The sequence below is a fragment of the Nannobrachium achirus genome (genome assembly GCF_963921795.1).
Source record: "Nannobrachium achirus genome assembly, chromosome: 15".
NCBI lineage: Eukaryota > Metazoa > Chordata > Actinopteri > Myctophiformes > Myctophidae > Nannobrachium > Nannobrachium achirus.
The window spans coordinates 25602251-25746429 of record NC_137822.1 but is presented as its reverse complement, the minus strand read 5'-3'; the positions used below and the strand labels follow the sequence as shown (position 1 = coordinate 25746429).

General features: G+C 42.5%; 6 protein-coding genes across 6 annotated transcripts in view; 4 read left to right on the top strand and 2 right to left on the bottom strand.

Moving 5' to 3' along the window:
- Window positions 1-18763, bottom strand: part of LOC308299728 (transmembrane protein 132C) — a gene marked incomplete at both ends in the record, with an annotated part of 240674 nt that extends 221911 nt beyond the window's left edge. Inside the window, one exon of the mRNA XM_080743518.1 lies at window positions 18622-18763. Coding sequence (XP_080599644.1) covers window positions 18622-18763 — 142 coding nt within the window. The remainder of the gene's footprint in view (window positions 1-18621) is intronic.
- Window positions 18764-36674: 17911 nt separating this feature from the next.
- On the top strand, window positions 36675-43245 carry LOC308299017 (ubiquitin-conjugating enzyme E2 G1-like). The gene is made up of 5 exons (XM_080742738.1): window positions 36675-36907; window positions 37617-37719; window positions 38536-38633; window positions 39811-39989; window positions 40384-43245. The coding sequence occupies exons 1-5, from the start codon at window positions 36865-36867 to the stop codon at window positions 40468-40470; spliced, it is 510 nt and encodes a 169-aa protein (XP_080598864.1). The 5' UTR covers window positions 36675-36864; the 3' UTR covers window positions 40471-43245.
- A 1626-nt stretch (window positions 43246-44871) lies between these two features.
- On the bottom strand, window positions 44872-50172 carry arpc3 (actin related protein 2/3 complex, subunit 3). Its single transcript, XM_080743076.1, has 7 exons — window positions 50086-50172; window positions 49665-49764; window positions 49179-49255; window positions 48623-48691; window positions 47875-48001; window positions 46422-46516; window positions 44872-45618 (listed from the first exon to the last, which is right to left on the bottom strand). The coding sequence occupies exons 1-7, from the start codon at window positions 50089-50091 to the stop codon at window positions 45556-45558; spliced, it is 537 nt and encodes a 178-aa protein (XP_080599202.1). The 5' UTR covers window positions 50092-50172; the 3' UTR covers window positions 44872-45555.
- Window positions 50173-50614: 442 nt separating this feature from the next.
- Window positions 50615-63541, top strand: noc4l (nucleolar complex associated 4 homolog; the record flags this gene model as incomplete). The annotated part of the gene is made up of 15 exons (XM_080743134.1): window positions 50615-50767; window positions 50884-51004; window positions 52193-52299; window positions 53103-53210; window positions 53403-53552; window positions 54136-54238; window positions 54439-54473; window positions 54565-54615; window positions 54852-54963; window positions 55520-55580; window positions 56582-56692; window positions 57673-57836; window positions 58775-58857; window positions 62705-62818; window positions 62972-63541. The coding sequence occupies 15 exons, from the start codon at window positions 50615-50617 to the stop codon at window positions 63095-63097; spliced, it is 1599 nt and encodes a 532-aa protein (XP_080599260.1). The 3' UTR covers window positions 63098-63541.
- Window positions 63542-81757: 18216 nt separating this feature from the next.
- atp2a2b (ATPase sarcoplasmic/endoplasmic reticulum Ca2+ transporting 2b) lies at window positions 81758-119650 on the top strand. The gene is made up of 23 exons (XM_080742417.1): window positions 81758-82361; window positions 84265-84282; window positions 84626-84708; window positions 85210-85314; window positions 85784-85922; window positions 88663-88743; window positions 94878-94963; window positions 95565-95720; window positions 95821-95962; window positions 96424-96590; window positions 102105-102193; window positions 104641-104743; window positions 105276-105407; window positions 106408-106527; window positions 107658-107876; window positions 108767-108890; window positions 109038-109249; window positions 111085-111305; window positions 112721-112923; window positions 115128-115213; window positions 115675-115808; window positions 118013-118130; window positions 118534-119650. Exons 1-23 carry the CDS (start codon window positions 82244-82246, stop codon window positions 118807-118809), a joined length of 3132 nt encoding a protein of 1043 aa, XP_080598543.1. The 5' UTR covers window positions 81758-82243; the 3' UTR covers window positions 118810-119650.
- A 5980-nt stretch (window positions 119651-125630) lies between these two features.
- The window catches only part of bcr (BCR activator of RhoGEF and GTPase), a gene marked incomplete at both ends in the record, with an annotated part of 136197 nt that continues 117648 nt past the window's right edge, over window positions 125631-144179 (top strand). Inside the window, one exon of the mRNA XM_080742999.1 lies at window positions 125631-127245. Coding sequence (XP_080599125.1) covers window positions 125631-127245 — 1615 coding nt within the window. The remainder of the gene's footprint in view (window positions 127246-144179) is intronic.

The following is a 144179-nucleotide window of genomic DNA, read 5'->3' as shown; positions in this document are numbered from 1 at the left end:
TTTTTAAAGTAAAAAAAATGTTAAAAACAGTTCTACATGGCGGCAGAACCGTTTAGGCTTAATATAATAGGGTTTATGTAAAGTATGATGTCTCAATCTTACCTTGGGAGAAAGTTCTTTCACAGTCACTCAAATCTTTCCTACACAAGCTAGACTGCTCCCGAGTCCCGTTTAACGGGGGCCCCCTCACCGCAGGGCCCCCCCTTTCCGGGAGGGGGGGACAACAGCAACCCTTTGCCCCCCCCCCCCCCCCCCTGTCTAATGGATCCAATGTAGTTATTATTTGTCATTGGTTAAATATGAAAAAAAGAAAAAAGAAAACATACATGAATACTCTACACCAGGGGTCTTCAACAGGGTCTCCGGGACCCCTAGGGGGCCTCAGAGTTACTACAGGGGGGCCGCCAAATCTTTGTGTGATAGAATCATGGTTTTTACATTATCCACTTGAACCCTAGTATCCCCATTCTGAGTGGAACATTAGCCAAAAATAGCAGATCTTCAAGCTTACAACGCCTCGCAGCGCGAGGTGTTGTAGATTGGCTTGTAGATCAGCTATTTCTGGCAAAGAGGTTTGTAGAGGGAGAAGAAGAGCAGACTAAGAATTTGACTGTTCAAGTGGTTAAATGTCTGAAAATACACATTACTCCAACATGATGACATGCTGTCAAACAGGTCTAAGCCGTCTGAGAAATCCATGAACATTTTTAATCTGCAACACAATTTTATACAATAGTGGGGGACCCTGCTTCATCTCTCTCTCAGCTAAGGGGCCCTTGGCCTGAAAATGTTGAAGACCCCTGCTCTACACACAATTATTAATCAAGTTTCAGTCACATAGCGACCATCATCATGATCCAGTGAAGGTCCCTATAGGTGACCAAAACGTTGATTAATAAAGCATAGAAAAGTGTGTGTGGGAATAGGATTTAGTATTCATTTAGTATTTAGTATTCACAAGGGGATTTACTCACAGCACCAAAACATTTTTGAGAGTGTGCGCATGTTGATCTCTACTTAAATATTTCTAATAACCACAGACAGGCGTAAGCCACTTTCAACCCGGCATCCCCATTTTGGGCATAACATTTGAGCATAACATTTTCAATTGAAAAAGAAGAAGGACGTGCACATCCACACCACTAAATCGTTCAGGTACTGCAAACAGTACGAAAGAAACAAAAACAATATGCTTGCACACTGTTGTGCTCCATTTTAGAAACATATTTATTGCATCTACTAAATGCTGTGACATTTTCAAACCCACAGACAGACTTAAACACTTTCAACCTGGCATCCCTATTCTTGGTATATCCTTATAGGTAGACTTTTTCAAAAATAGTGAAAATGTATTCTTTGTCCCCGTCAATTTTGCAGGACAGGGACATGATGGGGTATTAAACATGGATTGGAGATACATGGTTTCTGTCCAACAGTGATGATGCATTAGCATTCTTGGCACATCAGAAACACATGGACGATGTCTCTCAACTAAGCGGAGGGGACAGCTACCTGGCATGTTTTTTAATAAGCTGACAATATTGTTCCTTCAAGAGGCAGTGCTTGTTCTTTTTTTAATTATGAATAACTACTTTGACAGAAATTCATTTCACTTTGCCTTGATATGTAATCATCACCGAGTAATGGGTAGCCTAATGAACAAAAGGGGTTACTGTACATTCGCAATATGTCCGCCTTAAAGCTATACTGTGTAAGTTGCTCAACTAGTGGTCAGTAGCGGTATTGCTTTTTTCGGCCGTTTTTCGGCCGGAGTCGTCGCGGACCACCGCCGCGGACCACCGGAGCGGCGCCGCAAACCACCGCGACCGATAGTAATCCGTGGAGGGGTAGAACGCATGGTAGAACGTAATTTTCTGGCCAGGATTTGTGGATTAAGAGGTTAAAATCCTTCACCATGGTAAACACTGTAGCCAAGCGGAGGCGCTTCCTGGAGACCAGAGCAGATAAGCTGTGATTGGCCGGTAGTGTACCATGTGTGCATGATCGGCGATGTGATTGGGCAACGTATACACAACGTATACAGATGATGCAGATTACGTCATTTTGGCGCGAAATCCCGCCCCTGTCACTGCTAAGAAGAAAACATATAAAGAGAAGGCTTCAGAAGCTGAAAATAACGGAGTGGGTGTTCTAAAACTTTAGCGATTTAACAGTTAGGACAATTTTAAGATTTGTTTTATAAAAAAAGTTACATGGTACAACTTTAATGTTCATTATTATCCTCATAATATGGCTAAAAATCGATTCATAATTTGAGTTAGAGTTAGAATTAGTTGGAACTGTTTGGATATCAACATAAACTCTATAGCCTTCTTAAGATTATAGTTATAATTTAGTCAAAGCTGGACTGACCAGAGCTGTATATTTTCATGTTTTAATACAGCTACTTTATGATTACTGTATTAAGCAAGCTTATTATGGCCACACAAAGCAGCTTGCTGTATGTGAAAACTCAATACAAATTTGATTAAAAAGAAAGCTTATTATCTTAAACGGTTACACTTTCATTGCAACATCAAAAGAAAAGTGCGCTCCTCAGAGCGCAGGTCTCTGCCAGGCCGGGTTGCCTATCTGGGGCCCACAAATTGTGGAAGACAGCCAATCAGAATGGAATTTGAAAAGTGATACATCTTGATCAGAGATAACTTCAGAGACAACGTGAATAGATTTGTGTTGAGTTTTGGCCAAGACTTGTAGTAACCGTAAAAAAGTGTTTTGAAAAGCGAAATGGTGGAAGATCTAGTCTGGTACAAATGGCAAAAACAGTGTATCCAGTGTCCGGCCTGGTGGGGATAACAAAGGCACAGTAGTGGTTTGCTATCAAGAAATAACAGTCTTCAGAATTCCATGGGTCATGTATAGTTAATCGGTATAAACTGGGACTTTTGGTGAAGTGAGCGAAGGCTACCAGTTCTCTTCTCCAAGGCATCCATGGCAATTAGTATGTGTTCAGTTGACCACTGGTACCTGACATACTACCTTAGTATCTCTGCACCTCTGCACCACCAAATAACAGCTACCCACACAGCAACCCCTTGTCCTCAGCCTTGAATAAGTGGGATAGACAGCAACAGATTGCATTGCAGCCCCAGTGCTCACTAAATGGCCTCCTTGAACCACATTGAGAGCAACAGTAACACTGATAGAATGTGCCTGTTACCTCCAATGCAATTGCTTGAATTTGCACAAATGAATTCAATTATTTTTTCAATTACTTCTCAGTTTCAGTAGTTTACTGTCAATATTCCAGGATGACCTCCCACTTGGGTAATGACGCCCCCTGGCGATCATTCAGAGAAACTACTTCAGCTCCCGTACTAACGTAGGTAGGAAGGGCCTGTCACTCAAACCGGAGTGACCCGCCTCCAGGCTATATAAGCCCCCGGAGGCGGAAGTAACATCCTCTTTTCACTCTCTGCGATATCACATTCAGATAAGTTGAAACTCAGCCTTTGTATTATTATTCTTCGCGCATTAGCCTAAAGCGGTGGCATTGGAGTCGCCCACCGGCGAGTGTTGAATTAACCCGTACTTAAGAATACTTATTCTTGTTCCGTCCTAAATCGACGGTTATTTCCTTTTATAACAAAGGATTATTATTGCTTGTTCAGGCCTCCGCCGAAGCAAGCGTGGCATAGCATTAGCCGTTAGCTTGTTAGCTCGTCTGCTATTTGTTAACGTTAGCTACACTGCTTACCGCTTGTTCAGGCCCTGCCCGAATCAAGCGTGGCCTAGCCTTAGCCGTTAGCTTGTTAGCTCGTCTGCTTCTGGTTAACTCTATCTACAGTGCTTCGCCATGGATCCTCTGGCCTTCCTGCCGAGGCAATGTCCAGGCTGTCCAGGACTCATCGACGGACAGGATCTTCACCCTCTCTGTGTCGGCTGCATGGGCGTTGCACACGCCTTCTCTGCACTGAGTCCTCAGGGGAGAGCAGGACCTTTCTGTGACTACTGCGTGGCCTACGACCACGATGTACTGATACACCGGTTCTACCTAGCCAGGGCAGGCCTCGGGGCCTGCGCTCCACCAGGTGGGTCCACTGCTCTCAACCCCACAGCCCAGTCTTTCCTTCCCCAGGCGGCCCGCACCGTTGGTCAAGGTGCGGCGCTGCCTTCTGGAGATCCGCTTGGCAAACAGCGCGCCATTCCAAGTCAAGATGGCGCCGTGCTACATGAGACACCGCCTGCCGCGCAACCGACCGCAGCTAGCTCCACTGTCACTGGAGCTGGCGGGTCTGGTGAAGTCGCCGCTAAGAAGGCGACCAAGAAGGCTAACATCCCTCCGGTAGCCTTTTCCCCTTCGGGCGCGGTGCCCAAAAAGAAACGCTCGGATGTGACCGTCGGGGACGTTCCCCTCGACGTGAGCATCACCAAAACAGTCCAGACTTTCAGGCGAGAGTCGGACCTGAGCTCCTGTCAGAGCGAGGGTTCTGGTTCTGAATACTCTGGATACACGGCCGAGGAGGAGGAGGACTCCGTCGAGGACGAGGGTTCTCGACTCACGGTCACTGTGAAAGGTAATGCCCCTGCGGCTCCAGCACGTCAACTGGACGCCGCAGGGAGCTCCCAGGCCTCCTCAGGCACCACTGCCCCTCCACCCGCCAGTCAAGCGAGTGAAGCGGGAGCAGAGGACGTCGATTCTGCAGCAGAAATGCTGGATCATCTCACAGTCTACATGAGAGCTCTGGCCAGAGTTGGAGAGGAGTTGCCACCTCCTCTCCCCTCTGAAGAGGCCGAGGATGATGACGAAATGCCCGGGCAGGAGCCTTCGGTTCCCGCCCCGTATGTCCTCTCCAGGCTGCCGCTGGTGAAAGGTTTCACCAAGGCCCTCCATTCCTCATGGAAGACACATAAAGACCCCAGGAAGCTGCCTTTTTCTGTGTTGGATTTGGTGGGCGGTGCGGAGGCAGGCATGTCCACCTGCCCTAACCTGGACCACCTGTTGGCACAATCTTTTCTGAGTTCCGTCAGACCCCAGTACAAAGATGTAGGCACGGCTAAAAACGGGCCGTTTGTTGGCCCCGTCGGCACCAACCCGCCGGGGTTCACTGTCCTGGAGGACAAGCTGCAGTCGGACAGGGCTCGTAACGCCTACCGGTCCGCTGCTCTGGCCGCTAAGGACCTGAATCTGATCCAGCTCTTGCTCGCTTCCACCAAGGACCTGGTCAAAGGTCTGCCCACGGGGGAGCACACAGCTGAACTGAACACTCTATTTGACATCATGCTGAAGGTCAATTGGCATGCGGTTAAGTGGATGGGCAGGTCCATGGACTACAACCTCCAGTCTGAGAGAGCCCGCTGGCTCGACTATGTCGACCTCGAGCCTAAGAGGGACGTGGGCGAGAAGCCTCTAGGTCCTCGCGGGGAGATGTACAAGTCTCTCATAAACATGGAGAACAGTCCCACCACCCTCATGGGTGGGGGCTTGGAGCTGCTGCAGGGTAGAGTTACCTTCTTCAAGGCGGCTAAGGACATCGTCGAGTCCACCACAGTGCCACAGGATGAACCGCAGCAAGCTAGGAGGGCGTCCCGCTCCTCCCGCGCCAAGGAAAGGGGCCGCTCTGCTTCTTTTAAGAAGCACTCGTCTTCCTCCAGGGGAGCCTCTGCAGCCAGGGCGCCTGACAGGCCCCGCAGCAAGGCGGTGGTTCCCGAGCGCGCTCAGCCGCGCCGCCCGTCCAAGGATGGCAGGCAGCAGTCTTCATACCGCGGTGGCCGCGGTAGGGGACAGCGCAAATGACACTCTGAAGAGGGGGATTGTGCTGGGGCGGGGGTCCGAGGTGTCTCTCGGTCCCCCTCCCCCCAAACGAGGGCGTTTTTCGGTACCCCGTGTCGGGGAAATGAAAATGTTGATTTTGATGCCTCCTGTGTCGACAATAAACATGTTGAAAGAGCAAAGTCTGTCTCTGTCCAACTCTCTCGCACTAGCACAGACGACCCCATCGTGCATGCCTCCTGTAGTAATGATGAAGTCCTGTCAGGACTCGATAATCAATCACAGGTTTTATCAGAAACCAGTAATGTTAATGTCAAACAATTATGTGGTTCCTCAAGCGCGCGAGTGGGATATCCCTCGCGGCGACAATATGAATCCTTTATGCATGCCTCCTGTAAGAATGATGGAGTCCCGTCAGGACTCTTTAATCAGTCAGAGGTTTTATCAGCAACCAGTAATGTTAACGTCAAACAATTATATGGTTCCTCATGCGCGCGAGTGGATTTTCCCTCGCGTGAGCGATGCTATGAATTTAACCTTGAGTCAGAAATTCTGTCGGCCTACTATGAGCCCGGGTCAAGGGACAAGCATAAAGGCCTTAGAGCAGGTATTAAACGTAAAAGTTCCTCTCCTGTCAGGGGAGAATGCTTTAGTTGTGGGCGAGTCTGTTTATCAGTCGAATCGCTTTGCTCTTCCTGTCGCTCTATCGAGCGAAAACCGAACGCTTCCGGTTTCACCGGATACGGATTCGCTAGCTCCCCGCTTCCGGTCCGGCCGCAAAAGAGCTCCGCTAGTCAAGCGGTACAATCAGAAGGTGTTCCCACCTTGCGGCCTATTGAACCCCTGCGCTCCGCATCCGGGTGTTCCGGATACGGATACGCAGGTTCCCCACTTCCGGTCCCGCCGCAAAATAGCTCCGCTAGTCAAGCGGTACAACCAGAAGGTGTTTCCGCCATGCGGCCTATTGAACCCTTGCGCTCCGCATCCGGTCGTTCCGGATACGGATACGCAGGTTCCCCACTTCCGGTCCGGCCGCCAAAAAGCTCCGCCGTCACGGAAGCACAGTGGTGGGGTTTCTCTCGCTCAAAACACGCTAGCACGCTGTGCGCGCCAGTGGAAGTTATGCACCCCGAGCCATTGGGTATTTCGAACGATAACCAGGGGTTACAGGTTACAGTTCGCAGATATACCCCCGCTTTCGAGCAGGGTTATTCATACCAGAGCACGTGGTTTAAAAGCAAGTCTTTTGAGAGAAGAGATCAGCTCATTGCTAAGCAAGGGTGCTATAGTGGAGCTGGACAGGACCCAATCCCGCATGGGATTTTGGAGCCGTTATTTCCTGGTGCCCAAAAAGGGGGGGGGGCTACGTCCCATCCTGGACCTAAAGGCACTAAACGTGTACCTGAAGAAATACGTTTTCAGGATGCTAACAGTACCCACCATGTTACGGTCGGTCAGGCAAGGGGATTTCCACTGTTCAGTGGATCTGAAGGATGCTTATCAGCACGTCCAGATTTATCCCCCACACAGGAAATTCCTTCGGTTCGCCTTCGAGGGTCGCCTGTACGAGTATACAGTACTCCCTTTCGGTCTGTCACTGAGCCCGAGGGTTTTCGTGAAAGTGACCGAAGCAGCCATCGCCCCGCTGAGACAGCAGGGCGTCAGGTTGGCGACGTACATCGACGATTGGATGATTTCAGCGAGCTCCGCCCACGAAGTGGCGCGTCACACACAAGTGGTTTTGGCTCACCTGAAGGCCTTAGGTTTCATAGTCAACCACGGCAAGAGCATGCTGACTCCAGCAAGTCGTCTTACATTCATTGGGGTCCTTCTGGACTCATCCGACATGTCGGCCCGTCTCTCAGAGGAGAGGGTGGACAGGTTTCGGGAATGTCTCGACTCCTTTCAAGTGGGCCAGGAGGTCACTTACAGGAGTTGCATGGTACTGACGGGAATGATGGCTTCCGCAGTACATCTGTTGCGTTTGGGCAGGTTTCATATGAGACCTTTTCAAAGATGGATGTTATCCCTCGGGATCCCGCCCTCCTTGAAGTACAAGAAGGTTACGGTTTCCCCTTCCTGCGCGATCGCCCTGTCTCCGTGGCTGGTGGAGGGGTTCCTCACCAGCGGAGTCTCGATTGGCGAGGTGGTTTCCCGCAAGTCGATCACGACAGACGCCAGTCTCAGTGGATGGGGAGCCACTTTCGAGGGGCGCACAGCGCAGGGGCTTTGGCCTCTGGAGATGAGGGGTCGTCACATCAACTATTTGGAGTTGATGGCTATACTCCTGGCGCTCAAGCATTTCGAGCCTTGGATTTTGCATTGTCACGTCCTGGTCAGGACAGACAATACGACGGCCATGTTTTATGTCAACAAACAGGGGGGCCTGTCGTCGTTGCCACTGGACCGTCTGGCTCGAGAATTGACGGTTTGGTGCTTGTCGCGCCTCAAGTCGATCAGGGCCTTACACGTCCCAGGTCTCCTCAACAGCGGAGCAGATCTCCTGTCCAGGGGAGGTCCTCGCTACGAGGATTGGTCTCTCCACCCCAGGGTGGCGAGCCAGATTTTTCGCAAGTTCGGTCAGCCAGTGGCGGACCTGTTTGCGTCAGCGGAGAATACGAAGTGTCCGTTGTTCTTCGCGGTGAAGGGCAGTCCTCCCTTGGGGTTGGACGCCTTAGCGCACACGTGGCCGAGAGGTCTACTGTACGCGTTTCCCCCCTTCGACTTAATCCGACCCACTCTGGAGAGAGTCAGGAGGTTCGGTCTGGAGATGCTCCTGGTGGCTCCCTACAAGGGCACGTGGAGATCGGCGATCGCCCCTCTCCTTTGCGAACCGGGTTGGCAGCTGCCTCAGTGCAGGGACCTGTTGAGTCAGGCCAGGGGGGAGATCTTCCACCAAGACCTGCAGGTCCTAGACCTGTGGGTTTGGCACGTGAAAGGTTAAACCTGCTGGCAGCCGGTTTTTTCTTCTGAAGTGGTTGCTACCATTCAGAGTGCTAAGGCGCCCTCTACGAGGGCGTCTTATGATGGAAGGTGGAATGCCTTTGAGGACTGGTGTGAGTCGCGTGTTCCACCTGTGGTGGCTCATGTGGCGTCAGCCCAGGAAATTCTGGAATTTATGCAGAACCGCTTGAGAAGTGGTCTAGCATTTTCTACCCTTAGGGGGTATTTGGCGGCTATTAATGCCTGTCACCTGGGGGTGGCGGGCAAGGCACCTTCTAAAGTCCCGGAGGTCATCAAGTTCATGCAAGGAGTTGAACGTTTGAGGCCGGTGACTAGGTCTTTGTTCCCAGTTTGGGATCTGCAGGTGGTTCTAGGGGGCCTATGTCGGGCTCCCTTTGAGCCGCTTGTAGGGATGCCTTTGAAACTTTTGAGTTTCAAGACGGCTCTTTTGCTGGCTTTGGCCACGGCTAAAAGAGTTGGTGACCTGCAAGCTCTCTCGGTGTCTGCGGAGTGCATGCAGTTTATGAACAATGATCTCAAGGTGTTGCTCAAGCCTCATCTTAAGTTTGTTCCTAAGAACATGGTGGTTCCTAAGGAGCCTGTTGTTCTTCTGGCTTTTCATCCTCCTCCGTTTGTCTCGGTGGAGGATGAACGGCTGAATTGCCTTTGTCCTGTCAGGGCATTGAAGGCCTACTGTGACAGGACTGCTGGTTCCAGAGCTTCTTCTCAGCTCTTTGTAGAAATGGGCAATGTTCTTGTCAGAAAGCCGGTGTCTAGACCCACTCTTTCGAGGTGGATTGTGGATGCTATTAGGCTGGCTTACTCTAGTGCGGGTGTGGAAGTGCCGGCGGCACTTAAAGCCCATAGCACTAGGGGTGTGGCTACTTCGTGGGCACTGGCAAAGGGAGTCTCCGTTCAGGAGATTTGTGTTTCGGCGAATTGGTCTTCGCCTTCTACCTTTGCAGCCTACTATCACCTGGATATCGAATCCTCTTCGTTAGCGCATTCGGTTCTGGGTGCAGTTGCCTCCTCTACGTCATAGAGGAGTCGGATCTTCCCCTCCCACAGGTGGGCATGTAGCCACCTGGGGTACTTTGGGGGGACCCTGTGTTTTCCTTATATAGTGTGTCTTACTTATAAGGCGGACTTGTCCTTTTCATTTAGTTGAATGAGGCGGACTTCGGTCTGTCAGGGTCTCTCTTTATTTTCTCATGCCTTCACACCCAGGTCCGGTGGGCCTGGGACCTTCTGGGTGATGGGTCACGCCCGTTTGGGCTGTGCTCACCCGTATGAGGGGTGTGTGGGGGTATGAGAGTAGGTTGTGGCTTAGAGGGGAGTTTAAGAATCCCAAGTGGGAGGTCATCCTGGAATATTGACAGTAAACGGTAGGTTCCGTACGGAACCATTGTTTACTTAGATATGGAAGGATGACCTCCCACGTAATGCCCCTCTGTTTCACTGAATGTGGCAGAGAGTGGTATTAAGAGGATGTTACTTCCGCCTCCGGGGGCTTATATAGCCTGGAGGCGGGTCACTCCGGTTTGAGTGACAGGCCCTTCCTACCTACGTTAGTACGGGAGCTGAAGTAGTTTCTCTGAATGATCGCCAGGGGGCGTCATTACCCAAGTGGGAGGTCATCCTTCCATATCTAAGTAAACAATGGTTCCGTACGGAACCTACCGTTCTTTTGGTAAAAGCACTGGTTAGAAGGACTAGGTTTTTGATTAGAATCTCTACCAAGCTCTGAACTCTAACCAGCTCAGTGACTTTGTGGTGTCTGCCCAGCAGATTGGAAGGTCGTCAGGTCGGGGTTCAATTCAGTTCTACCAAAGACTATGAAATGGGACCCATCAGTGCCTCGCTGCTTGGCACTCATTATCAATGGTTGGATTGGGGGTACAGTAAGTCCCTGTGACATACTAGCATCATCCAGCGGATGTATTATGGCTGGGGGATGTACTTCTACTTCATGCCACAGAAACAGGATAGGCTCTATGTCCAGGATAGGGTCTCCATGTGGCCCTATGGGAAAAGTGTATTACTTACTACTACTACTACTAGCATGCAGATACGGCAATCGAGTATAATGTTTTTTTTTTTTTTCTCTCCTTTTTTTCATAGAGAAAGATTTGTCTTCTTTTGTAGTATGCTGCCTGGGTTAGTCACACCAACATTGCAATTTGTTAAATGATTGCTATGTCGATTTAGAGGCAAGTCTATTGTAAACTGCCTACAGTCCACAGTCGTTACAATTGGCTTTTTGTTTTTACAGCTTGGCAACAAGCTGTCAGTAAACAGACTCAACTAGCCGTCACTTTCTCCCTTTCCTTTTAGTTGACCTTCATCCATCCATCCATCTTCAACCGCTTATCCGGAATCGGGTCGTGGGGGTAAGAGTTCCAACTGAGACTTCCAGATTTCCTTATCCCGAGCAACTTCCTCCACTCCCTCAGGGAGTATACCGAGGCGTTCCCAAGCCAGTTTGGCGATATAATCCTTCCATCTGGTCTTTGGTTTTCCACGGGGTCTCCTCCCAGTGGGACGTGCATCGAGGACCTTCCTAGGAGGGCGCTCGGGGGGCATCCGTACTAGATGTCCGAACCACCTAAGCTGACTCCTTTCCAAGTGTAGGAGCAGCGGTTCTCTCTCGGGTGACTGAACTTCTCACCCTATCTATCTCTAAGGGAGATACCAGCTACCCGTCTGAGGAAACCCATTTCGTCCGCTTGCACCCGCGACCTTACTGTATACTTTCGGTCATGACCCACACTTCATGACCATAGGTGAAAGTAGGAACGAAGATTGCTCGGTAGACAGAGAGCTTTGCCTTCCGGCTCAACTCTTTTTTCTTCTTCACCACAGTGCGAATTAGCGACTGCAAAACCGCTCCTGCTGCTCCGATTCTCCGGCTGATCTCCTTCTCCGTCTTCCCCTTTCTCTCATTCATGAACCAGACCCCGAGATACTTAACTCCTTCACCTGGAGTAAAGCCTCATTCCCCACTTGGACTGCACAATCCATCGGTTTCCTGCTGAGAACCATGGCCTCAGATTTAGAGATGCTAATCCTCATTCCGGCTGCCGCACATTCTACTGCGAACCTATCCAGTGAGAGCTGAAGGTCTCGGACCGATGGCGCCATTAGGACCACATCATCCGCAAAAAGCAATGAAGATATTTCTAGCACTTAAAGGACAACTTTATTTTTTTTACAACAAGGGTTCATATTTTATATTGTAAGAATATAAAAGATGAGTGTTAAAATTATTTCATTTACTTCTTTCTATTGTTTTAGAGATTCTTATTTCAGTGTTTGGGGGCATGCGTACAAGGGCCCATGGAAATCTCGAAAGTGTTGTCATAAATATCGTAGTGTTTTGACAATTAGTTGGGGGCCCCCCTTCACGGGTCTAAAACAGCCGGATGGATCTTTGAACGGTGGAGGTACACGTCGCCACCACAGGATGACCTGTCAGTGTTTACCCAGCAGGCCTTGGGTGTGTCAGAGTGACATATGAAGGCGCTTAACCCCTGTTAGCTCTGGAAGGGAGGGGTGTGAGGCCAGGGTAGCCAAGGGGTGTCGAAATGCAGGCCCAGCATGTTTGTAATGAGGAGAGGAGGACGGGACGCACTGCAGCAGTGCATAAAGGGGGAAAAAAAGGAAAGGAGCTCTATCGCACATTAAGTCCCGAATGTTTTACAGGGGGTAATAAAGATCCTAGCTGGCTAATCACATTCACTAGGCACCCACTATCCTTCAAGCACTTACCATCGAGGACTAGCAAGGAGCTTTTTATTTTAAACAATAGCAAAACCCCTTTTTTTGTGGTGGGGTTGGGGGGCACAGAGGGAATAGAATTAGGTTTATTGGTGTGTTATTGCAGCATTATCTAAATGTGTGTTTTTCATCTCTTTTAACTCTAAATAAGCTTGGGAACAAGTCTGCTTGATCCGTGGAAGATTAGAACTGTAAAATGTGTGCTTTTAATCATTTTGAAAGCTTACTTTGTGATGATCCTACAGTCTACAGAAGCAAAGATGCTGTTGAATAGCTAGCAAGAAGTAAGAAGATGTGTTTTGATTGAAATTGTCAAGATAAGCGAGGAAAACATGAGAAGTATTTTGCACAATTTGTGTGATTTGATTGATCAAAGTTGGGTTGTGCCATATGATTGGCATTGAGAAAGGACTATAGCATGGTTAGTTAAATTATTGATTTGCCTGCTATAGACGGCCCACACTACAGGACTTTGACAAATGTAATTCGTGATGTGATGCTGCATCTGTGCAGGCTAGCAGCTGTCAAAAGCAGGTAACTTATTGTCTGGCTCTGTGTCAGGGATGCCACATAAGACAATGCATGAATGAGTCCAATATATAAAGTGTGATGTCTCAAGCACATGAAACACGTCTCATCAGGAGAGGCTCCAATAGGTAGACATGTGTCTGTGTGCATGCGTGCGTGCGTGTGTGTGTGCGTGCGTGCGTGCGTGCGTGCGTGCATCAGAAACAGGTGTGCGGTGAAAGAGAAAAAGAGGAGCGCATCTCATGGCCAGTGGAAATAGTATTGAATGTAATTTTTGTAATTTGAACTAACTTGATCCTCACTTCGTAAAACTTTGTAAAAGGCATTGAGCTCTATAATCCGCAAAGCACTGAGCACAGGGATATGAAACCCATTTGACTATCGTGAGTCGTTCACAAAAACCTCATTGACATATGACTGCACTTTTGAGGCCTAATTAAATTCATAACACTAGTTATTTCTGAATAACCAAATCAAGAATAAATTGTGTTTTACCCAAATGAATGAAAACTGTATAAACTAAATAACATGACGTTTTCTTTTTGAAGAAAATAAAAGTAATCAGAAATGTTCAAGAAAAGAAAAAGAAGAAAAAAATGGAAAGTCATCTCCTTTCCAATTGATCATTCCAATCTCTGTCCAATCGATGGATATAAACCCTCATAATTCCCCAAAGTGCCTTACGGACGTCACCACACATACCGGTACATCTGTCTCTATCTCACTCTCTCCCTGTGTCTTCCATGCACGCACACGCACACGCACACGCACACGCACACGCACACACACACACACACACACACACACACACACACACACACACACACACACACACACACACCTACACATACACATTCAGTTCTGACGGAATCCATGGCTTAGCCGGACTGGAGCCACCAAATCCATCATCTCTCTCCGGCCCGGACACTGCGGCTGTCTGATCAATGATAGCACTAATAATAACCGCCACACTGTCACCTCCGTCTTGTCATCCCAACTGGCACAGCCAGGGGCAGCTATAGCTCTCTCCAGATTGTCTACTCCGATTAGAACTCCATTAGAGAAACTATTTACACACCGTTCCCTCCCTCTGGCTTTGTTTGCCCATCAAAAGACCAGTGGAGGCCCAGAGGGCATTATGACCTTTCACAAAGTGAGGAATAGCTGTTTTACATATGACATAGGCATCAAATAAAACTGTAACTCAAGATTCGAGATTTAGCTTGTTACATCTCATATAAAGGTACATGAGAGTAGGAATTAGTGGTTGTGACATTTCATCAACATGACAATAAAACATTTCACATGTTGTATTGCACAGTCCATCATTCAGGCTCATCACTCATCACTATACACTATCGGTTTTGTAAAGTATATAGCCTTACAGTTGATATCATGCACAAGAGATGGTGACTCAATACACGCTACTTTTATATTTGCTGGGTTTTTTGTAAATCATGCCACATTAACCAACCATGCAGATGAAACTGTGATGTTTATACCGGCTGCTAACTGATGCTATTTTATACATGCTGTTCTTTTCTTTCCTTCTTTGAAAAGATCACCAGAACTCATTTGGTGCTTTTAGGATCTCTTATTTATTACATAGCAGCAGCAGATCACTCACGGACGTTTCGGGCCAACGGCCTTCCTCAGCGCAAATGATTCACGCCGAGGAAGAGCCTGAGTGATCTGTTGCTGTAGCTACAGTACATAATAAATAACAGGAGATCCTGAAAGGGCCGAGTGAGTGCTGGTGATCGTTTCAATCAGGGGCGTCACAAGGGGTAGGAAAGTGGGACTGAGTTACTGGGGCCCAAGGTGGAGGGGAACCTAATAACTTTATCCATTGAAAAATAGCAGATATACAAGCTCACAGCGCGGCACCGAGTGCCGCGCTGCGAGCTTGTAGATCTGCTATTTTTGAAAAGTTGTGAAAATGCGTGAAAATCTTTGGATATATGTATTTTTTCAGCGAACATTTCTAACTAAAATTTTGCTTCTGGGGGTCCCTGGAACTAAATATTTTGAGATCGGGGTCTGTGGCCAAATACATATCATCTTGGGGGTCCTTGACATAGGTTTCTTGCACACATTTTCACGATTTTTCAAAAATAGCAGATATGCAAGCTCGCAGCGCGGCACTCGGTGCCGCGCTGTGAGCTTGTATAATCTGCTATTTTTCAATAGTTAACATTCATGGGGGGCCCGCAGTGAATCCTTGTACCCAGGGCCCAGAATTTGGTGTGACGCCCCTGGTTTCAATGATACTGTTTCTGCCACAACCGTGCACCGATACACGTGGCCTGTGAACTATTCAACAGACAAGTGCTCACCTTTCTCTTTTTCATCTTTTCTTTTCTTTAACCACTTCACTTTAACTGTAAGTTGCGGTACGCAGTATGTCTAGAGTCCTGGCATCAACATGGATCTGTCCCATTTAGCGCCACCATCAGGCCGATTTTTTCAAACACATTTTTGGACACTGCTCCTACAGATTTTGCCCTAAAATCATGCAAAGCGGTGTATACATGTGACCTGACGGTCGCTTTAATAGCTCCCGATTAGGGACTCTTACTGCTATTTCTTTGATTGATTTGACTTTATTGAACTTTGTATTTTGACTGTGCTTTTATCCTACTTGTTCTGTGCTCTTCCTTTCAAAATGTTCTCTTTCCCTATTCTAACTCGCCCTGTAACTGTGAAAAATAATTTCACTTTTAAACCTGTAATCATGTAATGTGACAATTATGTTTATTATAATTCTGAAACAATCAAGTAACAATAGTAATAATAGTAATTAAAAATAACGGTATAATTAGCCTTATAATAGGCCTAATTATAAATGTAGTCGCGTGTGTGTGTGTGTGTGTGTGTGTGTGTGTGTGTGTGTGTGTGTGTGTGTGTGTGTGTGTGTGTGTGTGTGTGTGTGTGTGAGTGTGTGTGTGGATTTTCTTTTGTGGGTTTGAGCGAATGTCTGTGCATGTGCGCATGCCACTTGAGGGTAATTATACAATACAACAAAAACAAAGCATTTAAAAATGTGTTTGTTTATTTAGATCCCCATTAGCTATTGTACTGTAACAGTAGCTCTGCCAACATTGACTATTGTTCATAATCCTGGTTGCCTGGTGTACGGAACCAGCTGTCCTGGGCTTTGAGGCTGCGGTACCGCTTGCCAGACAGTATAGCAAGCTGAATCAATCATGGTTGGGGTGGTAATTCAGGCTTTTGCAAATCCCGCCCCATTCTGCCCTGTTACTATGGTGGGACATTAACCCTGGGCAGATTGTTTTTATAGTGGCAGTGAATGGGATTTTTTTTTTTCATAGCCTCATTATTGCAATTTAAAGTACCAAAGGAAAAACATCTAGGTGATATTAATAAAAAGGGAAGAAAAAGGTACAGTAGTTACATTGCAAAACAGGGGGTTTCCCCAAAAATATATGTTTTAATTTGTTTAATCCCAGTGGGACAGAATCACTATTGCAGATTCTTTTATAGTGGAAGTGGATGGGATTTTTTTTTTTTCATAGCCTCATTACAGCTATATAAAGTACCAAAAAAAACACATCTACGTGATATTAATAAAAAGGGAAGAAAAAGGTACAGTAATTACATAGCAAAACAGTAATTTCCCCCCGAAAATATATGTTTTAATTAGTTTAATCCTCTGGATCAGAGAGAGAATAGAAATAGAAAAAGAAAGCGCATTGCATCTTGGGTAGGAAGAGGAGAACTATAATCTGTTCTCCTCACATAATAGGCTGGCTTTTCGTAATTCTGCCCATTTAAAATATATGTACCCAATCGTAACTCTTAGTTACATTGATAAGGTCCATGTGAACTAGTTTGTTGAAGCTTATTCATTATATTGAGCGAAATCGCGGCCGTAAATCGCGGCCGTACCAGACGCATGCGCGCAGTGCGGACTGTTCTTGAAAGCCTGAAGCAACATTCTCCACTGCACAAACTCCACCCCCGATAGCAAAAAGTGAATGGTTTTTTCTGGTTGGCCAGTCAGGGAGTCTCAGTAACCAATCAGAAGGCTGACAAACGGTGAATTCACCCTTTGTTAGCCTCCTGGTTGGTCCCTAACTGACCAACCAGCAGGCTCTATCTGCCTTGTCCCGCCCTGGTTCCGCCTTTTTTGCCAGACCCATGAAATGGGTAGGCCTACATAAGCAAATGTCTGTCCGGGTTTTCTATATAAAGGGTATATATGATGATGACATGATGATGACATGCCTACAAAAGGCATGATGTCATAAATGATGATGACAGACAGGGGGTCTGGCACAACCAGGTTGACCTGGTCTAGTTTATGTTGAATTAGCTAAAACATAATTTTTGGAGAAATAAAAACATTCAAAAACATGCTGATTCACTATGCTGCCACTGAGCAGCTCCAATTGACTGAAACAAAGTTTGAAATTAGAATTGAGCACACAGAATAAGAATATGAAGCAACTGAATTAACATGGAAGTGGATGGAATGTCCCACTGAATGTCCCACCAAGACACAGCAACCAATGGGTGTGGAGAGGGGCAGGACAATGGCCGGGACTTGACAAAGGGTGGCACCCACATGGGGCCTGCCCATTGGTCTGACAGCCCTTTATTCTGAAACCTCGATAGTCCAAAAAACATTAGGTTAGGGTCAGGGTTTGTAATAATGCGTGCCATAATACCATGGCACCTGCTCACACGATTGGTGTTTATCCTGAAGAATGGAGGGAGGGATGATCACATCCTCTGATGCTCTGTGTCTGTACGCTCTGCAACACTTTACCCAGTCAGATTCAAATTCAATTCTTTATTGGAATGAGAAAACATATGTTTACATCGCCAAAGCAAGAGTCAAAATACACATATATACTACATTTGGAGGGGGTTGTGTAAACAAAGCTATGGTATAAATCTTTTGGAACAAATAGCAGAATTATTTTTTTCTCAATACGATTTAAATAGTATTAAAAAAGCTTCAGATTTAAAATGTGTTTAAAGGTAGCAGCTCTGTTTATACTGTATGTGCAGTAGGTCTAGATGTCAATCAATGATTTGTAGTCCTTAGGGTGGTTGTATTCCAGTCTCTAGCCTTCTTTTATTGCAACAGTTCACACATCTTGCTGCTGTGTTCGCACATTGTTGTATTTATACCAAGTAGGTATATGGGAGTGTTTTGTCATGGGTCATGTTTTCAAACTCACTTTGGGTGCAGTGTGTAATCTGTAATCTGTAAATCAGTGATGCACCTAATCAGGATGCTCTCAGTGGTGCCTCTGTAGTATACTAATAGGATAGGATTTGGGGCTTTTTTCCCACGGCCAGTGTGCATATCCCAGGAGAGGTCCTCAGTGATGGGAACGAAGAGGAACTTGAAGGTGCTAACTCACTCCAAAGCAAACCCATTGATGTAGAGGGATCCAGCCTCCCTCATATCTTCCAGTAGTCTACAATCAGCCCTCTGGTATTGTCAACATTGAGGGAGAGGCTGTTATCCTGGCACCACTGTGTCAGGTTGTTGACCTCTCTCCTGTAGTTCCTTCTGTCGTTAGTTATCGGCCTATCTTGTCATGTTGTCAGTGAGCTTTATCACGAAGTTGGAGCTGTGCGTAGCCACACAGTCCTGTGTGTACAGGGATTGGGATAGAAGGGTGGGTTCAGGACATAGCCCTGGGGCCTCCTGTGTTGAGGGGCAGAGGTGTTGGTGCCCATCATCCCTGTTGTCAGGACGTCCAGGATCCAGGTGCAAAAGCTGGGGTTGATTCCTACGTCCATGAGCTCTGGCGGGGACTATATGGTGTTCTCATATCTGTATTCTCAGACGTGTTGTACGGTAGCTATGGCATCATCCATGGATCTGTTGTGCCGTTAAGCAAATTGCTGAGTGTCCAGGGTGGCTGGCAACATGCAAAAATATTTGCTCATTAAGATTTGCTCACTATGGGAGTGAGGGCAACAGGACGCCAGAGCATGTGTGTTACCTTGCTTTTTTCAGCACCAGAACAATGGTGGATTACTTGAAGCAGGTGAGGCCTCACTTGAGGGAGAGACCAGACCCATGTTCGTGTCAGTGGTGACGGTGGGCTTCCTTCAGGAAGTCGTGGTTAATGACCTCAAAATGATCATAAAAACTATTCAGCTCATCTAGGAAGGCAGCAATGTTCACGGCGCAGCTGGGACTTCCTTTGAAGCCTGATATGGTGTGTGATCCATGTTCCCGACGACATGAGTCATTTCCACTCAGCTGTGTCTCAACTTTCTTGCTATTCTCCCACTGGGCTGCTTTTATCACTCTATGAGATCATAACTCAGATTAGTTCTCATCACTAATCATGGTATAAAGAGTCATATTTGAGTCTCAGAAACTTTAAAACTCAGGGCTTAAACTGTATGAAATTGGATAACATTTTTCATTCTGCAGGGATTTTGTTGCTATTGCACGCCTCTGCCACACCACCCACCATTATGCCCCCTTCCTCCCCCCCCCCCCAACTTAAAGGTTAGATTGGGAGAAGGCCACTCCTCTTGTGTTCACTCCATTATAAGTATGTAATGCCACACTTGGCAAGAGTGGGCACCAGTTATACATTTTGCTCAGTTCAACTATATCTTCGTTTCCTTGGGGGGGGGGGGGGGGGAGTTAGGACTTTGAAAGCTTAGGTTGGACAGCCCTTAAAGCATGCCTCCATGCCACGATGACAGGCAGAGATCCCGTAAATCACGGCCCCAGTATTCTAGCCCATTACAACACTCACTTAAACCAATCATTAGAGAAAGAAGAACTACTGCCTCGTCTATTCCTGCCCTGCTCTCCTATTACCACTTCCCTATCAATCACTCCATTCTCTAAGGAGAGAGAACAGAACAGAATAGAACAGAACTGAACAGAAGTCTTATTTTGCCGTAAAACAACAGAGTGAGACTCTCCCAGCTTGTTATCCCCATGAGTAAGTGAGAAGGGAGTCATTCTGAATGCACTGTGTCACTTTAAAGTAAAGCCATATGTAACATGTTATTATGTGTCAGTGTCTCATTGTAGTATTATACAACTAGCAACACTGCGTCATTCCCTTACAAGGCAAATAATACTAATAATACTAACTAGTAAGACGCCTCAGGGCGACAAGTGAGATCGCGCCATTTCTTGGCCGTCTGGCCAATGATCTATATCGGAACAGTTACCCATATATATAGACCCCTGATACCCATATATGGAGATCCATGTACTGTATATATGGAGATATGCTGTGAGCCACAAACATGCTTACTCAGATATTCGTTGTGTGAAAATCCAATGATGTCTATCACATCTGACATCATACATACAATCCGTTTATGCCCATATATGGAGATCCCTGTCTGAACAGCCACACAGATATGGGCTGTCTTCCTCCATATATGGGCATTCCCATATGAAGTCCTGTTAGATATGGGCTTAATATTGATGACATCAGAGATCTCCATGTATGGGCATAAAAGAGATTCTGTTGAGTGGTTCCCATGACATCACAACATACAATCCCTTTTATGCCCATACATGGAGATCCCTGTCTGAACCAGCCACACATATGGGCAGTCTTCCTCCATATATGGGCATTCCCATATGAAGTCCTGCTAGATATGGGCTTAATATTGATGACATCAGGGATCTCCTTATGGGCTTAAAAGGGATTATGTTAGAGTGGTTCCCCTGACACCTGTGATGTCACAATGATGTGTCAGGGGAACCACATTATAGACAGACAGACAGACCGACAGACAGAGATACGGTCAAGCTGTGACCGTTCACATACTAATCTGCGACCTACTGTCGCAATAATAATAATAATACCGTAATGATAATAATACTGTAATACTACTACTAATAATAATAATATAGTCATCCAGTCAGGGAGTACTTGGGGCAGAAAATGACTCTATTACACACAATAGAAAGAAAGGGTAAAGAAGTAAATACAAACTATCTATTATGATAATGTCACGCCCCCTCTCTCAAAATTCCCACAAGGCAGTTAAAGTGTTTCCAATTTTCAATGCCACTCTGCCCTTACAGGTGCAGGAAATTACTAGAGTGAATCGCGTTTCTGGCAGTCCATTATCGGACCAGCTTCTCTCCAGGTAATTTCACTGGCAAGCGAGTAATCCCGATAGACAGAATGGAAAAGAAAAATGTCATATTTCCTCCTCCACTCTTTAATTCATGAGGCCTCCTCTGTTATCAGACCACTGGAGTCTTGACCTGTTTTACTTTCTGGAAGCAAGTATTGTGTGCGTGGGTGTTCTTCCCTCCAAAGATTTCCTTTTCCCCTTCCTTGGCTGTGTGCAGGCCAAGGTTCCCCTGCTTTCCCCAGGGGACTGATAACACCTCACATATACAGAGTCAAGGGGATGGGATAAGGCTTACAGAATTCAGAATAGGTTTTCGTAAAATTTGATTAGCATTTTACTATACCTCACTTTCCTTCCCGGTACCAAGGGCAAGCCAAGGCCTTAAACAGAATACTTATTTCACCAGGGTGGCATCAAATAGTATTTCCAAATAATCATATAGTTTGTTTTAATTTGCAAATCTCTTTGAGTTTGCCACAGTGAACCATACAAGGAGTTTCATAATACTATGTATGGTACCCTCTGCTACAACGTCTAGTATTCAAAGCAGTCCAGTGGCACAAAGCAGGTGTCTTTACTTTACCTCTCTCTCTGTTAATGAATCTGCATATAAAGACAATATCACTATCTCTGATTGAGTATGAACAAAATCACATTGGGTTAATTGCACTGTGATTGAATCTAATCAAATAAAAACAGAGCACTTAAAACATAATTAAAAAGGGGATCGGATTGCAGATGGGCTTTTAGTTAAACCCATAACTCACGGAATTGATCAGTGAGGATGCACAAAAGAGCAAGCTGCCAAGGAAGGGAGCCAATGAATGATAGATCATAGGTCAGAGGGATCATCCTGTATCGCTGTCATATGCACTTCCGTGATCAAAACGTGTCAACTGGAAACTTTTTATGCCTTTTGACCTATGGGCAAATTGATCGTGATGCCAACTGGAATCAGTCCAGGTACAGGCCATCATCTCATCATTCCCTATGTTTGTTTGTTTTTGGTCCCGTTCTAATAACATTTTCTATCCTCCATATTACTTTCACATATAGACAGTCCAGAATATGCCATATCTTATGGGTAGTACATATATATTGACATACGTTAAGTTGCTTGTGTAGATTATGGCAAAGGAAAAGCATTATCTGACTACAATTGTCATCAGTCACAGCTGAGGATGGAACAATGTTTAAAACCGGGGAGGAACAGTGGACAACACAGAATCCATTTGTCTTGTCCTTTATTACAGTAGTTCTCCATTTGCATTGATTGGCTGAGAAAATGAATGTGGGCAGTGAGAGAAAAGAACAGTAGAGAGGACAGGGAATGGTAGAGAGAGACAGAGAGAGGGAGAGAGAAATGGAGGAGAAACATAGTAGACAGGCACTGACAGAGGAGAGAATGAGAGGAAGGTGAGTATGAGTAAGAGTTACAAAGTGACCAAGAGACAATCAAGCACATGTGCAACAACATAATGGTTGAGGCTATAAGCAATGGTTTGGCCTACCTCCAACTGGTCCTGGTCACATGGAGGTCAAGGGGGCCACATCCATCAGCATAGGAATGCTAGATAGGCTCTTAAAAGGCCTTCTTCTGTTCCTGCCCCCCTCTCGGCCACTATAGAGTGATGACGGCCTTGTCTCAGATAAAGGCCGATCCATTGGCCTGATTTGTGGTCAGCGGGGCAATTTCAATACCAGTCTTTGGCCTGATAGATGAGGCCCCGCTTTGATAAAGGGCCAATTTGCCAAGGGTCCAACAGGGATGGAACTGCATTGGTCGCCTTTATTCTTTCCTGTTTTGTCTTCGTCTTCTTCAATCCACAGTAAAGCAAGCTGGAGAGATAAAAGAGACATGTAATGCAAAATCAGATGTGAAAGAAGGTTTAGATTGCAATAATGTCACTAGTTATCTGTGCTAATTGTCTGACCCTGTCACTCACCATCCTCAGAAATCTTGTTTCTTAAGCCGTCTGGCTTCATCATAAGCAAGCCAATGCAAATAATTACACTTTTTTTCTAGTGTGTTTGTGTTAGGACTGGATGGTGTGGTGTCATAATACACACAGTCGTTTCAGTACCTCAATTGATGGAAACAAATCAACTGCAGTATGAGACTTGAGTCACAACAACTAAAGCTGCATTCACGCCCCTGTAGTCTAGAACTCTCATGGCAAAAATATCAGATTTAAATGATGGCACAATTTCACTTCCTACATGGCTCGATAGACTTTTAATTATAATTATTATCCCTGTTTTGACATGGATAATAATTATCCGAAAAGGTTGCCCACCCCTGAGGTATAGCAGGATACAGTCAGATATAGGCTACTGTGTGTATAATGGACATACCACTAACACCATACTCATGTCTGACATTCAGTTTACAGACAGTGTGGCAGATATCTTTTATTGCCTACTGTATGCCTACTGTATGTCAAGTCAATTATCACAAATATAGGGTTACTCAACAATGTGTGGCTATTCATGTGTGCATTTGTATTGATGTGTGTGTGTGTGTGTGTGTGTGTGTGTGTGTGTGTGTGTGTGTGTGTGTGTGTGTGTGTGTGTGTGTGTGTGTGTGTGTGTGTGTGTGTGCGTGCGTGCGTGCGTGCGTGCGTGCATGCGTGTGTGGGATCTGGATGTCTGATGTCTTTTTATGTCCACTGAGCACACCATCTGTGACTAATTGGGGCAAGACATTTAACCACTGTCTGGTCATGCACGACAGGCAACTCTGCATGCTAAAATATCTTTGTGTATATTTCTTGGGCCTCTGTGTGTGCCATTAATTAAGAGGCATAGTGTATGTGATAATTCCAAATAAAGTACAATGTGTGAACCAGTCAAATAATCTGAGATCTTGGCTACTGACTAGTTCAGACAAAAGTTTCATAACACATTATGAATTATTAATTCCAGGAATCTATGTAGGCCTACTGTATGTTTATCTGTATGTCTGTCCTGATACCGTTCATCCAATCATCTTCACCCTTGGTGGGTGTGCTGTTGAGGACCCAAAGGTGTGCAGTGTCGAGTGTCACAGTTGATTGGATTGATTGAAGATTGATTGAAGACTTTATTAGAGGTTTGCATAGGAAAAGGTAGAGTTTCATGAGAGAACAGTTAACTGACTGTACAAGGTCAACTAACAGGACATCCTAGCAAGCTTTTTAGCTTATTCACACAGGAAACCTTTATGTATCTCATATAACATTGAATGGCAGACGGATATAACACTGTACTATGCAGAGGATAACACCAATTGCAAAATAAAAAATAAAAACAACAATAATAATCATTCTTTCTGAAAAATATTTGGGGATTTACTTCCATGGTCTACTGGCAGCATGCACAAGAAACTTGCCGCTGATCCAGATTAGCCACGCACGCACGCGCACACACACACTCACACACACACCCTCGTCTAGACAGCTCACATGCTAGGAGCCATGGCATAATAACAAGCCCACAAAGGATCAGTCAAGTAGGGATGAAGATCATAGTGTAAGCAGTTACTTCAGCTGAGAGTTTATGTGCTGCATGAAAAGGTATAGAACAAAGCCAGGCTTCCAAACACAAAGCAACCTGGTGGAGAGAGGAGAGAGACCAGAGGGGAGGGAGGCATAGATATTTAAAGCCTGTACACAACACACCGGGCCCAGGTGTGCCCCGTAGAGCTCAACAGTGAGGTGTCAGAAGTAAAAATCCCATTCATTTCCTGCAAGAGGGTTTTATTATCCGCTGCAAGGTTGCAACAATCCAAGGTAGGCTTAGCACAAGCTATATAGTAGGGCATTAACGAAAAGATCGACAAGAAAATAGCAGATCTACTTGCTCACAACGCCTCGCGTTGCTAGGCTATTTTCAAAATTTCTACCTCTATATATTTGACAATTTGGCCAATGTTTAATTTGTTATTTTAGAGGTATTAAAAAGTCCTTAAATTGGCACTTTAGAAATCCGAAGATACTATACACTTAAACTTTATGTTGGTTTGTTTACAGTTGAGTGAGAAAACAATGTTGCACATTAAGTTAATCATCTGGGGACCCCCCAAAATAATTGGGGGATCGTGTGTGATGTGATGACGTCATCAAGCGATAAAGTCGACTTCAACTCAACTTTTTACTGAGTTGAGTCGACTTGCCAAAATCACAAGTCGTTAATGCCCTACTATATAGGTGGTTGTAAAATGATGCTATATGCTCATGTAGAAGCCAGTAAGAAAATGATGTATCGTTTACGACATAATACTACACTACCACAATCCTAAAGTGTAGCAGGGACACCAATGATTGGAGGAGCATGTGTTACCATGTACCGGTAAATGTTATCGCTCCTGCTGTCGCGCGTATTTCTGCTACCGCAGATCCCATTGCCTGGAGTCTGGAGACACAATAGTCAATAGTACATCATGGTCGAAAATCACTACACGTCAACTCAGATATTTTACAACACTACTAACATTAAAAACAATGTAATAATGACAATCGTTGTAGTTCAACCACATTCTTCATCCGCTGACTCTGACGCCTCCTAGGAATCTACTGTACTGGCCCAACAACATCTCCAATGCCAACGTGTGCGACCTCACTAGACAAGAGACAATAGAAACATAAATCAGGAGGAAGAAATGGAACTGCTTCAAAGACATAATAACATGGAACCCGCAAGGCAGGAAGAGAGGAAGGCCTAGAGCATCCTGGAGAAGAACCACAGAGCAGGAGATGAAGGCGCGAGGGCTGTCATGGCAACAACTGGAGCGGAGGGCACAAGACTGAAGGGGATGGAGGAGTTTCATCAATGGCCTACAGTATGTTCCTCAGTGAATTTAAAGGCAGACGGAAGAAGAAGTAATAATTGTTTGAAGTTTACAAGAAGCAAGCCAAACTAAACTACCGTTTGGTAGGAATCAATGGAGAGGTAGGCAATGCACAATGGTTTATAGGAGAGTAGTTACTTCACCCTTACAATATGGTGCATTCGGGTTTTCCAATTCTTTTTAGACCCAAATCAATAGGCTGGTTGGCGTGATTCCAGGCTTAGTCCATGGAGTAAATGAAAGGGGAATTCACAGCGCCAAGGCCATCCTAAAAGTGCTCATTGTGAAGCTCTGTTGACGATCCTCCATTCCTCCCAGCCAGGGACGTGCTGGGCCCCTGATTCAGCCTGGGAAAAAGAGTTGCAGAGGCCCTCATTGCGCGCTATGGAGAGAGATCTCTCTCTATAGCGCTGCTGCTACTCAAAGATTTGCCATTTCAGATCATGACAAGTGACAAGCCAGTGGGCCAATTACATGAGTTATATTTTGTCGTTGTCGGGTGGAAACCTTGTACGTCCAAAACCGTTTGTTTTGTATTTATCATTTTAAAAATGATTTAAACTAGTGAAAACAGCCGATGTACAAGCACACAACGCCTCGCGGCAGGGCTTTGCTTTGCGAAAAGAAATCTACAAATTTGAAACTTGGAGATACAAGGTTTCTGCCCGACAGTGACGATTTACTTTGTTGGCTGCCCAGCCCCCAAAATGGAACGAAGGCCGTCATTTTATTTGAATTCTTTTCCTAATGGCCGGCCTGGACCGGCCGGGAATGAACCGGCCGTTCGGGAGTTGTCCCGCTTTTCCCATTGGCCAGCACGTCCCTGCTCCCAGCTCCTCTCTGCCAACCATTCCCAGGTCCGACCTGCCACTCCTGCAACAGAGAGAGACAGCAATGAGCAAAGCAAGCATTGAGGGGGAGGGTTCCAGTCAGCGCTGGAAAGGTCAGGTTCATACCCACACAGAGCATGGTGAAAAAGCAGAGTCAGCTCCCAGTGGTGGAATCCTTAAACTCCTTCACAAGCACTTAAAATTCTAAATTGCTTCTTCATGAAGCAAATTAGAAATATGTCCATTATGTTACTAATTTCATACTGTCCATGTGATATGGGGAATTGTAAGCTACTGTCTGTGGTCAACATAAAAGATATAAGAATTATATTTCAGTACAATTAATTACAATATCAGAATTTGTTAGAGGCATATGCCTATTATAGTCCATGGGCCTTATGAGATGTCGGTAAATATCGGAAAGGTGGCAAAAGGTTATCATGCATTTTTGAAAAGCTCTATATCTGTAGATAATATTTTGGTATGATAACCCTTTCTGAGACACAGCCGCTATGGTTTGTGTCCCATTAACTTTACATAAAAAAATGCAAAAAAATTATCTGCTTTAAGTAACATATGAGGGGTCAAACTGTTTTGCATAAAAAACATTCCTTGGGCTAAAACGGCCCCCACAAAAGTGATGAAAAGTGATGACTCATCTCTTTTCATCACTAAACCATAGTCTTGTGGGCAGTTTTTTAGCCCAAGGAATGTTTTTTGTGCAAAACAGATGCTTGCAATGGATTTAGAATCATGAAAAACCCATAGTTTGACCCCTCATATGCTACTTAAAGCAGATTAATTCTTTGCTTTTTTCTCCTGTAATGTAAAGTTAATGGGACACCAACTCTAGCAGCTGATAACACCAATTTAGCTGTGTTTAGGGTTATCATACCAACATATAATCTACAGATATAGAGCTTTTCAAAAATGCACGATAACCTTTGCCACCTTTCCGATACCGACATCTCGTAGTCGTATGGCCCATGGACTATTATGAGAATATCGGCCAGAGATACAAGCCTAGTTAATTGATCAATTGATCAGTGTTTAGGAGTGGAGTTGTGGTGTTGGATGATTTGAGAAAATATACATTAATCTATCAATATAAAATAACTAGTATAATATAATGTTGAAAGGCATTCGATAAATAATTTATATAATGACCATGAACACGATTAGCCTAATTTGTCAACCATCTAGTCCAGGGGTCTTCAACGTTTTCAGGCCAAGGACCTTAGTTAGTTGAGAGAGAGATGAAGCAGGGACCCCCACAACTTTTTCATGATTCCATATAGTTCCATCGTTTGACAGCACAATCATCAGTGTATTTTGGATTCATGTCAAATTGTGTTTTCAGATATTTAACCACTTGAACCGTCAAAACGTAATAAACTTGACCTTTTACTCTGTACTTAACTTGCTTTTTTCCCCCTCTGCACCAAACCTCTTCGCTGAAAATAGCTGATTTACAAGCTCACAACGCCCTCGCAGCGCGAGGCGTTGTGAGCTTGTAGATCTGCTATTTTTGGCTACAGTTCTCAGAATATGGACACTAGGGTTCAAGTTGTTAAAAAGGATTGGAAGATTTGGAGGACCCCCTGTAGTAACTCTTTGAGGACCCCCTAGGGTTCCCGGACCCCCTGTTGAAGACCTCTGATCTAGTCACATCACATTGCACAGTATAAACCAGGCTTTAGTCTTTTTAACCCTAACCCAGGTTTAAGGATAAACCTACTAGGCCTACATAAGCCGCTCTGTATGCCTATCGCATTTTGAGTTTCCATTCTATGATTCAAAATATTTAGGGGCATCAAGAAGTTCAGGCGTACTTTATGTAATCCACGTAGTGTGCAAGCCACATAGTTTGCAAACATTTATGTGTTTGTGTGTTTGTTTGTTTGTTTGTTTGTTTGTTTGTTTGTTTGTGTGTGCGTGCATGCATGAGTGCGTGCGTGCGTTTGTTAGTGCATTTGTTTGTTGCAAAAACTGGGATCTTGGCTTCTTCAGGGAGTCTCCACTCTTTCATATACCATTATTAATTAAATTATTTATAGTGACCAAATAGCAACAGTATATTCAGTATTTTAAGGTCCATAATGCTTAGTAGTGACTTGTTTATGAGAGAGGCAAAAATAATAATCACCCTGTGATTGTACCTGCTGAGTAGCACAGTGATAAAAAATCACACCCGTGTGAACTGAGCGGTGGTCGTGGGGGGGGGGGTGCCTGTGGGGGGGGGAGGGAGGGGTGCCTGTGGGGGGGGGGAGGGAGGGGTGCCTGTGTGTGTGGGGGGGGGGGGTGGTGTGGGGGTGTGTGGGGGGGGGGGAGGGGTGCCTGTGGGGGGGGGGGGGGTGCCTGTGTGTGTGGGGTGGGGGTGTGTGTGTGTGTGTGTGTGTGTATTGCAGTTGATGCTCAGGGCAGGCTAGACTCAACAGCACCTCTCTGGTCACCCAGGGTACTGAGGCTACATACACCAGAGGCTACAGACAGACAGACAGACAGACAGACACACAGACACGGATACACACACGGCCACGCTATGGAGACGGTGTGACCACCGCTCAAAAAGACCATTTGAGTTTGTTTCGTTGTCTTACCCCAAATAAATTATTTGCTTATTCTCATCACTCTATCATTGTATACAATGGCCTAAGGACAGAGACAGGGAGATATGGATGGATAGACAGGGAAATGATAAGTCATTTACATACATATTACACTGCAGAATCCCATTCCTGACTTGATCTCTGTACATTGACTTAATCAGCTTTGTCATGGTAGATAACTATATTTTACCCCAATTTGGTTAAAAAAAATATCTTGGTTTTACGGACATTAAATTGTCTTATTTAAAGGAGACCACACAAGCACCATTATCTTTTCTTTTTTCTTTCTGAAACCCAATTTATACATTGTCATATGATGGTGCTCCTAAAATAAAGAATTCAACACTGTTATACACAAAGTATAAATTAGGCTTTAATGATATCTTTAAATGACCCCTTATTTAGCACAAGCCAGTTGACTTTTAATCCTATGGTATATTTCCTTTCCATAGCTTGTAGAGGACTATAATATCATACTGTATAGTAATTGTTTATCATACTTCCCATTAATAAGTCCACTGTTTTGGAGGGACAACTAGCCCAACTTGAGTCCTAAAACAAGGGATAACAACAGGGTTATAAATAATAAGACCATTCATTCATGTCATGAAGCAGGATAACTAAAGTAACTATACATTTTATGTATTAATGTTGATGTATTACCATGTGCTGTCCTTGCTTATTGTAAATCGTTCTGGATTAAGAGCGTCTGCTAAATACCGAAATTGTAATTGTAAAGTAAACTGCTGCATGGAAGTTCAAGGAAATTTTTGCCAAAACCTGTCAAGAAGAATCTTTTGGCCATATTGACAACCAGCCTTTTTAGTACTGTGATGCAACATACTGTACTGTACCATGATTTAAACTTAACTTATGCTGTAATTTCTTATTTGTCCTTGATGCCCGTTCCTTATTTAATGTAATTAGGAGTCTGATTAATTTGTATGCCAGATTGATAAATACAGTCAGTAACTTTGAACTGTGTCACCTTGCTTGTTAGGTTAACCACATTAACTATGGCGTCAGAAATAGCAGAAAAATAACAGATCTACAAGCTCAAAATGTGACGTGATGTGATGCGTTGTGAGCATGTAGATCAATTCAGCTATTATCACTATTTGTCATTATGATGAAGTATAGGGCTTAAGTGGTTAAGAGCCCAACTACTCACATAGAATGCAACTGTGCAGCATGAAATGGAAAACACAAACGTGATTAAGTGTCATGTTAAAATGTCTTGGAAAGAATACTTTGATATATTTGACTGTGACATCATTGTATGTTTAACATCAACGTTTATCACGTTCATCATATATGTCTGGAAAATCACACAATTGCCTACAAATGTGACATTATTGTCGTACAGTAGCCTAGTATACAACTATGACATCATGTTAATTTTATGATATTGGACACAAGGGCGGGGTCTCATTGAAATAAAGTGATTAAATTAGAATTATTAATCAGCCATTTATTAATCATTTTTGACTTGCCTGTTAATTTCTTGGTGGAACGTACAGGAGACTCCAAGGGTATTTGTGAGGGAGTGCATTTAAATCAAAACACAATGTAATCAGCCATGTAGGCTCTTGAGCTCTGCCAAGAAGATTTAATACTATTATTAAAAGCAGAAAAACAACTCCTACATACCATATGATACCAAGTGATAAACAATAAACAAACAATATATTTTTGCAGAACCATGCATACTCTATTAATAGCCTAACATTTCAGTTAGATTTGATTATCTGAATATTCATTGTATTAACTGAATAGTTTAATTCATGGTTTTAAACCTGGATCTCAGTCAATGCCGACGGGGGCTAACCTGACTCCGCCAGATGGTGGCGTATTGAGTTCCTCATACTTCCATCTGGAACCGCTTAGACTCAGGGGTTTTCAAAGTGGGTGACGGGGCACCCTGGGGTGCCGCGACGGCAGGGGTGCCGCGAGATAATTTGATAATATTTGGAATTTATTTGGACACTTGAAAAAATATTTAGTATCATTTTAAACTTGAAGTACAAAGTTATTTTCAGTCAGTTCTAACCAAGATGTTTCTCTCTCAACGTTTTCCTCGCAACATAATCACTAAAATATCATTACTGTCAGGCAGAAACCTCTGTTGCACAAAACTAGTGAAAACAGCCGACCTACAAGCACACAGCGCCTCGCAATGCGAGGCGTTGTGTGCTTGTAGATCTGAGTGAGACCGGGTGTGACGCGATCGAGAAGGGCCTGTTGCAGTTGGACTGTTGTTCTTTCACTATTCATCTTTGCCGCAACCACGAGCTGCTGCAAGACTCTTTTTTTTTTCAAACGCACTTCACGTCTCGATTCCCATCAGGTGACCGCGGCGTGAAATGCGTTTGAAAAAAGAGGCTTGTGTTTACTTTCCTGCCGCGCAGCTACTAACTCATGCAGACACGTCAATACGAGTGGTTGGAGTTAGCACGCCCAGACTGTGATAGACAGACGGCCCCATCCAATCACCTACCAAATAGCCTGAAAAAAAATGGACCGCCTCCTTCAGCGATTGGCTCTGAGCGGTTGAGCAGATGGAAGTATAAGGAACCATCATCTGGCGGAGTCAGGTTAGACGGGGCAGGGTTCTCCAACAATGTCTCCAACCTTGCACACGGCATGCGTGTTCTGTAACATTTTTTTCACCTCAAATGTTTTCAGAAATATATTTTAGTGTCAAGTTTCACTTTAAAACAAGATTGTTTGTAACACGTCTACCATGTTTGTTACATTTAACAGAGTAACACCGCCCTCTAGTCTCTAGCATATTAAATCATAACTGTGTGGAAGCGTGATTGACAGATGCAATGCGATGCCAATGCAATGCAAGTGTTGCCTGGCTCCAGCCCATAGACCCGCCCACTCTCTGAGCGGACTGCTTCTCTTGGTCTGGTGTTGCATAATGAACCTAGTGTGGTCTGAGGCAAGACCAGGCCAATGAGAGTCGGAGCCTCGGAGGAGGGGGTGGGTCTAACGAGACAAGCAAATCAGCAGAAACAGAAAATCAACAGAAACAGTGGAGGGAGGGGTAGCTCAGCCAGAGCTCTTAATTGCTCCCTTTGAACTTCAAAGGGATTGTGCACTAAGGTAATTGATTGGGCCATAAAAGTGTCAAGTCCTCGTTAGTGATCTCTCTAATCAATGTAAGCATCAAAGACAACAACCTGTTTGATGCCTATCATAGAGGGGAGGGGGAGGGGGGAATGTTTTTGTGTACACACAAGTCAAACACAACCCCTCCCACCAATCCCCTCCCCTTTGAAATCGCTTACAATGGGGACAATGTCAGACTCAAGCTCCAGCGCTGAGTCTGAAATCAGGCTAATGCGAGTGTGCGGACTAGCTGCAGTGGTGACTGGTGAATGTGTGGTGTGTGAATGTAAAGCGCTTGGGATAAAAGCGATATTTACTGTAAATGCACCAACTGGGGACTCCTGGATCGCCACCCTCTATTCCTATATCCAGCATCAGGGTCCGGAGCTCTGCAGTGTTGCTGGCTCCGCTGTTACTCTGCAGTGTGTCCACGTACACGTAGGTGGTGTGAGTCCGTTCATCCTCCTATCTGTGCCTTGGGTTGGCTTCCTCAGTGTCAGTGGGGTCGCCATCAGTTCTGGGTGCCTGACACAGTGCCCTGACCTTGACCCGCAGGAGGCCTCTGTAGAGGTCCATATTTCTGATGTGTTCCTCCCATGTGACATCAAATGCCATTTGTGGCATCCGTGTGTAGCCATCCAGGGCCTTTTCCTGCAGTGCTGTGGTGGGAAAAGTACAATTCCCAGAATTCAATTCAAAATGTACTTATATAAAATATAATAAATATAAATACAAAAGTATTGGCATAAAAAAGTACATAAAGTAACAAAAGTAAGGGTAGGCATTATGCAGAAAGTCCCATTTCAAGATTTCAAATGTCTACAAATCTTTTGAAAATAGCAGATCTGCAAGCTTCTCTGGAGAGAGAGAGAGAGAGGGAGAGAGGGAGAGGGAGAGGGAGAGAGAGAGAGATAGAGAGAGAGAGAGAGAGAGAGAGAGAGAGAGAGAGAGAGAGAGAGAGAATCTCACTGCATGCAAGAAAGATTATAATACCTAAAAGGTTTCCTCTGTGGTTTGCACTGCCATCTACTGTTGGGTTCTGTCAAGTACACACACTTCTTAGAATACATATAGAATACCGCTGTTATTACTAATACATTCAACTATCAGTAAATTACTATCACTAGTTCTCCATTTATTTACATTTCTATGCAGTCACTAATGTATCTATTGAGATATACAACTTAATATGAAACAAAGGAGAAACTGCACCGGTCTGTGTAAAACTTGTAGGCCTATATTGTACTAAAGTTTGCAGAAGTGGTCCATTTTTAACAAAATGCTGCAAATCATGAACATAACCTCTATTTGCTGTGAAACTTTTGCACAAACTTTTAATATTGCCCTATTATAGCACCACCAGGAGACCAAACGATTTTCTTTTTTTATATATTACTCCTACAAATTAACATCACGCAAATCTGTATACATTATCTCTATAGTCAAGTGATCAGGATGGATCCATCAGATTTTTCATATTCCATCCTGATTGGTGAATTCCAAACATTGCTGGCCCATAATAACGTACCTGACCTGGCGGAGACCTGTGCTCCGAGGATCACTTTTTCTAGTTTGTATCTGCATCTTATAGCTCCAAAAGAAAGGGGGCTTGGAAAAAGAAAATCTGTTGATTTTAGGAATCTTGCATCATTTTGTATGGGTATTGTATATAAACTGGTGACAACTTGCTTTAAGACAGATTGCAAAAAGAAACAGCAGAGGCCCCAGCCCCACTAATAGGCTAATGTGACAGTGACACATTTGAACAATTCACAGAGACAAATATACTCAATCCATATGGGCTCAACACATTTTGATGCAAGTCACCATTTTTGTTCACTTTTCATATGCCAGATCATGACAACAGCAGCAAGTTTTATATATATGGTACAGACTAGAGATATAGGCATAGGGCCACAGCTGTGAGTATACAAATACATGTTATGACCGGCACGGTGCTTTAAGGTTAGATGTAAAAGGAAAATGTTCCAAATAACCACCAATGGTAGTTCCTGATACTTTCATGAACTGCTTTAAACAAATGAGAGCAGAGATATACAACAAACAATGTAGATACAAGATCAGCAAGATTAAGATGGGATAACAAATAATCTAAAAATCAACAGGCAAAGTTCTTCCACCACAGTGGTAATAATTACATATTAAGCATGTTTGAATGCAGAAGCAAAGAAGGAAATCCTTGTTCAGATTTTTTTTTCTGTGATGGCGTTTTCAGAAGAACAGATTATTAAATGGGGAAAGACGAAGAGGATCATCTCCTCCATCTGTTACTCACCAAGATTCTTTGCATTTACTTTAATAATCTAAACTCTGCAAATAAAAAGTATTCAAAAGAAAGAATGAAGATAACGTTTTCCCGGAGCTGCTAGATTTCCCAAAATTACTGAGGTGCCATGTAGATTTTATGTAGAGGGAAGTTATAACATTTTAATACATTTGTATGAGTGGATTGGAGTGCTAATATAGTAGAAATGTATGATTATAATTTAGTTTAATAGAAATCATATTACAGTATTTTCTGGACTATAAGGCGCACCTGACTATAAGGCGCACTGTCAATGAATGGTCTATTTTCAAACTGTTTTCATATATAAGGCGCACCTGACTATAAAGGTGTCTACACACCAAACAGCCTACAGGAGACTCCTTCTGACTGTACACAGACTGCAAAGAACTGCAAAAAACTAAGCACTTATTTTTTATTTTATTTTTTTCAGACGACGCCGACTGTAGTTACTGTATGGCAGTGGTGCCAGGTCTGCTCCTTATAAGCAACGTTGATCCTGTTTTCCTATAATGTTGCTAGATGTGGGTTGCTTTTGTTTGGGCTTGTTTCTGAAGTGTAGTTGCTTATTTGGCCTTGCTTTCAACATTATTTTATAAAATAACTAATGTAATAGAGTTCAGAGGTGAAACTGGTCGCGCTTTTGGGCTTATTTTCATAGACCTGGTCGCGTATTTCACTCACAGAATCTGGCAACCCTAACCCGGCCGGAGGCAGCTCTGTTCTCCGTGCAGAGGAGGAAAAAAAAGAAAACAACAACACGGGCACTTGATGGACTATTACTAGCCTACTACTAGCTTTGCTTTGGATCCGATTGGAATAGGAATTGAGAGTTGAGATTGAGAATATGGTATTTAGTAAAAATATGCGACGGGAAAATGTCTCTGGCTTGTTTTGGCTTGGTTTTGGAGCAGTAGTAAACTATTCTACAACTCCCTCAATCTTACCGACGGCGAGGGGCGACTGAACAAAACTGAGCAAGTCCAGTTTTCCAGTTGGTTTTTCAGTTTTTCAGTTTTCCAGTTCCAAAATGGTGGGATGCTACTGGTTTCAGAATAGTAGTCTTTCAGTCCTAAGGGGATCTGTTTCGAAGTAGCCTATAGGGGCAAATATTATTACAAAGTAGGCCTACAATCAGAGGTTGGAAAATGTCAGTGTTGTGTATGAGACCATAACAATGTTGATATAATATCATATATGCTCTTTGTGGAGTTAGGACGTTGTGAGGTTACCCTCCACAATACTATGTATATTCAACCCCTATCTGTCTACATTGGCATTCCAATATGTTATTTTAGTCAAAAAATAAATTATTCAAACAATTATTTTCTTAGTAATGTTCTTGTGTGTGACACTTTGTGAGCTTTATCTGCAATTTCAAAATAATGTAGAGGTTTTTGAGGTTAAGTTGTTGATAATAATATGGCTCCTGGACAAGACAACAAAAACAGATTGAGAGGGCAGAGACTAGAGTGTGATAGTAACACGAAGTTGCTTCTCAAGGATGGCCCTAAATCACTTTTCAAGTAGCCTAGGCCTATATATTTTCATTTCAAGACCCATTATTTGTTCAGCATTTGAGCTGTGGACCACTTTTTTATTGTACATATTTGGCCACATTTCTATGCTGTACTGATGTGGTAGCCTACCATAGGAGAGATAACAGGCTTTACATTTATCATAACTTCTTACGGTAAATGCAGATGTTTAACAATACTTTAAAATGAAACCAAGTGGACCCATAAGGGTCCATTTGGCTGGGTAGCCAACAACGGCTTCTCCTTGTTCAATGTACTCCTTGGCTGGCAAGCACCCGGAAGCACTGCCAGTGCTTGAAGTTGCGCATGCGCGCTCTGTGTGCCTCAGCTTGTGTGGTGGTGGTGACAGACTGCTCTCTCTCTCTTTAGAACAGTGTTAAGTTAACCTCGTTTCTGGTAACTTGAGTTGTTTGCAGAGATTACAGTGCCAGCCAACAACAGGGCCTGCAACAAACGTGGTCGACGGTGCTGCGGATAGTAAGCGTTATTAGCCGTTTAGTTGAACTGGAGTGACATTACTGATCCAATCAATAACATAACATGACTGATCAATCATCACTGTTACTTCGTAAACAACTTGCAGGTAAAGTTCTCGCCGATGATGATTAAAGTGTTAATTTTGGCGACAGCTGTGATGTCATTGTTGTTGTTTTTTAGGGTAGTCATCCCGTAATGAACTATTTGAACGTTGTAAATGTCAATGCTAAAATGTTGGTTAGCCAATCGTTGCTGGTTGTATGTCAGCACTCCCATGTGTGTCCAATGATAAATGATATTTACGAGGAGCTCAGAGTCGCATATATCCTTTTAGAAGACACGTGCAGTGGTGGAAGAAGTACTCAAATGTTTTAAGGAAAAGTGTCAATATTGCAGTGCGATATAGAAATAAAAAAGCCTACTCCATTACAAGTAGAAGTACGTAATAATTCAAAATGCTTGAGTAAAAGTACAAACGTATTGGTATCAAAAAGAGTGTGCCATTTAAAGATGTAGTGGACAGGATTAGACAACAGTGTCTTATTATCACATTACACTTATTACAACAACTCAAATCCTGACCTAGACAATATCTAGTATTTATGGGAAATGTAACACTGTCTTTCAATGTTATATGAGATACAAAAAGTGTGGTTCCTGTGGAAATAAGCCTTGGCTTTCTAGGATCTCCTTTTTAGTAGACCTTGTACCAGTGATTTGTGCTGTCGTGAAACTGTACTTTTTTTTCTAATGCAAACTTCTAATAAATTCTTGAATCAATCAATCAATATCCTAACCCAAGTGTTTTGTTCCAGAGTTAAACAAGAACCCTGTAGAGGGCTTCTCTGCTGGTCTCATAGATGACGATGACATCTACCAGTGGGAAGTGGTCATCATCGGGCCTCAGGATACACTGTTGTGAGTTGAAATTAAATGGCTGTGATGTATTCAGGGGTGTCGCACCAAATTCTGTGCCCTGGGTACAAGGATTCACTGCGGGCCCCCCATGAATGTTCTTCATGGGGTAGGGAGTTTAACCCATTTAGACTGTGATTATGCATTATTACCATAGAGTTAGATTATTACGCATTATGTTGTGCTTTAACTATTGAAAATAGCAGATAGGGAGCTTGTAGATCTGCTATTTTTGAACAATTGTGAAAATGTGTCCAAGTCTTTGAATATTTCCAATCCTTGTAAGGTTTTTCGAAAAACCTATGTTTCTATGTCAGTGGTGCTCAAACGTTTTCATGTGATAAATGATAAGTATTTGGCCACGGACGCCCATCTCAACATATTTAGTTCCAGGGACCCCTCAGAAGCAAAATTTGAGTTAGAAATGTTTGCTTAAAAAATAAGTATATTCAAAGATTTGCACAGATTTTCACGACTTTTCAAAAATAGCAGATCTGCAAGCTCGCAGCGCTGCACTTGGTGCTGTGCTGTGAGCTTGTATGTCTGCTATTTTCCAATAGCTAAAGTATAAAATAATTAAGGCCCCTCCACCTTCGCCCCCCCCCCCCCCCCCCCCTCCTTGGTCACTGACACTGTGACTTTACTCTTGTTTCTCTTTTTTTAATGAATTGAATACTAATGGAACCCAATGTAAACAAGCCATTGTGCTTTTTTGTGGTTTAATCCTATTAAGTAGACCTTGTATCTGAACTATACGTTCCTGTACTTTTCCTATGGAAACTTCTAATAAAGTATTCAATCAATCAATCTCATTTGCAGTGAGGGCGGTTTCTTCAAAGCAAACCTCATCTTCCCCCATGACTACCCTTTGAGACCCCCCAAGATGAAGTTCATCACAGAAATATGGCATCCCAATGGTAAACCTTATCCTTCCCTGGCTCTAGGGCTCCACTATTTTTATAAAATGTTTATTAGGCGATTACGGTGTGTAATAATTGTGACAGGCCTAGCTATTACCGCCTAGACCATTACATTACAAAATATGTTATTAGACTAATATAACATTAAAGGAGTAGTTCACCCCCAAAATGACTTTTTTTCTATTGATTACTCACACCATGGAGACTTGAGTTCAATAATATCTTTTTGCATTTGTCGCATTCCTATTAGAGTAAATTCACCCCCATTGCTTCCGGATGGGGACCCGAACGCATTTGGGTCCCCATCTGGAATCAATGGGGGTAAATGTATTGTAATCAAATTATTGTCTTAGGAATGCGACACATTTTTTTTTTTATGGAACTCAGGTCTCCATGGCATGAGTAATCAATAGGAAAAAAGTCATTTTGGGGGTGAACTACTCCTTTAAGACAGCCCATACATAGGTCCCGTTAATAATATTTATTATCCACATCCATTAGTGACATTTCAAGTGGTATGCTCTTCCTCACAATAAAATATATAGTCTAATAAAATAAAATGAAAGTCTAATAAAATATAAATGTGAAATCAACCTGTAACTTGCCAGGAACACACTGAAGTCTGTGATGGACACAATTTATATAACAACAATCATTATAGTACTGACTATATTTACTCTACTTGTCAATTCCATGAGTTTGCATGGAATGCCAACAAGTCACAATACAGATATTTGGCAATCTATACATTTCTGCCACACAAGTCTCAATCTGATCAAGTAATTAACCAGGTTTAATATGATCATATGGGGGCACATACAGTACATAACACAAAAGACAATCGGGTCAGTCGATAAGAGATATACAGTATGTGGTTTATAGCTCCCATGGTTAGGTTTCAAGCAAGTAAGCTGGATTTATGCTCACGCATTCTGAATATGTGGTCTAGGACATATCCTGAAAACTAGCGGCCAAATTGCCTTGAAATTTACCGTTCTACCGGTAATCATAACCTCTCTTGTGGCCAAAAATGAAAGTTTTCTGCTTAGAAAGTACTGACTACAGATGTATACAAGTCAGGGAGCAATTTGGACTTTCGACTGATTTTGACTACTGATGCATATCGGAACAATATCAGAAATCCCAGTGCATGTCTGATTTTCCATTTTGTCAGTGGCAAAGAATGGCGATGTGTGCATCTCAATTCTGCACGAGCCTGGAGAGGACAAGTATGGCTATGAGAAACCAGAGGAGCGTTGGCTGCCAATCCACACAGTGGAGACCATCATGATCAGCGTTATATCCATGTTGGCCGACCCCAATGATGAATCTCCTGCCAATGTAGATGCAGCTGTAAGTGCCTTTTATGGTTTTGTTTTGGGATATTTCTAGGTGGGGTTATTCCTGACATACTATAATTCGTGGCACTTTCATTAAGTTTGGTCAAAATTGATATTATGTCGTCACTGTCAGGCAGAAACGTATCTCTATTTTCATCTGTGTAATTCGTGGCACTTTCATTAAGTTTGGTCAAAATTGATATTATGTCGTCACTGTCAGGCAGAAACGTATCTCTATTTTCATTTGTGTTTCATGTTTCTTCATAAATGAATGCCCTTTTCTATACTTGTATAGTGTCGCTTTCGGGACGCCAGGTTGAGAGCAGTTTGTAGGTTTCATAATATTTAGCCCATAGAAAGAGCTTGTGCCAAAATATTTTTTGGTTTTCTTGTGCTCTGCTTTGCAGAAAGAATGGAGGCAGGATCCCAAGGGAGAGTTCAAGAAGAAAGTTGCACGCTGTGTACGGAAAAGTCAGGAGATGGCTTTTGACTAGGTTTTCTAATTAACTTGGGAGTACCACCACTTGCCAGCGGATTTGGGTTGACTGATGACTGATGTTCCTGTGAGTTCAGGGTGTTCCACAAGTGTATACAATGCCTAGCTGGGTGGAAATGGTAAGCAGTCGAAAACCGGGGTGGGAAAGTATAAAGGTTGGGTGGATGGGCCCAGAGGTCTTCCATAATGTCTAAAATGGTTAATCACACACTTTATGGCTGTATTCTATCAGGCAGTCATAACCAAATTATAAACAAGTCTTATTCAACTTTGAGCAGTTTAGATGGATGGCCTATTAGGGCAAGTACAGTGGCTTATAGCAACAAGCAATTGCCCACATAGCAATAAACCCTATTTCAATTTTGGTCCACTGTGTTCTGTTGTAGTGGGAAAACAAACGTTTTAACCAGCGCAAAAACAAATGACCTGGTAAATCATTTGACTTTGTCTTGAGCTCTATTCTATACAAGTATGACTGATGAGAGACACATGCAACAAGTGAGTGAACGTTTGATTAGACAGACAAACAAGCAGAGTAACAGTTGATCTTTCATTTGTAATTAGTTGGATGCAAGGTTCCATGTGTCAGTAGGACGATCAGAGTCAAGATGAAGCTCATGAGAAAGGGCAGTAAATAAGGCTGTCTGAAAACGTTTATATACTCTTGCTATTCAGCCAGCAGCCAAACGCTTGTGGAACACCCTAGGTGAGTCAATATAAGGTTTAACCCCCAAAAAATTGATACAAAAGGTTTTTCAATGGATTCTGGTAGTATTGGGTGTGCTAAATAACATACTCAAAATCTACCTCCCCGAAAGCCGCCATTTTCAAGATGGCGTCCGCGTTGACTGCGGGGAGCTTAAAATGGCTATATCTCAAATGGAAAAGATTTTGCTAATATTTTGTCAACTGATTCTGGTACCTCTGGACATTCTTTAGAGCATACTAAAAATAGAGGAAAATATTCCTTTCGGAAAGGTTTCATTTTCAAGATGGCGCGTGACTGGCGTCCACGATGGCTGCTGGAGCTTAAATGCCTATAAACTGGGATTTAATATGTAAAAAATCATCACAATTATGCACTTGGTGACACGTTTTTGACTTTTGGCATGGTGTTGGGTATGGACATAAGGTTTTCAAAAACCATCAGCAACAAGTTGGGCTAGCCCCCTAGTTATCTGTTTGAAATGAATTCATTATTAAATAGGTCTATACATGGTTGAAACCCCAAATAATTGATGGTAGAGATTTTTCAATGGATTCTGTTACTATTAGGTATGCTAAATAACATCCTAAAAGCTTAGGAGAAACAAACCACTGAAAAGGCATAATCTTCACGATGGTGTCCATGGGAGCTTAAAATGCATATAAATTGGGAGGGAATATGTGCCATCTTGAAAAGTATGCATTTCCAGTAGTTTTCTTTCCCTAAGCTTTTAGTATGTTATTTAGCATACCCAATAGTAAGAGAATCCATTGAAAAATCTCTTCCATCAATTATTTGGGGTTTCAACCATGTATAGACCTATTTAATAATGAATTAATTTCAAACAGACAACTAGGGGGCTAGCCCAACTTGTTGCCGATGGTTTTTGAAAAACTTATGTCCATACCTAACACCATGCCAAAAGTAAAAAACGTGTCACCAAGTGCATAATTGATATGATTTTTTACATATTAAATCCCAGCTCCTGCAGCCATCGTGGACGCCAGTCACGTGCCATCTTGAAAATTAAGCCTTTCCGAAAGGAATATTTTCCTCTATTTTTAGTATGCTCTAAAGAATGTCCAGAGGTACCAGAATCAGTTGGCAAAATATTAGCAAAATCTTTTCCATTTGAGATATAGCCATTTTAAGCTCCCCACAGTCAACTCAGACGCCATCTTGAAAATGGCGGCTTTCGGGGAGGTAGATTTTGGTAGATTTTGAGTATGTTATTTAGCACACCCAATACTACCAGAATCCATTGAAAAACCTTTTGTATCAATTTTTTGGGGGTTAAGCCATATTTTCTCTTAGAATGACTCACCTACCCTGTGAGTTGCGAAGGGAATAGTATGAATTTGCATGATCTGTATGTACATTTTGAAGATTATCTTTGTAAGATTATCTTTTTATCTATGTGGTAACTTTTAAATGGTAAATACAATTTAGTACAACTTGCACTGCTGAGCTTAAAGTTACCGAGAATGTCTTGGTAATTTAAGTGGGTGATATAATGTTGTGATCTGGCTTCAGTCAGTCCACATTTTATTCAAAAATGCCTTGACAAGACGGAGCAAAGTGGACATTATGGATATTGTGTGGCAGTAGCCAAGGATGCAGCATTGCCCAACCATCACTCCCAGGAAGTACAAACGGTGACAGATGATAAACTCACGGAGATTATGATCACAAAACTGTTACCTAAATTACAGGAAGGAAGAATTGCAATTCAAATGTTTTGTTATATTTCATTAGTTGTTTTGCCTGGTGAAAGTGCATTGCAGACTGCACACAACCTGTCTAGGCACTGTTTATTGACAATGTACCTTCATAATATTACCAACCCCTGCTGTATGTCAACTTGATGTCCTCATGAGTGTGAATGCTTGCTTTTAGAACCACATGAATATTTGACATTAATCATAAAAAAACTTGGATAATGGACATTTCAGTATTATGCAAGCTTTCTGAATATGTAGCCAAAATATTTGTTTCTGTGATCAGATCCCAATTTCATGGCATTGATGTTGGTTTTGTTTTTTCCCAGATAGGAATTGAAGGGGACTAAAGTAGTGGTTGCACTGAAAGCTCAACTGTTGAATAAAGAATTGCTGGGCAGGACTCAGGTTCCTGTTGAGCAATATTTATATATGTACACTTACTTTTTGAACATTAGCTTACAGTATGGTTATACTGTAAGCCCACCCAAAAAAACAAAAACAAAATAAATATATATATATATATGAATTTTAAAGATGTTGGTATGCAGACAAATCTTTACAATGCTAAACAGATGGTGGCACTGATTATGATGAATTTCTAAACTATTAAAACATTAATTTATATGGAATTCTGCAGATTATACTAGAATTGTTTTATGGGCTACTGTGGGTATTTTAATAGCATGCCCCAAGCCTTTGTGTTACAGACTGGTAAACCTGACGCTAGCAAGGGCGGCTCGTTCAAATGATATCTCGTGGCAAAACAATACGTGATACAATACATTAATAAAAAATCCTTACAATGCAATTCTGTTCCCTTACTCAACTTGGATACATGCTAAAGAACTGCCATAATCAGAGATCGACTTCTTCACTACATCACCCATTTATTACATTGAAATTGAAATCAAGAAGTTGGAGGCACCCAATCCAGCACTATTAAGATGCAAACATTTAAGAAACAAAATGAAAAGGTGACTGGTTGGTTTGGGTTTCCGAAAACAAGTCGATGTGAATTTCTGGGTTTCCGAAAACATGTCAATGTGAATTTCTGGGGGCCCTCTCTATGTTCCCCACCTCACAGCATTAGTTTTTGTGAGGTTAGGGTTAGGTTAGGTGGTAAGAAAGTGGGGAACATAGAACCTGGGGAACATAGATACGGTCCCAATTTCTGAACAAAATCAGCCACCACCACATGCAACAACTATACAGCAGGCTCAGTTGCAATAGAGGGAGTAGCCTAACATTTTTCATATGGGCATATTTGTAAAAAGATCTAGGGAAAGATATAACCAATTGTTCTAACTAATTGTGTATACTTTATATTTGTTTTGTTTGATGCATGTTTTTTGTGGCTTTTATGCCTTTATTGATCTAGCTAGACAACTGTAGTCTGACCGGAAATGGGGGCGAGAGATGGGGAGTGACATGTAGCAAAGGCCGACGGTATCGGGACTCAAACCCGCAACACGCCGTCAGGCTACACTGAAGATACGGTATTTTCATTCAGTCTGCCACACTGAGCCATCTACATTTAGTCACCTCACTTACAGTATGGAGAGACAAATAAGTGCTTGGCAGCGGGTGTTCCTTCTCATAGGAAAAAAAACATCACAATACTGCCTTAATTTCTCTCCTAAGCAAAAGAAATGTGAAAACTGTCAGGATGCTTCCACTTTTATTTATTTTTTAGCTCAATGTGTTTTTGATTGAGAAACCAGAAATGTTGCAGTTGAGACATGAAGCAGATATTTTTTGTAATAAAATATCTACAGTGGTATTTTTATGAGTGTAAATATGAAGAATGTTATTGAAACTAAGTTGCCTGCTTTTGTATTCCCTTTGAGAAGCCCATGTTTTTTTCCCTTTGCCGATACCATTCATGTGAATGTTAAAGGTCAGTGGGTCCTAACACTGGTGTGCGACAAGTAGAGGCGTGCCTTGATTTTTATAATTTACAATAATATAACAGCATTCATTTCCTAATAGAGGCTAAATCAATATGTACCGGTATATATACAAATGAAAAGGGATCTAAACATTGCCAATCCACAACTGCATAATGTGGCATTTTCTTGCACAGCTGCTATTATCTCTAGTATGAATACATGCAGGCTTGCCTTGATATTTTAACTTACTCATTGGTGTGCTTTAGGCAACAAGTTTGAAAACCACTGATCTTAGGTATGCAATTTCACCCATTCAAAAAGGTTTGTGAACATTGTTACCAGCAATAAAGCTCAGTATGGATATTCTTCACTAACATCGTTACTCATTTATGAGTTGTACCTCCAAAATGGACACTACAAACTATATGCAAAGAAAGTGCTGCATTAAATTGTACTTATTTTCTTTAGTGTTACACTGTTTATCTACAATCAGTTGAAACAGATGATTATTATGACCAACTTTATTCACTCTTTAAAATGTGAGGCACAGAGGATTAAATATGACAGATTAATTTCCGATCTCTATGATTGCTTCATTGAATTAAGCACCAGCTCAAAATCGATTAACAACCAGACAAGGTTAGACATACCCTTGGACTTGTATTCAATATAAAAAAAATCATGTTGGCCACACAAACCCAGAAGCACAAAATAATAAAGAAAAAAAGAAAACATGTGCAGAGTACAAAGTGGAGATCATAATGTGTTTATTGTCCAGGAGCTGACAGACTTTTGTTCATGAACTGCTTCTTGACAAAGCAAACCCACCACTGAAAGAAAGACAGAAATAAGCCACTGTTAAATACAAAACTTTCAGCCAGACCATCCACTGCATTGGTAATTGATTGATGTGAAGTAGCAGTGCGAACGTCACTCAGTGCCGTCCGAGTTAGATCTACTGGGGACTGGGGTACAGAATAGTAAATATCGTTGTGGGGACTGCTTCTGCGTCCGATGCGGCTCAAAGGGACTGTAGTGGGTGTCTTTCAGCCAATCACGCGCTGGCAGGGTGGAGCTTGGCCGAATCTCGCTACAAAAAAATATCACGCAGACAATACTGGTCTCACCCACTACAGACCCGTTTTCTCCCGTTTTCCTGAATGTCGAGAAGCAGTCTGGATGCCAGGCTAGTATTTTAGAACCAAACCTCAATTAAAAACTCAGGTCACATTTTTTTATATTGATGCATGTGCCATTTAATGATCCCTGATCAGTATTATATAAATTGATTACACAGCTGACCAGGTTAAAAATAAAAGCTTTTTTTCCCCCACCTTTACTTGTGCTTTAAATTACAATATGATTAATACGAAATTACAAATAATACATTAAATTGTTGCCATTAATTGGACAGTATATACAAAGCTGGTTAGCTTACAGTAGCAACCTAGCGTTTCTCATTGATGTTCATTTTAAGTATGTGTAGTTCAAATACCTCAGAAGTCATTTCAACAAAGGACTGAACTTTAACCACTTTTGACCATCAAAAGACAGATGAAAGCCAATTATGCAGTAGAGGAACTATTTAGATGCTTTATTTTATAATTGCTCCGAGTTCCACAATGTTTCTCACCTTGCTAGGTTTGTCTGTCTGAGGGTCAAACACTCGGTCACAGAGCCTCAAACCGGTCTCCTGGCGGATCTGCTGGAGATACGCCCTCATGGTTTCTGAAACAAGGAAAAGCCTCACCATGACTGTCAAAGTAAAGTCACCGTCATTGTCATCAAGTATGACAAACTGACTTCAGCCAGAGAGCTCACAACACAAAGTAACAATTTAATTAACTGTAAATTTGGCTCATTATTTACCGTAGTAAATACTTGCTGAGAAAATTTTAAATTTTATTTTACTGTGAAAGGGAAAAATAATGAAAGCAAGACAGTGGAAATCATTTGGAAGGGATTGATTCTAGAGATGTTACCGATCAATCGGCAATGGATCGGATCGGGCCGATCAAAGCATGATCGGCGATAATCGGTGGTTTAGATCAAAAGGTAAATTCACCGATCCGATCGGTGCATCTGATCAACCAGCCGTTCAGTATGCCCACTTGAGGCCATTTTGGGGTATTGATTTCCACAGTGCTGAAGGAATAATTAGTTACTGCTATGATAATGAATACATAGTAATGCTGGTAAATAACTATAAGGCAATTATATAAATGAATTCATGAGTGAATTAATTAAATAAAGTTAAAACATTAACATTTAGAAAATATAAATAATAACTTGATCGGATCGGTGATTGATCGGGAGACGAAACTTTTGTGCTCGGTGATCGGTTCCAAAAAACCTGATCGGACCATCCCTGATTCCATCACAGATCTCCATACATAACACAAACCTTTTCTTTTATGACTGCATAACAGGAAAGGCAGAGTGAATATCAATAATTTAAACTTCGTGTCTGCATGTATCATGAAGTTAACTTTAGGAATGTGTAAAACTTTAATGAAAATAAACATGAAAAGTGAAAGGTACAGAAAGGACGACTGTTCTCAACCGAGTATGCAATGTGAGTATGTGAATTGTCAAGAATGAAGCTAGCAGAAGGTTGTGGTGTTCCAGAAACCACTGGATGCTCTTGAAAAAGGAGCAGTCAGCATAACTGGAAAGGAAATGGGTTCTATTATTATCAGGTGCTCACTCCATTCTGTGATACACATTCTGTGATACACAGATCACAGTTATTGCACAGGACCTACTTCAACATTTCCAAGGCTAGTCAATATTAGTGTTTCGATTCCTCAATTATGTTTTTTATAGGGAAGCTTTACCGGTTGGCCAGGCCCACCCAGTAGTAACACTTATTCTCAGGTCCTGAAGTTTCTATTTTAAGAGTCAACTTCCCCAAAATATGAATAAACACTACTTATATATATATATAATTGTTACTTTGTTAATTGTTATAAAGAACTTAGACATTTGGTTATTGAAACAGAACAAATGCACACAGCAGAGGCAATTAAGCCTCCACAAACACAAGTTGATTATTGTTAATGTAGAATTTCACTGGTTTTACGTACCCTCCTCCTGCTTGTTTACAGGCTTGGCATACATAGCATTGAGAGGGAAACCAGGTTCTCCAGGGATGGGGAAGTTAGTTATGCCCAGAGTATACATCTCCTTCTCTCCCTGGCCCCTGGAGCTGCACTGGAAAGATAATAGCACACGGCAATGCATGAGTGAGATCACCAAACAATTTAATCTCCATTCAATTAAGCCATTAACTACCATTTTCTGTATCTTTCTTAGGCCTTGCAGTTTTCTATTCCTAAGCTAAAGGCCAATGCAGGGATGAATAAATATGCTTTGCACATTTGCCAAATAAGAGGCAATAAGCCATGTCTGAAATTCAAATATCGTTCGTCACAATTGAGTATATAATGCATGGGATCACACAATACAAATACGACGCAATATAATGACACTTTAGCAGCCCAAGTTACAAGGAGGCTAATGAACAATAACCCTCCTATCCACATCCACCAGTTTATTCTGATTGGCTATTGTAATTCACGATGCATCAGTCACATAATAAGTATTCTACCAATACTTGAATAGTGTTTCTGTTTTGGATTATACACATCCCTTTTTTGTTTGTTCTGCTACACATAGTAAAATATGTTAATTGTGAGGGTATAATGGACCCAGGTGCATTTGGGCCAATTTGTTTTACACACCCTCAGTGTTAAATAAACACTGAGGAACTTGGAAGTAAAATATCCTTAGGTTTATTGTATACTTGTGTAGATCAAATAACATGTAGTTTACCTTCTGTAGCTTCTTTAGGCATTCAGATATGTACAATGTGACATAGATCAATGTCCGGTCCGCCTCATTCTGAAACAAAAAACACACTTGGTGGTTATAATCAAATGAAATATTTAGTCCACTGTGTACATCCTGCAAACTATTACATAAACATGCTTAAAGTGCAGTTCCCGTCATGTCCAACTACTGCAAAACTATGAGAGGCTTGCATTGCTGAAGGCAGGATCAAGTTGAGACATGTGTAGAAACAGCAGAGAAACAGAGCAAAAAGCGCCACCAAGTGGCACGGCAATGGAGAAAGAAACTCAACTGCTGTCATTGTTGACAGAAATATAGTGACAATTCATAACATTGTAATACTAACAGCTACATAGAGTAAAATGACTGACAGCAGGTCTCAGGACTCAGCCCATTTGTATCTGTACGGGGTAAATAATGCTTAGAAAAGGCATGGTGCCTCTTAACGTTTAAAGCGCTGCCTAGCCCCAGTCACTCACTTCCCTAAAACACATACTAAGTCACATACCATGCATTGGAACCAAGAAAAATGTCTAACCTTGATTTCATAATTCTTAAAGAAGACATTGGCTTTGAAGTAATAGATAGCCTCATCGATGATGTCCGAGTCTTTGGCTGAAATGACAAAACAAGTCACTCCAAAAACAACCCTTCCAGGACTTAAAATGGCAACACAGTGAACACACACACATGACAAATTTGACAGCTGGACCTAAAAACCACAAACTGATGATGGACACATCATATACCATATATGGATATAACATTACCATCAGTAAACTCCTGTGACCTAATCCTGAATTATACAGCAAGCCTACTTGTCATACTATAAATCAGGCCTAAACTTAGTTCTGTGCCATATATCAGTGTGTATATATGGCACAGAACTGTGTATAAAAGTACCAGGGATGTACAATAGATCAAGAACGCATTACTTAAGTTGACACTTGACAATAAACAGTGGTTTCTCTTTGAATATGAAATATATTGCATAGTTAGGACAAGACGCAGTACAGAAACATACTTTCTTTGGGGCCAGGTCCCTTGAACTGTGTCTTGAGTGGAAGCATAGCCATGTTTCCAATCATTTTGGTGTCTGCATCCATCAAGTTGGAGTGGTACGCCTGGAACAAATCATCACATTAAATAACATCCATCCATTTACAACTCGGGTGTACTGTACACATATAACCCGTTTAATTTAAGTAACCTGATGACGTGTGTACATTCACACAGAGTGAATAAATACATCATTAATCGCACATCTCTTAACGTTAGTGATAGTAAGGTAGCTAACCAGGATAGCAAGAGGCTCGAGCCTTTTGCCCACAGTTTATCAAAGAAGGCCGTTGCATCATCGACAGTAGTTTCAATAAGAGCATTCCTCCCAAATCTCACGGCAAACGATGGTTGTTTTTAGATTTTTTTTTTGAGGATTTACTCACCGGCATCTTGAGTTATAATACTGCTTCTGCTCAGCGAAAGAGAAATGTCTACTCTGCTTCCGCCTCTCCTCCGCCCTACAAATGTACAGGAAGGAAGTACACACATGCAACGCTATGAAAGAGCCACAGGGCGGCGACATATCCCTTTAAACAATATATATTATTATTATTTATTTTTAATGGGTTTTCGTTTAAATGCCTGAAATACGGTCGGTCTGTGCTTAACTCGGGTTTAGATTAGATAATATAGAGTGCACGTTTTGTTATATTATACAAAACACGTCAGTGTAATAGCCCACTCGCGAACTTTTAAGCTTTTATGTCTCACAAGTGGCTAAATACTAGAATAGGACTACAAAAAAAGGTTGCGTCAATCTACGTCATCACGCCGAACACCGTTCCGTCTTCCGTGTTGTGACGTTGCGTCATGAGAGATGATGAGACCGTGATGTAGTTCATTTTACAGCCTAACGTTTGTGGACTCACTCTCCCACAATGCATTGCATGAGTGTGGAAAGAAACACAAAACATGGCGCCGACCAAGAAACGCAACGTGAGTTCGGAGAGGGCAGCAGAAGAGACCCCTAAAAGACAGAAAATCGACCTCGACGGCAAAGTCGTACGGATTATCGATAGCAGAAAACACGCTAATGACGTGTTTGATGTTCTCGAGTGCCTCCAGGTATGGGAATACACAATTCTACCTGTTGTCCAATGAATCATGCCAAGGAAAGCTACTACCCCAACATTGGCACATTTTGGTTGGTTTGTTATTAATAATATCGTCTTGGTTTTCAGACAGAGAAAGAGAAGAATGTTATCGAAGCTATCAGTGCGTGTAGCAAATTGTTCTGCACTTTATTGGAGAGAAGAGATTTATTTGTAGGAAAACTCCCGAGTGAAGAGGAGACCGTGGCTGGTTAGTTTTCACACACACACACACACACACACACACACACACACACACACACACACACACACACACACACACACACACACACACACACACACACCACATGCAAACAATGTATTGTTGCTAATACTTGTGTACTTTTACTGAGTTTAGACTTCTGAAAGACTTGTATAAGATACTAAAATAGCATAATAAATAATAGGTCTAATATATATGATTGATTTATTATTTGTAAACAACAACACCTTCAAGTGGTCAACAATATGTATTGATAAAAAGATGATATGAACCATAACAAAATACCTATCAATATCCACCGGCTGGTTAATATTGATCTTTTTATCAATATATTTGACAACTAGTGTAATAGTCTATAGTGTCATACGTGTAATGGGGCAATAAGTGTATAATAGGGTAATAGGTAGTGTCATAGTGTAATAGGGCAATAAGTTACTTAAAGTTAGTCTAACCCTGATGGTCGCTTTTGCCCATAGGCCGTTTTACTGGTATTATTAACTGTGTTATGAACACATTACTCAGCACAATGAAATTGGCCATTCTGCTTAATGAGTACCCGTATACTCAGCTATGATGCTATTGTTGCTAATACTTTTGTACTTTTACCTGAGACTTCTGAAATACTTTTATGACTCTTAATCATAAAAGTATTTCTACATTGTGGTATTGCAAAGCTGCACTATGTAACTTTCCTCTTCTACCCTGGATTTGAACCCGGGTGTCCTGCACAAGTGCTGAAACGTTTACCTGGTTGTTGAGCTAATACAGCCTGCCTGCTTGCTCAGGGAATACATTTAAGCTTGAGCTTCAGGTCAAAATTCATCAGGTCATCATGTCTCACCTAGACACAGGATCTAAACGTCTCAATAGAAGAACGGGAACACAAAATACAACCAAACCAATTGTATAAGTTGTATTGTAGTTATTTTATTAATTTAAAAAGTTACATATTCCCACTTTTAAAGAGCTGTCATGTTAATTTAACTCAAATATACAATGTTCTATATTTTGTCTGAACTGTATACAATTGCCTTCAAAGTTATTTTTTCACTCCGGGTTAAGGTGTGTGTGTGTGTGTGTGTGTGTGTGTGTGTGTGTGTGTGTGTGTGTGTGTGTGTGTGTGTGTGTGTGTGTGTGTGTGTGTGTGTGTGTGTGTGTGTGTGTGTGTGTGTTTAGACAAATATAGTGCAGAGGATATGTATTGCATGTTCATGCGTCATCGTTACAACAGTTGTGTGGAGCTGCTGCTAGACCTCCTCCATCACACCTCTCACCAAATCAAGGTAAGTTGACTGCACTGTAAATCCTGCGTTTGATTGAACTCAGAGAGGGTACAAGTGTAACCAAGTGGACCTATCCATTTAGTTCCATATTTGTACAATGTAAAGGCCACCATGTACTGTACCCTGACCCGGCCCGTGGTGCAGGCTTAAAATGCAGCAAGGGTGTGCTGGGACAGTTGACTTTGCACAGTTTGCAGACTGTTTTTGAACCTGCTGTCAATACTGTTTTGATTTTCTTGAGTTTGTTATCATGATGAGTCGACCCACACCAGAGTTCTGTGTCCGCCCCTGATATTGGAGAGCCATATACTACTGATTACCGATGCCGATATTTAATACAAAATATTCCATAAATCAATCTTAGAAAAACCTTTTGTAACTAAATTAAAGTTAAATAAAAACATGTAACCTCCTTAAAGAAGTAGTTTACTTATTTTCTATCAATTACACGCCCCATTTTCTTAGTTTTTGTCGCATTCCTGAGCCAAAGATTTGATGACAGGTCATTGGTCAATAGGAGACGCTTTGAGTCTCCACCAGTCATCAAACTATTGGCTTAAGAATGCCAAAAAATCCATGAAGTCTTCATGGGGTTTGTTATTGATAGAGAATAAGTCATTATACCACTTCTGTGGTAGTGGAGCACCCACTGCCTAAACGAAGGTCAGCATCCAGAGGAAGTGCACATGCTTTTCTTTATAACCAACATAGGGTTGCCAGTTTTAAAGATACCGATCGGCCAGACATATGCATCTGGCTGTAATGTGGCACTGGCGTGTTCATGCTGGTTTGTTTTTCTACAGGAGAATGCCCTTTGTGCCCTGATGAAGTTTGCTGCTGCAGTTGGGCAGTACCCCCTTGAGGACCTGGACTGGAGTGAGCATTACAGCTTCCCAAGGGAACTTATTCAGGTATTATTCTTCATCAGGCATTGTGGTTGTAATACATATGTATAATATACAAAGTAATACATTCAAATGCCAAATAGTTATACTGAATAACATGTAATAGTTTACATTAAAATGATTCTTGAACTTGGCTATCATTATCTTAGTGTAAGTGTAGCATCTGATACTTATGATACATGTATATCTCATGACTAGGGAATGGTGGGGGAGTTGCTGTCTAAAACGGAAGACAACTCCTCGCTCATCTCCAGGTTCCGAGAGTTCCTGGAAATGGAAGATGTACGCTATTATGTCATGAGCTCTCTCCGTGAGAATCTAGCCCTGGTCATGAACAAAAACAAAGGGGTGAGTATACTCTTTCAGGGCAGTGGAATTTCATCTCTTTAGTGCAGGGTTCCCCAATTAGTTTTCCCCAAGGGCCGATTTATGTCTAGGGTACCAAGCCGAGGGCCACAACATTGCAGGGGGCGACGGTGGCGTTCCCACTACTCCAGCGACAGTTTCCGTCGTTGTCGGGTGAAAATCTTGTATGTCCAAAACCGTTCGTTTTGAATTTATCATTTTAAAAATGATTTAAACTAGTGAAAACAGCCGATCTACAAGCACACAGATCTGCTGTTTTCACTACTTTTGTGCGACGGCCTTGTATGATTTGCGAAAGAACATACAAATTTGGAGATACGAAATTTCCACCCGACAACGACGATATACTAGTGTTGTTGCTGCTCTTATACCACCATTATTACTGGGGTTGGTGGGGGCCAGACAGTAGCCCCCCACGGGCCACAAATGGCCCGCGGGCCACCTATTAGGGAACCATGCTTTAGTGTATCGTGCTGGATCAATACAATACTGTATGTACTTGTATGTAAGTTGCAGTTTTTCTGTTCAATAAATGAATGTTGGTGCGCTTCCTTGTTACACATAGGCACCGATGCCCATATACCAGAGCAACGTGTTCACCTTACTTTCAAACATCAACATGCCCAGCCAGGAGGCTGAGTTGACCAACTTCTTGGTCAAACAGGAAGGTTAGATCTTTGAACCATTTTTAAACTTAAAATTACATTTAAAGAAAATGTATCAGTACAGTATACATGTTTCCTAAATATATACTCATGGATAGCAGAAGGGAAGTGGTAGCAATTTTGATGGTGTAATGGTGTTCTAGGTACCTGTACTATTACAATTGTGTTTTTTTTGTTTAAAAGTATTTCATTTGTTATTTTAGCTAAGCACAAAGATTGGAAAGCAGCTAAATTGAATGTAAGTAGTATTATCTTTCTACACCCCCCCCCCCCCTTTCATACAGCTAAAGCATTAAGTAATGAAGGTTTTAATAATTTTCTCATCTTAGGAACATAAGCGTGCATTTGAAAAGATGTGGCTTGTCTTTCTCAAGTACAAGGTACAAACAACAATAGTTGACTTAACTAATGTCGCTTCTTCATACATGTTTAACAATGTAGTGACCATATTCACATGGAGGCCATGTTGCTCAAGTTTCATAATGGGACAGGGCGGGGTTTCCCCACTTCCTTGAGTATGATGTTAGAACAACATAGCCCCCCATGTTAATATGGCTCAATTGCCATGAGCATTTATTTTTAATTCGCTCATATATGTACCTGTTTTTTACCACAGCTGCCAAACAGCATGTACAAAAAGGTTCTTGTGATCCTCCATGACTCCATCCTGCCTCATATGAGCAAGCCCACTCTGATGATTGACTTTCTGAGCGCTGCCTATGAAGTCGGTACGTTTAACATCAATGGTGGTAATCAGAGTGTGGGGTTTCCCACCCCCTTGAGTATGATGACTACAGTTAATAGTTGGCCAGGGGTTCAAGTTCTCAGTCCTGGGGACTGATTTCAGTCTTGAGGATTCCATAGGGGCTACTTCTGAGATCATTGCAGATCAAAACGCTTGTCAAATTATCTCCAAACTATAAGCAGTTATTTCATTATGTGAGTATTTGAATTGGTCAGACTAGCATAGAATACAGCAGAACTTCAGAAGATGCTTCTATAAAATGAAGCACACCTTCAGTGAAGGCAGTTCAGAACTTCAGGGAAACATCCCAAATGGTGTGCGCTGCACGCATTTCAAAAATCACATATTGGAACATGGTCTGAAAATACTTTTCAGTCTTGGGATTTGTTTTGGCTTTAAAGCCTAAAGATCATTAAAGATCATTAAAAGAAAAAGAACCCACTTTGGAATACCTTATGGGTAGATTTGTCCCGAATTGCATTTGAGATGATATTCCATAAATGCATTATGTCATATTTGTTTGTTTTCTCACTTGACAGGAGGAGCAATTAGTTTGCTGGCGCTCAATGGGTTGTTTGTCCTTATGCACCAACACAACCTGTGAGTATATCATACTTTGCAATAGGAGGGCTAATAATATCTATACAGATCCTTCTCGGAAAAATTAGAATATTTTGTAAATTTTCTTGAAACTTTCATATATTTCTTGAAACATTCATATATTCTAGATACATTGGACATTCTGTGAATTATTCCAAACCTTTTTTGGTTACATTTTTATGGCATACATCTCATGAATATCAGAAGTCCATATTTAAAAAATATTACACAAGACCACTCAAAACAAGGATTTATAATAGAGAACTGTCAACCTTCTGAAGTCAGAGTTGCTTGAAGTCCAGTGGGAAGTTTCCAAAGTCAGTTATGAATTGGGGTGCTATGGCATCTGCAATGCCTTTTCACACAATATTGTAATCTTTCGAGAAGGATCTGTAGACCAGGGGTAGGCAACCTTAGGCACGGGTGCCAACAATGGCACAGGGGAGGGTGACACACTGGCAGAAGTGTGTGAGAGAGGATTTTTATTTTAAAACAAATATTTTTTATATACGTGGTCTGTTAAATTAAGTCACCTTAAATTAAGCAAATTACATCCTTCACATAATTCTACATTCATTAAAACTCTGAACTTTGACTGGAGAGGGAGTCTGGGAGATAGGTGGATTATAGTCTAATGATTGTTATAACAATGTCCTACCAATCAGAATGATGACGTAGACTATAAATTGTTAAAATCCCACAACAAATATTGTTGGATTTGGTAAGGACTGTGTTGCGGATACAGACTGTTAACAATATATATTTTTTCTAAAGTTGTGTGTGTGTGTGTGTGTGTGTGTGTGTGTGTGTGTGTGTGTGTGTGTCTGTGTGTGTGTGTGTGTGTGTGTGTGTGTGTGTGTGTGTGTGTGTGTGTGTGTGTGTGTGTGTGTGTGTGTGAACATGTATCATAGTCATGTATCTTATTTTGATCATACTAAAAACGAGTACCAAAAACATTTACAGTTTGATGTAACTCCATGTCTGCCTGCCTGTGTCTGCAGTGATTATCCAGATTTCTACAAGAAGTTGTACAATCTCCTGGAGCCCTCCATTTTACATGTGAAGTACAGAGCACGCTTCTTCCACTTAGCCAACCTATTCCTCTCCTCCAGGTAAAGTGTTTAATCCTCTCCGAAAACATATTAGTACAGTTTTACCATAATTCATTCAGTATTGCTCAATGTGTCCCGATTTTCCAGCTGTAGCTGGTTGTTATTTGATTGGGAACGGTTGTAATAATTGTGCTGCATTTTTGTTAAACCTTTCATCTGGTAGGCCCAATTACTATCCCATAGCCTTGCTCAGAGGAAGTTGCTACCCCATAACCACTTCAACCCTATAGCATCTCTGGTCTGAGGTGAACGTTACCTGGGAATAGCAGATCTGCTGTTTTCAGCAATAAAAAAATATATATATATATATATTATTAATGGTTAAATGTCTAAAAATACACATTCAAATATGTTAATGTGGACACAATAAACAAACAAATTGATTGAAGAATTTATTAGAAGTTTGCAATAGAAAAAGTACAGTTTCATGACAGTACAAATCACTGGTACAAGGTCAACTAAAAGGAGATCCCAGAAAGCCGAGGCTTATTTCCACAGGAACCACACTTTAATTATCTCATATAACATTGAAAGACAGACAAACACACATGAATTCACGCTACACTGATGATGGTACTGTAAAACAAGTCTATGAAGAAAATTGGATAAAATACCGTACAATATTATGTAGTTGGGGTCCCTAGTTCATCTCTCTCTCTCTCAGCTAAGGGGTCCCTGGCCTTATGACATAATTGGCTTTGTATTTTGATTGTCTTATGTACCAGCTCTTATGCCTTAACTTAAAGGCCTGTCCATACTGTCTGAGTTTTTTGTTTCCGACTTTCCGACGTGCAGCTTTCCGAACTCTAATTCGGGTAATGCTTTTCAGAAGATGCGAGGGATGTAATTTTGTAGTTCAGCTGACCTTTCCGGCGAAAGGTTTGGTGGTTGGAGGCAGTCCTTTAAGTTAAGGCATAAGAGCTGGTACTTAAGACAATCAAAATAGAGCCCAATGTGTGTGCATGCCTGTGATCCTCTAGTCATTTGCCGGTGTATCTGGTGGCAGCGTTTGCCAAGCGTTTGGCCCGTCTGGCACTCACAGCGCCCCCTACAGCCCTCCTGATGGTGCTGCCGTTCATCAGCAACCTGATCCGTCGCCACCCATCTTGTAGAGTTCTCATCCACCGGCCCAGTGCTGCAGATGGTGGGTGTCAGTCTCAGCTGAATTATTCTTATTATTATTTCACATAATCGCAATAATTTTGTCATATTCGTTTCCATGTTGAAAACTTTTCATGTTAGGAAATTGTGGAAATAGCCGATCTACAAGATGCGACACGTTGTGAGCTTGTAGATCGGCTATTTCCACTAATGCCATGCCACGCCTGGCTTGCTATTGTAATGTCTCTTAATACTTGTGGCACCCTCAGGAGGTCCTACAGTGTGTGTGTATATGTGTTATAAAATATTAGGGGTGTAACGATATAGTAACTGCATCGAAATATCGTTTTTAACTTAAAAAAACAATGTATATCGAAATGAAAACAGCTAAAATCAAATCGTATCATTTGAATTTGTATCGTATCGAATCGGCAGTGCAAAAAATCGATTGTATCGATACTACCTACTTGTGCATTGCATTTAGCATTTTTAAGAAGAAAAAATGAAAAGGAGGGGTTTAATTACTTTTCCTTTCCATATAGCTACACTGGACTATCGATAAATGTGTGCAACCTCTGGGTTCATGTCAAGGTGCAGGTTTGTCATTATACAATGACCATGTATATGGCAGATAATCACTGTGTTTACTTATTTATATCCATAATAAAACCATATCCATTTAAAACCTGCACTATCCAGACCTTTCACACAGATTTAATTTCTTTGCTAAATAGTTACTATATCAATTTTAAATCAATGAATCGAATCGCATCGTATCGCCATGAATGAACTAATATCGTCGGTCCATGTATCGTATCGTCAACCATGTATCGTGATATGCATCGAATCGCTATTAAAATGTATCGTTACACCCCTATAAAAAAATAATATACACACACACACACACACACACACACACACACACACACACACACACACACACACATTAGTCATTTATCAGTTATAATATATGCTTGACAGAGCCTTGTGAAGACCCATATCTGATGAACGAGGAGGATCCTGCCCAGAGCCATGCCTTGGAGAGCAGCCTTTGGGAGCTCAAGGTGTGTACTGTGTACATGATACTCTGGGTACACTAATAATTAATAAGTACTAGTAATCAGTGATGTCATCTACTGCAGTGAGTCTCAACCTGTGAGTGTGCGCCCACTGGTGGGCCTTGAGGGTATTGCAAAATAATGAGACAGATTTTAATGATGGATTAATCTAATCTAAATTACTTTTCAGAGGTTTGAGGAAATACATGTAAAACTTCACTTCAAGCACTAACTACACTGCAAAAAGGAGCTATAAGGATAATAAATAATGCTGGATCGAGATCACACTTATATACTATTTTTAAATTCAAATCTTTTAAAGTTCATGGATATTATAGAATATAAAACTGCCATTACAATGTATATTGCAAGAAATAATCAAATCCCTGGAAACATCCAGGTGATGTTCTATGACAGAGAGGGGGGCTCTCATTTAAAAACACAATTTACTCGAACAACGTTAAAATCGTTCTCTATTTCAAGATGTGGAGTGAAGCTATGGAACAGTATGAATGAGGAGCTCAAGCAATGTTCAAGTATGATGTATATGAGTATAGAGAAGAGATTAAGAATTTAGAGTATATATGATGTATATTATCAGTTTTTTAGATTTTTTTCTTTTTTCTTTTGAGAAATATATAAAAACTCATGACTTTATATACATTCATACCATTTTGGTATATGAGATACAGACATCAAAGGAAGACGCTAAAGTAAGATTGGGTAGGATTAAATAATTTTTATACTTCCTACTCCTTTTTGAACATGGAATATATATATTTATTACCCGGCTGGTTTGAATGCTTGATTCTGCTGGTTTGAATGCTTGATTCTGATTGGTCAGTCGCTGAAATCAGAGGTCTGATATTTCTGGATAACAGACTGCTCCGCTCTATAACAGACCGCTGCTAATCAAAGACTCAGAACACCTGCTGCAGTCAAGCTGCACTGCGTGAATCTTGTGCTGTAACCAACATGTCAGCCATGTAAACAAACACACAGCGACATTGAGAACTAAACGTTGCTCTCAAGAATGTTTTTTAAAATATTTTAAGCGAGAAATAGACGACGTAGTATCAGAAAATGTTCTATTTGATCAGCACTTCCTTGTTTTCCAAGGCGACCGTATTGCGCTGGGAAGACACCCAGCGCAACACTGGAATACTTTCAGCCGTCTGTAAACAAGGAAATAATTTGTTTTGTCCCTTCAGCCGAGATAAGTCATCAGGCTTTCGGGATGTTATATATGGTCAACCCCCAAGGAGCCAGTATTTATCAATTACATATTTCTTTCCCTCATTACCAGTGAGGCTTGTATTGACTTGTTTTGTATTTCTATTTTTAATTTAACTCATTTGCTGCCCCCTCCCGAGTTTCCCGAGTTATTACTCGGGAAACTCGAGTTTCCTGAGTTATTACTCGCCTCCCGAGTTTCCCGAGTTATTACTCGGGAAACTCGAGTTTCCTGAGTTATTACTCGGGAAACTCGGGATTACCGGCAGCCAGGGCCCGAGTTTCCCGAGTTTGCAGCCATTTTGGAATATATATATATATATATATATATATATATATATATATATATATATATATATATATATACTATATATACTATATATATATGTTTACCCCCCATACCAACCACATCTTTCAAACATGGCAGCAATGTTTGTTTACATTTGAAGAAAACATGATGGCTTCTATCTCATGAATGCCTGAACGGATTTCCAAGCAGATTTCTTTGTTTGAAAGCTGTGAACAGCGTGCACACACATGGTGCATGATCCGTGCACTAAGAATCACATGGAATTGGCATCCTGGTACTTGGTAGACATTTTGAAAAGGCAGCGAATGAGTTAAGTGTATCTATCTTTTTTTGTTGTTTTCTTTTTAGATGTTGAGCGTAGCTAACGCCTCAAACACAGGCTTTTGAAATCAGTCCTGCAGTCACGTGATCAGTAAGCGCTTGGAAATTCAGACTTTAACTCCTCAGGCTGGCGGAGCTAGGCTGACATCACATTTGTGCGCCTCATCGGTGGGAGTCATGACGCAATTCCAGCGATTTAGACTTTGTGGGCTCCTCTAGTTACTTTTTCCCCCCTTCTAACATTTTGTTTCCACAGACCATCATTTCGACAACAGAGCTTCGGGATTGTAAGGGTTAGGTTTGGGTGTTGAAAAGATGATGTAAAAGTACAATATTTGCATTTTGAGTATTTACTGTTATTGTTGGTGTGATATGACCAGTCATCAGTGGTGTAAAGTAACTAAGTACATTTAAAAGTACTAAGTACTTGCATTCCGGGTACTTTATAAACAATAGATGTTTGTCCTTATGTAAAATTAAGGGTATTATAGCCTACTAATGATCGCCATTGATATTTTGATTGCAATAATAGGCTACTTGACCAAACTATCAACACTGCAATATAGAAATATATAGAAAACAAGTGAAAGTCCAGAATTCAAAATGTATGAGTCAAAGTACAAACGTGTTGGCATCAACATTTAGTTACAAGTAAAAGTACAATATGTTTGACCCACGAGTGGGTTGTGATTAGGCCTATAGCATAGTAAATTGACTAGACATAGTTAATTTATTAGACAGAAATGCAAAACAGTCAAGTACATGTGTAGCCGAAGTTAATATTCTTTGTTATGCTAAAGAAAATGACAAGCGAAACACCTTTAATATTGATATTTCAATTCTATTTTTTTTTAACATTGTCTAATTTTTTGACATGTTCAAAATAAATCATTCAAATAAACCTGGTCTGAAAATGTATGCGACCGTCTTTTAAGAATCCTTCGTACTCCCATGTGCCATTCGTCTCCATAGACTTCCATGTAATTTATAGTGCACGGATCATGCACACCCATGCCTAGATCATGCACCACGTGTGTCCACATTGCTCTCAGCTTTCAAACAAAAAAATCCGAATGGAAATCCGTTCAGGCATTCATGAGAGGCATTCCTAAAATGTAAACAAAGATGGCTGCCATGTTTGAAAGATGGGGTTGCTATGGGGGTTAAACATGCAATTTTGCGATTGCTATCATGCCTACTACATTTTTTGGGGTCCAATTTTTTTTTTAAATTATTTATTTATTTATTTTTTTCAAAAATTTTAAAATTCTCGGGACTATCGAGCCTGGCGGGGAGAGACATTAAAGGAGTAGTTCACCCCCAAAATGACTTTTTGGAGCGGTGAAAGCGCTCCCAATAGACAGGTATGTCCGTGGGTATGTGGGTGGGTGGGTGGGTGGCTGGCTGGGTGGCCGTGTCCGTAGCCTGGCAATACCTTGAGTGGCCACACACAACACACTAGTTAAAGGAGGGGCGCTGTTTTGTGCAGGCCAGGCACACTCACCACTCACTCACAGGCACAGTTTACACTCACTCACTCACATAGGGTACAGCTGCTCAAATTCACCGCTCCACTTCGAACCGAGGTTTGATTTTTTTCTATTGATTACTCATGCCATGGAGAGTAGAGTTCAATAATATTTTTTGGTTTTTGTCGCATTCCTAAGACAAAAATTTGATTTGAGTAAATTTACCCCCATTGATTCCGGATGGTGACCCGTTTCGAAACGGGTCACCATCCGGAATGAATGGGGGTAAATTTATTGTTATCACATTTTTGTCTTAGGAATGCGACAAAAACCTAAAAATATTATTGAACTCTACTCTCCATGGCATGAGTAATCAATAGAAAAAAAGTCATTTTGGGGGTGAACTACTCCTTTAAAATATTCTCGGGACTATCGGGCCTGGCATACAATCAGTTAACAGCCTGGATTGGATGTTATTTATGATTAAACTTAACTTGCCATGTGGTTTTCCACCTTTCAGACCCTACAGAAGCATTACCACCCAGATGTGGCCAAGGCTGCCACAGCAATCAACACGCCCCTGTCAGCGCTAGAGGATGACATCAACGAGTTGCTGGAGCTAACAAACTATGAGGTGATGTAAAACCCCAAGAAGAACAACAAAAGTCGATGCACAGGCCTCGACGATCTAACATTGAGACAATTTATCAGCGTATCAGTCCTAGCAAACTGTATTTTCATCTTCATTGCATTATGAATTTATTGGTTGCCTTGCTTTGGTCCCCAGCTGATGGAACGGGACCTGAGGCAGAATGACACCAAGGGCGTGCCGCTGGAGTTTGACCCTGCCACTCACTTACTACAGGGAGGGGGCGCTGTGCTGGGCCAGCACTTTGGGCTTCTAGAACAGTGATTCGCAACCTGTCGGCTGCCATGCTATGATGGTTGGGCCGTGAACGCTTTTGAGATTTTCATGTGGGCCCTGACCCAGAAAAGGTTGAGAACCCACCGTCTAGACTAGAGACACCGTCTTAATGCCACATTTCTGTCTGTTGAAAATCATTGTAGAGACTCACTCTTTGTCTGGGATAAGTTTATCGAGCTTTACTGAACCTTTTTCCTGGCCAAGTATCCTTGATACCCACACTTCAAAATTGCATCCAGTGTCTGTCTCTGTTTACTTCATCCAGTGGGAAAACCCTTGGGAACAAAAAGAAAAGAAAAAAAAACACAGGGTGACGTCTCCAACTTGGTACCTCACCAATGGGACCTGATATAAATAACAAGGCGCACTCTGCCAACGAGTAGGCCATGCATTCTTACTTTTGTTTTTGATTAATTGCATCTTATCAATAAAACTGTGCCAAATGCAATTGAATTAATTATGAATTGTAATTTTGTTACCATGGAATGCCAAAACCACAATGAGTGAATGAATTAAGCTCTTTGAGTATATAGCTTAATTAATGATCACTAGAAGCGGCGGCCGAGCGTCTAGTCGGCGCCCTGGCCAACTCGGGAACAATGTAAATGGGGAATGAGTGCCCCGCCCTTTAATGCAAACCCCATTATACCTGTTGTCATAGGATCTGTTTTGACCATCTGTTTGCGTGTGTCCATTTATGCCCATATATGGAGATATCTGTCTGTCTACGTCCATTTTATGCCCATATATGGAGATCTCTGTAGGACCCGTTTTGACCATCTGTTTGCCTGTGTCCATTTATGCCCATATGGAGTTATCTGTCTGTCTGCTTCCATTTTGTGCCCATATAGGGAGATCTCTGTATCTGTTTGTCTGTGTCCCTTTATGCCCATCATGGAGATCTCTGTATCTGTCTGTGCCTCCGACTGTGGTGCAGACACAGTGCCGGTTCCCCCTTTAATGCAAACCCCATTATACCTGTTGTCATAGTTTTATGCCCATATATGGAGATCACTGTATGTGCCGGTTCCCCCTTTAATGCAAACCCCATTATACCTGTTGTCATAGGACCCGTTTTGACCATCTGTTTGCCTGTGTCCATTTATGCCCATTGACTAATGTGGCGTACGTGATGTTAGAGCCTTTTATGAAGTGATGTCACACTGAGTCAGCGCTTGCGCCGATTTCCTCCGGAACAGCCTGAGGTCAACAATCAGCTCCGCATAAGGAGATTCCGAACGTTTCGCGCCGGTTTCGGAAAACCGCACGTCGGGTCGGGTCGAGGCCTGGCACTGCACTCCGCGCCGCGGCGGGGAACGTGCGTGCCGAATCTGAAGCCGGTGGGACGAACGGTTCTCGAGATACGCGGATTACATACAGACACACAGACAGAGATTTGTCGCATTTATAGATAGATGTTTTCAAAATGGTATCAAATGTCAAGGGTAGGGATCGCCAACAGTTAACACTAACGGTTATATGGTGACCGATATAAATAAAAATAAAGAAAATCAACCCGCGCGTCACACCAAAAGCCAAAGGACCGGACGCCGATGTCTGTGTAACACCCATGCAACTATAGGCGATGCAGCCACACATTTCTGAAGGCTCTGCCCGACACCAATATCTGTGTAACATCCATGCATGCATCTGTCTGCGAGACAAGCGTGTTTATCATCAAGAAACAACAGCGATTGAATTTTCCAAAACAGACCCCCGTCACTCGTCGAAATGAATCCTGTTTTAAAGCGAAAAGAAGAGCTTAAAACAATATTCTCTAGTGCTGTTACGTGTTGATGGCATAGCTTTATTGCCGATCTGCAAGCTCAAAACATAACTGTCCGCGTCGCATGTGTAAATAGGTGTTACGAACCATGACGGTCTAAGGGCATAGCCCGTAACAAAAAGTGGACAGGACATCAATGTATCAAAAGACTACAAAGTTTATTTACAATTAGTCCTATTAAAGCATGATGGTCCTGCCATTTGCAGAAAAGTTATCAATGATGTTTCACATGATATGTACAATAGTTGGATATTAACACATGGGCGGCCAAGGTTTATAACATTTATAGCTGTTGCTGGTGCCACCATTGACTTACGTTATGTTTTGATGAGCCCCGCAAGCTTCGTGCGTGTGCACGTGCGTGTCCAGAGAAGATTGAGGAGGTACTCCATTTGTTTACAAACGCTCGCGAAACTCGCGGTAAATTCGCGGTAAAGTGTCGCCGTGAAAACAATCAGCTCTCTGCCTCCATGGGGCTGTTTTTACCTCATTCTCAGATAAAGCCGTTCTTATGTTTCAAAGTAGAATCTAAAGCCATGTAAAATCCTTCCGTGTGGGGAGAGACAGGGGGCTTCCTGCCCTGGCTGGGTGACGTAATGGATTCAGGGCATGCAAAGGGAAGCTGCGGTCTCGAAAAGTTAACTATTTGTTGACTCGTCCCTCGACGATATAACTTCCTGTGGCAGGGTGACATCTAGTGGCCATAACTCGTCACTGAACGAGTTTGGCTCCCCAAGTGTTAATAGACACAAAAGCTCTTCAAATAACAAATACACTACAGCATAGACATGTTAACTCTTACATGCAGATGAGCAAAGCTCAATGTAGGAAACCCAAATAAGAGAAAACCAGAAACAAACAAAATAGGCTATTAACAAAAAGAACCTGAAACAAACAAGCTCTTTCCGAAGGAGCTAAACAAAAGGCAAATAAGCCGGCGGGGAGAGAGCAGGAGGTGAGCGATTCCTCCTCCACGGAGACGTGGTGTGCTCTCTCCCAGAGCCAAGCTCAAACAGGCTTTTATCCACAAGTTTCCCCGGGAGTTTACTGGAGACTATCGGGACCAAACTTCCGGGACATACAACAGCAGACATACAAGCTCACGTCGCGTCGCAGATGCAACCCGTTGTGAGCTTGTAAATCGGCGGCGGAAGCTCGGTGCAGACGTCTGCGCAATGCACTATGGGGCGTTGGAAACTCGTGGATACTCTCAGCAAACAATCAAGCAATCAGTGTAGGTGGGCGTTGCCAGGATCCGCGGGTGGATCACCACCATAGAGTTATAATAAGAAGATCACCACCCAGGCAGTCGCCCCTCCCTGGCCAGATCTCCACGCCCCTGTTTCCATGGCAACCTCCACCAACTGATCTATCCACAAGTTTCCGCAGGAGTTTACTGGAGACTATCGGGACCAAACTTCCGGGTTTAACAGCAGACATACAAGCTCACGTCGCGTCGCAGATGCAACCCGTTGTGAGCTTGTAAATCGGCGCCGGAAGCTCGGTACAGACGTCTGCGCAATGCACTATGGGGCGTTGGAAACTCGTGGATAGGCAAAAGGAAACACATGTCAGACTCGGTACTCATAGGACTACTAATAATAATATAACTAACTACCTAAGCCCAGCGGGCGTAACAATAGGGAACTTTATTATAGGGAAAAACTTGTGTATTTCCGCTTTTTAAAAGCGTATTTTTTAAACACATTTCCTTAACGGGTTATTATCGGTTACTTAACCGATGCGGCTTAACGATGACCGGTTAAGAATAAATCTCCATTTGTCGATCCCTAGTCAAGGGTCTTCAACGGGGGGTCCGGGACCCCGAGGGGTCCTCAGAGTTACTACAGTGGGTCCTCCAAATCTTTGTGTGACAGAAACCTTTTTATATTAAGCACCCTAGTGTCCATATTCTGAGAACTTTAGCCAAAAATAGACCTACAAGCTCACAACGCCTCGCGCTGTGAGGCGTTGTGAGCTTGTAGATTGGCTATTTTCGGCAAAGAGGTTTGGTGTAGAGGGGATTATGGGCAGACCAAGTACAGAGTGAAATGTCAAGCTTATTAACTCATTCTGTGCCAATCACGTGTATACACGTGATATATTAGCGCATCCCACAGTGCCAATCACGTGTATACACGTGATTCAAAAAAAAAAAAAAAATTTTGAAATTTTTTTTTTGAATTTTTTTTTTTGGACCCCATCAAAACTAGTGAACATGATTTCAATCGCGATTTTGCATGTTTAACCCCCATACAACCCCCATACAACTCAGGTAGCAGACCTCCAAGCTCACAACAGTGTAAAACATAATGGCTATTATCTCAAGAATGCCTGAACGGATTTCCAATCGGATTTTTTTGTTTGAAAGCTGTGAACAAACTGCACAAACCCACAACAATGCAATCCAGGATTGCATTGGATTTTTTAGAGCTCATTCTTCTCTGTTTTTTTCCCATGCATGAGGTGTGCAAGGTTTAATCATGGCTAAGTTGACGAAAATAAGGCTTTTAAAATGTTTGGTAGCCAATAGCTAACTTCAAGCTAACTTCATCCTCTTCCTGTACATGCACAAAGGAAAGTGTTTAGGCAAGTCATGGCTGCAGGGCTTCTGCATATACCAGCATATCTCTATGGGATTGTCTGTGGCACACTTGGCCCCCTCTAGTGGTGAAAGGGTGGCATTAAGTTAAGTATTGAAAACACAAATTGACATGAATCCAAAATACACTGCAGTCAATCTATGAAAAGGTTGTGGGGGTCCCTGCTTCAATTCCCTCCCAACTAAAGGGTCCTTGGCCTGAAAATGTTGAAGACCCCTGATCTATGTATTTGTTGTAGGGTTAACCTTTCATTCACAATCATAACACTGCACCATCTTCTGTGTGTGAAATGCAGCTAAATCTCACTTCTTGGTACTCAAAGAAAGGAAAAAAGTAAACAAATGTGTTATTTTCCATCAAATTGAACCGAGAATGCCTTTGGTGCAGTGGCATCTAGTATATGATAAAACACAACCAAGAATGGCATGACACTGCCAAAGACGACAAGAGCTGCTAGCCAGCAAATTAATGCTTTGACAGCGTCGCTGGTTCGATTCCCGATCCGGACGACCTTTGCCGCATGTCACTCCCCATTTCCTGTCAGTCTACTGTCCAAGACAGTAGACTGTTCAGGCACCAAAATGGTAAATGTTGCATTTAATGATACAAACAGAGCGGAAAGTAACAGCAAAGGTGATTCGCTGTCATGTCCGGAGATGCCGCCTCCTCCATAGCCCCGCTCACCTGTGGTGTCCCCCAAGTCTCCATACTTGGTCCTGTTCTCAGTATACATTCTATCACTAGGTGTCATTATCCATAACCATAACCTCACTTTCCATTGCTACGAAGACGACACCCAAATATAAGTCCCCTACCCCGGATAGTCTAGTAGTCGGCCTAAAGGCCTAGCTGCCTCCTAGACATCAACAGCTGGATGTCCCAAAATCTTAGCAAATAAAACTGAAATTGTCCTCTTTGGCCCTCCAAACGACACCAATATATATATAAAAAAAACAGCCTAGCAGGTTTGGTCACAAACGTTACCCCAGTAGGCAAGAACCTTGGGGTATTCATTGACGCTGGCCTTAGCTTCGACATCCAAATTAAGAAGGTTGTGTTGCAAACATGTTTCTTCCAGTTAAGAAACATAGCTACAATTAAATCATTTTTAACAGTTCCCGATTTAGAAAAAGTTATCGATGCCTTCATCACATTACGCTTAGACTAATGCACTGTACACATGCCTGACCCATAAATCCATTTCCCGCCTACAATTACTTCAGAATGCTACCGCCAGGCTAACACCAGGAGACGGGACCACATCACCCCGGTACTGGCTACACTTCACTGGCTTACTGTTACTTTCAGACTTGATTTTAAAATCCTTTTAATAACTTTTAAGGCACAACAGGGTCTTGCACCCCAATATATTGTTGATCTCCTGCCCCCCCATAACCCTCCCCGTACCCTTAGGTCCTCAGATGGGGCTTTCCTATTTTTTTGAAGCGGTGAAAGCCGCTTCCAAGGAGTGGCTTTGTGTGTCCCCCGTCCATATATGGTCATTTCAGTCCAGAATGAACAGGTTTTATCTGTCCGTAAATGTGTGTCCCCCATGTCCATATATGGTCATTTCAGTCCAGAATGAACAGGTTTTATCTGTCCGTAAATGTGTGTCCCATGTGTGTCCCCCATGTCCATATATGGTCATTTCAGTCCAGAATGAACAGGTTTTATCTGTCCCGTACGTCCAGAATATGTGTGTAGTGTCCGTCCCCGTCTGATGATTAAAAATGTCCCTAAAAATGAGGATTGGTCAAGCTTCACATGACAATCCGGCCCTCCAGATAAAATCATTCTGAATTCTGTAGCTCTAGACAATTTTATACTCAGATTCACCGCTTCGCTTCGAACCGAGGTTTTCTTTTTATTTTTTAACTCCTATAGCCTTTAGCCTGGCGGAGATTTAAAAAATATATATATTTTATATTTTAGCTATTGAAAAATAGCAGATATACAAGCTCAAGCGCAGCACCGAGTGCCGCGTTGCTAGCTTGTGGATCTGCTATTTTTGAAAAGTCGTGAAAATGTGTGCAAATCTTTGAATATATGTATTTTTAAGCGAACATTTGAAACTAGAATTTTGTTTCTGGGGGGTCCCTGGAACTAAATATTTTGAGATGGGGGTCTGTGGTCAAATACATATAATAAAAACTTCACATGAAAAAAGTTTGAGCACCACTGACATAGAAACATAGGTTTTTCGAGAAAAAACAACTGAGAAGGATTTAGAAGACATTTATAGCCTAGAATTGGGCACTTGGTGCCGTGCTAAGTGTGAGCTTGTATATCTGCCATTTTTCAATAGTTAAAGCACAAAATAAAGCGTAATAATAATGCATGGGGGGCCCGCAGTGAATCCTTGTACCAAGGGTCCAGAATTTGGTGCGACACCCCTGCAAATATACACTCAGTGCTTGCACTTGGATTTTTAACATTAATGTTGCTTGCGTCATGTCAGTCCTACTTCGCCATAGAGTTCAAAGACCACCTTTTTTTTGTGCTAATTTTAGCCTACTACAAGGGTTGTACTAAACATGGCAGAAAATGCCAAGAAAATCACCAGCTTTTCAAACAACTAAACTAATCACCATGGCTACATGACATGAATAAATCGCACCCCCAACCATGCTGATGATGTCACACTACACCATAGATTACATTTATAAGGTTCACTGAATGTTATTATCCATTCAGTAGTTAGATATCAAATTTGAAAATCTTTGAGAGTAAGCCGAAATCAAGATTTACGGTACACAAACAAGAAGAGCATTATTGCAATTACAGCAAGCTTCAGCAAGATGACATTCAATGAATTCTTCCACAAGTACTTTGTGTTTAGCATTATTGCCATTGTCCTTTTGGCAGGCACTACCAGCCTAGGTCTTGGTATCTGGATGAGGGTGGACGGTGACAGTGTCAATGGATACATCAGAGACATTGCAGGGAAGACTCACAAGGAATATGATCACCTCCTGGGTTTGAGCTACTTGCTGCTGGTTTTGGGTGTGGTCCTGCTCATTATTGGTTTCCTGGGCTGTTTTGGAGCTATCAAAGAATGCAGTTTTACGCTTCTCATATTCAGTGCCATGGTGTCGGTGCTGTTCGTAGTCCAGGTAGGCGGAATAGTGGCCATAGAGTTGTATAAACCAAAGGACGACACCGGGTTACTTCGCGACTTAAACGACATAGTATTGGAAAGCCTGCAAAAACGTTATGTTTTCGATGAAAATACATCGGACTTTACAGAGAGGTGGAACAATGTTATGAAAGACCTAGAGTGTTGTGGATTCAGGAACTACATGGACTTCAATGGCACACAATTTTACAATGCTACTCAAAATAGGACTGAAGATGAACATTTCCCAGAGTTTTGTTGCCCTGAACCCATTGCGGGTACATGGGAAGAATGGGTAGCAACTTGTCCACTCGATAAGTGTGAGCATGATGAAATTGATATTCCAGACGATTCCCAAGGGTTAGCAAGTTTAGGGTTAGAGTGTGATGATTTATTTGATGACGACGTTTGTCCAAATTGTACAGATAAAGTTGACAATTCATCAGAATGTAAAGAGGATTGCAAAGTATTGATGAAAACGTGTAATGAACCCAAAGAAACTGAAGACACATTCAGTGCTACACTACAGGTAAATGGCTGCAGTCAAGGTATACAAGGAAAGATTGCATTTAACTTTAACGTTGTTAAATACGTGGCCATAGGCATCACACTTCTGGAGCTTTGTGCCATGGCTGTCTCCATGAAGCTCTATCTCCAAATAAGAGCAAAGAGAAAAGAGATGGGCTAATAAAACAAACGGAGGATTACCATTCTTTGGAAGCATGCAGGACCGGTACCTACTTTATACTGGATGGCTGGAAGAGGACTCTTATTATGAAGAAAGTTATCATCATTTGACCGGGACATTTTGTTGGAAATGAATTACACAATTATTCTATTTTTATTGAAGCGTTGTCAATATTGCCTTTCATGAATGTCCATACATGTATGTATGTACGTACGTACGTACATATATCATATATATGTTTTTTTTTTTTTTTTTTTAGTGTGGTTGCCTGACAGGGCAACACATTATAGTTCAAGGGAAACTTTATAGACTGTTTATAGACTTCTAGGGTATAGGGAATCAATGGGAATGGGAATCAGTAGGGAATCAAAGGGAGTGGGAATCAATAGAGAAGAATCAATGGGAATGGGAAAAAGTATGGAATCAATGGGGGTGGGAATCAATAGGGAATCAATTGGTCGAGCTTCACATGACAGTTGGCTTCAGCAACCAATTTCAAATTGCAGTAGAACCGCTGCTCCTTCACTTGGAAAGGAGTCAGCTTAGGTGGTTCGGGCATCTAGTACGGATGCCCCCCAAGCGCCTTCCTAGGAAGGTCCTCCATGCACGTCCCACTAGGAGGAGACCCCGTGGCAGACCTAAGACCAGATGGAAGGATTATATCTCCAGACTGGCCTGGGAACGCCTCGGTATACTCCCAGAGGGAGTGGAGGAAGTTGTGCAGGATAAGGAAATCTGGAAGTCTCAGTTGGAACTGTTACCCCCGCGACCCGATTCCGGACAAGCGGTTGAAGATGGATGGATGGATGGATCCTTCTAGAACAACCGCTCACATATATATTTTATTTATTTATTTAATATTTTTTTAAACATAAGAAATGAATGAATAACAACAATTTATTTGATTAAGAGATTTTATTATTATTAGATTTTTATTATTAGAGATTTTATTTTTAAATATTTTTTTACAAGCGATCCCACACAAGTCGGGCAACCACACTCACAATTTAAAGAAAAATGCAAATTCTCAATTTCAAATTGCATCTTTCTAGTTTATGTTTTATTATTGAGATTGGAAACATGTGATGACATGATAAATGGTTGTTGTGCATTACATTGACATTGAACATAGAACAATAATTTTGAAAAGTTCTAAAAGAGAGAAAGGGGAAAAGGGAGAGCCACATGACTCTACGTACAGCACAATGTAGGTATACCTGCAGCCACATACAACTTTTTTAAGCATTTTAGGACCACAGCGGATACCACATCCAAACCATCTAAACATCAGCAGCTCAAACTAACCAGTTTGAATGATGTAATTAATATTATCACACTGAAAAAGTATAGATATTTACAATGAGAAGGGGAAAAGATGAGAAGCTGCTATGGAATGCCAATAAAGTCCTATCCTATCATAGTGTAACAACCACAAGAGTGACCTTATATATAAATAGCAAGGCGCGCTCTGCTGGCGCGCAAGTAGGCCATACGTGGCCACGAGTGCACAAGGCGAGTTGGCACCTCGACAGAGTGCAGTCTAGTTCTTATTTTTTCTTCTTTTTTTCCCCCTTGATTTATTGTATTATATTTAATTTCCCACTCGTGAAACCGAGGAGTTTTCAAATCCATCTCTGAAGTGGTGGGCAAGGACACCTGCTGAACCCGGGTGCCCCAGCCCCATCACCACACCTTTTCCCTTTATTTTTTGAAGTTGAGGGGTTCCAGGATTTACGTTCAAGTGGCAGGGGCATTAATTGGACTCCCCATTCATGGCATAGGAAATACAAAATCAAACATCTAGTATGAAGTATTGAATCGTTAGAAGCAGTGCTCTTCCGAGCACAGGTCTCTGCCAGGTCAGGAAGGTTATTGTGGCCTCCTGGTGGCGCTATACTAGGCCAATGTGAAAAGGGTATCATGTCTTCTTGGCTGCATGCATGTTTTTGTTCCAATGCAAAGGTTGACCTGCTGGCTATAACAGGCCAATGTGAAAAGGATGTCATTTGTTCCTTGACCTAGTGGGAATGTGCCTGAAAGGTTTCACGGAAAGCTAAAGCTGCGTTCATGATTTGAGGCCTTTTGTTCAAAACCCTGCCAACTTTGGAAGCCAATGATAGCCAATCAGGATGAAATATGAAATATCGGACAGATCCGTCTTAATCACATGACTATAGATATACTGTGTATTGATTTTTGAGATTTGTGGATACAAGGAGTAATATCCAAAGATGTGTTTTACATAAATCTGCCTCCTGGTGGCACTATAAAAGGCAGATTTGAAAGATTCAGGGCAAAGGTTTTTTCCTTGGCCTCTAGGCCTAGGGAGTGTGCATACAAAGTTTTACACTGATTGGCCCGTAATAGCGCTGCCATGAGGCTGATTTGTAGGTTTTGAAGTGGATTTTTTTTTCCTCTGCCTATTGGAAATGTGCGTGCACAATTTCACCAAAATTGCACGCTGTGTTCATGATTTGAGGCATTTTGTTTGAAACGGGCCAATTCTGCAAACTTTTGATTAGCCAATCTTGGCCAATCAGGATGGAAAATTGGACAGATCTGTAGAGAGACGGTCTATCAATTTGTGTGATTTTTGGACAAAATCTGTAGGAGTAGCCTACTGTCAATTGTTTTGTTTATATTTTTTGCGAAGATCGGCCACACATGTGGGGCAGAGGTTCTGAACTGGTATCCAGGGAGTGTCTGTGCACAGTTTGGTGCACACACTGGCAACAGATTAGCTGGTAACAAACAAACGGACGGACGGACGAATGGAGGATGGACAGGGTGCAAAACATATCGTCTCCCCATTCCTTCGGCCAACAACAACATTCAGCCTCCACTCCACATGACCTCTGTCCTATAATGTTCCTAAAGTATGTTCCCTCGTGCATATAAGGCAGCACGAATGCAGTCTGCAGCATTATAAAATGCCTCCAAGTGTCTCAAGTACTTTCTCCCTTTTCAGGAGCGGTGCTCCGTAGCTCCAACACCTCCAGATGTTGGCCACAAACGCGTGATATGGCCTACATCTTGGCACAAACGGCTCAAAGTTTCCTGTACACCCAGGCTCCCATTGGCCAAGCTTCAAAGGACACACTGTGATTGGCCAACGGGAGGCTTGATGAAATGAACTCATGATGAATAGCATCGCTCACTTCACACAAGGTTTTTTATTTTATTTTAGCTACTGAATGTGTGATATGAATTATAATCTTTCCATAAACATCCATTCAGGCACCAGCGCCTAGGGTTGGGTATCGTCAGCGATACTTTTAATGGTATCGATTCAATAATGTCGATACTATCGGTATCGGTTCACGTAAAAACGAACGATACCTTGTTTCGATACTTTTGAATGCACCCCTTGCCGGTCGCATCTGTAACAGTTGGGCTACTGAGAGTTTAATGACTGATTTAGTAGGCTACACTCGTTACTGTGAAAATAGCCGAGAATAGCCTATAATGTACAGTATATTATCTATCTATAAATGCGAGAAGTCTCTGTCTGTCTGTCTGTGTGTCTGTGTGTCTGTAATCCGCGTATCTCGAGAACCGTTCGTCCCACCGGCTTCAGATTCGGCACGCGCGTTCCCCGCCGCGGCACGGAGTGCAGTGCCGGGTCTCGACCCGGCCCGACGCGCGGTTTTCCCGAACCGGCGCGAAACGTTCGGAATCTCCTTATGCGGAAATCGGCGCAAAATCGGCGTAAGCGCTGACTCATTGTGACATCACTGCAGGCAGATACAGGGGCCTAGCCTCGACCCGACAGATATCTCCGTATATAGGCATAAAAGGGACACAGACAGATATATGGGCATAAAAGGGACACAGACTGAGATCTCCATATATGGGCATATGGGCAGATACAGAGATCTCCATATATGGGCAATACAGGGGCCTTGCCTCGACCCGACAGATATCTCCGTATATGGGCATAAAAGGGACACAGACAGATATCTCCATATCTCCGTATATAGGCATAAAAGGGACACAGACAGATATATGGGCATAAAAGGGACACAGACTGAGATCTCCATATATGGGCATATGGGCAGATACAGAGATCTCCATATATGGGCAATACAGGGGCCTTGCCTCGACCCGACAGATATCTCCGTATATGGGCATAAAAGGGACACAGACAGATATCTCCATATATGGACATAAATGGACAGAGGCAAACAGATGGTCAAAGATCTCCATATATGGGCATAAAATGGACGCAGACAGACAGATACAGATATCTCCATATATGGGCATAAATAGCCACAGGCAAACAGATGTTCAAAACGGGTCCTATGACAACAGGTATAATGAGGTTTGCATTAAAGGGGGAACCGGCACTGTGTCTGCAACACAGTTGGAGGCACAGACAGATACTCCATATAAGGGGCATAAAATGGACGCAGATAGACAGATATCTCCATATATGGGCATAAAATGGACCCAGAACTATAACTGCAGTGATCTCCACATATGGACATAAAATGGACGCCGACAGACAGACAGACAGATAGATACAGATATCTCCATATATGGGCATAAATGGACACAGGCAGACAGATGGTCAAAACGGATCCTATTAAAACAGGTATAATGGGGTTTGCATTAAAGGGCGGGGCATTCATTCCCTATTTACATTGTTCCGAGTTGGCCAGGTCCCCGACTAGACGCTGGGCCGCCCGAAGGGCGGCCCAGCTTCTAGTTATGATAATGATCCAACGTCTATAAAATAGCCCATAGAAAAAGGCAAATGATAATTATAATAATAATAATAAATAAAAAGTATCGAAAATGGTATCGAAAAAGGTATCGTATCGATTCCCAGGTATCGAAAAAGGTATCGTATCGATTAAAAGGTGAATGATACCCATCCCTACAGCGCCTGAACAATGGAGACAGGGAGAGCACTGGCTATATAATATGCCAGAAGGCTAAAGATAGAAGGAGTCATTCACTTGCTTATTCTCCATTACGCGTGAACACTGTGCACCTAAAAGCTTGTGGGCCCAGGCTGAGTTGGACACAAGGATAGCGCTGGTCCTGTCGGAATAAGTGAACGTGACAGATTAACATGGAGCGTCTATGGAAAACTTGGAGATAAGTGCGTAAAACTTGGAAGAACTTTCGAGGTGAATTACGCAAATATGGCTAACAGAACGGCAGTTGGTTCAGTCCACACTCAACCCTCCTAGAGTGGTAGCTTCCACCACCAGGTGGAGTTTGTTCAGCTAATTATGCCACAGTGTCTTTTGGTTCATTTTCACTGCAGAGTTGTGAGAGGGTGTGCGTCCATTGACCAGTAAGTGTTTGTTATATTAAAAGGTGGATATTCTTCATGTTTCCATGCTTATGTTTGACACCACTGCTAAGAATGTGAAGTGTTAAATGCCCTTGTTTGTATTTCTGTTAATTAGCACTACTGCTGAAGTCATGTTAAGGCCTAGTACACTGGTGAAATACTGTAGACGAGTGATTTTTGTGTAACCAGAGATTTGACACATTTGGATATATAGTGGTTATCTGTTTGCTGTTTATTTCTTGTCTTTTAGAAACCACATACCTACACAACCTGTAATAATAAATCTTTGATCTAAACGTCACATCAGTGGTGGGTGTGGGGTCTGTGAGTGAGCCTACCGTCACTTCACTTTTCTACATGGTCGAGCTGGGATTCCATCTTACCACTGGCAAGGATGTCTCGACAAGAGCAACATCGCAGCGTGCGTGCCAGGAGGAAGCAGTCCATCCCTGCACATCTGAACGATTATGACCTTCCAGGCTTCAGGGGGACAAGTCGCCATACATCGCCATGTGCTCGACCTCTTCATCAATGTGAGTATGACGGGGAGGAAGAGGAGGGCGCAGGGGGTGGAAGTCGTCCCCTCAGTCAAGAGGAGTTTCCCTCCCCTTATTCAGAGTGGACTGTTAAGGAGCAGTGGCCCGAGGAGAGCGAGTCACGTCATGGAAGGCAGATCGATAGGGAGAAAGCAGCTATGCAGAAGGAGTTGGACGAGTTAAGGCTGCAAAATGCGATACTTCACAATAAGAGGAAACACGATAGGGTTAGACTGGAACAGCTTAACCGTCAGAGCTCCTCTGATAATTACCAGCTACGCAAGCAGGTAGAACAGCAAGGAGCCCTCGTCAGACAGTTGCAGGTAACTAACTCTGCTGCTTCACCCGCAACCCATAGTTCTCAACAGACTCAGCTACAGCCACAAAACTCAGAACCCCAGTCCACTCAAGACAAGCAGAGCTCTTCTGCTACACCGAGACAACAGAGTACCTCCCTGAACAGTCAGAGGAGGTCAAAAGCCAGCAGGGAACCGTCCCAATCAAGTTCATCTGCGAGTGATTATTCTGAGGAGCGCCCTCACAGGTGAGCATCACATCTACGACCAACCTCATGGTCACGTGATGATTATGAGGTCAACAAACCTACCGGTACCGTCACAACGCCAAGCCCAGTAGGTGGACAGGAGCGGTTCTACAGGGGCCCAACGCCAACAATTCCTGACATGAACCACCCAAACCCCAGAGAGTTCAACCGTCTAAGAATCGCTCTAGACAACCTTCTCCCATGTGATGCCTCAGAGAGGTTTAACTACCAAATCCTCCTTGACCACCTCAAGGCAGAAGAGACACTATTAATCGCCGACTCTTACAGCCACTCACGTCATCCCTTTTCTGATACCATGGCAGCTCTCAACCTGCAATATGGACAGCCTCATCAGCTGTCCCTACAGAGGATTGCTGAATTAATGGATGGTCCCAATGTTGCAAGTGGTGACATCCAAGCCTTCCAGATGTTTGCACTCCGTGTGCGCTCCTTAGTGGGCATGTTGGAGCAGTTGGGAAGAAAAGGCAATGTTGAACTGGAGTGTGGCTCCCATGTGTCTCGACTGCTAGGGAAGCTTCCCTGTGGCCTGCGCTCCAATTTTCGCCGCTTTATTCATCCTCTCACAGTGCCCGTGCCATCCCTCGTTGATCTAACAGACTGGCTCGAGTATGAGCTCCAAGTGCAGGAAGATAACATCCGTTACAACAGCAGTTCATGGAGGGAGAAGGATGAAGACAAAGGGCAAAGAAAGCCGTCAAAGTATGCACCCTCAACTATGTTGATGAGCTCAGCAGCCATCCCTCAGGATGAGGAGACGATGTACTACTGTCCTTATTGTGACAACACTAAGCACTCATTGAACAATTGTGCGAACTTCAAGATACTTAGCACTGCCCAATAGCATACATGGATAAAGGTTAACCACTGCTGCTGGTGTTGTGGTCGGACCCATCGAGCTGCCGATTGTGACTTGAAGATGCGCTGCAAGACGTGTAACAACCGACACCTCCTTGCCCTGCATGACGTCAAGGAAGGGGCCACCGATGACGAGGGAGCAGGAGGGAATCCAGAGCACCTGAGAGCTACCCTTAGTAGCACCTCAGAGGAGGTTCTATACATCGACAGGCCACTAGAGGGCCGCAAGGTCCTGCCGAAGGTCAGCAAGGTGTGTTGAGGAATTGAGACAAAACCATGGATGCCTATCAATCATATGCTATATTGGACAATGGGTCCGAACGTACAATCCTCCTCCACCAGGCCACCCCATTCGAATGATATCAACACATTGAAAGGGAAATTTTCACGTGTTTTCAGACGTTTGAATCGTGACGCATTGTCACCCCACATAACAATGAATAACAGATATTGAGTATCTAGTATCTAAGATACTCTCACGATTCAAACGTCTGAAAACACGTGAAAATTTCCCTTTCAATGTGTTGATATCATTCGAATGGGGTGCAGGTTCTATAGACTCCAACTTTTGCACATGGATAGGTCAGATGTTTTCCTACGTTCTTAGCTGCTTCCTCTGCCGTTACTGTACTTTCACAATGTACAGTTGTATGAAACAACTTTGTTTTTGTAGAACCGATCCAACCAATATGCCCATGGGTATCAGGGATCTCCATATATGGGTAACTGGTCCAATATTATGTATTAACTAGAGATACTGTTCCTCCGAAACAGTGTGGGCTCACTCGTGACTATATCCTGCAGTGTGCTCACTGTCATGTGAAGCTCAACCAACTCCAGCTAACACAACTCCCAGATTGTCCACACCTCAATTGCACCTCATTGGCTAAGGGCCCTGCCTTTGTACTGTTTGTGACGGAACTCACACGCCCGGAGAAAGTGCGCCTACCGTCGGGTTGAGTCCTCCGGGCAGACTGCATCCTGCAGCATCGCAGATGCGAGGTGCTGTGAGCTTGTACGGCCACTTCTGGCACGCGCAACACGGTGTGATGACAAAGGGTCACTCCGAGTGTAACAACAAGTGTTTTGTAGGCTAACGCTGTAGAATGGACGTTAATTAAGTGGTGGGAGAAAGTGTTAAAGGAGGACGATATGGACCAGAACTTCATCATTTATTCCCATTTATTGTCTGACCCGTTTCCATTCACAAATGCGTATTTAGTTTATTCGATAAAGCCTCAAAATCCACCTCCTCCAAGCGGATAAAATTGTTTGCGGATAATGAAAGTTTATTCGCATTTTGAAGTGTTTCCATAAAAAGATTTTGCGAACAAGCCTTAAATGCGCATTAAGAAGCTTACAACATAACGTTAAGTATCATTAAAAAGTTAACAAAACACAGTACACTTTCACATAAAGCAGACATCACAGCCTTTCTATAATCATCTGGAGAGAATATTTACACACAATAGGCTTATGAATATTGTTGAATCCAATTTATCCAAACCACTAATAAAAGTATTCAAAAATGTCACTGTGATCCGCGTCCATTTGGTTACATTTGTTACACTCTCACAGTTACAACTTTGTAACCAAATGATAATACATATCATTTAATTCATCATTTAGTCTGTGTTCTGTGTTAATAATATCAATATTTAGCCACTGCAGACATATTTTAAATATAGCAAAAGAATAGCAGATCTACAAGCTCACAACAACACAAATGTGACTCTGTGAGCTTTGTAGATCTGCTATTTCTTATGCAGTTCATTTTAAATGGTAACATTGTGGCCTGTAATGACAACACAAGGTCATTCAGGGTTGAATGATGTTGAACAGGGTGTTGTAGCAGACTGTAACCACTAGAGGGTGGTGTTTGTTCAGTCACTGAGTGAACAACAACAACAACACCCACCAGTATTGAAGGAATCTTTGCAACACATTTGGATTTGTGAATGAATAGGTCTAGTAGGGGGGGTCCACGTGCATAGGGTGGATTTATTTTTGCCACCTGTTTTTGAGCGGTGGTCACAACGCTCCTATACGTGGCCGTGTGTGTGGGTCTGTCTGGCTGCGTGCGTGTCTGTCTGTCTGTCTGTAGCCTGCAGTAACCTTTTCTGACCACACATGTTAAGGGAGGGGCGCTGTTGTTCAGGCCAGGCCAGACCAGGCACACACACACACGCACACGCACGCGCGCGCACACACACACACACACACACACACACACACACACACACACACACACACACACACACACACACACACACACACAGACACAGGGGGGAAGGGGGGAAGGGGGGGGGGGGGGGGGTAACCACCGCTCAGTTCATTTTTTTTTCTTAATCCTTTAAGGCCAGGGTATATTTTAAGATTCTGCCAGGTACCAAGCTGAAATATCATCCCAAGCCTCTGGACTCGGTGTCGACTCGAGGTGGCGGGGCTAGGCTAGCGAAGCAACGGAAGCTAGCTGGAGTAGAAGGCTAGGTTGGCTAAGCTAAAAACAAGCTAGTCGTTCGACACGGCGAGTCGCTCGCTCGGCGCCTCGGCGGCGTCCAGCAGATTACCAAGCGTGTCTATGAAGGGAGCGCTCGTTTTATGGTTAGATGTCACAGTTATTGTCCACGACATTAAGTTATTGTCCACGACATTGCAAGCGGCGCGAAGGCCAGCGGACCTTGGGCGCTCGGCCGGCCGCGCGAGTTACGAAGCCGTGGTGAATGCAATCGTTAGATAAACGCACACGATAAACGCAATGATAATTGGGTTTTGGTGCACCTCGCGCGGTCCAAGTGACTACAACCGAGCGCTCCCTACGTCCGGTTCAGCCAATCACAGGGGGCTTGGGGGAGACCGGAACCAGACCGGAACAGGGACAGCCTTGGGCATACGCCGCCAGACGCGCCTCGGCGGTGTCTCACGTGGCTCATGGTCGCCTGAGACGGCGCGCCTCCGTCGTCATCACCGAAAACAAGCGCTCCTTTCCCTTGCAGCCACCCGCGCCCCCACCGTTGCGCTTAGGGTCATTGGGAAAAACGTGGACGCATCAGTGAGGGGAAAAAAACAAACCCAGCGTAGAGAGAATGGGATTTCCGGTGTTTCCAACCAATGAGCAGATTCCACATGCGGACACTGAACAGTGCTTTCGACGCACGCGAAAGCGATTGGTGTGGATGATGATGATGAAGAAGACACACACCGACTACTACTGAACAGAGTGTGACAGCCTGCAACTTAAAACACACACGTCGTCTTAATTAAGATGCGCTAAGTCAACGTCGCTCTCGCTGGAATATTGGAACAAGAATACACGTTTTAGTGTTGGCGAGACAAGGTATTCGTCCCAAGTTTTGAGGTGAAGCGCGAGCAATATCGGAACGCGACCCGGCGAATCTCGAACAGGGCAACAGCAACGGCTGGAAACTCGGCTAGCTTGCTTGCTATTAGCATTCACGCCGCTACTTCATCACTCTTGTCATTCAGCAAAACCTGCCCTGCTGCCCACAAACCTGGCAACGTGCTAGCAGCAGTGTGTGACTGTCCGGGAGTTCCCGTAAAAGATTCACCAGTCGTATCGTTTTCACCGTTGCACAAAAAGATTAAAGGTATCAGTTTAGTTAGGAAGAGAGACTGAGAGAGGGAGAGAAACTGGTGTCCTCCAAAAAGTGGCCATTCACCATGGACAAGGCACACACAAAGACGGTGGAAGAAGTTTATGGCTTTTTCAACGTGAATGAAAGCACCGGCCTGGGGCTAGACCAAGTGAAGAGACAACGAGAGAAATACGGACCTAACGGTAAGACGAGACTCAAGTAAACTGCAATTTGTAGGCTATAGCAGTACTACTCTACTCTGTAACAATTAAAATGGCATAATTCAAAACCCTAGGTATAACACGGGGCTAAAGTGGATTAATGTATGTTTTATAATAGCCTACAGGGCAAAAGTAGATTAATGTATGTTTTATAATATAATCATTGATAGGCCTATCTACAAAGTAAATAGTAACTAAAGTTTTCATTTAAATGTAGAGTAAAAGTGGCCATAAATCATAACTCTAGGGTTAACTCTACAAGAGTTATGATTTATGGCTAGAGAAAAAGTACAATATTTTTGATCCGAGATGTAGTGGAGTAAAAGTAAAAGAATTGGAAATACTCAAGTAAAGTGCAAATACCTAATTTAAGTAAATTAACTTACCTGTAGTTACTTTACACCACAGTTGTATAGGCACTTTTCTATAGTTATCCATCATGGTCTGTTTGTATGGCCTTCAGCCGGTGTATTGCGTGTAACGGACATGATAGAAAGAAATTAGATGTATGACGTCACCACCTGTGACCTGTATGTATTGTAGAAACACTGAGAGGGGGGGGGGGGGAATAAATAGAAACACTGAGGATGACGTTTGGCCAAAGAAGACACATGCCAAATAAAACTTTTGTCCTGCACAAGCTTAGTTTTCACAAACATTTGAATGAGGGGCATACATTATTATTGTTTAAATTAAACCTATACATTCCAACAGTAGTACTAGTAATTGGAATTCCAAAAATCTTGTATCATCATCACTTTCAACCCACGTATGTCTGGCCACCATAGTCCACTTGCCCCAGTAAAATCTGACGACTCGGAACGGTCGAACCCACAAATCCGGCAAGGGCGGCGACCACCTCAGAATGGTCGGACGCACAAATCCAGCGAGTTTTTCTGAAAACCAGAACCTGCTCTTCCACGTTTGAAGTCTTGGGGCCGGGGGTACCGTTAATTAATTATGTTCCTGTTGGGAGGAAAGTCGGCTGAAGCAGACTTGCTCGCCTGAGCTCACTCGGCGGTGCCTCTCGTGGCTCAAGTCCGCTTCAGACAGCGCACCTCCATTGTTGTAACCGTTCTTTGCCTAACGTCTACTTCCTAAGTTAATGTTAGGGTCTGTAGTCTGTTCTCACCAAGCAGGGTGGGCGACTGGGTATACCTCACCGGTGGGGCGAGCGGTCCGCACAGGCAGGGCAAGTGATCCGCCGCTGGGGACGAGAGTTCTGCTGAAGCGGGGGGTGTAGTCCGCTGCTGGGGACGAGCGATCACTCAAAAAATGGGGGCGAGCATTCCGTGATTTGGGGCGAGCATTCCAGTTGTACACGCACAGACAGACACACACACACTATTTAAAGGACAACTTTGTTTTTTTACAACAAGGGTTCATATTTTAGATTGTAATTAGAGAAAAGAAAAAGTGAGTGTTAAAATGTTTTCATTTGCTTCGTTCTATTGTTTTATCACGTTTACCGTGCTAAAATGTGGGGCATGCGTACAAGTGGCTAAATATGTCTTTTTAGACACAATAAGCCAGCAGTTTCTTTATTGCTATTTACAGTAACACTTCTAGCCCCCACAATTCACATCCAACCATGAAAGGTTGCGTTGTATCTTGGAAATGGGCTTATTCTGTGTAAAATTACATATTTAGCCACTTGTACGCATGCCCCCAACACTGAAATAAGAATCTCTAAAACAATAGAAAGAAGTAAATGAAATCAATGTAACACTTATCTTTTATATTATTTAATTACAATCTAAAATATGAACCCTTGTTGTATAAAACTAAAGTTGTTCTTTAAGGCATAATGGTGTAGTTACGTTTTGACATAATGTATTATTCTTCTCTCCTTTTTTGTCTGTGGTGTCTTTGGGATGGATTGCAGAATTACCTGCTGAGGAGGGTAAGTGAATAATAATGATAACATCATTTTGGTTGTCTTCTGTCTAAATTTAGAGTTAAATCTTAAGCACATTAACCCTAGGGTCCCTTTGCTGAACTTGTCATAGTAGGTGAACATTGAGCACAAATAAGATATGCGAGCTCACAACGACACAGGTAGCAAAGCGATGTGAGATTGTAGAATGTCTATTTCTTTCTAGAAGAGTTTTATTCGGCGTATAGGGAAAAAATAAGGGTGACAAGTACAGACTCTCCGGGGGACCCAGGTCAACCAAGAATATAGGGTTTATGGTGTCTAAAAGAATACATGTGCATTCTGAGTACATTAAATCTCTATTCTTTAGGTAAATCTCTCTGGGAACTGGTGATTGAACAGTTTGAAGATTTACTTGTGAGAATTCTTCTTCTTGCTGCCTGCATATCCTTTGTGAGTATTACTTTTTTTTTTGCAATACTATACTTTATAGTTGATTATGGAGAGAATATTCAAGAAATGTGATTTGTGAACCATGGAGAAGTGAAGTAGATTGAATAGCTGTAGGGATGAAACTGTTCTGTTAGCCCACTATGACTATTCACTTCATACCTCGTTTTTGGTTCACGGTTTCAGTACCTCTTTATTGGGTGTAGGGCCTGAGCCCCGTTAATGCCCATGTAGGGAGTTCTGTGTTAGCCATGCCCCAATATGGAGTCCAGACTAGTTTATGATGTCAGTGCTAATGACATCATATTAATGGCATTAGGATGCTCCATATACATGCAGATAGAAAACTATATTTGGACAATTGTCGATCCGACTCACTTCTCACTTAGCACATCACTCCCTTGGGTGCTCAGTGATACGGACACCAAGTTTGAAGTTGATCGATCGAGACGGGTCCTGAGATATGCGGGACCGACTCATTTCTTAATTCCCTTTTGCTTGCAGGTGTTGGCCTGGTTTGAAGAGGGAGAGGAGACCGTCACAGCATTTGTTGAGCCTTTTGTTATCCTACTGATTCTCATAGCGAATGCCATTGTGGGAGTTTGGCAGGTAAAAGCACTAATCTTAGCTAAATTCCTTTCCTTTCCTTTTTTAAAAGATACATGATGGTTAAGGGTGGTACCACTTAAATAATTACATTCAAATAAACGGCGCCACATAGCAATATATCTTGCCATTGTACTAGTTACATTATGACAAGTTAACTACACAACCTCTACTAACGTGTACTATTCTGGGAAAAAAACATCTAAAATCATATACGCTTTTCTGCTCACTATGAAAAACGTCTGCACGACGACATGTCATTCATGTGCATTAATTGCATGGTGAATCTCTACTTGCTCCTTTCATTGGAGTTATATGGCAAGCTTCCCTAGATAATATTGGATGGTGTTGATGTGCAGCCTCACTGGCCAATGAGGTGTCTACCTACAGTATTTATGTCTATAGTTTACCCCTGTGCCATATGAGCGCTAGCTTTACCTTCCTTGTTCACCTTTGGTTTCCTACCATTCAGGAGAGAAATGCAGAGAATGCTATTGAAGCACTCAAGGAGTATGAGCCAGAGATGGGGAAAGTGTACCGCCAGGACAGAAAGAGTGTCCAGAGGATCAAAGCAAGGGACATTGTGCCGGGAGACATTGTGGAGGTGGCTGGTAAGATGGGTGATTTGGGTTAGGGTTAGGGTTAGGGTTAGGGTTAGGGTTAGGGTTAGGGTATAGGAACAGAAAAGAATAAGAACAGAAAAGAAGCCTGGCTTCACTCCCCCCGAACACGTCCGATTGTGTCTGTATAGTTCAACTTAAAATAATAATAAAACCACCCCGTCGCGAAAGGCTGTTGCTTAACGATTTTGACTGCTACGGCGATGACGTCATAGCAGCCGTAGTCCCACCTCGCATCGTGGTTGTAGAAACGGTCTGCTTAAACTGGCTAATATTACACGGCTTGGTTGAATGCTTGATTCCACTCAATAGCCTAACTCGTAACAGCCTAATCAAAGACTCAGAACACCTGATGCACTGCGTGAATGTTGTGCCGCCGCCGCCGCCCGTATTCAACATGTCAGCCATGTATATAAACATTGTCATTTACAACTAAACGTTGCTCTCAAGAATGTTTTTAAAAATATTTGAAGCGAGAAATAGACGATGCAGTATTAGACAATTGATTCTGTTTGATCGACACTTCCTTGTTTTCCAAGGCGACCTTGTTGCGCTGAGGGGACGCCCAGCGCAGCACTTGTGGAATACTTTCACTACTGTAAGCAAGGAACGTTTAAGAAACACAGGGTACTTTGTTTTGTTTTTAGTCAAATGTATTTATTAAGTAGCCGTGTAATAAGCTGGATAACGTCTTGCTCAGCGGTCATTATCGAGTGAAAAAATCCCTTCGGGCTGATATGGCACCTCTCTGCGGTCGGGATTTTTACCTCAATAAATGACGCTGAGAAAGACGTTGTCCCTTACTTATGCCATTGTAATCAAGAGATTAATACGACTGAATGGATGGTGATGAAGAGAGAGAAGTATTTCTGTTCTCATTTTATTTTTATTTTTTCCCCCCTTTTTTTACAATCTTATGTTTTCAAATCCTCCCACTCCAGCAGCATATTATGTTCTACAACTGATCAAAATAGTTTTCCCATTTTTGGATGTGTTCGCAGGTCTCATCTAATCCCCCTCTCTCCTCTTTCTTCCCCCTTTTCTTCCAGAGAGGGGCAATGTGTGTGTGTGTGTGTGTGTGTGTGTGGGGGGGGGGGGGGTTGGTTAGTTTACATGTCTGTCACCAATCTCTGCTCTCTGCATCGACTGTTTGAAGCCTCCGGTTCATAGCTTTATGTTTCAACCTTCACTTTTCTTCCTAACCTCTGTGTACTTCATTTGTTTCAGTATTTGTTTCTTATTTGTTTCTATGGTGATTCACAATAGGTCAAGCAACCAACACTGGCTTCTCTGCAGATACATACTCGCCACCGATTTCGTTTAATTTTAAATTTTAAAGGCAATAGGAGAAAACATGCTTAAAGGAGTAGTTCTCACCACTTTTTAACCTGTCTTCATATAGTAGGTCCTCACTAATGTTCATGATAAAATATCACAATTTTTTTTTTTCTACTCAGTCCAAGTCTCCTAGGAGAGCTGTGGGAAGTTCAGAATCCATCGTCTTGTGACATCATCATTTTCCAAAAAAGAAATTAATCAATATTTTTGAAAAAAATATTTCGATTTTTATTATCGCGAGAACAATGCCTTCCACTTTAAAATTGCAACTTTTCAGGAATAGAAAGCCTGCAGTTTCTATAAGCTGGATTGGCAATCGATGATGTCACAAGACGATGGGTTTCTGACCTGCCCACAGCCCTCCTCTGAGAAAAAAAAGGGAAAAAAAAATAAAAGCTATTTTTGAGTGAGGACCAATTGTATGAACATAGGTTGAAACGTGGTGGAGTGCCCCTTTAAGACAGAAGCAATGTTTTTATTGCATAACCTTTCAATACATTCCAAGAAGTAATTTCCCTAGTTTGCTGTTGTCATCCAACATGGTTTGATTGCCTCTGATTAGCAGTTATTTATGATTGAAGACATTATACCAAAGTAAAATATCACTTTAAAGGTGAGGATCCACTTGAATACAGAGGTCATACTACCTCTGAAATCTTGCTTCCAGTGAAGTCATTCAGCTGCAATGTTCTATCATTCCATTCATCTTCCACTGACTGGATGCCAATTGCATTTGAAAACCTGCACTGGACTCTTTAAGTCAGGCCTACGGTTTGATGCCCTCTCAGCCCTAGCTAATAAATGTCAGTGGCTTTAATAGCCCCTCCTGCTTGTCCACTTTCTGCAGCACAAAGATTTGTTTGGAAATTGAGGGGATGTTTACATTTAACATTTGTTTTACTAGGAATTACCAAAGCCTTCTGTTAGTGGAAAGAATGAGCCGCAATCTATTCCTGTGCAGGAGCTGAGTGGAACATTAATAATCTTTGATGCATGACTCTTTCAGCTGCTCTACAGCAAATAAGTTGGTCTTTGATTATTTTATTGCTCTCAAGAACTATGAGTTGGATTAACTTTGTTTCTTGTTCCATGTCTTAAGTAAAGATTTATGAGTGTTATGTGGGCGCCACGGTTACTGTATGTCTTCCACATTTTGTCAACGTAGAGATGTCTTATTTTCTAGATAAAAAGGATGGCCCAACATTCTCTTTTATGACATTTGCATTATTGCATAGTCTCATATTCACATGGACCAATAGAGATGTATAACCCTAATTCAGTTACAGAAGTATCCACTCCTCTTTAATCAATTTGACTTAAAGACCCCTTGCTTTTATCTATGGTTAAATGATACTTCTTCATCTCCCCTTCTTTGTGTTGTTTATATCTACAGTTGGTGATAAAGTGCCGGCAGACATTCGACTTACATCTATAAAGTCTACAACACTACGGGTTGACCAATCAATTCTCACAGGTAAAGACTTAAAGAATGTCTCTCTTACACAGTCTGACTGTTTTGACAGTTTGAGTGTCCGGAGCTAATCCTGTGAGCGGCAAGACCGATCAGTGGCAAACTTTGTATGCATACTGAGTGGTCCACAGAAGTACCTCCATCTTTTCATGTATACTTTATTCATTTTTTGAAATATTTTACCTGAATCTATACTATAATTACCTGTGTGTGTGTGTGTGTGTGTGTGTGTGTGTGTGTGTGTGTGTGTGTGTGTGTGTGTGTGTGTGTGTGTGTGTGTGTGTGTGTGTGTGTGTGTGTGTGTGTGTGTGTGTGTGCACATGTCTGTCACACTGTCTTGTTTAGTTTAGTTTGATTTTTCATATTCCATCCTGGCAAATTCCGAACATCGTTGGCCCAAAATAACCTACCTGACCTGGCGGAGACCTGTGCTCCGAGGAGCACTTATTCTAGTTGGACAGGGAGGAGGCAAGGAGTGATTGAGGAAGCAAAGTCCCAAGGCTCAAAGAGTGTATAATGCAGGGGGACTAGGGTTTATGTGAATCTCGTCCTTAAATGTCGTCATGCACTACTGCCTTAATTGGTAGCAAATTCCAGGAGATATTTTAGTTTTTCGCCTCTCTTCTTCTTCCCCATTCATGGCCATGAAGTCTTGTCAAAGGCTCCCTCGCAGTCCAGCACAGACATCACACAGCTGATTACCCACAAGCTCTCTTGCCCTCTCTCACTCTTATTACCCTTTCTTCTTTCTCACACATACACCCCTAACATACACGAAAATGAAGTGGCGTCATGGGACAGTGTGAAGTCGGTAGTGAGTGATGCACTTTGTTCATTAAAAGCCAGTACACACTGCAAGATATTTGCTCTTGATTATGCTATCACTGACCATTTTTGGCGCTCATCGACAAAACCTCCGATCTCATGCAAGATCAGGCTTTGCTCGCAGAGGTTTTGCTCGCCGTTGTGTGAAATGCTCTGCGTGATTCCAGCGCTCGCCGACAGCTAGCATTCCGAGCTTTCCGAACAATAACACATGGACGCAAGAAAAGGAGGATCGACTGGTTTACCCCTGGCACTGACTGGCAGAGACGTAATTCTCAGTTTATCATTGCAGCTATTATCAGGCTATAAGTCCTGTGAAATGTCTTGCATGGGGACCCAAATGCATTTCGGTCCCCATCCGAAATCAATGGGGGTACATTTATTGTAATTAAATTATTGTCTTAGTAATGCGACAATTATTGAACTCAAGTCTCCATTGCATGAGTAATCAATAGAAAATAAGTCAGTTTGGGGGTGAACTACTCCTTTAACAGTAGGGCTGAGCAATTGGGGGGAAAATATCAAATTGTGATTTGGTTTTTCAGACTAATATTGCCATTCAATTCACAATGTAATCTTTTTTTTTTTGTTATCAATTATTTTTATTTTCCATAACATGAAATTAGAGACATACATATGAATAGAACAAGAAAAAGTAAAACATTAATCAAAAGAAAAATGCAATTAACAGACAAACAACACAAACAATAGCAAAACAAGAAAAGGAAAAGAAAACCCACCCACCCCCTTTCCCCGGACCAACACGGAATGTACAATAGTGCATGCCTGTGCTAGGCTGTTACCACTATATAGTGATTTCTTGAATCATAGCCTTAAGCTTATCTGCAATGTCCGACCACATATTAATGTTTTCTTCTTTTGCTCCGTGTAACCTTGCTATCGACTGCTCTAAATATACTATATCTAGAAAGGTCAAGGCCCACTGGCGAAACGTTAACGTATGAGGAGGTTTCCACCGCGTAGCTACCATCTTCTTCGCCGCCGTTAATCCAGCAAAGAAGATGCGCTTGCGTATATTGTTTAGTTGCAACTGTGAGACGTCATTTAATAAAAATAAAGAAGGAGAAGATATGATATTAATACTAAAAATAGTTGAAAGTTTGGAGGCAACCATATTCCAGAATGACGACACATTTGGGCATTCCCAAACCATGTGAAGGAAGGTACCAATACTATTTGAGGCGCAGAGAGTGCAGTTGGGATTATTCAAAATCCTCATAGCACATAGTCTGCGGGGAGTTAAATAAGTCCGATGAACAAAATTTAAATGAATTTGTTGATGGTCTGGATTTCTAGAAGATAGCCTAATGTTATACCATACTGTGTCCCAACAAAAGTCAGGGTCCAAATTTGGTACATCATTCCTCCAAACAGTATCAACAGATAGGGGCCCATAACTACAGTCTAATAAAAAACCATAGAGGGTGGAAACCAAACCTCTTGTTCTGTTACCATCACAGATAAACTCATGGAAGGGGTGCAATCTAAGGGGAGCTTGCCATGGGACCCCGTAGGTCCTCATGGACGTTCTCAGTTGGAAGTAGAAAAAAAGGGTATTTCCAGGCAGATTGAAGATGTCACACAAATCTCGAAAAGGTCGTAAACCATTTCTATCAAATAAGTCCCCTAATGTACGAATCCCCTTAGCCCTCCACCTTGGAAAGCGAATGGGGCGATCCTCGATTAAAAGTCTTTGATTATTGAACACTGGGGAAAATAAGTTCCATTTACAATCAATCTTACACATCTTTTCAGCTGCCCTCCATACTGCCACTAAATGAGAAATGATAGGTCCAAAGCGAACTTTGCATTGATGTGTAGTTATGTTTGAATAGATAAGATCTCTCAATTCAACAGGCTGCACTAAACTCTCCTCAAGCTCTCTCCAAGAAACCTTATTTGCTGGGTTAAACCAATTTAAAAGGGGGCGGAGCGTGAAGGCCCAATAATAAAATTTAAAGTTGGGCAATGAAAGGCCGCCATCATCTCTAGCACGTTGTAATAGAGAAAGTTTAAGACGAGGGCGTTTCCCTTTCCACACAAACTTAGATATCGAAGAGTGAAGCTTATTCCAGTATTGCGGCGGTGGTGGCAAAGGGAGCATAGAGCTTACAAAGTTAACCCTAGGAAGAACATTCATCTTTATGATTGAAACTCGAGCTTGGAGAGAGTTGGGCAAAGATGACCATCTATCTAAATCAAGACAAATCTTATTTAGAGTGTCACCATAGTTGTTCTTAACAATAGCCTGAAGAGAGGGGAAAATATCTATGCCAAGATATTTGAATTGGCTTACTACTGGGATTATGGGCGGCAGGATAGCAGATCTCATCTGATCATTTAGAGGTAGAAGGGCTGACTTCGTCCAATTAATTTTGTAGCCGGAAATGGAACTGAACTGATCAAAAATTTGAAGGACGTGAGTAATTGACTGTGGTGCATTCTCAATGAACAGTAGAATATCATCAGCATATAGGGAAATGCGATGCTGTGTGTTGTTAATCGAAACAGGAGTAATATCTGCAGACTGACGCACTGTCTGAGCCAAGGGTTCGAGTGAAAGTGCGAAAAGGAGAGGACTAAGGGGACAACCCTGCCTTGAAGATCTGCCAATCGTGAATAGCGGCGAACAGATCTTACCGGTTAGGACCATCGCTGACGGATTAGAATAAAGTACTTTAACAAAATGTATGAATGAAGCACCAAATCCCATTTTATCTAGTACAGCCCACAGGTAAGACCATTCCAGACGATCAAATGCTTTCAACGCATCGAGCGACAACACTGCGGCGGGGGTCCTCAGCTCCTTAGCCCTATCGATGATATGCAATAGTCGTCTAGCATTATCAGAGGCTAGTCTAGTTCCTATGAAACCTGTCTGATCACAGTGTACTAAGGTGGTCATAAAACCCTGCAAGCGACGCGCAAGCACCTTAGCAAAAACTTTTAGATCAGAATTCAAAAGTGAAAGCGGTCTATAGCTTGCGCAATCTGTGGGATCCTTGTTCTTCTTCAACAATAATGATATAATAGCTACATTCACATCCCTGGAGAAAGAGCCACTTTCAATTGCATATCGAAACATGTCTAGCATCAGCTGACCTAGATCTTCCCAAAAGATGGCATAAAGTTCAGGGGGTATCCCATCCAAACCAGGCGACTTGCCCCTACGCATTGCGAGCACAGCTTCCTGTAATTCCGCCAGATGGAGCGGTCTATCTAAGGCTTCCGCATCCGCCTCGCTAAGGGTTGGTAACTGTATGTTGGATAAAAAATCATTGCATACTGCATCATCGTGAATGACCTCGGAGGTGTAGAGCTCATCATAAAAAGCACGAAACGTGGCATTGACCTCTTTGGGTTCTGTAACCATGGCTCCCGTTGTTGATTTGACACTAACAATATCAGCAAAATGCTCATTGGATCTAAGACGTAAAGCCAGTAAGTGACTGGGTCTTGCACTATTAAAATAGTAGTTTTGCCTTGTGCGTTTCATTTGAAATTCTGAGCGGCGCTTGAGAATGGAGTTAATTTCTTTCTTAACTAGCTCTCTCTGGGTTGCTGTACTAACATCAAAGTTATTTTGGAGAGAATTATCCAAAGTAGAAAACCGAGATTCCAATTCCACCAGTTTGGCTGACCTTAATTTTCTCTGAGTGGACGCATAGAGGGTTGTATTACTCCTGATAAAGCCTTTAATTGCATCCCAAAGAATTCTGGGATCCTCAACTGAGCCTGTATTGATATTTATAAATTCGCGCAAACCAGTTTGAAACTGAGCTACAAATGCCGCATCGCGCAGCAGTGTGGTGTTAAACCGCCATCTAGGAGCTCTATCTATAACCTGTTTCAGTGAAGCAACACACAGCACCGCCTTGTGATCCGAGAGTGACATTGGGAGCAACTCTACCTTGGCAATTTTATGAAACAAGCTAACAGGGGCAAAAACGTAATCGATCCTAGAGAATGAAGCATGCCTACCCGACAGAAAAGAAAAATCTCTAACCGTTGGGTTCATTAAACGCCAGATGTCGAGTAAGCCAGTTGAGTTTGCCCAAGCACGTAGTTCTGCAGACGCTAGTGCTTGTTCTCTGCTTTCTACCCCAGTGGATCTATCTAGGTTATGTTGCCATGTTGCATTGAAGTCAGCACCAACAATGATTTTGAAATCCGTCAGTTCCAATAAGGTTTTAGTTAGTAATTTGTAAAACTCTTTGTCTAAAACATTTGGAGCATACACAGAGACTAGTGCTAGCATTTTACCCTCCAAGCGGATTTTAGCAACAGCTATCCTCCCGTCACTGTCAGACCAATCACCCAAAAAATCCAACCTAAGGTTACGTCTAGCCAATATGGCTACTCCCTTGGTTTTGGAAGAAGCAGCTGAAAAGGCTAAAACACGATAATGTTTATTAGCCAATCGGTTGGAATGCTCTTTTAAAAGATGAGACTCCTGTATAAATGCAAAGTCAATTGATTTAGATCGCAAAACCCCCAAAATGCTGGTTCGCTTATGCGGTATATTCGCTCCCCTTACATTGAAACTTAGAAATTTATATTCTGTCATAATTGTGGTTCAAACCATACGCACAGCAAGCACAGTAGAACATTTTAGAATTTCCTAGTTGGTCCCTCACAACAAACCTTCCCCACAGAAAAACAAAACAACCCCAAAAGGAACAGAAAGGAAAAAGCAACATCAAACGAACATAAAAAAACACATAACATTGAAGCTTGAGGGGGAAAACCCCATTAGCATCAGAGTGCACAAAAAAAATTCACAATGTAATCTTTAAGTGAACCTTCATTTCATGTTTTGACTGGCTAAGGTCTTCATCAGGGCGAGCCGAGAACATCAATCTGTTTACTGATAAGAGTATACAAACACTAGACTGTCAACATACATTTATATAGGGTGTGCCAAATGTAGGCCATTTCTTGGGTCAACACAGCCTTACACAGGTGTTCTGATTAGACTATAGCATTAGTTCTATGCAATCAAACAATTGAAACACCTGTGTTTTGACCCAAGAAATGGCCGCTAAGGACTACAATGACGTAGCCGCTGGCACACACTATTGGTGTTATTGGATATTTAGCCCAATTAATACAATTTGCATAAGCCTTTTATATAGCGCCAGCAGGAGGCCCAATTTTGCAAAACAAATGTTTTGATATTACTCCTACAGATTTTGTCCAAACATCACGCAAATCGGTACACATTATTGCTATAGTCATACGATCACCCTTTTTGCCGTCTTGTGTCATTATGATTTTGTTTTATTCTTCAGGAGAGTCGGTGTCTGTGATCAAACACACAGACCCCGTGCCAGACCCCCGCGCCGTAAACCAGGACAAGAAGAACATGCTCTTCTCTGTGAGTCTTTCCCACGTTTTCAGTGGTCCCCTACATGCATACGTACATAGATTTCATGCACACTGGTCTTATAGTCCCAGTTTGCTGTCCTCTTGACATTCCCAGGGTTCCCACGGTCATGAAATTCCTGGAAATATTTTGAAATTAGAAAAATATTTTTTCCAGTACTGTAAAGGTTTTGGAATTCATCAAGGGTCCTGGAAGAAAAACCTATGCGTTGTCTTTTGTTATTGATTTTGTTAATACCTCTGAAATGACAAATTAAACATGGGCCAAATTGTCAAATATTAGAGGCAGAAATTGTGAAAATAGCCGATCTACATGCTGCGAGGCGTTGTGAGCATGTAGATCTGCTATTTTCTCAATAGAACCGTGTTATACAAGATTCCTCAACTAAAAATTCCTCCCCAGTTAAAATATGATTATTTTTGAGGGCACCACTGGCATACACTACCGGTCTTTAGGCATTGTGTATAGGAGTAAACGACTTGTTATTGAGCGGAATTATTGTTATAATATAGTCTTGGAAATTGGGTTAAATATTCTGGAAAAGTTTTGAAAATTAATTGGTAAAAATGTGTGGGAACCCTGCATTCCACAGGGCACCAACATCGCAGCAGGCAGAGCTGTAGGTGTTGTGATGGCCACAGGGGTCAACACAGAGATTGGAAAGATCCGTGATGAGATGGCAGCCACAGAACAGGAGCGCACGCCCCTGCAGCAAAAACTGGATGAGTTTGGAGAGCAGCTTTCTAAGGTTTATTTTTTTTATATTTGTTACTGACATGCTATATGAATTAAATCTGCCCTCTGGTATGGACAACATTTGATCCTAACATGCTGCAATCTACTTAAAGGTTATTTCACTGATCTGCATTGCTGTGTGGATCATAAACATTGGCCATTTCAACGATCCTGTCCATGGTGGCTCCTGGATACGTGGAGCTGTCTACTACTTCAAGATCGCTGTGGCTTTGGCAGTGGCTGCCATCCCGGAGGGTAAGCTGGAGAGCCAACCAGATATGTCACTCTTAAACAAACTTCCAAATACTAATATGTTATTAGTAGTACCATATTAACTATGGAAAAGAGATCAAACTTACATGATCAATATAATTCATAAGCAAAATGTTAAAACACAAGCAACTTTCTTAACCCTAGTAATGTAGAAAATGAGATACAACTTATATTGTGGCATTCATTGTTATTTTTTGTCTCTGCCAGGCCACAGGCATTTTATTTTGTTTTATATGTAAGTTCAAAATAAAGATTATCAAAGGAGAAGGGAGCTAGAAACAGTCCATTGTGTTCTCTCATACAGTAATACAGCCCCAACACTTAATGCCAAGACAGCTTCACGGTTGCATGTGTGAGGCTTGTCACTGCCCCTCTCTGCATCTCCCTCTGTATCTATAATTGGGTCCCTCTTTATCTTTAATGTCCATGTTTCCATTCTCCAGGTCTGCCTGCTGTCATCACCACCTGCCTTGCTTTGGGAACACGCCGCATGGCCAAGAAGCATGCCATCGTCCGCAGCTTGCCCTCTGTGGAGACTTTGGGCTGCACCTCTGTCATCTGCTCTGACAAGACCGGCACGCTGACCACCAATCAAATGTCTGTCTGCAGGGTAAGAGAGAGGAATGGATCATGACAGGGGGGTGTTGGAAAGAAAGCTTAGCCATGTGCACTTCTGAGAAAGGTATTGGTAGGGGAGATCTGGATGGTGAAAGGGAGGGATATATTGACCATATTCACCCAGTGGCCAGCCATTTTCCTATTGAATCATATATACACACAAAACATGTGCATTTAATATTAAAAGCACAATGGCTGCCATTTCAATGTGAGTAAGGAGATCTTCAGCCATACCTTGACCATCTAGTCAGGCAGGATCAACACACTTTCCCAGACAGATTATACTGTATATTGTATGTAACTGAATGAGTGGGTTTTACTTCTGCCAAAGAGAGAAAGCTCCGAGTGATGTTGATAATTGTATTTAATGTTAAATCCAGTTTTCAGTTTCTGTGATGTTGCCTCCATAATGTGTTTGGGTATAGCTCGCTCAAACAGCCAGCTATGAGCACTCCCTTAAAAAATACAAATATCATGCTGAACACGGTGGTGGTGATCATTAGACTGTAACTGGTCATAAATACAGGTACATCATTCTACACCAGTGGTTTTCAAACTTCTTTTACCCAAGGGTCAAGTCAAAATCCCATTGCACACCTGGGTGCCCTGGTGGCTCACCAGGTATGCACCGAGTGCATACCATTGAGGCTCAGTCCTTGCGCAGCTGACCCAGGTTGGAATCCAAACCTTTTGCTGTATGTCCTTCCTCATCTCTCTCCTAGTTTTTTAACTGTAGCACGTTTGCACATTCTACCAGATTGAGAGGATGATCATCAGTATACAGTAGCCAGATTAGCCACTGAGAGTGCTGCTCTTGTGCTGCAATTTTGTGTGTTGACTAATATGTATATTTTTTATATACTTTGTCATCCACGTTCCCCTTGTATCAGTCTGCAGTAGTCAGTATATCTGCTCAAAAATAGCAGATATACAAGCTTGCGAGCTTGTAGATCTGCTATTTTTGAAAATGTGTGCAAATCTTTGAATATATGTATTTTCAAAGCGAACGTTTGTAACTCAAATTTTGCTTCTGGGTGGTCCCTCCCTGGAACTAGATATTTTGAAATGGGGGTCCGTGGCCAAATAAATATCGTTTTGGGGGTCCTTCACATGAAAAATTATGAGAACCACTGACATAGTAGTCTCTCGAGAACAGACTAACTGAGCTCCAGTGAAGTGAAAAGGACCTTTTCTTTGACGATGGCTGGCCAGATTGCTGACGTAGAAACATAGGTTTTTTCCAAAAATGATTCAAAAGACACTTATAGATAGAATCGGGTCAAAATTCAAATTTTCACGATTAAAAGAAAAATAGCAGATCTACAAGCTTGCAGCGCGGCACTCGGTGCCGCGCGGTGAGCTTGTATATCTGCTATTTTTGAGCGGTGGTCACACCGTCTCCTATACGTGGCCGTGTGTGTATGCGTCCGGCCGTCCGGCCGTGTATGTAGCCTCAAGCCTGCAGTACCTTTTCTGACCACACATGTTAAGGGAGGGGCGCTGTTGTTCTCACTCACACACACACACACACACACACACACACACACACACAGGGGAGAAGGGTGGGTCAGCATGTGTGGTCAAGTATTATTATCCTACTAATAAAGGAGCAAACTCACACTCTAACGCTCTAACTCACGCTCTAACGCTCACGCTTATCTACGTTTATCTATTCACTCGCTTCAGCAACTGATCCCAAAGTTCACATGGTATTGGCCATTAGCATTATACCAACACTGACGGAGCCCGAATTTCATTTCTCCCAAATTAAAGCAGTTTAAATTAGCGTTTTCTTAACCACTTCTGTTGAACTCTGCTGTCTGTTGCCAGGGTTACGGTCCGTTCCTCCAGGCCATGGGATCTGTAGCCCCACACACACACCCCTTTCTCTCACAGTTAGGAATGTTTCTCTCTCTCTCTCTCTCTCTCTCTCTCTCTCTCTCTCTCTCTCTCTCTCTCACACACACTTTCACCGGGTGCGTTTGACATATTTTGGAGCACATATCTTCGAACGGGTAAGGTCTAGTTATTATTAACAAACTGAATGTTTTAGGGTCAAATAAATTAGAGTGTGTGAAGAAACTACAGCATTGTAAAGCACACTAACCCCGCTGCACCCACCCAGTAGTGCTGTTGCACAGCCTCCACGACCACCGCTCAGTTCACACGGGTGTGATTTTTTTATATTTAAAGCATAAGATATTGCGTCATATTGTGTTCAGGCCTAAATGGGTTAAAGCAGCACAGTTGAGTAACAGACCGTGAGTTGGACATTTCTTTCTCTTATTTTTCTCCTTCTGTGGTCCATTTTACATAATTTGCTAGTTAGGTGCCTCCAAACCACAGAGGACTAACACCTGATGGTGTTTATATCTTATCTTTCGTTATTATTCCCCCTTGGGAGACCTTGCTCACATAATGCAAGCTCTGGTGTATTCAGTGAAATGGAAACCAATAATTGTTGGAAAATGTAAGCTTGTGTCATCCGCTTCAACCATTTGCTTTGATCTGTCTGGAGCATTGCTTTGATCCTTCTGCAGTATCTGTGCCTTCCCTCCGAATACGGTAGCGCTAAAGTTGGTTATTCTCAGTAGCGGACCTTTTTTTGGTCTTGAATGGACCGTTCGCAACTCCGCTGTCTCCGCCTAGACCTCCGACTAGTATCATAGCCGCCTCTAATGGGCCCATTCACTTCATGTAAATACTGCAGATTTTAGCTTCGAAATCTCTTCCAATCCGTCAAAAAGGCCTGGATGTAAAATATTGATTGATTGATTGAAGAATTTATTAGAAGTTTGCAATAGAAAAAAGTACAGTTTCATGACAGTACAAATCACTGGTACAAGGTCAACTAAAAGGAGATCCTAGAAAGCCAAGGCGTATTTCCACTGGAACCACACTTTAAGTATCTCATATAACATTGAAAGACAGACGGATAGAACATAGTACTTTATCTAGGATAATATCAGTTCCAAAAGCATAACATCAAATACAAAGGCAGAAAAAAAGAAAAAGGGGGGGGGGGGGGGGGGGGCATGGGGGCTTAGTCTATTTACAAGTCACGGGTAGCAGCTGTCTGAAGGTGACTTTTCATACCAATTTTGAAGGAGGCTAGGGATTTGCTCTCCTTTAGGGCTTGTGGAAGGGCGTTCCACATGTTGATGGTGTAGCAGGAGAACGAGTTAGAGCCTTGTTTAGTGTTAAATCTACGTTGATGATGATTGGTGGAGCTGCCTCTGGTGTTGTGATCGTGAACATCCTTGACCTTTAAGAAGTAGTTTGTCAGGTACATGGGAATCTTGGAGGTGTAGTGTATCTTGTACACCAGGCCCATTGCAAGATGCTGTACTACTTTGAGCCACCCCACGCTTTCATGGTGATGATCGGTAAGGTGGGTCTGAGGAGGGAGACCAAGCACAACCCTAATTAGTTTGTTTTGGGCTGTTTGGAGCTTTAACTTTAAGGCAGCTGGGGCGTTGCGATACCAGACAAGGACTCCGTAATCAATGAGGGGCATAATAAGAGCACCTCCTAGTGTCTTTCGGGATTTAATATTGATCAGCGGGGCAACCCTTTGCAAGAAGCGAATTCGTTGGTTGACTTTATTGATTACCTTGGTGGTCATTTTTTCACTGGATAGGTTAGCCTCCAGGATGCAACCCAGGTAGCAGATGTGGTTAATATGTACACCTTTAAACGTAAAAAAAAAATACAGCAGAGGAATATATAAGGACGCAACAGAGGAATAAGGAAATCGCCCTGGCTGCTGAACCTACAGAGAGCCGTTTACACTGACTCAAACCGATTTAAATATGAATAGACTGTATTGGCTAAAACGCCAATGACCCATGACTACAAACACCTTATTTGTTATGTTAAATAGCAACTGATTAAGGTATGTCTGTCTGGGAATGAACAGGGGTAGCCTACAACGTAGCCTAGCTATTGAAAAATAGCAGATATACAAGCTCACAGCGCGGCACCGAGTGCCACGCTGCAAGCTTGTAGATCTGCTGTTTTTGAAATCCCCCATATGAAGAACATTCATGTCATTCATGTACAAGGAGTGAATCCTTGTACCCAGGGCCCAGAATTTGGTGCGACGACACCCTTGGCTGTCATGGTCAGACTATGCAGCTAAACTTACCATTTCACGCCAGAGATATCAAATGTTATAGATTCATAAGCAATCGGCATGATAAGAAACATGTAGCCTACAATTGAAGCAGTTTATTCTGTTTGGTTGTTTGTGTAATGGAGAGTATAGCCTCTAAACGAATCAGTGTAAACGGCTCTCTGTAGGTCCAGCAGTCACTGACTGCCTGGTGACGAGTTATAAGGCCTTCCAAAGTGCCAGAGACGAGTTTGACGACTTAATTGCTTTATATAATTTAACTAAAAAGAATTAAAAAAAAAGATCGCCAATCCGCGGCCCACTAGTGCCCAGTTTGTTATACTTTCGGTTTAGGCCGGGAGGAAACCGATTCTCCATTCACTCCAACATATGGTAGTGTTGTCAATGTTATGCGATAATGCAATAACGCAATGTTCATTTATCACAATTATTGTATTTTCTATCATGCATTAACGCATGAGTTTGTTCAGGACTTGGCTCCAAGTCTGTGAGCATGCTGAAACTTGTGGATTTGTTAGCCTGGGGGTGTGGGATACTAATAATTATTTCTTTATATATTAAAGCTCTAAATATGCACATTGTTTTAGTGAATAAAATGTTATTTTGTCCAATTTGTATGGTGGGGTATGTTACTACAATAACTTCTACAATTGTCTCCCTGCTCTTCTATCGAGACGTTTAGATCCTGTGTCTTGGTTGGATTCAACTTTTGACACAATCTTGTGTCTGGTTTGACATTTCTCCACAGAGCAGGCGAGCAAGTTGGTTCTATTAGCTCGGTGGTAAAAAATGTCAGTACTGACGTAGGAGACCCAGGTTCAAATCTGGGGTAGAACAGGACATTTATAATAGTGCAGCTTGAAAACAACAACTAGACTGTTTCTCAAATTGTTTCTTTATTATAGTAAACCACAACACATAGACTGTTTCTGAAAGTGCCATATTGATAACTTCCTTGGTCAACAACGGTGTATGTATTGTACACATGAATACAATCACCTTAGTGTTTTTATTAATATATTTTTTTCAATTAACTTGCATTGTAGAATGAATACGAACACAAAGATTATATAGTATAGCTTAAAGATGAACTTGCCATGCTCACATTTTACTGTTGAAGTGCTACTCTGCTAGTGGTGTGCTGCCACCTGCTGGATGCAGTGTGCAACAGTTTGTCAATGCTTTCAAGTTAGCAGTTAAATCACAGTATAAATGAAACTTGAAACACAGTACCCAGAAGCCCGGTAACTTTGTATTTGCTTAATGCCTTACATGTACGAAACATGTTCACCTGATGTTAGCATTTTTAGGCAATATGCTACATCTAACCGTGTGTGTTTGTGTGTGTGTGTGTGTGTGTGTCTGTCTTAGATGTTCATAATTGACCAGGTTACCGGTGACGGCTGTTCCCTGAAAGAATTCACCATAACTGGCTCCACATATGCTCCTGATGGAGAAGTGTGAGTATATCAGCATCTCTCTCATCGGTTGCATGTCGGTTCTCCTCTCTGATCTTGGTGTCCTGTCTGTCTACAATTGTCTTACTAAATTACACATTCTAGAGTTTTGTTTTTTCTCCTTCTGAAGGACAATCTTTTGACAAAATTCACATTTCTGATGAGGTAGTCAACATTTCTAAAAATGCTGTGTGCCTTCATGTTCCCGAAGTGATACCTGTCCATCCTGTCAAACAGTATCTGTTATTCTATTCTGTAACTTCAACCTGCATACTAATGTGAACATGTCTGAGAAAGAAGTATATTTGCCATAAAATGATCCGCAATTGAGCAGATATTTTGACATGTCGCAGATGCAGTGTATGTTATTCCCAAACCGAAACCACATAAACATGCCCCTATCGCTGAGACTGCCAAGGACGGAGCACTTGTTTTGGTTTAGAACAGATGATGACCTATTAACACTTGGGATGCCATTACTTTTGTAAATATTTGAATACAGAGTGCCGCCATTCACTGCGCTTCATTTTGAAGAGCCCCGGAAGCCACGATCGTGTCCATGTTGTGGAAATTCACTAAATCCGGAAGTAGACTGAGGTGTTTACTTTCACACGGAAATTACGTGTTTTTTTACCTGGTCACCAGGTAACACATCCCTGGATGTGATAACGGGGCTGTGGCGTCGCACAGCGGTAATTGCTATCATCTATCTATAAATGCGACAAATCTCTGTCTGTTTGTTTGTTTGTAATCCACGTATCTCGAGAACCGTTCATCCCACCGGCTTCAGATTCGGCACGCACGTTCCCCGCCGCCGCGCGGAGTGCAGTGCAGGGCCTCGACCCGACCCGACTCGCGGTTTTCCGAAACCGGCGCAAAACGTTCGGAATCTCCTTATGCGGAGCTGATTGTTGACATCAGGCTGTTCCGGAGGAAATCGGCGCAAGCGCTGACTCATTGTGACATCACTTCATAAAAGGCTGTGACATCACGTACGCCACATGAGTCAACAAAAAATCTCTGTGAATGTGTATGTATGTATGTGAATCTCGAGAACCATGTGAATCTCGAGAACCGTTCTTCCCACCGGCACACGCTTTCTCCAGATATAGGCATAAAATGAATCCCCGAATGCGGAGCTGATGTCTGACATCAGAGTTTTCCGCAACCGGTACTGTGTGTGCAGTGCAGGGCCTCGACCCGACCCGACTCGCGGTTTTCCGAAACCGGCGCAAAACGTTCGGAATCTCCTTATGCGGAGCTGATTGTTGACATCAGGCTGTTCCGGAGGAAATCGGCGCAAGCGCTGACTCATTGTGACATCACTTCATAAAAGGCTGTGACATCACGTACGCCACATGAGTCAACAAAAAATCTCTGTGAATGTGTATGTATGTATGTGAATCTCGAGAACCATGTGAATCTCGAGAACCGTTCTTCCCACCGGCACACGCTTTCTCCAGATATAGGCATAAAATGAATCCCCGAATGCGGAGCTGATGTCTGACATCAGAGTTTTCCGCAACCGGTACTGTGTGTGCAGAGATCTCCATATATGGGCATAAGGGGACAAAGGCAAACAGATGGTCAAAACGGGTCCTATGACAACAGGTATATTGGGGTTTGCATTAAAGGGTGGGGACAAAGGCTAACAGATGGTCAAAACGGGTCCTATGACAACAGGTATATTGGGGTTTGCATTAAAGGATGGGGCATGGGGTCCGCTCCAAAAAAGAAAATAAAAGAGACAAAAACAAACATAAGACAAGCGACAAAGCGTGGGACTGGGAGGATGACTTGAATGATGCAGATTTAAGCAGGCTGTGTATTCTGCTTAAAGAAGAAACAAACAAAAAGCGACAGATCTCATATATGGGCATAAAATGGACGCAGATAAACAGATATCTCCATATACGGGCATAAAGGGACACAGACGGACAGATACAGAGATCTCCATATATGGGCATAAAATGGACACAAATAGACAGATATCTCCATATATGGGCATATGGGCATAAAATGGACCCAGAACTATATCTGCAGTGATCTCCATATATGGACATAAAATGGACGCCGACAGACAGACAGATACAGATATCTCCATATATGGGCATAAATGGACACAGGCAAACAGATGGTCAAAACGGGTTCTATGACAACAGGTATAATGGGGTTTGCATTAAAGGGCGGGGGATTCATTCCCTATTTACATCGTTCCCGAGTTGGCCAGGTCGCCGGGCGGCCCAGCTTCTAGTGTATTAAATGCAACTAAAGACGGCGCAGGCCGTGTCTGCCTGTGATTTTTAAAAAGCAATGCATTTGTTTTACAATCTTGCTCTAGCGTTAGTGAAGCAAAATGAGTGCAAATGGTGCATTTATATACAAATCTATTCTATGACTATTGGCTCACTCGTCTCTCAAAATCTGCACGTGTGTTTGTTTTTGTCTAGGTTCCATGAAGGTAAACCAGTGAAGTGTTCCCAGTATGATGCCTTAGTGGAGCTGGCCTCTATCTGTGCTCTCTGTAATGACTCTTCACTGGACTACAATGAGGTCGGTGGACTACCATTATTTCATCGAAGGCACTTGACTTGCTGGGTTGTTTCGCCTTGATGGTGCTAGAGATGGGACGATATGAAAATGTCCTATCACGATTATTGTGACAAAAGAAATCGCGATTTACGATATTATCACCATAATCAGAATCCATTATCCTGGGGCCGAACTTTTGCCAAAAATGTGCAGATCTACAAGTTATGTGAGCTTGATGGCAAAGACATTTGATAGAGTGAAAAAGACTGTATCAAGTACGTATATTATAAGTACCTTTTACCAATTCTAAGTGGTACCAGATATGCAGATCGGCAAATAAAAGGTGAATTTATCCTAGTGCATGACGGAGGACGATATCACGATAAATTAAATCTCTGCGATACGATTATCGTGAGTGTTTTTTATCACGGTAAACGATAATATGGCGTATCGTCCCATCCCTAGTTGGTGCTCTGCAGCAGGTTCTAATGTTGAATGATATCCTCATCCATCCCTCCGCCCCCTCTCATATTATTTCTCCTGTGACTTCTAGACCAAAGGTGTGTATGAGAAGGTTGGCGAGGCCACAGAGACGGCTCTCACCTGTCTGGTGGAGAAGATGAACGTCTTCGACACGGATGTTAAGGACCTGTCCCGGATAGAGAGGGCCAATGCCTGTAACTCCGTAAGTCACCAGTTTAACTCATATAGTGCCAATCCCGAGAAGACTCGTAAAAAGTACTCGAGTACCCGGAGTGCCAATCCTGAGTATACTCGTGAAAAGTAATATATTACTGTAACGGCGGTTACATTACCGAGTACAATGGCGGCAGGTCCGGAGCCGAAATCCGTCGCTGATTTCTCATCATCACGGCTCCACGAGCACAAAATAGTCATCCCATAACATTGAGGTGGACGGGGGATCTCATCTTTAATGTCCATTATCTCGAAACTACACTTTAGAAGCGAAGATGGAGGCAGATGCTCGCTTATGTTACACATGTATAAAAGCTCCGGTCCGCCATTACACAACTCCACGTGGACAAGGATCGGTTCAGGCGCAGGACGCGATGACGTCAGACCGGAAGTGTTTATGCTGTGGACTTCTGGCCTTCAAAATAAGATAACGGGAGTGATGCCAGCCTGAAGGTGGCATCGTGGACTTTATAATCCGTTAATTTCAGGGGCACTAAATGAGTTAAGATGAGATAATGAGACTTCAGACTAGAGCTGTCACAATTATTACATGAACGTCTAATCGCAATTATTTGACATAATGGCGATTATCTTTCATAATCGTCATAATCATTTCCATGTTGAAAACTTTTCATATAAGTCAAAAATAGTGGAAATAGCAGATCTACAAGCTCACAACCGTTGTGAGCTTGTACATCGGCTATTTCCACTATCAATGTTCTTTGATATTCACTTGTCAAACAAACTCAAATATGTCAGTAATTTCTTTGTATATTTAGGTCATGTGTCATATCTACCATGTGCAAGCCTAAAAGCCAAACAGAAATGTAATTGTCAACGACACAAAAACACAATTAAATCGTTAATCGCAATTATTTGAGTGACAATTAATCGTCATGTAAAATGTCATGATGGTGACAGCCCTACTTCAGACCGACTTCTATATTGTACTTATCTTGTGTGTTTTCCTTTTATACATGTGATTCTAGGTAATTAAGCAGCTGATGAAAAAGGAGTTAACCTTGGAATTTTCCAGAGACAGGAAGTCCATGTCTGTGTACTGTACACCAAACAAGGCCCGCTCCTCCGTCGGCAAGATGTTTGTCAAGGTAAAGTACAGACCACTGTATCCATTTTGACAGAAATCCTAAAAATGCAAAAAGGTTTACTACTTGCTATATAATCTGGGAAACCCACAGAATAGTACTATTTTCGGGTGGAGGTTGGACTAGAAGTATATATATATATATTTCTTTATTAGCTAGGGCCTAATAATTATTGCTATTTTGCATGGCACAGTGTTGTCAATTAAATCTGTATTTCAGACCCAAGGGTAATCACAGTAAAAACACAATATAATAAAAATAAAAAGTAAACCGAAAGGGAAATGCATGAAAAAGACATCCACCGTGTTCAGTTTTGAAGATACAAACGGGTGTGCCAGTGGTTCCACAGACAAGAGGAGACAGAACTATGGTTAGTTATGACAGCAATGATGTCATTTACTGACTCAGATTCCCAAACACATAAATCTATACATATGATTGCGTTGCACAGCAGAGCAGGTCGGCAACCCAAGCTTTTTTCGGTTGTATGAAAATGATTTCCCCCTGAATTCCTTGTATCATGATGCAACTAGCAGGGTTCCCACGGTCATGAAATTCCTGGAAATATTTTGAAATTAGAAAAATATTTTTCCAGTACTGGAAAAGTTTTGGAATTGATCAAGGGTCCTGGAAGGTCCTGGAAAAAATAGCTATGCATTGTCTTTGGTTATTGATTTTGTTAATACCTCTGAAATGACAAATTAAACATTGGTCAAATTGTCAAATATTAGAGGCAGAAATTGTGAAAATAGCCGATCTACATGCTCACAACGCCTCGCAATGCCTTCACAATAGAAACGTGCCGGGTCCCCAGTTAAAATATGATTATTTCGGGGGTCACAGCCTGAAAAGGTTGAGAACCACTGGCATACACTACCTGTCTTTGGGCATTGTGCATAGGAGTAAGCGACTTGTTATTGAGCTGAATTATTGTTATATAGTCCTAGAAATTGGGTTAAATATTCTGGAAAAGTTTTGGAAAAGTTTTGGAAATTAATTGGTAAAAATGTGTGGGAACCCTGAACTAGTCATAAAGGCCATGGCCATTTCTGCCTGACTAGATGTTCCATCAAAATATAATCCCATCAGCCCTGCTATTCCTATGTCTGATTGTTCTGCTTGCTTCCTTATAGGGCGCCCCAGAGGGAGTGATTGACAGGTGCACTCACATCCGTGTAGGTGGGAACAGGGTGCCACTGACCCCTGGCATTAAGGAGAAGGTGATGTCAGTGATCAGGGAGTATGGGACAGGAAGGGACACCCTGCGCTGCCTGGCTCTGGCTACACGGGACAACCCCATGAGCAAAGAGGAACTGGTGCTGGAGGACTCGACCAAATTCATTGAATATGAGGTAACAACAAGACACAAGAGTGACATTTCAGCTGTTTGGCATGCTTCGGTTTTAGGGCCATATTAAATATTTGGGGGGAATTTAGTTTTCACCAAAAACGATGGCTGTTTGAGCTGAAATACATCACTTCTACTCTGTGAGGAAAATAAAATAGCGATTTTTCCAGTGCATATACTGCTGGCCTTGTTGATGGGATTTTGAAACTTCAAAAATGATAGAATATTTTATGTGGAAAATCTATTATATTCCCATTCAAATTAGTGGTAGACCAGTGGAGAATCAGTGGTGAAACTCCTCACTGTTAAGTGAAAATTAGCAGACTGGAGGCATCACGTTATCAGACGTGACGCGTGCTCACCTACACGCTCCTTAAGACCAACCCCTGGTGGTCGGGACCGACAAGGAGAGACTACAGTACAAGGGGACGTGAGAATTGACAGAACGACTAAATTAAAGATTTTTTGGGGGGGGGCTTTTATGCCTTTTATTTGATAGTACAGTAGACTGACAGGAAATGGGGGGAGAGATGGGGAGTGACATGCGGCAAAGGTCTTCCGGATCGGGAATCTAACCGGATCGGGAATCTAACCGGCGATGCCGACAGGTAGCCATGCCTATGTGGCAATGCCTAAGTGGTATGCGCCCGGACCAGTAGGCCAGCGGCGCCCCAGAACGACTAAATTGGAAGAGAAAAAAAGATTTATCCAGCAAAAAATATAGGAACACTCTGACACAGCCAGAGGAGAACCTGTGCGTGGAGGTCGCAGGCTTTGTACTACTTTGTAATCGTTGGGATATATTGAGGTGAAATATCACTGTTTGTACTGCTAGGAAATACAGTGAGAAATGTCAATGATTTCATTTGTTTCACTTTCCTTTTTATGTCCCAGACCGATCTGACGTTTGTTGGCTGTGTGGGCATGCTGGATCCTCCCAGGGCCGAAGTGGCAGCCTCTATCAAACTGTGTCGCCTGGCAGGCATTAGAGTGATCATGATCACTGGAGACAACAAAGGTAGGAACAAACTTATAACTTATAAAGAACATTATATTGCACATCATTATATTGATGTAGGCAAACAAAAAATAAATTGTAGAGTGAACTAATGAGTCAGAGGAAAGTATGTTATACTGATCAATCTAGCTTCCCTCTGAACCTCAGGTACAGCCGTGGCAATATGCAGACGAATTGGCATCTTTGGCGAGAATGACGACGTCTCGAGCATGGCCTTCACTGGCCGCGAGTTTGATGACCTGTCGCCTGCTGCACAAAGAGAAGCGGTGGTTAAAGCCCGCTGCTTTGCCCGTGTTGAGCCCTCTCATAAATCGAAGATTGTGGAGATCCTACAGTCCTTTGATGAGATTACTGCAATGGTAAGGAAAAGATTGTGGAGATCCTACAGTCCTTTGATGAGATTACTGCAATGGTAAGGAAAAGTCACTGTTGATTTTTTTGTAATATTGTGTTCATTTTAGAACAATGGAAATAAATGTAGTTATTCAACCTGTGACTGAGACTGAATCCCCCAGCAGGAGAACGTTAGCCTCGCAACAGCCAGACTCTCCCAGGGGAGAGTCTGGGAGTCCTCCATAGACAACGCTTTACAATGATGTAGTTACTCTTTTTGACTGACAGGTCCAGTCCGTAGTCATCAGCGCATCAAAACATCGTCGGCAGAACAGCAAATACGTCTTTTCCAGACAGAAATTCCAAAACTGTTGTTCATTTTTTAGTTATGAGATGCCGTTGATTTCAGATAAAAGTTCGCTTAACTCATTGCATGCCAGGCCCGATAGTCCCGAGATTATTTCAATGTCTTTCCCTGCCAGGCCCGATAGTCCCGAGAATTTCGCGTTTTTGAAAAAATGTCATGTTTAACCCCCATAGCAACCCCATCTTTCAAACATGGCAGCCATCTTTGTTTACATTTTAGGAAAACATAATGGCTGCTATCTCATGAATGCCTGAACGGATTTCCATTCAGATTTTTTTGTTTGAAAGCTGTGAGCAATCTGCACACACTATCTAGGCATGGACATGACATTATCAGTGCACTATGAATTACATGGAAGTCTATCGAGACAGAGGCATGTGAGAGTACGAAGGTATACACAAATGGCGGGGAATGTGTTAATACAGCTTTTATTTGCGATTTGTAAACTCGCGTCGGGTATGGGGGCCGCCATGTTTGTTTTCAAAATGTTAGAGCTGTAGCAGCCGCTCGACCAATCAGGAGCGGTGTGAGGCGGGTCGCTCCAAATGCAGCTATTTTATTGGAAATTGAGAACCTAAGTTCTCATAAAGAGACTCGATGGGAGGGACACCAGACCGAGAAAGGAAGCACATTGGTGATGACGTAGCTCAGGATGGCTGTGCGAGGCTAGGAGGACGTAGCACCTCCATCCTACTCCTGCCTTTAAACATTCCTCGCTGACAGGCGCCAGCCCGTACAAAGTATATGCAGTAACAAAGAGCACCTTGCACCCTGCCCCGACTTCCGTCCCCTGACCTGAACGGGGCCAATTGTGTTCGTAGAGACACTTGGCCAAGCCGGATTAACCGCATGGTTTAGAACCCCTAGACCAGTGGTTCTCAAACCTTTTCATGTCAAGGACCCCCAAATTGACACTTGATTGCCCACGGATCCCCATTTGAAAGGATATGCCAGGGACACCCAGAAGAGATTTTTTTTTTACGGCTATAGCAGTTATTCTCAGCCATTTTAATTTCAATGACCCCCAGTTTGACATGCATTAGGCAACGGAATCCCATTTAATTATATTTCTATCTCTTGAGACCCTAATTTATATTGTAAAATTAATGTTCATTTCTTGTTCAAAACGGGTCCATTTGGTTCCATTTGTACACTCCATTTGGTTCCATTTTTACACTCCATTTGGACGCTCTGGAACTCCCTCAAGGACCCCTGGGGGTCCCCGGACCCCACTCAACGTGGTGGGTTGGTACTTCACCCCTGTGCCACTTGAGCACCCAAACGTGGTGCTCATTAACAATATAAATACTCATTTATTGATGATTATTATTATTAATTTATTACATTCTTTTTTAACCTTAAAGTCAAAATGCCTATTGACTACTATGTTCCTGTGTCTCCCCTAATTTTTGTGTCCTCGATAACATCCCTGGGAGGTCTTTCTGAAAAAACTTAGCGCTAATTCACTTAATCGCCATTTTCTGTTCTTCTCAGACTGGGGACGGAGTAAACGATGCTCCTGCCTTAAAGAAAGCGGAGATAGGCATCGCCATGGGTTCAGGCACTGCTGTCGCCAAGACTGCCTCTGAAATGGTGCTGGCAGATGATAATTTCTCCACCATCGTAGCTGCTGTGGAAGAAGGGCGAGCCATCTACAACAACATGAAACAGTTCATCCGATATCTCATCTCCTCAAATGTTGGAGAGGTTGTCTGGTAAGCAAGAAGGGCTTGTAAAAAAAAAAAGGCCCATTCCCGTCTTGCATGTAAAGCCAGTAATCAACTGTTAAAACCCATTTAGGCCTACAATTGTTGAATGCTTTAACCAGTGAAAAATAGCAGATATACAAGCTCACAGCGCGGCACCGAGTGCCGCGCTGCGAGCTTGTAGATCTGCTATTTTTGAGAAAAAAAAATTGAAAATGTGTGCAAATCTTTGAAATATATGTATTTTCAAAGCGAACGTTTGTAACTAAAATTTTGCTTCTGGGTGGTCCCTGGAACTAAATATGTTGAATGGGGGTCCGTGGCCAAATACATATCATTTTGGGGGTCCTTCACATAAAAAAGTTTGAGAACCACTGACATAGTAGTGTCTCAAGAACAGACTAACTGAGCTCCAGTTAAGTGAAAAGGACCTTTTCTTTGACGATGGCTGGCCAGATTGCCATCATAGAAACATAGGTTTTTCAAAAAACCTTACAAGAATTCAAAAGACACTTATAGAATCGGGTCAAAATGCTAATTTTCACGATTTTTCAAAAATAGCAGATCTACAAGCTCGCAGCGCGGCACTCGGTGCCGCGCTGTGAGCTTGTATATCTGCAATTTTTTTTATATTTAAAGCATAAAATATTGCGTCATATTGTGTTCAGGCCTAAATGGGTTGATTTTCCATTTCGTCATCCTGTGGGAATAGGCGCTTGTGTCGAATGCCAGTTCATCATGCACTATGTACCTAGTCAACTCCCTCCCTACCTTGATTGATTTCCAGATTCATTCTTTATTTAAAATGTATAAACTACTGTTAAGGTCAATTCAGAATCCCGGGTCTTAATGTTATTATTTAATAATTAGTTTCTCTTTGTCTAGGGCTTTTGACACATGTTCATGCTACTACAACATGCTGCTACAACATGCATCTGATAAAGCTAACTTATCCAAACATCTATTTTGTTACTCTTCTGGCAGTTGAAAATAAACTCTCTACGGCACATCTGTTGGGATTTTTTTTTATTTGAATAAATAATCCTGTAACTTTAATATTGTAGGAACAGACTGTGGCTGTCAATTATCCATGATTAAAAAACACATAGGTTTGAGACTATCAAATTTAAAATGAATTTTAAAATGAATACCCTCCCTGCTACTTAATCATAGTGCGTCGCACAAAAGTAGTGAAAATAGCAGATCTAATCCTAACGCATTGTGAGCTTGCAGATCTTCTATTTTCACTTATTTAAAAATATTTGTTATTAATTCAACAAGGAACGGTTTCGGACACAAGGTTTCCAATATTCTATGCCGTGAAGCGTAAACATAAAATGTCAAACCGTACAACAGCAGACGTTTTCTTTTTCCCTGCTATACTATATAGCTTCATCCCACCTAATTATACTTGTACTTTGTAGTATCTTCCTGACTGCAGCGCTGGGTTTCCCTGAGGCCTTGATCCCTGTTCAGCTGCTGTGGGTCAACCTGGTGACTGATGGTCTACCTGCCACCGCCCTGGGCTTCAACCCCCCAGATCTGGACATCATGAACAAGTCACCACGCAACGCCCGTGAGCCTCTCATCTCTGGATGGCTCTTTTTCAGATATCTGGCTATCGGATGTAAGTGGAATGATTCTGACAAAGTGGAACTAGGGGTGGGCGATATGGTGATAATTATCATTGAGACGATACAATGTCTCCACGATATGCCTTTTCAGAGGTATCGTATATATCGTGATACAATTGAGGGAGCCTTGTAAAATATCCTGTTTAATCGTTAATACAGAGATTCATTGCAGAATTCAATTTAAACCTGCATTTTGATCTAAATCAGTAGTTCTCAAACTTTAAAAATGCCAAGGTCTCCACTTAACTCTGACAGTATACAAATGAAACCAAATGGACCCATAAGGGTCCATTTGGTTTCATTTGTATACTGTCAGAGTTACATACTTGTAAAGTTCAATTTAGAGTCTAGACCTCGCAAAAGGAACCCAGAGAGTCTAGTTTTTGTCAAGTAACTTGAAAAATAACTATAAAAACCAACGTGAAAAAGAATCGTGATAAAATCGTATATCGTGATACAGCTTGGGAAAATATCGTGATATTGTATTTTTCCATATCACCCACCCCTAAGTGGAACCAAAGATCACGTTCTTTTTTTGTGTGTGTATCTGTGATATTTGTTCACACTGCAATACATTGCACTGCTTACTTAGTCATTATGAATGACAGGACATGACTAATCTGAGTCCCCAGAAGTTATTTCTTTCGCCACTAGGGGGAGGGGGGCAGACAAATATACAAAGACATTTGCAAAAAAAAAGCATTGTATATTTACAGTAAACGGGTCAGGGGGGACGGGTAGACGTTGTCTTTTTTACCAGTTTTGAGTGGTCAAATCACTTTGACAGGTACATGGATGTGGTGTAGTGCATCTTGTACACCAGGCCCATAGCGAGATGCTGTACTCTGTCAACTACACTGAGCAGAACCCTTTCAAAATGATAAGGGTCAACATGAGTCTGTGATGGAAGATTAAGCAATAGCCTAAGATGTTTGGAGCCTTGTTTTTAAAGCTTTGTGGCACTATGACTTCAAGTTTATGACATTTATAAACACCATGAATGCCTAAACCCACAAAATCGATACCATAAGATATTTTATTTTGCCTGTGAAATAAATACTTGACAAGAGGACGCTATACAAGTATACATGCTTGGCCATGTATTGGCTGTCAGCTCTTAACCACTTAAACTCTAGAGATACTTCGATGACAGGGATTCCACAAAGTCTGTACTTGGTCTCTTCCTTTTTTTCCCCCCCCCAAATACCTAACCCCCTAACCAGGCAGACTATCTCTGACCAGACGGGGATCATAGAAACAACTAGTCTACAGACAGACGAGAGTCTTAAGAGTGCACATATCTTGGATGTAATGACAATCCATAATTTGTGTGGTTGCTATAGGCCAGGGGTTTTCAAAGTGGGTGACGGGGCACCCTGGGGTGCCGTGATGCCAGTCCAGGGGTGCTGCAAGATAATTTGATAATATTTGGAATTCATCAATATCACTACATCAATATCACTTCACTATGACCTGATTTGCACTGTACTTGATGACGACAACTCTCTTCACCTAAAATAGCAGATCTACAAGCTCACACCGCATCACGTTGTGAGTGACGCGTTGTGAGCTTGTAGATCGGCTATTTTTGGTGAAACTTCCCTCCAGAATAGGCATGCTGGGGTTCAAGTGGTTAAACGTCAAGTATAACGTTATTTTCAGTCAGTTTTGATGGACACAGATATTTCTCCAGGATGTAAGATTCTAAATATTAACAGTGTAATTCAGGGGTGCCGTGGATGAAAAGGTTATTTACAGGGGTGCTCTGAGTCAAAAAGGATTGAAAACCCCTGCTATAGGCATCCTTATTGTATTCGGTCAAAAAATGTGAACCTGTGTTTTGTAAACTTTCTGAGTGATGTTATCTTGGTTGAAAGGCTGAAATGCACAGACTTTGTAATGTCCAATTAGACACGATTGGTCACGCTTCGCTTGATATCACAATATATCATTCGTACAGGAGTGACGTCACTATATATGTAATAGAAATACAATAGTTGTAAGTCTGGATATCTTGAACAATAAAATGGTCATGCTTCACTTTAAATCACAATATCTAATATACTGTAAATGGTAAGACGGAATTCATTTCCCAGCAGATTCCTCGTGACTTGCGTCACTGCATCCGCACTTGTAATTTCCCATAATTGCATCTGTCTAGTTATTTCATGTCTTCATTTGTGTTCTGTTTGTTTAGGCTATGTGGGTGCTGCTACTGTTGGTGCTGCTTCCTGGTGGTTTGTTGCCGCTGAAGATGGTCCCAGAATCACCTTTTACCAACTGGTAATTATCCATGTTGTCCACCAAACCAGTCCAGTTATGACTGGGACATCCAAACGAGACACAGACAGAGATTCGATGGATGGATGGATGAAATGATAGATAATATGATTAAAAATAGTCTTTGAGTTCAGGGCAGGTATGTCGTAAAGAAGTAGATATGAAATGAAATGATTAGTCCAGCAGATTAGTGTCCTTCTTTACAGTAGGCCAGCGTTAATAAGCACTATGTTAGTGTCTTTCAACCTTAGTCACATGTCCTGATGATGGCTGGTCAAATGACCAGAATTTAGGAAGTTGACCACAAGTGAAAGTGGCTGTTTATGACTCCTCATTCGATATAGATAGGAGACATGAACATACACACATACAGTACATACATACATTACATACATACATACATACAGTATATGACCACAATCACTTAAAATCACTTCTGGTTTGTTTTGTCCTTCATTCCACAGAGCCACTTTCTGCAGTGTGGCCCAGGAAATCCAGACTTTGAGGGTCTGAACTGTGCTGTGTTTGAGTCTCCCTATCCAATGACCATGGCCCTGTCCGTGCTGGTCACCATTGAGATGTGCAATGCCCTCAACAGGTAAAGCATCTTAACAAGACCTGCCCAGAGGCGGTCTAGGAGCAACTTAGGCTTCATTAATACTTTATTGCATGATCCTTTCGATAAGTGTTGTCTACAACAATTATTCTGTACTTTTGTCCTGCAAAAGGGTTGTGCAATTAACTGTATTGCTGCCGTTGACAGTCCTCACCGTCATTGAAAGGGTTAAAACCATGGTGCCGTTGACGGTGAGGACTGTGAATCTTACTGTATATACAGTAAAGGTATAATTACTTACAGTACGTCGATCCCGTCGCGCCCGCATCGGTAATGTCCGCGATTTGTTTTCAACGCACGGCGGGCGTGCACGCGAAGTGAACGTCCTCCATAGTAAATCCATTGAGAGGCCCATAAAGAGACTTCATTTACTCCAAAAGAGACATTTTGAGCCATTTTGAGCCAGGTCTAATGTAAACAATACACACGGCTGGGCGCAGCCATGTTTCTCTTCTTGGCTCACACTGTCATGTGACTAGATGACGTAGTCGTTGCCATCAAGTGATAATCCAAAAAAACAAAAACAACCCCCTTCCGGCCCTTCAAAATAATAGCGGCGGCCGACGGAGGAAACGGCGCGGCACCAAGGCACCAAGCAACCTTCAGATTAAAAGGCAGTAATAGTGTTAAGTATATATTGATCTTAAGAGTTGTGGGGGATTTTTCTTTTTTCTGAGATCACTAGGGGTGCAACGGTTTAAAACCGAACCGTACGGTACGCCCTGCACGGCTCAATGCGCCTTTATGGACCGCAATCTTTTCGGTCTTAAATAAATAAATGACTTGCGGAGTTGCCCGTGATCCGTGAGTGAATCCGGCTGATGTTAGCCCCAAAAACAGCAGATCCACAAGCATGATGACACATGGGAGCCTGTAGATCGTCTATATTCGGCAGGAGACACCATCTCATTAATAAATTGGCAGATTGATTTGGCTTTAGCCTCTACCTAACGGTGACTGTAGATAACAGCTCTTCTTGCAATCATTATAAGCATAGCATCCTTAAATCCTTATGCAGAGATTAAATGTCTAATGGCTTTAAACTAAACCCTAGAGATTGCCAAGTTCACATAAATTGCTCTGCTTCGGAAACTTTTCAGATTTCCCATGGCTGAGAGAGCCAGAGTCACATATCCTACCATCCACTAGATGGTGGTATACTGTCACATAAAAATGTTATCCTACTTCATGTGACAGGCACTCTTTGTTCACTCAGCCTCATTAAAAAGTAAAAGTAGTCCATGGAAGCAGTTAGGGACAACATTAGTAAATGTAAGCATGACATTTTAAATGCATTCAGAGAGATTAAACCTAGCACCAAACAGTGCTGCTAGCAGCAGCCATATTGGGACTCTTCCTTTACAGGTCTTACCAATTATACAAATTAAGTCTCTGTTCCATTTAGTGTAGCACAGTGGTTCTCAAACATTTTAATTTCAAGGATCCCCATAACTCATACAAATGGAACCAAATGGACGCATAAGGGTCCTTTGCCCCATTCACTCCATCACCACATAGGAAGACGGGTCCCAAGCGCAGTACTGTGCGGTTTCACTTTTGAGAAACAGAAATGTATTTATATTGGGATTGGGATAGCAGAGGCGCTTGTCAGTTATTTCTTGCCTTGAATATACCGAAAGGCAGAGAGAGAGTAACCTAAGATTCATTTCCCCCCAAAATGATTCAGATAAAATCTTTTGTTTTTCATTTGTAGTTTTTCAGATACCTTATCAACATGAATACAACCATAATTATATGCATATAATATTACTATAATTATAGCCATAATATTATATAACGCTGCAATATCTAAAAAATGACTCATTTTATTGGGACTCATTCAAATGACCACCAGGAAGTAAGTAAGTAACAACATTGATAACCCAACAACATCACTGTTGTTCTCAATGGCTAATTCATTCTCTGTCACATTTATATACAGTATATTCAGGATATTGTTTATGACTTTCAGGGCCAAATCAGTCAACTACACTGGATCTCATGGATGAAACGTTAGCTCTCACTCTCAACAACCCAGCTAAGCGTCGCAAAGGGTTCATAGCATTAAATAATAACCAGGAATCACAGTTGTGACATGATATTAATGATGTCGCTCTAGTAACAAAACTATCTCAGAGAGTTACCAAATACAAATGTGCAAATTTCCCTTCCTGTTGTTCTTAAAGTGTGTCAGAGAACCAGTCGTTGCTGCGCATGCCTCCCTGGGAGAACGTGTGGCTGCTGGGAGCCATCTGCCTCTCGATGTCCCTCCACTTCCTCATCCTCTATGTGGAGCCTCTGCCTGTGAGAATTAATTTATTGTTATTACGTTTACTGGCAAGTAGAATAAGCCAATTACAGGTATTGTGCAATTGAATCAATAATTGTTTTTGAAGAGTTTTGAGGAATTAGGAAATGACTGCTAAGCACCAGTAAGACTCTACACTAGATTATTTCTGTTAGAAATATGAGATGCAGCAGTTGTAATTAGGTTTGCAACACACATACGTACAATTGCTTAATGTTTAGGTCCTGTTTAGGTCCTGCACTTTTATGATAACAATGACAAATCTTTTACATTTTCGTGAACTTGTAAGTAGCACATACCGTACACTTCTGTATGATACATTACTTAAGGTTGTTTTTTATTTATAATGTATAAATCAGTTCAATCATAATCATTAGTCATTTGTTTGCTGCTTCCAAGATCATCTTCCAGATCACACCTCTGAACCTGACCCAGTGGCTGGTGGTGATGAAGATCTCGCTGCCTGTAATTCTTCTGGATGAGATGCTGAAGTTTGCTGCCAGGAACTACATGGAGCCTGGTAATGAGCTGGTGTCGTCTGCCAGCAACAAAGGCTGCTCCTTGTCTGCATGCATGGAGGGAATCTCCTGGCCCTTTGTGGCCATTTCCCTCCCCTTGGTGCTCTGGATCTATAGCACTGACACTAACATGGCCGACATGTTCTGGTCCTCCTGACTGACTTGAGCACATCCTTTTGACTTTGGCACCCCCTCCCCACCCCGCCCCCCTTTCGCCACTCCCCACTTCCCACTCGCCTCCCCTTTTCTACCCTGGTCACCTTCCTGTGTGTGCATAGCTAGTGTGTGTGTGTGTGCGCGCGCGCGTGTGTGTGTTTTGGTGTGGAGTTAGAGCGTGTGCTTGTGTGTGCCTGCCAAGTGTGCACGAGAAGGACCAAGTTTAACACATGTAACAAAACAATTAATATAAAATTGTAACATTTAAAAGTCATTTATTTGGAGAGGGTGAGGCTTTAAATCCAAGTACTAGAAGATCATCACTCCTGTAGCTGCGGACAGTTTTTTGCTGGTTTGAACGAAAAACATACCGTGTCAGGCTTTTTTGTTTTGTTGTTGTTGATATTGCCTTTTTAAATTTGTATTTTTTTTAATGATATTGGATAATAATTATTTGTCTCATTTCACTACAATACAAACAGCATGTCTTAGGTTTTGTTGAGATCCCCTTTTCATATGAACAAACGTTTTGGTGTTTAAAAGCATTCCATTGACCTGTACAGAGACTTACAACACTATTTTATGATTTTCTTTTGTTACTCAGTAAATTGTTTGACCAGAGTGGCTTACACCGAGGATGCCATGATTTATCTTCTGTTGTTTACCATCAGGGACGTGCTGGGCCCCTGATTCGGCCTGGGAAAATGAATAGGAGAGGCCCTCATTGCGTGCTATAGAGAGAGATATAGTAGCTGCTGCTACTCAAAGATTTGCCATTTCAGATCATGACAAGTGACAAGCCAGTGGGCCAATTACATTAGTTATATTTCGTCGTTGTCGGGTGGAAATCTTGTATGTCCAAAACCATTTGTTTTGTATTAATCATTTAAAAAATGATTTAAACTAGTGAAAACAGCCGATCTACAAGCACACTGCGAGGCGTTGTGTGCTTGTAGATCGGCTGTTTTCACTACTTTTGTGCAAACAGTTTAATTTTTAATTTTGTGCAAACAGTTAAATGTTTTTCCTAATGGCCGGCCTGGACCGGCCGGGAATGAACCGGCCGTTCGGGAGTTGTCCCGCTTTTCCCAATGGCCAGCACGTCCCTGTTTACCATTGTGTCTTCAGTGTAAATGTAGAAACTCTTTCAGAGCCCAGTGGAGGAGCACCGTGTGACAGAGGAGCATGGTAAAGGTTTGGGGGTGAATGTCCGAATCCACCACTTGAGAAAATAATTTATACGAAAAATCATTCTAAAAATGGAAGCTGCATGTTCTGTGAACAAGCATGAACTTTTTGTGGTTTCTCATTATAATTTAATTGTGTATGCCCCCCTCCCCACCCCCATATTCATGCATTTTTTTTATTACATTTTTGAAAATGCCATTTTTTTTCTGCACTAGGCAGAGCACAGCTACCTCAATATATTCAAATATTTGCTCATGTCCAGATGCTTCTTTCTTAGTGGCTTTCCATAGTCAACATTCTGCAGTTTATTCTGAAGTATTCTGAGGTGTGCCCGTTTGCTTGTGCAGAAAACAGAACAAAGTTGTCCTAACTTCTCAATGTTTTTTGTGTTTGTTTTTTTGTATTTTTAAATTAATTTCAACGTTCACTAACTTTATTTGTGTGGTGTTATTGAGAGTGGGTAGTGGATAGATGTTAATATGACATTCTCCACAGGGTGTGGGGTTTGATTCAAAGGAGAGCAATGGTTGAAAACTATTAGGCTAATACTTTGAGTGCTCCAAACTAATTTGACCCCCTTTTTAGGAAAATCCACTCATGAATCCTTTGAATCAAAGTGTTTTCTGTCTTTATTCATCAGGACTGAGACAAATGTGATTGTGAGATCATTTCTATACAGTGTTTTTTTTTTATGTGCATAAAATACTTGAATACAGATCCTGTACTATATCATGTTTACTGGGCACAACATGGCTAGCTGGGGCTATTATACAGAAAACAGATTTTGTGTATTTTTTACCCTTTTAAGGGGGTTACTTGGCAAGTTGGCATATAGAGGTCTAACAATTTGTACACAGCATTATCATATCTTGAGGTATAGCTAATAATTGTTGCATTGGAGTCCACTGTGTCCGTACCAACACCACACTAACCTGAGACTGCTTTACCGATGCTTTGTATTTACATAGCCACGTGTGGGAAAACATTTTGGAAAAAGCATGTCTAATAGGTAGAAGCCTGGGTTTGTTCACACTTGTTCTACTTATAACTGCTGTATGCTTTCTCCTTTATTGCCTTCAATTGGCTGCCCTGTCACTAGAGTGAGTATCATTTTGCTTTTTCCACAAAACATGACCTCACGAAAATAAGGGGGAAAATGGGTGGACAAAGGAACATGAATGGATTAAATGTTTTCAATATCTTGACCTTCATAGGACATTTGGCCAAACCAATGTCATTCATATTTAAATTGGATTTTTACTTCTGTTAGCCCGTCCTGGCATCGTCTATTGCAGTATTCTCTAATTGGTTTTGTTTGGGTCACAAACTACAATATGGAAGGAAGGAATATTGCCTGAACAAATTGTCACGGTACAGGCGCTGCTGAAAAGGGCTATCGAACCATTTGGACCAGTATAGATAAAGAAGTGCTACTCTGGGAAACCTCAATCTTCATGAATGTAATTTTCTCATGCCAACATTATGACTGAGCTCTGTGTGCACTGTTCTTTTCACACCTTTTGACACTGGCTTATAAGTACACCATCAATGTTTACACAAAAGCGTTCTATTTTATCATAAAAATATATGATTTATTTGCATTTGTTAATACCAGATAAAGTATTTTAAGTGACATTTTGCACTAATTTGAGCTTATCTCTCTCTTTTTTTTTAGGTTGGCTCTCATAAACTGTTCCATTCCATGAATTTAGAGGTGTGTGTGTGTGTGTGTGTGTGTGTGTGTGTGTGTGTGTGTGTGTGTGTGTGTGTGTGTGTGTGTGTGTGTGTGTGTGTGTGTGTGTGTGTGTGTGTGTGTGTGTGTGTGTGTGTGTGTGTGTGTGTGTGTGTGTATGTGACTCACTCTGTGCACGTGTGTTTTCACCTCACACACGTCAGATATAATGACCACTGTTTCGTGTAGCCTCTACATGAACATGGAGTATTCATTACATTATCAGCAGCACTGTAATACAAAAAGTCCAAAAGCACTGTTGCGCTCCCAATCAGCACATCACTAACCAGTTCCCACCCATGGACACAACACTATACCATTTGTGTGCAGGGAAATCCTCTGTCTGATGCATTCCTCCTTCCATGGACATATTTCCAATCATCATGGTTTGTTGACAAAAACTCGGTTGATTGATTAGTTTTATATCATTGTACAATACACTGTTGTGCATGCGCTCCAGCTGTAAGTAGGCTTTGTGATTTATATTTATAGATTTTAAGATTGTACAATGCTCAAATACATGGTTTTCCATACGGGTGTATCATATACAGTATATTATTAGGTCTGTTTTTTTATTAGAACAATGTTTGGGACATTTGCACAGCGTTTGACATAGAGAAATGCCTCATGCTAAGAACTTGTCGTGGTCCACTGTTAGAATCTATTCATCATGGCTATAGCCTATAGGCCCTTCATCGATACCGATGCAAGTCCTTTGTAATCTGGACCTTTTAGTGGGACCGACTTGTATTCATCAAGGTCTTTAACCCATTTAGGCCTACAATTATTGAATGCTTTAACCACTGAAAAATAGCAGATATACAAGCTCACAGCGCGGCACCGAGTGCCGCGCTGCGAGCTTGTAGATCTGCTATTTTTGAAAAAGTCGTGAAAATGTGTGCACATTTTTGAATATATGTATTTTCAAAGCGAACGTTTGTAACTCAAATTTTGCTTCTGGGTGGTCCCCGGAACTAAATATTTTGAGATGGGGGTCCGTGGTCAAATAAATATCTTTTTGGGGGTCCTTCACATGAAAAGGTTTGAGAACCACTGACATAGTAGTCTCTCAAGAACAGACTCAACTGAGCTCCAGTCAAGTGAAAAGGACCTTTTCTTTGACGATGGCTGGCCAGATTGCTGACATAGAAACATATGTTTTTTCCAAAAATCTTAGAAGGATTCAAAAGACACTTATAGAATCGGGTCAAAATTCTAATTTTCACGTTTTTTCAAAAAATAGCAGATCTACAAGCTCGCAGCGCGGCACTCGGTGCCGCGCTGTGAGCTTGTATATCTGCTATTTTTTTTATATATATATTTAAAGCATAAAATATTGCGTCATAATGTGTTCAGGCCTAATATCAGTGTTCTCTATCTGTCAAGTGTTCACTTATTTTGTCTGTGTTGTTATGCAACGTATAAACTGATCTGATCACAGGGGAGGCTACTGCATATCCCCCTCAACTAGACTTTGTCCATCATTATTCAATGTTATGTACAGCAAATGGGCGATAATTATTTCTGCCAAATAATGATTGTATTATATGCAATGCATTACTGAGGGTGTGGTTTGAGGTAAATAAACAGATAAATATATATATATATTGTTAAGTTCTGTTGATTTCGGTGGAAATGAATGTGTGGGCTAATTGTGTAGTTATTTGTTTTTACATATGCGTACAGTAGGCTGTTAGATATTACCCTGCAACATTAATCTGTATTCATCTGTGACTATCAATAGTAGGCTGTATAACTGCAAAACACTAAGGTCCCTATTATGATCCAGGTCTTATGCCTTATGCCTTAACTTCTTAACCTTTTTTTCACTATTTTGAAAAACATTTTTAAATACTTCAAATGCTGATCTACATCTGCACGTTGTGAACTTGCAGATCAGCTATTTGAAATATTTAAAAAACAAAAACAAAATAGTAAAAAAAGGCAAAGAAGTTAAGGTATAAGGCATAAGACCTGGATCATAATAGGGCCCTCTGTGTCTTACTGTTTTGCCATTATTTGGGGGCCCACAGATTGAGAACCTCTGCTCTAGTCTAGACTGTGTGTTAGGCCTAGACTAGAGCACCTGCAGTCAGTTGTGGAACATAAGTTAAGCACTCACTGTGAGCTTGTAGATCAGCTATTATCAAATACAATTTACATGTTTGAAAACTTGTGAAATGGCACATTGTGCATAATGAGTAGGCTACTGTATACTTTTGGTACTTTAAGTAGACTACATTTTGATACAATACAAGTACATTTTGAATTCCAGACTTTAACTTTGATTTCTACAGTGCAGACGTGCAGTAGCCTACTATTGATACTTTTAAGTAAAATATATATATATAGACTAGGCTAGGTCTACTTTTTCCACCACTGTCGGTTGGTGATGGAGAGCAGGAGAGGTCTCACTCTCCCACCACGTTTTCGTTGAGAAATGTGGTCCCTGGTTTTTGGGATTATTATGTGCAATGAAAAACTGCCATAGCGCAAAAGACTTGAATCCTTGAAAGATTTGAATCCACCTTGTCTGTAATAGGCCTACGTTTTGCAGCAGAGGGGACTAATATGTTGTAGGCCAGCTGTGGTCAATAATCATTGCTCTTTTAGTATTATTATTATTAGAAGCAGTAGTAGTATTTAAATCCGATTCTCCTTGTGTGCCTCTGGTAAAGGGCCCAAGACTCAAATATCACCAGGCCGGGAATATGCTATTCAGATAACGGGTGTTACAGACAGTTGCAAATTGCAAATACACCTGTCCCTTAATAGTTTAAATGCACAGTAGCATAGCCTACTAGGCAAATAATCTAGAGCTAGACTACTATTTTTGTTTTAGCCTATGTTAAACAACATCCGGAAAACACTTTAACAAGGTGATTGACGACCCCAATAAGGGGACCTGGGAGTTCATTTGAATGTCACGACGATGCCAAATATTATGTAATCTAGACAAGAAGATAACTAACTGTACTGTAGCCTAATCCAGGAACAATCCAGGTGAGTTCAGTTGGTCCTTTGCTGTTGCCTGTCTCTTTAACCAACGCGAATACGCGATCACTGTCAATCACACTGTCTTCTAAGTCCCTCCCATTGTTGAAATGGAAACGCACACAGCACAGCACAGCACCAGGCAAGCCAGAGAGAAGAATCTGAAGATGGTCTGTGCGACAAAATGTGCAATGAAAAATGGGACAGCCGCGCCGAAGAAGCATGATGATTCCACGCCGTGTTCCGTTTAGCAGCCGAGGGGACCGCGCTCTTATTTTGTAGAGGTTTTTTGCTGTGGTCGTCGTTTACACGTTTTTTTGTATCCATTCTCCTTGAGCGCCTCTGGTACAAAGAGGTCCAGTCCAGCAGCAAGATCACCAGGGAATATTCTAATGTGAATGAACGACGATGGACAAAACTGAATGGAGTACTATCCCTAGGTGTGAATTATTGATATAGAAAGTAAGTAAAATGGGAGCATACCATTTCAAAACAAACGATACGGAGAGAACACACGTTAGAGCTCAGACAGATGCTGTCATTGTGTCGAAGCCGAGATTTTTTCCTTCATATTGTGTACGGAATAATGCATGAGAAAGGAAACCGGTATAAAATAGAGTATTGTTAGCAGTTAGTATTTTCCAAATTCTTCTGAATAGGCAGGAGTTTATTTTTTGGTTATAAGAATAAGTATTTGCGACTGTTAAACCGAGGCTAACTAGGTTTTTTTTCATGCATATTTTTAATTGATTTTATTTTATTTTATTTTATTATCATTGCCTACTTTGGTTTCATTGTCAAATACGTATCCTTTTCTTGTGTCAAATACTGGTCTCTAAGCGACACGCTGGACCCGTGACATCATCCTTGTGTGAACCAGGGTCGCTCAGAGAAAACCTACATTAACAATGGTGGAGCCGGTAGGATTCATCGAAGCGTGGAAAGCGCAGTTTCCCGAATCGGAGCCCCCGAAGATGGAACTACGCTCTGTGGGGGGCATTGAGCAAGAGCTGGAGAAATGCAAATCGTCGATCAGAAGGCTAGAGCAAGAGGTCAACAAGGAGCGCTTCCGCATGATCTATCTGCAAACTCTCCTGGCCAAGGAGAGGAAAAGCTATGATCGGCAGCGGTGGGGCTTCAGGAAGACACCGTTGAACGAGGGGGTGGACCCCGCGTCAGCGCAAGGTGCTGACTGCGACTGCCTGCCCCAGCAGCAGCCACACATGCAGGAGACGGGTGGAGGGGTTGGATGTAGCGGGGAGAGGAGCCGATTCCAACCTATTGTGGAGTCGGGGAGGTCAAAACCGAGGCCACCTCCAGCCCGGAAGTCGGCATCCCATGGAGACGGCCTGGAGCTGCAGTCGGCTTTTGAGGTACCACAGCAAGCCGAGTCGACGTCCTGCGACAACCTGGACGGGCTCTCTCCTTCTAAACAAAGAGGGGCCAATATCTCCATCTCCCCCCGCCGCCCTAGCCAACCACCCCCGGATAAGGAACTCCCCACTGATCCCAAAGATAAGCTTGGCATGGGGCTGGGGGTGGCGGCACTCAGGTCCAACTTTGAGAGAATCAAAAGGGCCAACTCTCACTCTGCAGGGGACGTAGCCAAGGGCCAGGACAAACCGCAGCAGCAGCAGCCCCCACCACCATTCTACACCAACATGGAATTCCACCATGAACGAGGTCTGGTCAGGGTCAATGACCGCGACGTCTCGGACAAGATCAGCTCCCTGGGCAGCCAGGCCATGCAGATGGAGCGTAAGAGGTCCCTGCACTCTTTGCCGGGAAATCTGGCCACCATGGCCGGAGAACTACGTACCAGGCCCATCTACAGAGGCCGCTCCACCGAAAGCACCTGCAGTTATGACGCCGAGTATGAAGACGGAGAGTCGAATGCTCGTCAGTCTGCCAGAGCCAACGGGGGTAGGCCACAGCCCCCTCCCTCTCAGCCCTCTGAGTTCCAGGCCTATTCCAGTGTGTATGTTGGTGGGGTGATGATGGGTGAAGGTGGTGGAGGAGATGGGAGAGGAGTAGTGGGAGGAGGAGGAGGTGGTGGGGTCACCATGAGAGACCACGGTGGTGGAGGCGACGACCACCTCTTGACCTGGCCACGGCGGTCCTACTCCCCCGGGAGCTTTGAGGATGTCGGTGGAGGTGGTGGCTATACTCCAGACTGCAGCTCCAACGAGAACCTGACCTCCAGCGAGGAGGACTTCTCCTCAGGCCAGTCCAGCCACGTGTCTCCCAGTCCCACCACGGCCTTCCGGAGGCCCTTCAGGGAGAAGAGCCGGTCGCCTTCGCAAAACTCTCAGAACTCGCAGCACTCGTTCGACAGCAGCAGCCCTCCGACACCACAGTCTCAGAAGCGGCACCACCGACAACAGGGTGGCCACGTGGTCATGTCCGAGGCCACCATCGTCAGTGTCCGTAAGACCGGACAAATTTGGCCACCTGCCTCTCACCATGACCCCATGCCCCATGGGAGGACATCCCATGATAACAGTTTCCATGGAGACCATCTAGGTGAGTGGCACCTTCCCTTTTTCTATTTACCTTTGATGTACAGTAACAGTAGTAAACCAGTAAGACTCCCTAATCGGGAGATAAGCGACCGTCAGGTCGCATACACAAACTTTAGAAGGCAGTGGTAGCCAATCAGGAGGGAATATGGGAAATGGGTGTGGATGACATGACTTTAGAGATACTGTGTAACGCTTTGCGTGATTTTAGGGCAAAATCTGTTGGAACAGTGTCCAAAAATGTGTTTTGCAAGAATCTGCCTCATGGTGGTTCTAGAAGAGGGCCATGTGAGAAATTGTGGTGGGGGAGGTTGTGGTTTGGCAGCCAAGGAGTGTGTGTGCAAAGTTTGGCATGGATCGGGGCAATGGTGGCGGAGATATCAGTAGGACAAAAGTGTGACGTGACGGACAGACAGACTGACAGCCGGTGGAGGTTTTGATAGTAACTGTGACCTGACGGTCACAATAATTGGTAGACCTCAGGGTCTGTAAGTGTGAAAGAATGAAATATGAATTAAATGCAGAATGAATGTAATTTTGTCAATTATGGTAAAATCCGCTCTGTTATTTAAGTTTTTATTGTTTAATTGCCACATGTTATTGCCTAGTCTTTGGCATCTGGTGTTTTCTTAGTGCTGCTTTGACCCATTGCCGAGGTATTGGATAAATATTACGTAGACTGGACAGAAGTATAGGCCCTAGACAACAGATCTAGGTACTTGTGGCTAATTACACATTTTAACAGCCAGTAAGCCTCGTGGGGGGTTGCTCTTTAAAGCTACCAAACGTCAGTGTTGTTTGAGTAATGCTTTTGGGTCTATGTACAGGAGCTGTTTTTCCCTTCATTTTGCCTCCAGTGTAGAGACTGTAGTGTAGACCAACCATAGTGTGTGTGTGTGTGTGTGTGTGTGTGTGTGTGTGTGTGTGTGTGTGTGTGTGTGTGTGTGTGTGTGTGTGTGTGTGTGTGTGTGTGTGTGTGTGTGTGTGTGTGTGTGTGTGTGTGTGTGTGTGTGTGTGTGTGTGTGTGTGTGTGTGTGTGTGTGTGTGTGTGTGTGTGTGTACCTGGCTGCATGTCCTCTGAATAGCCTTGCGTGGGAGAAAGATCCACCTCTCCTTCCTGGAATGTCAGTTGAGTGAATAAAGAAATGCAGTCGGCTCTAGTTGAAACGGGATGTCTAGCCTTTTGGCAGATGTTTCCCAGGATTCTGTGTATGGAATTCCAATCACAGGTGTCCATCTGCCTACGACCCTGTCTGAGATTCAAGCTTTGAGACCTTTCTGATTCGGTGGAAGACCATTCACTGAAACTCGACCAGAAACTATTTTCTTATTATCTGCCTTGCAACTACTACAGAAATGGACAAAGGAAATCACTTTCTCTCCCTTCCTCCACTACCTTGTCCAAACAATTAGCTGCCGTATCACTAACCAGTTTCCAGCCGGCTTGGGGCCCCAGTAACAGAACCGTATTTAGCGGTTAGCTGTACAGCCAGAAGCGTAAGACAGGCATAGCCTGGCTAATGACTGCTAGACATGAGCAAAATGGCACGAGAATAAGTTTGTCAATAAGTTGTCACCAAGCACATGCAGGGGGGGTTAATTTACAGTTAGTCTGCCACTTTGGTGGTGTAAGCACATGAGACGTAATATCAGCCACTGTCACAGTAGTGCAGATATTTCAAATAAGTGTCCGAAATGCAGTATGTTTTTGACATGGTCAGCATAACTGCAATGGTGTCATGTCATGTCATGTCATGTCATGTAGCACCTTTTTGGCCTGTTGTCTCTTGTGTTTACTGCCACTTACTGTAGGTGAGTTGCCTTTTAGCACTGTTAGCAGACAAGACAGACTGCAGGGTATTGGCACAATGCACCCACTCTGGTGCCAGGAGAGGAGAAAGGTGGGTGTGAGAACCTTCAGTACTATAGGGCTGTCATAATTATTACATAATCGTCTAATCGTGATTTTATGAAATAATTGTGATTATTTTTCATAATCGTCATGATCGTTTCCATGTTGAAAAATGTTCATATATTTTTTTTTAAACGTCAAAAATTGTGGAAATAGCAGATCTACACGCTTGCGATGCGACACGTTGTGAGCTTGTAGATCGGCTATTCTTTTTTAAGTATAAAGTTGTCAAATATGTCAGTAATTTCTTTGTTTATTTAGGTTATGTGTCATATCTACCATGTGCAACTTAAAAGCCAAAAAAACAAACAGAAATGTAATTGTCAACGACAAAAACACAATTAAATCGTTAATCGCAATTATTTGAGTGACAATTAATCGTCATGTAAAATGTCCTAATCGTGACAGCCCTAGTACTACTACAGAGTACAGACCAGTAGTGGTGATCCGCGTGCTGTATTCTGTGTAGAAGAGAGATTAATCATAATTCAATAAGGTATGATTGTTCAGTTATGGAGTCCTCAAACATTTTGGAGGGCTTTTCATGAATTTCGTGCCTGAAGGCCCTACGTATTACTACATAGATATAGCGGAGTTTGATTTGCCGTTCATCAAAATGAATGTCCACTGATGAGCCTAACTTGCTGAAAGTAACATACAGATTATTTAACAAAGAAATGTGAGACATCATGTCGGTTATTTTCAGGGAGGGACACATTTTGGTTCAAGAATCTTAAGATTAGTACACTATCTATGATGAGGGGGGGTCCCAAGCATATGGCCAGCTGCTATATTTAGGATTATCTCACTCTCTCTCCCATGTCTGCTCTCTTTAACATCTTTTCCACAGCAGTGAGCCCTGTGGGCATTTGAGGCATGTCAGAAGACATGGAAATGGAGAATGTGTATGGAAGAAAGTGATTTGTTTAATGGGATAATTTGGATCATAAAATAAAATCTGCCTGGACAGTTGGTACTTCACCAATGGTTCTAGTTTGTGATAGATTGATGATTGAATACTTAATTAGCAGTTTGCATAGGAAAAGCACAGTACAGTTCAGATACAAGGTCTACTACTAGGGCTTAAACCCAAGAAAGTACTATGGCTTGTTTGCATTGGGGTCCTTTGTACTCGATTCATTGGGGGGAAAGTATACTCAATTCCCACTGTGGGAAAGGTGGACAGGGTGATGACAGTAGTGACAATGATATGATGCATGATAAACAGATATATAGTTTTTGGAGCGGTGAAAGCGCTCCCAATAGACAGGTATGTCCGTGGGTGGGTGGGTGGCTGGGTGGCTGGGTGGCTGGCTGGCTGGCCGTGTCCGTAGCCTGGCAATACCTTGAGTGGCCACACACAACACACTAGTTAAAGGAGGGGCGCTGTTTTGTGCAGGCCAGGCACACTCACCACTCACTCACAGGCACAGTTTACAGTTTAGGCATTTAGCAACACACACAGGGTATAGCTGCTCAGATTCACCGCTCCACTTCGAACCGAGGTTTGATTTTTTTTAAAGATTGAGAGGTAACGCTAGTGATGACGATTAGGAAAGGAGAAGGACGTGTGTGTGTGTGTGTGTGTGTGTGTGTGTGTGTGTGTGTGTGTGTGTGTGTGTGTGTGTGTGTGTGTGTGTGTGTGTGTGTGTGTGTGTGTGTGTGCGTGCGCGTGCGCGTGCGTGCGTGTGTTTAACAAAGGGCAGGATGCGGGCTGAGTGTTGACAAGGAATACTGAGGAAGACGGCACAAAGTATCGAGGTATCTGTCTCTCGCTTCACTGGACAGGGATGTAGAGGGACCAGAGAGAGGCACAGATGGGAAGATCTCCTGCTGTGTAAAGCCCTTATCAGAGTCTGTGGAGAAGACCCTATCACCGCAAATTTTAGGTGATTAGCTATCCACCTAAAGTGAGAAAACAAGTGGAGGCCATCATAGTCAGTCACGGTGAAGTCCTATCACTGTGACTGACTGGTCTAGATCGACCAATCAGTGAACGGGGTGATGGGCTGATCTGTCTGATAGTAAAAACAGAGAGATTTGTCGGGGTTCGCGGTGGATAGCTCTTCACCGCAAGTAATGACGTAATGTTGTAGTTTTATGACTTAAAAAGACTACACCGCGGTGGATAGCTTATCACTGCGGTGCCTACTATGATAGGGGCTTAACAGAAATACACATGAACACTAAGGCTGTCAAATAAACAATCTAACCTCGAATAATCATTGAGTTGAGATGATGAAGATGAGACGATGCACAGTCGCCGAGTCGGTTGTGAAAATATACACGATTTAGTAGGCGTGAGTCGTATGACTATGGCTGTGTCCGAAATGCGGAACACGTTCCCTACTCCCTAACCCTAAATGAGGGATCCAGATGTAGTGTACTACAGTAGTGAACAAATCAGCGCATTTCGGACACTACCCCGTCGCCATCTGGTTGCGTCATCGCTGTCGCACAGTTAAAACACTCTAGCGCTGGCTTTTGGAGCAATAAATAATGCGTGATTCCTAAACCCACCTAATAGCCGATCTACAAGCTCTCAACAGGGGGCGAAGCGACACGTTGTGAGCTTGTACATCAACTCCCCAATGTGGATTGGAAATAACATACCAACATGTTGCGTTGTTATTATGAGAAATAGGCCAAATATAATTATGTTTTTATTCATCACAATTCAATAAAATAATGTTAAAAAATGTATAGGCCTATATATATTTTTTAAATTGTATTCATTCATTGGTGAATCAATGAATGAATAATGTTTATGCCACATTCATTTGTCTCACATGCAGACATACACCCATGTTTGTGATAAAATAGGTTATTCTTGCTAATTTAAATAACATTATTTTATCATGATTATTATCAGCTGTGGAAGGTTGGGAAGAAAAGATCGAAAAACAAAAGCCTCCAGCGTCTATTCTCGTATGTTCTCTTCATAAACAACTTTAGAGCTGTTTTCATCATTAAATGATGAAAAGCAAATTTTGTTCTCTGGTGACAATGCTGTGGACAGTTGTTTTCAGTTGTTTTTAGCCGGTGGTTCTGCTACGAGCGGTTCTGTTGCGTTTGCTCAGCAACAGGTGGCTACGCCTCCTGCCATGCAGAGACGCAGAGACGAACCTGCAGTGTGCGTGTGCGCGTGCACACCGCATGTGCGTGCTCAAAGCGCGAGACAGCGGCCGTAGCGCAGTGCATTGTGGGGCGGCAGGGCTTGAATAGCGCTTGAATAGTGACCATCGAATCCTCACTACAAATCCAAATGCATTGTGGGATACTTCAGTACACTATATTAGGGTACAAAAATGCTCACTATACATTCGGACACTAGTTCAAAATGGCGGAGCCCCATTTTAGTACACTACATTAGTGAATAGGGTGGATTTCGGACACAGCCTAGATCTCAGTGATTTATAAAGTCAGTTCTACCAAAGCAGTGCTCAATGGCGGTCTTTGATACGCCACTGTGTAACCTATCAGCCTCTCGTCCACCTAAATACCTGTGATGGTTCTTCTTGAAAGTTGTCACGTCAGATATTAAACTAGAAAAAGTGCTCCTCGGAGCGCAGGTCTCCGTCAGGTCAAATATCGATGACCAAGGGGTGACCATAGGCCAGGGATATGTGTACCGATTTGCATGATGTTTGGAAAAATGTTGTGGGAGTAATATTTTAAAAAAATTTACACAAAAATGCAAACTTTAGATGTCAATCTTAGTAAATCAGGATGGAATATGAAAAATCAAATGGATCCGTCTTGATCACATGACTAGAGATCATGTGTACCTATTTGAATAAAATCTGAAGGAGTAATAAAAATGTGTTTTACATAAGTCAGCCTCTTGGTGGCTGTGGATGTGAAAAATGCAGGGCAAAGGCTTTTCCTTGGCCTCTAGAGTTATAGGTAAACATAATCAGCCTGTTATAGCACCACCATGAGGCTGATTTGAGAAATTTCAAGTGTCATTTCTTCCTTGACCGGCTGTCGGCCTGGTATTTAAGAAATGCAAGCTTACAAAAGATAAGGTGAACTAATAATAAATGCTTTATTATTAGTTCACCTTATCTTTTGTAAGCTTGTATTTCTTAAATTTTCTTCTGTTTTCCTCTAATGGCTCCCTGAATCTGGAGATCTCAGTGTCTCTCTTTGGGGGAATCACACCAGCTCTCCTCTCCCCTCCCCTCCCCTCCTCTCCTCTCCTCTCCTCTCCTCTCCTCTCCTCCTCTCCTCTCCTCTCTCCCCACTGCTTTTTCCTGATGGTTTCCCGATGGCACATCATGGCAGACTTTCCTTCATGTAAACAACAATAGTAATTGTTTCATGATGATTTTTATTGTGTGTATTTGACGTGGGGGGTGTCAGGATCAAAGGTCTTCATACTGGCTGGGCAGAGATGAGTAAAGCTTTGGACTTGTTGAAAAAAAAAGAGACGACGAGGTGGAATGAAAAGGGGCTAAAAAAATCCCCTGATTGAGTCCCACTCCCTTCAGTGTAAAAGCCACAAAAGAGTTTTGTGCCCTTTGTAACTCAAATGTTGCTTCTGGGGGGTCCCTGGAACTAAATATTTTGAGATGGGGTTCCGTCACTTCCGTGGCCAAATACATATCATTTTGGGGGTCCTTCACATGAAAATATTTGAGCACCACTGGCACTGACATAGAAACAGGTTTTTCAAAAAAAACCTTAGAATGATTTGAAATATTCAGACTCCGCTTTGAAGATTTGCCATTTCAGATCATGACAAGTGACAAGCCAGTGGGCCAATTACATGAGTTATATTTTGTCGTTGTCGGGTGGAAACCTTGTATGTCCAAAACCGTTTGTTTTGTATTTATCATTTGAAAAATGATTTAAACTAGTGAAAACAGCCGATCTACAAGCACACAACGCCTCGCACCGCGAGGCGTTGTGTGCTTGTAGATCTGCTGTATTCACTACTTTTGTGCAAACAGTTTAATTTTTACTTTTGTGCAAACAGTAAAAAAGAAATTCCCAATGGCCGGCCTGGACCGGCCGGGAATGAACCGGCCCTTCGGGAGTTGTCCCGATTTTCCCAATGGCCAGCACGTCCCTGGATATCTGTGTTGAATCTCAAACAAAAACAATGCAATGAGAGAGGCTACATGGTAGAACTCCAGGGAAGTGGACAAAATACATCATCTAATAATCAAATTTGTTATTTTACATTTGTGATACTAGTTCCCCCGAAAGTGTTGTAGCACTAACGTAAACTTGTTTTAAAGATAAATGAATAGATAAAACTATAATGAGGGATTGTAAAATTCTGGCGATTTATGTAATGCTGCAGCCTATCAGTGTCAGGTTTATTTTATTTATTTGTAATTTATTTTATATATATATATATATATATATATATGTTAGGATGCTTAAAGGGGGGAACCAACTATTTTCAATTATTGAACTATGTCATTAATATGCCTTTGAGTTGTTATGTGGAAATAAGAAAAAAAGGTTCTCCCCCAATTCTGTGTTGCCTAGAACTGGTGAATTGATTTTGGGGGTTGTATTGCAAAGTACGCCGTGATGATGTCATCACGGTGTACTTTGCATTGAAAATGGACGGTTCTTCCCTTTAAACACCAAACAGCCTCCACAGGGATTCCCTCATGGTCTTTTTGAGTTTAAGTTCCAGTTGATGAATGACCAAATAGAGAACAAGTGCTCCGTGCATGCCAATAAATAACTATACCCAGCCTACGCTTATTATACCCACAGTAATGTGTTGAAGTGGATCTGCCACTGCGTTCGATGTGCTTGAAGAAAGAGGGCTTTCAGTCCACTCTGCAGTCCACTCTGTAGTGCAATGGGTGGGTACTGGGTAACAGATAGGGCTGTCACAATTATTACATAATCGTCTAATCGCGATTATTTGACATAATCGCGATTATTTTTCATAATCGTCATAATCGTTTCCATGTTGACTTAAAATGTTTTTAAGTCAAAACTAGTGGAAATAGCAGATCTACAAGCTCACAACGATGCGACGCGTTGTGAGCTTGTAGATCGGCTATTTCCACTATCAATGTTCATTTTCAAGTATAAAGTTGTCAAATATGTCAGTAATTTCTTTGTATATTTAGTTTACGTGTCATATCTACCATGTGCAACTTCAAAGCCTAAAAGCCAAACAGAAATGTAATTGTCAACGACAAAAACACAATTAAATCGTTAATCGCCAATTATTTGAGCGACAATTAATCGTAATGTTAAATGTCATATCGTGACAGCCCTAGTAACAGAAAAATGACAAGTCTCTTTGCCCTGGTTTCCAGTGATTCATCGGAAGGGAAGGGGAATGTGTCTCTCTCTACACCACTGAATACCTTGTTTCTGTGAGGGTGGCCATGCCAGGCCGGGTAGACCTCAGCCCTGCCTCAATAGCCGCATTGTTCACCCCTGCACAGGGACGTGCTGGGCCCCTGATTCAGCCCGGGAAAAAGAGTTGTAGAGGCCCTCATTGCGCGCTATAGAGAGAGATCTCTCTCTATAGCGCTATAGAGAGAGATCTCTCGCTATAGAGAGAGATCTCTCTCTATAGCGCTATAGAGAGAGATCTCTCGCTATAGAGAGAGATCTCTCGCTATAGAGAGAGATCTCTCTCTATAGCGCTGCTGCTACTCAAAGATTTGCCATTTCAGATCATGACAAGTGACAAGCCAGTGGGCCAATTACACAAGTTATATTTCGTTGTTGTCGGGTGGAAACCTTGTATGTCCAAAACCGTTTGTTTTGTATTTATCATTTTAACAATGATTTAAACTGCTTGTATATCTGCTGTTTTCACTACTTTTGCTTAACGGCCTTGTATGATGAAGCAGGGCTTTGCTTTGCGAAAAAATATATACATTTGAAACTTGGAGATAGAAGGTTTCTGTCCGACAGTGACGATTTACTTTGTTGGCCGCCCAGCCCCCAAAATGGAATGAAGGCCAACATTTTGTTTTTATTTTTTTCCTAATGGCCGGCCTGGACCGGCCGGGAATGAACCGGCCGTTCGGGAGTTGTCCCGCTTTTCCCAATGGCCAGCACGTCCCTGCCCCTGCACCTCCCTCATAGTGTCCAGCCAGGGTCTTTAATTTTAGAGAGGCACATAACTGGACAGCCTCTTTTACTCCTCTATTCCTCTCTCTCTCTCTTTTTTTTTTGTTTCTGCAGATGACATACGCATGTTTTTTCACATTAAAAAAGGGATGTGGGGGGATGGCTTTTTTTGTGTGAGTGCTGATGAGAGTAGGGCTTAATGTACCTGAGAAACCTTCAGTGATTAAATGCGGTGCTCTGTGTGCAGTGCACGTTTGTATGCTTTAAAGGACAACTTTGTTTTTTTAGAACAAGGGTTCATATTTTAGAGTGTAATTAGAGAAAAGAAAAGATGAGTGTTAAAATGTTTTCATTTACTGCTTTCTATTGTTTTAGCGATTTTAGTATTTTGATTTCAGTGGGTGGGGGCATGCGTACAAGTAGCTAAATATGTATTTTTAGACACAAAATATGTATTTCTAGACACAATAAACCGGCAATGTCTTTATTACTATTTACACCATCCCCCATAAGTCACATCTGGCATGAAAGTTTGCGGTGCATCTTGGGAATGGGCTTATTGTGTCTAAAGATAAATATTTAGCCACTTGCATGCATGTCCCAAACTTGGGGGCATGCATGCAAATCAAAACCGTTAAAATCACAAAAACGATAGAAGTAAATGAAAACATTTTAACACTCATCTTTTCTTTTTTCTAATGACTATCTAAAATATGAACCCTTGTTAAAAAAACAAAGTTGTCCTTTAAATCTGTTGCTTGTTCTGTGCACTTCACTGCATGGGAACACTTGAACAACATTGAACAACACAGGGCACACGATGGGTGATCTGTGTTAGAATGAGAATGTACATGTACTGTATTTCCTCACATGTATGCATTATGCATGCATGATGTCTGAGAGGATTTCCCCAGCAGATAGGTGGCGATCAACCTATAGCAACTCCATTGTGAGCAGGCTGTGTATCATAATAATGTATCTTTGAATATGGAAATGAAATGACAAAACCGCTGCTAAATGATATGCTATTGTACCTGTGTCTAGGACAATACCATAAACCTAACTGTTCTTCGCATTTAGATCAAGGGTCTTCAACAGGGGGTCTGGGACCCCGAGGGTCTCAAAATCTTTGTGTGATAGAAACTTGTTTTTTTTCCCTTTTTTATATTAACCACTGGAACCCTAGCGTCCATATTTGGACAACTTTAGCCAAAAATAGCAGATCTACAAGCTCACAACGCCTCGCGCTGCGAGGCGTTGTTACCAAACGTTTTCAGCTGAGACTCAAAAGATATACATTAAATTGGCGTCTTCCCAGGACCCAAACTTACACAAATGCATTATGAATTAGCAGGGCATGAGGGGATGATGAGTGACGTAAACTCCAAGTGCGTGCGTGCGTGCGTGCGTGCGTGCGTGCGTGCGTGCGTGCGTGGTTGTGTCACTGTAAGTCTTAAAAAGGGTCTGCTGTTAAGTGAGCTTGGCAGCAAAACCCTCAGTAACCACAGAAGGCACTCGGGACGGAGCTTTAGGCTCTGCAGCGAGCCCCGAGTCATGGAGAGGAGAGTGTGTAAGACGAGGAGGAAGGGACTGAGGTCTGTGGGGAGAGAGAAGGGCATCTCACCACCAAGGTGGCTGGGGCAATCTCTTCAGCCTCTCTGTGGTCTGGTGCAAACTCCCAGGCTCGGTTTTGATCGTCACCGGAGTTTAACTGTGAGAGCGTGTACTATATATACTGACCTCTAAAGGCAGGGGTCTTCAACGTTTTCTGCCCAGGGACCCTTTAGTTGAGAGAGAGAGAGAGAGATGAAGTGGGGACCCCCACAACCTTTTCAGAGATTCCATATATATAGTTTCATTGTTTGACAGCACAATCAGCATGTGTATTTTGGATTCATGTCAATTTGTATTTTCAGATATTTAACCACTTGAACTGTCAATACTTAATAATAATAATAAACCTCTATGCCGAAAATAGCCGATCTACAAGCTCACAACGCCTCGTGCTGTGAGGCGTTGTGAGCTTGTAGATCGGCTCTTTTTGGCTAAAAGTTCTCAGGATATGGACTCTAGGGTTCAAGTGCATGCATATAAAGATTATCAAACAAAGATTTGGAGGACCCCCGTTGAAGACCCTTGCTCTAAGGAGTTAAATGGTACTGTATGTGTGTGTGTGCCTTACTTTCTATTTGACTTAATCTCACATCATGTTCACGCTCTGACATTTTGCCGTGCACCAACTAAGATGAATTTTTATTAGAGAGATGCATGGTATTGTTGGGATTTTATTAGCCTTGCGTAGCCAGACTATAAGGCAATTCTGTTTTTTTTTTTTTTTGCGCCGGCGCATTCATCTCATTCCAGGCTAGGATTTGATCTATTCCCGTTCTCATAAATTGCCCCTTTGGTCAGCCACACAGCCTGCACTTGTCCAATGAAGATTTCAGCCTTGTGAAAGTGATGGAAAAGGGTTAGCCCACACGAGCAAGCCCACACTGTTTCGTAGGAAGAGTGTTTCTAGTTGTGCATAATATGCATGCTAGTTTTTGTTGAGTCTCGTGATATGTGTTGGCAGCTTGTCTAACCAACGGTGGATAACAACGGTTGCTAACCTGGCATTGGAGTGATTGGACATTCACTATTGGGGGCGAGGCTTGGAAAAGGGTGTATCGGGCAGTAGGATTTGGATTGGGAAAACTCCCAGGGATCCTTTAGGGAGTTCCAGGGGGTCCCCACGAAATGGAAATGGAAGTCTGTAACTCAGAGAGTGTACAATGGTTCCATTTGTACACTCTGAGTTAAATTACCGTAACCTTGAAATAAACAAAAGAAAGTTGAAAATCACCGCTAGAGCCTCATAAATCATCTCTTACTGGGGTCCCTGGCATATCTTTTCAAATGGGGGTCCATGGGCTAATAAGTGTCAATTTAGGGTTCCTTGCCATGAAAAGGTTTTAGAACCACTGGACTAGAGTCGGTGCCAGCTAAATTAGATGACTGCTTTACATTCGGTTGTGGTTTTGTTGTGTCCAGGGTATGGACATTGGTCTGGAATTGTGACTGGCATGTTGGTGTTAGTTTGGCAGTGGGCAGATGGGTGGAGTGGTTGTTCCATGTGTCCTAGTGAGAGTCAAACTGTCTGAGTTGTGGAGGACACCACCCAGTACCCCACCCATGTATGTTTTTAATGGCACCTGTATTTTTTTAAACCTGTGATCATGCTGAAAGCTCTCGCGCTCTCTGTCTCTCTCTCTTTCTCCATCTCTCATTCATATATAGAGAGAGAGATGAAGCGGGGACCCCCACAATTCCATATAGTTTCATTGTTTGACAGCACAATCATTAGTGTATTTTGGAAATTTTGGATCACAACACCTCGCAGCGCGAGGCGTTGTGCCATGCTAAAGTTATCCCATTCTAAAGTTCTCAGGATATGGACACTAGGGTTCAAGTGCATGCATATAAAAAAGGAGAAAAAAAGTTTCTATCACAAAGATTTGGAGGACCCCCTGTAGTAACTCCCCTTAGGGGGTCCCGGACCCACGTTGAAGACTGACTCTCTCTATCTCTATCTCTCTCTATCTCTATCTCTATCTCTCTTAAAACATATTAAAACCCATTAAAATCTACTATTTCTAGTTACATGACATTATTGGCAAAATGAGGGGCAGAACGATCTCCTGACCTAGGGTGAAGCTTTATAGCAGACTGCATGTCCCATCCTCAACAAATGGGCTGTGCACATGTTGAAAACACACACACACACACACACACACGCACACACACACACACACACGCCCTTCTAAAGAGTTGCCCCTTCAAAATGTGTAAGCAGTTGTGTAAGTGCCTCTGTGTACTTCTCAGTGTTTGTGTCTGTTTGTTTGTTTCCATGCCAAGAATCCAGCCACAAACTTCCCTTCCGTTCCGCTGCAACTATGGTGACAGACAGAACTTGTTAAAAAAAAAACTGGAAAATCCCTTACATAAATTCTGGTGACTTGTTTCTCCCCATGTGTCCTCGCCCACCCTTTTGAAAAGCAGCCACATCGACGCTTTCGGAATATAGCCTACATCATCGCAGTTGCTAATCCTGTCGTCTAGATTGGCTACAGGAGGTGGACACTGTGTTAATTAGTAGGTCTACTCATCGCAAACCATTCGCTACATGCCGTTGGTCTTGTAGTGTAACAGTGTTTCCCATTAATTAGACTATGGTGGTCTGCAATAGTCTTATTTGGGCACAGTGGCGTAAGGACCCCCCCCCCCCCCCCCCCCCCCCGTCTGCCCCAGATGCAAGATTTTCACAGTTTCCTTAATTTTAGAAAAGGAACGGAAAACCGACCAAAAGGGGATATTTACTAGCCTGGCAAGCCAGCCCTGATACTGCGCTCACTCATTCCTTCCCCATTTTCAGGTCTGGACTTCGGCCTATAGGCACCGAGTATGAGAAATCAGAAAATGATCGAGGCCAATCAGTGACTGCGTTTCAACTGCTGTCCGCACAACGAGTGAAAAGATCCCCCTGATTGGTCCATGTGTAGATGGTGACTTGGAATACATGCTGCGGCATTTTCAAAACAACAATGGCTGCCCTCGATGCAACAGTGACTTGGAATACATGCTGCGGCATTTTCAAAACAACAATGGCTGCCCTCGATGCAACAAGTGTAACAGTTAACGCTGAAACGATAAAACAAGCAATAAGTGAAGATATTTCAGAGTTGGAATCAATTACAACAATTAAAAAGGAACAGGAGTATGCCGCTAGGAGTTCATCGGCCGAAAAGACGTGTTTGCCGTTCTTCCGACTGGCTGCACTGTGATGATGTCAGATGTGTTTCTACGCTGATTGGTTAGAGGAGTCTGTCTGTCAAGGCAAGGCAAGTACTCCCGCCCACTTTTCAAGCTGCCTATCCACGGCTTGGAAAGCTGCACGTCGGAAAGTCTGAACTTTCCAACGAAAAGTTTATTGGTCGGAGACAGTATGGGCAGGCCTTTAGTGTTAATGTAAGACTCTGCGAGTGCAAAATGTAAGGGTTTTACTGCTGTATGGGAGTTACACCTGCATTGTGGGATATTACATTGTGGGATATTGTACGGCCTGTACAAGTAGTATGTAATGGGCTGGAGTAAGTACACCTTCTACCTAAAGTTAATTTATGTTCATGTTAAGTGTGAGAAATTCCTGTACTTCACAGAGTCAGATAAGTCAGCAATTAAAATGAATTCAGATAAGGCTTTTCCTTGTCACATTTGTAGGCATTGACTCCTTGGGCGATTTTGCTTGTCTCCCTGATCTTTTTCAACCTCCTTTCTTTATCTCCTTTTACAGTAGGTAGTTTTCTCTTCTCTTTAGCTCTGCTCATTGTCTTTCCTCACCTCTTTATCACTCTCTCTCTCTCTCTCTCTCTCTCTCTCTCTCTCTCTCTCTCTCTCTCTCTCTCTCTCCCCCCCCCATCCAGCTGCTTCCAGTTTGCTATGCATGGAGCCAATTAGAACAGCCTCACCTTTCTGATGTTGTTTCTGTATAAGCAAGTGGAAAAGAAAGGCCAGATCAAAGTCAGTGCCCCCCAGTAGAGAATGGGGTCTCCCTGTAATTAATTGTCCAATAGGGGTTTAATTGATGACTAACTATAAAACAACACAATCAATGCCAAATGTCGGCAGCGTGTCTCCCAAGTTTCTATGGTATCCATCGTGCCTGTCTGGCTACTCTTCTTTATATACTCTTGTTTTGTTTTGTTTTGTTCTGTGTCTGTTTCTTTGTGTCCATGCATACACTGTATGTATGCCAGTGATTTTTCAACCTATTTCACATCAAGGTCCATTATTTTATCATCAATTTAGCCGCGGATCATCATTTGGGGAGATTTATTCTTAGAATATTAGAATATTTTCTTATCGGCTGGATAAGATTTAGTCCACAATTCCATTCTGTATTGATGTCGGTACCAGGAGAGACAACAGGCAAACATCATCAAAATAACAATTCTTCTACATTCTCTGTGTTTAACAATTATGTAACTCTTGAGAGTGTAAAATTATGCCAAATGGGTCAATTTGGCTTCATTTTACGCTCTCAAGAGAGAGTTAAAGATCCATAAGGGTCCTTTTTGGTTACCAACTCTCCCATCAGCTGGTGGTTCCCAGCTGGGAACCACCTGGAACCCCCATCAAGGATCCCTGTGGTCCCCGGACCACTTGTTGAAAACCACTGCTGTATGCCCATTAGTTGGGTCTATTGACGGTAGGGATGGGACGATATGAACATTTCATATCACGATTATTGTGACAAAAGAAATCGCGATTTACGATATTATCGCGATAATATAAAAAGCCATTATCCTGGGGTGGAACATTTACCCCAAAAAATAGCAGATCTAACAAGCTCACAACGTGTCGGCTTGCGGCGCGTTGTGAGCTTGTAGATCGGCTATTTTTTTGGCAAAGACATTTGATACAGAGTGGGGAAAAAAAGACTGTATCAAGTATGTATATTATAAGTACCTTTTACCAAAGGGTTTAAAGTGGTACCAGATATGCAGCTTGGGCAAATAAAAGGTGAATTGATCCCAATGCATGACGGAGGACGATATCACAATGAATTAAATCGCCAAGATACGATTATCATGAGTGGTTTTTTATCACGATAAACGATAATATCGCGTATCGTCCCATCCCTAATTGACGGTTTACAGGTTTATAGTCCTAGTTAGGTTGGGGAAATGGGATTAATACAGAATATACAAAGGACAAGAATAGAAAGAAGAATGTGACGTGACGTGCTTCAGATAAGTCTTAATTGCATTTCAACCACTCTAACCCTATGCTCCCCCAGGGGTCTGTCCTTGGCCCCCTCTTTTTTTTCTTCTCCCCTCTCTACACTAAATCTCTTGGTCGAAAATAGCTGATCTGCAAGCTATAATTATAAAATAAATTGGTCCCCCTTTGGGTTGTGTTTGTCACTGTATATTTGCACATGTGAAATGTTTTCTCTGCATTTACCCATCCTCACTATTAGGATTAGGGGTCTTAATAATACAGCGCTCACTCGGAGAGCAGTTAAGGATTAAGTCTCCTGCTCAGGGACCAGTGTTGGGGGTAACAGCATTGAAATGAACGGCGTTACTGTAACGGATTACTTTTGGGAGTAACGGACTAACCAAATGAATTAGTTTTGCAATTTAGTAGTTAGTTACCGTTTCCAAAATCTCCATTTATGGGCATAAAAGGGATTAGTCAGATACGGAGCTGGCCGGGTGTATGGAGAACCGGAACGATTGGAGACTCCGATGGAAGCTCGTCTGAGGACGACCGAGAGAGAGAGCAGGGACCTCCATATATGGGCATAAAGGGATTCTGTTAGAGATCTCCATATATGGGCATAAAAGGGATTATGTTAGTGATCTCCATATAGGGGTATAAAAGGGATTGTATCCCAGATGATGCACCGCCCTTTAGGGCGAGGTCGCTTTTAGGGTTGGGTTCGGTAACCGCCGTACCGCGGTATACCGAGGTCTACCGCGGTGTCAGTGTGCTTACCGCGGTAAAAAAATACTATTTTTTTATTGAAAACAAGCGAGTTTTAAAACAGGGGAGAAGCGAGGACCGCATGCGCTCCATGCCGCTCTGCTCTGGGCCGTGTACCACACGTTTGGAAGCCACATACGTCACTCAGAGACACAGACAGTCAGACCTACACAGGGCAGCACAGCAGCAGCGTAGAGGAGTACAGAGCAGCGTAAACTTTCTCTGTAATCCACACGACACAAGGATGTTAATACATACCTTGTGTTGTGGCATATCTTTTTTTATTCATACGGATTACTGGCGGAGCGCGGGCCGCGTGGACTAAAACCGAAAATGAAACAATTTTACTTTTTCCACCGCGTCGCGCATTGTGCCCCGGCGCGTCGGCGATTTTATAACCTTTTCTGTCAAGTCTTGTAACTAAAACCTGT

What these genes read in the sequence shown, in the direction of transcription:
- LOC308299017 (XM_080742738.1), top strand. Translation starts at nt 36,865, where the DNA reads ATGACTGATCAATCATCACTGTTACTTCGTAAACAACTTGCAG. An exon ending in GGGCCTCAGGATACACTGTT is followed by an intron (nt 37,720 to 38,535) that starts GTGAGTTGAAAT and finishes TCTCATTTGCAG; the next exon opens with TGAGGGCGGTTTCTTCAAAG. An exon ending in CTGCCAATGTAGATGCAGCT is followed by an intron (nt 39,990 to 40,383) that starts GTAAGTGCCTTT and finishes TCTGCTTTGCAG; the next exon opens with AAAGAATGGAGGCAGGATCC.
- arpc3 (XM_080743076.1), bottom strand. An exon ending in GGGACCTGGCCCCAAAGAAA is followed by an intron (nt 49,256 to 49,664) that starts GTATGTTTCTGT and finishes TTGTCATTTCAG; the next exon opens with CCAAAGACTCGGACATCATC. An exon ending in TGTAAACAAGCAGGAGGAGG is followed by an intron (nt 46,517 to 47,874) that starts GTACGTAAAACC and finishes TCCTTGTTTCAG; the next exon opens with AAACCATGAGGGCGTATCTC.
- atp2a2b (XM_080742417.1), top strand. Translation starts at nt 82,244, where the DNA reads ATGGACAAGGCACACACAAAGACGGTGGAAGAAGTTTATGGCTTTTTC. An exon ending in GATCACTGGAGACAACAAAG is followed by an intron (nt 108,891 to 109,037) that starts GTAGGAACAAAC and finishes TCTGAACCTCAG; the next exon opens with GTACAGCCGTGGCAATATGC. An exon ending in TTGATGAGATTACTGCAATG is followed by an intron (nt 109,250 to 111,084) that starts GTAAGGAAAAGA and finishes TGTTCTTCTCAG; the next exon opens with ACTGGGGACGGAGTAAACGA.